Source organism: Anser anser, assembly GCF_964211835.1.
Source record: "Anser anser genome assembly, chromosome: 1".
Classification (NCBI taxonomy): Eukaryota; Metazoa; Chordata; class Aves; order Anseriformes; family Anatidae; genus Anser; species Anser anser.
Window position 1 is genome coordinate 127859824 of NC_139720.1, and position 121896 is coordinate 127981719.

The following is a 121896-nucleotide window of genomic DNA, read 5'->3' on the forward strand; positions in this document are numbered from 1 at the left end:
TAGGTTGAAGGATACTAGGCAGCAATCTTCTAGGTCTGGATGAAGATTGCTCATTTAAAAGTTAAAAATTTAGATTGAGTTTTGTTACTGTAGGGATTTATTTGAATTATGCCTATGGTTTCAATGGGAAAATTACTGTCTTCATTGTTTTAATGCATTAGTACATTACCTTTCCATGTATTTAAATTAGATATTTTTGTTAGTTTTAACAGTTCATTTGTAAGAAGATACATTGTACAATTGAAATTAATCCCAGTTGTAGGGGGAAGAGTAATAAAAGAATATTGCCATACAAAAGAATATTGCTAAGGTTGTTGCAACATCAATTTCTAGAATTCCACGTTTATCATTTATTTCCTACAGAAATACTCAGACCTATTACTAAAATGCATGCACATAATTAAAACTATGACAAAAAAAATGATTCCATTACAATTTAGAAATATGCCAGCATGTTTATTTTTCTGCACTGTCCTGAAGCCTAACAAAAAGGTGAAAAAACAGCAAGAGTAGTTCCCAGCCTAAACTCTAGAAGGAGAAACCGAAAACAAATAAGGTAAAGGCAAAAAATATGATTAGGTCTGATATTAAATAACTTCTAAGGATTACAAAAAAAATAAAATGAAACTAAGGCAACACTACTTAAACATCCTGAGGAAAACCACAGGGCTGAAACAGTCTGTATCTTTTTGTTATTATTTCTTGTGTATGTTCTTCCTTGCTATAAATATTTAGAGCCTTTCATTGCTCTTAAATGTGCTTTTTTTTTTCTTTTTATTTTTTTTTTTGATAACGACCACAATTTCATTTTGCTTAGGAGAGGCAGTGGTAGACAAAGGTTTAAAAGCCCAGGAGATGAAAAGTGGTTAAAAAAGGTGGAGCCCCTCTCATCTTCCACCAGCAGAGGATTGGGGCCCCAGGTAGTTAAATAAAGAAGGAGAGTCAAAAAGAAAGTTATGTTCTTAGGAAGAGTCTCTGCTTGCTGCTACTTTGCCAGTCCAAACTAAACTGCAATCCCTTTTTTTAATAAGTATGTAAAGTATGTAATGTAGACATCAAAAATATTTATTGTGGGCAAGGTAAATTCTGCCCCAACCTCACAGGTACACGGAAAACAAGATAATGAAGTCAGAGCACTCTCATGTTCAAAATGGGTCCATTTACACACAGACTTCTTCACTTCAGCTTGAAGAGACATTAGGGGGCAGGCCAAGAGAGAAACATAAAAACATGTGAGCGATGGATCAGCAGCCAGCCCATCTCTCACTGACACCACTGGTTCTCAGCCTTACCCCTGAAGTTAAGGTCATCTCTGCACTGTGGTCCAGTATGAAAATGGAAAACCATTCAACAGGGCAACTCTGCCAAAACCTTGCAAATCCTTGCTTTATACCACATCTGCTCTGTGACAACAAAGTGCAGTTACTTCAGGCCCTTTATTTCCTTTCTCCTTCCTGGATATGAGTACCTATATCTGCTACAAAGGCGGTGGATATTTAAAACACCTATCTCATGGCCAAATAGATGAAATAAACATAGCTACTTCATTTCAGACCTAACAAGTGAGTCAGCAATCAGAGCCTATTTCCCCTGCTGACTTCAGAAAACAAATTAAGTTGACAGTGTGCCTGTAATGGTGATGCCATCACCGTGAGAGGAGTTATTTTCAGTCCCACAGCACTGGTAGAGGAGAAGCAAACATGAGAGAAAGGGAAGATTAACTTTCTCTCATGCCTGCTCCTAATATATTTGCTTGTACACCCACTCCTTCAGAGTAGGTATTTTTTTCAATTGTCATTATGTGCCTAAAAGTACACATGCATTTTTCAAAGACTTGCAATTGAATACGATTTATTTATTTATTTATTTATTTTATTTTTAGGGAGCTACATATACCTCAGGTTTAGAGCAATTTTAGCTTTGTATTAAGTGGGAACATCTCTTTCAAATACTTCAGAATTTCTAAATAAAACTGGGAAGAGCTTAAACTGTTTGCCAAAATGTTTAAAACTGACCTTATTTAGGGTCTGTCAGTCTCTAGATACCCACTGTGTCAACCCTGAAGGACAACATAGAATGTGGTTCTACATCTGCCAAAATCTCTCTCCAAAGTGCACTCACTGCTTTTAAAGTGGAGGTGGAAAGGCTTCTGCTTTTTGACAGTACTGAAGCCATGCTTTGAAGAGTTTACTGTCTAACTTTGGAAAAATACAGTTTCTGGGACAGCAGCTGAAAGACACTGTTGAGCTAGATACAAGAAGACTTGAGGGAATTTGGGGAAAAGCAGGGCTTTTTACGTGAGAGGCCTGAAGCACAGAGTGACATAAAAAATGCATGAGGCTGAGAAACACAAGAGACAAAGCAGGAAAGAAGGATATGAAACCATGAAAAAGGTAAAGGATAAAATGAGATAACTGCACTAAGCCAGGGACAGAATTCTGCTGGGCCACAGAGCTGAACCTGGATACGGAGCAGAAAGAAGTGAAGAGGCAGAAATGACAAGAGAGATCAGAGAAGCCTGGCTTTGTTGGTGAGTGATGAGAGATGAGGAGAGCCTTGCAACAACAGGACTGCAATTTCTGGCAGCAGCAATAGGCAGGAAATGCTGAATTGTAAATACACAGCTCATAAAGGCACACGATTTAATGAGAAGCTGATGACTTGACAATGAGGATTAGAGAGGTTTCTTGTATGGCAGGTGGGAAGTTATTAAAAGAAAGAGTTTGGGTGTGAAAAGGGGAAACAAAGTTTTGGACACACTGCGTGCAATGAGGAGATAGGTGAGAATAAAGATGACTGGACAAGGAATGTGGTAAGTGAGGAAATAGATGTGCACAAGGTGGGTGGGTGAACAGGGAGAGCAGGTAACCTGCTTCTTCTGCCAAGTGCCAACTTGGGGCTGCCTATGAGGGATGAAGAATACCTCAAGAGGAACACAAGAGTGAAGTTAAGAGAACCAGGACTGTATTCAGAAGATAAAATGGGAGAAATTTGCAGAGGACTAAGAGGACTGAGAAAAGGCAGTCAGAGCTGGCTGGAAGGAAATTAGTGACAGATTTCCTGCTTGTCTCCAAGGAAAAATAAACCCAGTGTGGAATGTAACCCTTTAAACAAGAGCATTGGTGTGTCACTAATGTAAAAGGAGTTTTTGTGGACTAAAGTGGACAAATTTTGTAATATAGACAAGTGGTTCTTTTAAGGAGCTCATAAAGGATCTCTTTGTCTTTAAAAACTATTAAAACAAAAAAAAATAATCTGTAGCAATGACATTAATAATTAAAGAATCCTTGCAACAGACTAATTCAGCACTCTCTGGAGATGGCCATCTTATTGCAATTTGCACTCTCTCTTAACCAACGTCATTAGTAGTGGTTCTAGAAAGCACAAAGGAACGAGACACTGAAATACTGCAGGAACACTGTCAACACTGATCAAAGCCCTTGTCGTAGTTTTTGTTCAACTAGGGCAAGCAGCTCATTTGTGCACAGCACAGAGGCATTCATTCGGCTAAAGCAGGCAAAATAACGTCATTCCTTCCTGAAAATTGTGATTTTTTTTTTTTAAAATACCTTCTTTGAAGCCAGACAAAGTTTCATTTTTGCTACAAGTGAATCAGTAGGGGAGGAAAATGATCCTGACAACCTGCTTAATCCCTTCTACTGTCTGTGGTGATTTAATATCAAAGACTCTATTAACTTGTAGGCCCACTCATGGCTGAAAATTTGCTTCTTACTGCAAACATTTAGCTGAAGCCACTGGACATTTTATCTGGTTGTAATTGATTTAATGAGACACTGAATGGATGTTTGCTTCATTAATCTTGTATCAAGTGACTCTAAAAAAGAAAACATTGGCACATCTCTACAACTGCTTAGAGCATCCCTATGGTTTATCACTGTTAACACATCAGCATTTCCAATTTCCTGTGATTCACTAAATACTGACACAAAAATTCGTATATGGAATTACCTGGCTATTAATTTTCAAGGCACAACTGATCCTTACATGATCTCTAGAATTGTTTTGTGCTTTTTCCTCTTCCCTGTTTAAACAGCCCTTACCTGTTCTCAGCATCCCTTTTCCACTTCCTCCTACATATGCTCTACCTTCCTTTTCACTTACTGGAATGACCAACAAGTCAAAAACCTTCCACAGCCTCCCCTCCTCCACCTGAAGTATCTTGTGTGATCTAGGAGTAGGTCAAGTCCATACCACTTATTAGCTTAAGCACACCATAACTCAGAACCTTTTACAGCTCAAACAGCACAGACTTTATAGTTTCTGACTCATCGGTCGCACACATATATTTTTGCAACACCACAGCTCCAAATAAGGGACCACATCAAAAAATTCAGCAATCAGCTGCTCTGCAATACTGCATAAATGTTGATGCCTCCTCATCTTGCTACTCCTTTTGGCAAGGTAGTGACTCTGGAGCAAGTCTTTGCTCCATCAGAAAGGGCAAAGTGGGTCAGCACAGAAGGGACAAAGTGTGTTACCCATGAGGGAGACAGGGACGTTTCAGACACTATGCTTCTCTTCAGTCCTTCTAGAAATTGAGCTGATTTCCATCACATTCATTCCTCCCTTTCAGTAAGCTCTGGTTTTGGGTGATGGAAATGAGTACTCACTGTGAGACTGCATCATCACGAGGTCCTGGAACTACTGCTGGAGGTCTAAAATGTCCATATTCAGAGTAGGCATCTGTATTTTACATCAGTAAATCACCCAAGGGGCACATAATCCTGCTGGAAGGGAGGGTGCCTGCGCTGTTTGGAGTTTGCCAACCCCTAGTTGGGTTGTGAGTAGTGAAAAAATACTTCAGGGTAAGTCAGTCATCAGTGACATTTCTTATTCACAGAAGGCACATCAACGAGGTATGGGAGTGAATCAGTCACATTTCTGAATTACAGCGAGGCCGGGGCTCACAACAGGAGTTCCCAGCTGCAAGGGAACAGTAGACACCATAGAAGCAGGTGGGGAAAATACTATGTACTGTACACCAGGTACAATGACAACCCCTGCTGATTTACAGTTGATGACACTACAGGTTTTATTGATCAGTGGAGAGAATTTATGGACAAGGTGTCTGGCTATAAACCTGGGCCCCCTCTAAAAGGCACTGCTTGGCTTTCTACAGGGAAGAAGACAAGGCACAACTGTGAGATGCTGGTGAAAGAGTGAGTGAACCATCCAGAGAAAACATGCAGACCTTTTACCATTGCGAAGAAAGAGAGGTAGCAAACTGTTTGTGTAGGTCTGATTACTTTAACAGTAGGTATTCCAGAAGAGATTAGCAGACTGCTGGGAATGAGTATCAGGTGCTGTTCAACGTGATAAAGGATAGATGTTAGCTCAGTCAGGAGAATCCTTTTGTGTATAATTAAGGGGCAGGAAAGAGAAAATAAAGCTTTCTGGACCTAAAAGGTATTCTTGGCTAAGAGACACTGGATAATCTATAAAAGGAAGTGAAGAGTTAGATTGTTAGAGCAGATGATTTGGTGGGTAGCTTTTGAAGAGACCCAGTAATGGGGGCAGGATATTAGCACAATTTAACTGGGAGAGGGCTATAGCTTAAAATCAGGAAATGGAGGTAGCAATGTTACAACACAGAAGAGCTAGATAAACTGTGCTTTTCTTGTCCGTAGCCTCTTTAAATCAGACCTAATTTGATAACAATAACAGAAGGGTATGTGATCCTTAAACTCCTAGCTCTGGGGGAGGAGGGAGGAGACGGGCAGTATATATACAGCACTGTGGCCTCCTCTGGGCCTGGTGTGTTTTATAGCAGTGACTTGTGAGGCTGACAAGTTTGTTACTGTTATACTAGCCTTGTATAAATACAATAGAGTCTCATATTCTACTTCCATCAACTTTGTATCTTTTTGTTTGTGAACAGCTAGCCTGTGTAATATGTAACCCAGCAGAACCCTGACCCACAGAGACTGATCCTTGTTTATACTGTACCATTTCCTTTTTGTGTCAAAATACCACAATCTGAAATTTGGGTATTCTTCTCGACGTCCCACCATAACAGGGTGGTAACTTGAACTCAGTATTTGATAGCAGGTTTCCATGCAAGACTTTGAAGCTCAGCAAAAGCTTTCTCAAATTCTGCGGTGAACAGGATAAGCATTGTCACTCGGAAGATAAATCTGAGCTATCCATATGTACAGAAACACTAAAATGAGAACATATGTTGGAGACAGGTAATGAGACCATATTTTATTGAATTCCACATTTCCACTCAGGATATAGAAACCACAGGCACAATATTTCCTGCTAGTACTGTAACCACAGATAAAACTCAGATCAGCAATACAATGAAGTCTGATCCATTATGCCTTACTCTTGCAATACTAGTGTACTGTGATATAAACATACATATATATGCATACACAGAAAAGCTAGAGGTTTAAGTGGTGAGTCAGATACCACATCCCTAATATAGGTAGGATTTAGAAGTATTCTTATGGTCATTATCGTATCTTCCACTACATTTGCAGGATCAGAACTTCAAAGAAAAGCCTGCCAGAGGAAATTGTAGGAAATGTTTGCATTCCAGTACAATTCCATCATCCAGGGGCCTGTAACAGTGAAAGCACCCTTCAGCAGATTTTTTTTTGCAAGGCCAGGTCAGGTCTTTATCCACAATAGTTGTTCACTTCAGTCTTTTCCCTTTTTAATTCTCAGTTATAACTCTGTAACCCTGGTTCACATAGATGATTCCATACATATGGGGGCAGACTACACGACTTCTGGTGCCTCTGCTACAGCAACTCACACCAGCTGGGAGCTTCTTTCAGCACTTCGTTTCTCTCCCTGGTCTTCATCAGCTCTCCAAAGATCAATGAAACCATGCCTTCAATATCCCAGTGGGATTAAGGAGACGTTCCTTATATTTGCATCCAAAGCACAGAGCAACCAGTTCTAATTACCACTAAGGCTTCCTTATTCTATTCTGGCAGGATGTATTTACTCTTCCCCAATCAAGGCCTCTTCACTCTTTTGAAAACATCATTAAGAAAGATTAAGCGTCCTTAGATGAATCTCATCTATATTAAGTGACTTACCAAATTACACAATTGTCCTTTGTGATCTGCTAGGAACTGAATTCAGGTGTCCTGAGAGCAAGAGACTCTGTCTCTGCTAAACAAACAAATTGTACTGATTTTTTCTTTAACTCCTCATATGTTTTTCACATGTAAATTTGAATAGTAACTTCTGTGTATTTTTGTGCATTAAATTCAAATTATATGCCTCAGTACTACGATCATAATACCTATAACTGAATTTCAATTTGCACTTTCAGAATGCATTTACCCTTTCATATTCTATTCACTGTAATCAGAGCATACTGCATAATAATTCACAGCTGATACACTACACCTTCTATATGAGTGTGGAATTTGTGGGTTTTGTTGCCATAATTTCAGTTTGCTTTGGGATTCCCCCCCTTTCATTTGTATTTTAAAAATACAAGTTCTAGCTCCCAAGTATTATTCTTGTAGTAATATTAGCAAACTAAACCTGTTTTATACTTACTAATTGTTCTTCTGGAGGTATGACTACGGTGATTTACTAACTTTGCCATGAATTTTGCCTTAAATGCAAAGAGGAAGTAGATGCATTAGATGCCACTGGAAATAAGCAAAGTTCCCCAATTTCTATGACTCACAAGTAATATCCCCCCTTTCAATATGGTGTGATTTTAGATTTGCTAGAATTAATATTAAAAAAAATGGTGCAGCTTGTGAAGCTCACCTAATTCATATGTTGACAGGTTAACAAGATTTTATACAACACTGTAATTTCAGTGCCATATGCTACTTCTTCCTGATGAATGTGATCACTTTTTTTCTGGTGCAATGCATGTACAACATCTGTGTAGATGCAAAATTATTGCAACCACTTATGCAAAGGTGAAACCAACCCTTGCTGAGTCTGGTGACAGAGTTAATAGCAGTGACTACATTCAAGTGGTGATAGCTGCGCTTAGAGGAAATGAAGGTAAAAGGAAAGGTCTGCTGCCATGGGTGAAACAAAGATCTTGCTTTGGCCTGAGACAAAAGGAATGAAACATAGGAGCTGCTGTCTTAAAGCAAAATATCTTCAGTATCTTATCTCTCACTGTGAGGACAATCCAACTCCGAGCGTAGCAGGATCTGAAAGACGGAATGCCCTACATCTCCCAGAGATTAACTGGTATGTTTCTCTTCCCCATGGAGAAAATTTCAAGATAATTTTCTTGCCCTGAAGTCTGTTCTTGCAAGGTAGCTCCTATTAAAATCCAAATGCAACTTCTTCCCTTATAAAATTTAAATGTGTGGTGTGATAATACTCAAACCCCTGAACAATGAAATGGCATACTTCTGCCTACCCTCTGCACTTCTGTGCCTGAGAAAAGGTCAGATTTCTACTGTTTGCAGTCCTCTTATATGCTAGTGCATAAGATCTTTGCCCTTGTTTTTCTGGATTCGTTGACTGCATACACGGAAAGACAGAAAATGATCAACATATAAAATTTAGAGTAACACCTGAAATGTAATACCTAATCTCCTTCTAAAAAGAGTTTCAAATTCAAACAAGTAATTCAGAACAGGTACCTATGGCAGGAAAGGAATAGACAAATACGAAAGGAAAAGCGGAGATCATAGAAACTTTAATATAAAGGAAAAAAATCTCCATATAAAGAGGGATTGCTTGAACTATGTTAAACAAAAGTTTTGTTAATATCTTTTTCTATTTTGGTTGCCACCTTCCAGGTGACCAGATTCTTTTCTCTAACAGCAAGTCTCAGATGTATGTACCTGACTGTGTAGTTGACGCAGGTACAAAATAATGTGAGTAAAGTGAGTTATGCCTCTGAAGGAACAGAAATTGTATTTCCAGAAGGATGTACGGAAACTTTTTTCTTCATGGAGTTTTACACGAACTCAAAGATAAAAGTCCTGATCTGTGTGTCAAATGCAACATATGGCTGCTGAAAATATGATGTACAGCATTTATATGATATGATGTACAGCATGTATGGGATATGATTCTATTCAATGTTCCAGCAGCCAGTTTGAGACTAAAGTGACCTGGTGCTAATGAAACTACAGAAAAAAAAAAAAAAAAAAAAAAGTCAGTCCTTGCTATTAAGCTAAGCTTGGAGGCTGCCAAGCACTACTTAATTGTCTGATTTTCAGTTACCTTGCTTTAAATTTCAAACAAACAACTGGCCAGAGTTTTACAAATTGCCCGTGTTTTTGAATGAAGCCATCCTGAATTCTCTTCAACCTTTAACTCAAATTTCAATAGGGTTGTGTTGTAAGTTTTTTTTTGTTTGTTTTGGTTTTATTTGTTTTGGGGTTGATTTTAGTTGTTTTGTTGTTGTTTTGCTGTGGTGGTGGTTTTGTTTGTTTTGTGTGTTTGTTTTGTTGCTTGAGGACAGCAGAGAAGATAAAAACAGTAGAATTAGATTTTTACCTAGATCTACTCCCCGGTCTAACTCACCACGTGGCAGCCCAAGTAATTGCACCACTTCAAAAGGGAGGGTGATGCAAGTGAACAGGCAGTGAGCAAGGGGAGGGCACAGCTGCTTCTCCTGGCAGTAGCGAAGGCTTAAAGGGATCGTTCAACTATGACCTTTTACTCCAGACATGAAAGTCTCTCAGCTGAAGTCTGATTCACCATGAGCAACTCCCCATCTACTCCTTTGTACCTCTTTGTAGATAGATATTTACGCTTACATGAATACAAAGTGGGATGAAAAAAATGCTACCCAGCAGAAACGGAAGTAGCCTGCGTTCACCACAATGACGTGTGCGTGGACAGGACATGCATTTGTGCACACACAAACAAACTGATTTTTAACTACCAGCACTCCAGCCACGCCACACACACACACCAGAAAAAGGGAAAGAAAGAAAAAAATAGCCTTCTCAAACACTGTTCTGAAAACTCTGGCTTTGATAACAAGATGTTTGACATCAGTACCCATCTTCAGTCGCTGGTCTAATGTTTCAAGGATTCTTCTGCGTCAGCCAAACTATCTGATGTTGCAAAAGGATGGGTGTTTATTACAGTGCTTAACATCTTAAGAGAACCATATAAGACTGCATATATTTCTGAATCTCAGTATGCATTTAAGTCAACTGTTTGTGTACTAGCTAGCAGCTGAGTATAAAAAGGAGTAAAATAAGCACTCCTTTCAGAACCTGTGGGGCTTTTTGACAGCTTTATCTTCACGTCTCATGGCCTGCAGAAATATGACTTGACTGCTTTGAGGTAACTCTTACTCACACAGCCCAACCGCCGCTTCAACGGCATTGATTTAAAAGCAGATTTCTGCATCTTAATTCCTTTCCCTCTTTGCCTAATGGTATTCTGCACAGCCCCACATCTCCCTCGCTTGCCTCCAGCTTCTCCATCCACTCTTCTGCTTACACAAACAAACTTTTAGTCTGTCCCGCGACACACACACGTATCCCAACTCATTTGCCTGAGCAGCGCCAGCCCTCGGCTGGGCTTTCTGACCGCCCTGGAAGTTACGGCTCGGCTTTAACCGCACTTAGCGGCGGGGAGGGCACAACCCTACGGGGCTGCTGCCTACAGAGGCAGGGCACAACCGAGCAGCGAGGCACGGACCTCGGGGAGCCGCAGCCCGGGTGCCTAACGGGTGGGGGACCGGCGGGGACCCCGGGACCGACCCGGGCCTCCTGCAGGGCTCCGCAGCGCCCCACCGCCGCCTCTCCCCCGGCACCTGAGGGCCGGCGGGTGCCGCCCCGCGGCGGGGCGCGCAGGCGCCGCTGGGCGGGCAGGTAGGGGCCGGGCGCCATGTTGTGAGCGGAAGCCGTGCCCGAGCGGCTGGGCCGGGGGGAGGGCGGAAGCGCGGCCCCGCCTGGCGGCGGGGAGGGACGGAGGGACAGCGGCTGCGGGCACCGCTCGCCGCCGGAGCCGCCGCCGCCGCTACCGAGCCGCCGCCGACGGAGCGAGAGCCGGCCGGGGCGTCCCGCGCCCTGCCGTAGGGCTCGCCGCCCCCGGCCCGCGAGGGAGCGGAGCGCGGAGGCTGCGGGAGCGGCGCGGGGAAGATGCCCCTGGCTCAGCTGGCGGACCCCTGGCAGAAGATGGCTGTGGACAGCGCGGCCGAGAGCGGCGCGGAGGTACGGGGCGGGGGAATGGGGGGCTGCGAGGGGGTCGGGGCGGGGGGGAAGTTGCGGGAGGGGCCGGGAGCCGGCCCGCGCTGCCCCCCTCCGGGGCTCGGGGCGCGCTCGGCGGCACCGGGCTGCTCCCGGCCCGCGCCCTCCCCTTCCGCCCCCTGCCCCGGCGGGGAGCGACCTGCGGCCGGCCCCGGCCCTTTTGTTCCACCGCAGGGGCTGGGAACGGCCCTAGGGGGTCGGGGGGGGGCCGGGGTCTGCCCTCCCCCGGGGCCGGGGTGGTCGCCGCGGTTTGGCGAGCGAGCGGGATCCGTGCGCTCGGCGGCGGGTGCGGGGAGCGTCCCCGGCAGGCAGCGCCGTGCGGTTTCCTGCCGCTGCCCTGCCTCGCCGTGCGCTCCTGCCCTTGTTAGGCAGTGTGTGCTCGCCTCCTGCCCCGGGATCATGTGAGCCTGGAGACGGGATGCGCTCCGTCCGGGGCCGGGGGTGCCCGCGGTTCGTTTCGCTTCTTTGTGCGGTCTATGACCGTATCCGTCTGGAGCCGTGATAGCTGTGCTTGCTCTGCGATCCCCCGGTAGTCCGCGATGCGTGTGTGCCGGTTGACCAGGCTCCCACCTGAAAAGAAATAGCCTCCTCTGACAGTGCAGCTTCCACCTGAATCTGCTCCAGCTGACACGCAGCCAGTCCGCTTCAAATGATGCCGAGCGTGAGCCCTATGGACTCAGGCCAGCCCAGAGCAATTAGTCGCAAGGTTAGGACTTACTCCTTAGGTGAGCAGGGTAAAGAGGGAGGCCGATGTAAAGTTTCCACGGTATCGGAGGCATTTGTCCTTTTGGTGTTTGTCTTCCTTCTGCTCCAAGTGACTGCATCTCTGGGAGTCGAAAGAATCTGCAGTTCTCATCTGACAGCCCGAGCCGTCCTTTAAGTTGTTGCCAGTTGCTGTAGCTGCCCTCACGGAGTTCTGAAGTGGTTAGGTGATTGCTCCTTTTTAAGGGAGAGCAGCTACAGCAGTAGCATGGTGCTCGGGGGGAAGGTGGTAGGAGAGGTGAAAAGGAGAAAGCTTGCTTAGGTGAAGGGTTTGGAGGAAAGATCTTTGCTGTTACTTCAGACATCCATACTTACTACCTGTGTTTGATGTAATTAATAATGGTAGACTATATATGCCAGAAAGACAGCAAAATACATTGCTCTGTTTGAAATGTATGTACACGCATGATCAATTACACTTATTTGATATACTTCAGACATGATTTGTTCTTAAACTGCTGCCATGAACTTCTTGAGAAAAGTGTATTACCTCTTCCTAAATACATAAACGCTTAAAAAATATCAACACGTGTCTACAGTAGTTTATAAGACACCTAAAAATTCTTCAGGACCGCTAACAAAACGTGGGACAGCAACTGAACTGACAGGTTTGCACCATAATGTGTTAGTCTAGAATAAATGCTTAGCTCTTGAAAAGACCAGGCTGTACCTATAAAACTGTTTCAAACAAAAGCAAAGCCTTCCCTCAAAGGGAAGAGTTAGGCTTAGAAAGGTCGCTTACTTGAAACTGTTTTTTTAAGAGGAGATGTTCCAGTAAAAATAGATGTCTGTCAAATACATAAACAAATGACCTAAATACATAACTTAGAATTTCAATTTACATGTGCTGTGTTTATCCATAGCGTAGCAGTCTCATAATTACAGACCCTGTCCTGCAAGAGTGTCCTTGGGCAAAAATATTTTGTACATCCTCCTGGAACCTCATTGTGATTTTAGTCATAGTTTGATAGTAGTAATGCCTTTAGCTGTAATAGCAAGGTAAAGAGTCTCCGCTAACATTTCAGATGTGCTGACACAGCTCTTGTAACACTGTGTTACCACGTGGAATTATGAATTATTGAGCTTTAAAACTCAGCTCAGACACTTCCTTTGTCTTAACAACTCTCTGGAGTTTTATATTGGATTTTTTTTTTAAATTTGTTTCCCAGTGAAGCCCCGTATTCAGTTGTATGCTGCTACCACTGAGGGGGTGATTTGCTGTGATATGTGGGCAAATTCAGTAGGAGGAATACAGTACCTTTAACTAGCATTAATTTTTCAGACAGCATAGTTAACCATCAACAGCTGTTGCAACTTAGGTGTACAGGACAGCAGATCTGTAAAACGTGGTCCTTCTGAAGATATAATGCAAACAGTTCTTTAGATAAGATACGGATTTTGAGTCTTCAGAGCTCAGTTGCAGGATTTCTGTTTCAACAGTTACAAATAGTTTGGTGATTTACATTGTATCTCTGACAGCATTTTCAATGTGTAAACTTGTTGAACAATGTATTTTAAAGCTAGTATATTAAGTACTGTGGGATTTTTTTTTTTAATGTTTCTTGTTTTAAATCACAACACCTTGAAAGCCCATAGAATTATACTATCTTTTATTGACTCAGGGCTGACTCAAGATCTATAACAAGGACAGGTTTGTTTTTCATGGTGAAAATGTGCCTGTTTTTTCAAGCCATTTTTCAAGCCATCTGCTTTCAAGCAAATTAAGTATTGATAATTTGAATTTGTATTTGGATGTCTGAATAACTAGCCTGAACCTCTGATCTGTACTCCCAGCTATGCATATTAATGTCAACTGGAGGAGCATGAATATAGTTACAGCAGCCAAGTTTTGGACACCAGTATGTTGAAAGAGTTGGCCATGATAAGGAGATATCGTTTGCTAGGCATCCAGGGAAGCATTTGTGCCATCTATCTTTAGGAGTTTTAATTTAGGTGCTCTAAATTGGCTGTGGAGAAAGTTCAGTTTTTTCCGCTGCCCTCTATAGAGGATTTATCATCACCTATTTAGGTACCTAAATAGAAGGTGTGAATTCTCTTTCTCAGAAATCCTTGTTTTATCCTCTGTATCCAGAATTTTATGAACCTTACACAAGACAATAGGTGCGAGCATTTAGGGGTCACGTTGCTGCTTAGAAGAATCCAACACAATGTAATTTTGGCTTTGTAATTCAGTTCTGATGTCAGTGTGACATTCTTGAAGTCGATGTATAGCTCTGGCGTGGAATCTGAAGTTCATCAGGTTTCTTGCCACGGAAGCCAGGCGATCTGCTGGTTGCGATCCCCTCTGCACACCCTGTGCTGGTGTGTGTAATCAGTGCTCGACGTGTGTTCCACCACAGCGAGGGCTGGATTTACAGTAACTTTTTGTGCAGTCCGAGCAGACAAACAGCTGGAATGCTGAAGCAGGATCACCTAAAGGGGCTGGTCTGTGTGCATTTTGGAGGCCGTCTGTCATCTCTCCCTTACAGTGACAATTCTCAGCAGTGTCCTCACAGCACTCTGCTATCGCTTCTGATACAGGGCTGTTGTCTGTACAGTGGATTCTGAGGTGTGGTGGTATTTTTTCAGATCTGTCAAGAGAAATTTTCTTACCATGTGTCAGAAGTGGCAATTGGCAATATAATTCTCATCTAAATAAGTAGTATACCCAGTATTCAGCAAACTACTCTGATAGAGACACAGATAAGTTGTTACATATATTTAAATACTGACTTGAAAAACATACTATCTGCATGAAAGATATTTAGGTGGTTCTTCAGCCCTTCAGATCCTTAATGGCACGATTTTTACCCGTAGCATTTTTCAGTTTAGCAAATTACTGCTAAATGTGGCATGGTAGAGATTTCTTGCCGTTGGTTGGGTGGGACAGGAGGGGGCAGCTGCTTTGCTCAGCTTGGCTCAGCACCTTCACGCGGTGCTGCACGTTGGTTTCCTCGTGGAAGCTTTGATTTCTCAAATTTTTCTGTAAGTTTTCCTAGGACGTTGGCAGTTCTTAGCTTGTAATTGTTTTTTCCATTGTAGTATGTAGTATTTCTTGCCAGAGTTGGGCATTTAACACGCAGTAGATGGAAGCCGGCTGACGTGCTTGAAGGGTCATACTAATTGTAGTCCTTTTCCATTCAAAGTGCTTGACTTAGATTTACAATGATACACAGACTAAGGTGGGCATTTCATTACCTCTGCATATCAAAAAATATTAGCTTTATGAGTTGATTGATCCCGGGAACTGGCCAAGTTATCAACTTTAAGAACTCATGCAATATACTGGTTTTGTTATTAAGATATAATTCATTGCAGTATTTCAATAGTAAAACACTTAAGCAGTTCTTCAGGCAACAGCAAAACCTTGTGGCTGTTTGTTTCAATTGTAGTGACTTCTCGTGGGGAAATAATTTAACCAGTAAAACTGGAGAAGTTTCTCTTCAGGGAATTCTTATGTTTAGGCCAACTAAAGTGGTTAATTATTGCAAGTATTGTGCTAGATATTTGCATGCATGATGCCATGCTGCTTATTCTCCCCTTACACTCGGAAATAAAACAAAATGCCTCATCCATTGGAAGCGGGGGGTGGGGGGGGAAGAGTCCTGTTTAACAGATGGGAAAATGAGATTCAACATCTTAGTGACTCCGTCTAGCGTAATTCCTGGGGTCTGTTCTAGGTCTAGGAGATGAGCACTGGTTTCCAGGGACCCACTCCAGCGGCTCAACCACAAAGTTACTGCTAGCTGTTCTTATCAGTAACAGTTACCATATGCTGCCTTTGATGCAAGGAACCCCCTGTGGTATGCTTAATGCTCCACTTAACTCTTTTTGGAGGAAATGTTCTCTTTTTTTTTTTTTTTTGAATTTGAGTGACACAATTGGATTGTGTAAGAAGTAGCATGTGTCTCCTAAATGACATTATTATCATCTAAGTCTGTTTTCTGACATAACTTTGAAAGCTCCAGGTCTTTTATTAACATTTAATTTCAAGCATTAACTCACTGGAACAGTTTGTGTTTACTATATGCAGAAGATGTGAGGCAATGGTATTTTGTCATGCTTTTAAGTGTCCAGCAAATCATAGCTTTGAAAAACGCTTTCTCTTCTTCTTGAAGCCAAACTTGTTTGTCCTGAAGGCTCAAAAGTTAGTGGTTTCTTGATGTAATTAGATCACGATTAATATTATTTATGTTATTTCTTATGACTTGGTTGCCAAATTAGTTCCTGTTAGAACTCAGACTCACACATTATTTTTTTCACTCACTGAGGAGTCTTCCTTCTCCTGTCTTCCAGCAGTCACCACATGCTCCACAGGCACCTTGGAAATCCATGATTTTAGGAAGTAGCGAAGTTGTTCCACATCTTAGTCTGTCTTTCTACTAGAGCCTATTAAAACGGCTAAGTGACAAAATGAGCAGAAATGGGTAATGCTTTCCCTGACATCAACAAAATTTCAACCTCTATCATTAATCGTAAGAGATTGTAAGAAGCCCACTGTTCCCCTTGGGAAGGAGCCAGGCCCGGCTCTGCAGCAGGCTGTGATGCGAAGCGTTTCTGCGTCCTGGTGTGGCCACAGACTGCAGTGGGACCATGTGCTGGAGGAGCTCGGGGCACCGGTAGCGCAACGTCTGCAGCAGGGAAGGGGTTCATGCTGTTTTCCTGTGTGGCAGTGGTCTGAATATATTGACGTCAGTGATTTCTGCCTGCTTATCTCTTCCTTTTTGAAGCAGATGAACAGATAATAGGCGGTGTGTATTTTACTAAGGCTGCTGAACCTCTGCATTAAGGGTAATAATTTGTCTCCCATGTAGGTAGGGAACTAAATGAAAATCACTCATCACTCTTCTCTTTCCTCTCCTGAGTAATCGAACATACATATTGTGGAGCTTCTTTTAGCTATAAAAAGCAGTTGGCCTGGACAAAGTTTTTATGATACTTGTATGTTTGGCATCTTGGATAATGCCATGCAACTCTCCTGGCTTGAAGTTGAGTTAATTCAGGGAATTAAAGTCACTGAAAGCTGCAAACTCTTTTTTAGTTTTCTTTTCTGACCTGGCTTGGCACAGGGCTGGCCAAATGCCAAGGGCAGCGTAGTAGGAAAGGGACTGCATTTCTGTGGCAGCTAGGCCACAGTCATACTCAAGTCATATTTGTACTCTGTACTTCTGAGTCATGAGATAAGTGGCACCGTAAAGTAGATAAAGTTCAGGTTAAAGTTGTCTGAGTATCATAACTTTAGGAAGTTGTTATTGGGCTCCGTACCCAAATAATGTGTGTTAATGGCTTGTATCTGAGCTTGCTTGCCTACAGAAAGGCAAGTGTTGGAAGTCCTGCCGCTGCTCCTAACGCTCAGCAAAAAATAAGTCAACTCAGTCAATAAAGTTTATAGGGAATTATGTGGAATTAATGGAAGATGAAGTAGCAGAGTTTTAGGTAAAGAAGTACTAGCAGTATTTTTTTCATAAAAATAAGCGCTTCCACCTTTTGTTTTTGTTTGATTTTTTTTTCTGGAAATTACAGGAGTTTTTTCAACTCCTTTGTACTATTTTTAACAGTATATGCAAAATACGTTGAATATATGCTATGAGACAACAGCTAAAGAAAATCCGAGATGATAGCTCACTGCTACTCACATAATTAGCCTTATTCAGGTTAGGATTAAGGTAAGTGCTTTGGATGTGTGTGGTTCCCTAGCAGAGGAGTTAGGGCATGAGTCAATTCAGGTTCTATTAAGGCTCTAGATTTTAGTTAAGAACTAAAATTAATCTTCAGTAAGGAAGTTTTTACAATCTAAGGAGGAGTTACACATAAACATCTTGAGTGACATTTTAGGAATAGCTGATCACGCCTTGGTGCGCTGAGATAGGTTGGATGACCTCTCAAGGTCCCCTCAGTCTATTTTCAACTATTTTTCTGTGGACCTAAGAATTTTTTCTCAGAGTTTCTAAGCATTGCTGCTTAGAATAGCAAGTTTAAGCATGTGCAGCTTGAAAGGCTTTTACTGAATATAGTTGCACACAGTGCCTTCTTTTACCAGCAGCAAATTTGTTCTGAACGTTTCAGAGGGAATACAGCATTTTGTGCTGCTTTGAAACAAGCCAGAAGCATTGTTACAGCTTTACTCAGGTCAGGGATTGCAGGGTTCTTGAACTGTATCTGTTAGTTGAGTCCCTTGAAAACACCAGAGAGCAAAAGGTGTCAGATCTGCGTATGATCAATGTTTTATTGGATAAATAACACAGAAAATATATTTAGAAATATTTATTTTTGGTATCTTAAACTTGGTTTTCAGAAGATTTAAAGGAAACGAAAAGTTTTCATTAAATTCTGTAACTGGTGAAAAATTGTTGGGTACGTTTGAAAGTTTTGGTAGGTGAAAACTAGGAATTACCTGGGAGAATCTTCAGACATTCAGGTGACTTATCTAAATTCTCCTTCCAAAGCATAACTAAGTTATCACCTACGTCACATACTAGCCTTTTATAGTTTCTAACTACTGATTTTTACATGGTGTGATTCAGACCTCTTATCTTGTCTGCTTATTTACGCACTTGAAATGTCATCCTGCATTGATTTACAGTTCGTAATTCTTTATTTGTCCACTTGTAAACTCTAAGACTATAGCACTTTCGTTTTACAATATCTTAATTAGCGTGCATAGTTCTGCTAAAAGGCACCAATTACATGGAATATTCAGTAGTCATATAATATACCGAAGTCCACTAGTAGACAACTGGTTACTGACTTATATGCTCAAGCCCAATATTAATCATTAGGGAATACTAAGATTAATGGAAGAAAAATTATACCAAAAGCAATAATTACTGTTATTTTCATAAGAGTATTTAAAACAACTGACAAACGTAGTTGGGTGGAAAAAGTTAAAATGTTTGGCAGAGAGGCTACTTAAGCATCCTAAAATAATCTAGCGATAGTCTAAACACAGAACAGAGATGTTCTGGGGGAGGAAGAGTGTGGTGTCTAATATTCAACAAGCTTTGTGGTCAAACACACATTCTTCAGGAAAAAAAATCTATTAAAACTGTATGAAAAAACATCCAGATCAGCGAAATCCATAATAACAGAACTTTGATTTGCAAGGGCAATGTAAGAATGGAGGTACCAAACTAAATCTATAAACTTTAAGTGTATACTATCTATAACAATACTGATGAAAGGAATGGGAAAATAGGAGAAGTCAGCACTACAGGACACACAAATGTTTTGTCTACTTAATATTTCAACTAATGATTTAGATACTTGTAAAGAACTGTGTAGTGGGAATGGTGGGTACCTAACATTATTATTAAATAAGGTATTCTGCACTAAATTGCAAACGCCAAATTGCAGTTCGAGATGCTCTTTCAGGTATTTTACGTACAAGATTACACACATGGATCCAGTGCCAATCAGTTAAATGTGCTGGTTTTATTGTGCAGATGCCCAAGTTTGTACTATTGCAAACTTGATTATAAATAAAAGAAAAATTACAAGTGACGTTAGGATGGTTGATCAATATATAGTTGTAGTGTAGAGTGCAGGCTATCCCATGCTTCACAAAAGTGTTTAACTGATTGTGAGCTAGGTGTGGACTGCATTTCTGGATGTACTCACTTATTACAAACAGTTTAGTATGGTTATATCTTCTCAATATCAGTCCCCAAACCTATGCCACCACTTGTTGCCACTACATCTCTTCCAGCCTTCCAGTGCAGTTGTTTATGGGCATGTGTTACAGGTCAAGAGTAAAATGGTCTGAATTTAACAAAACAAAAACAGCAACAGCAAAGGCCGTTAAACTGCTTACTTGCCCTGCAAAGTCAGGTGTAAGAATTTCAGTTTCAAACCTGTAGCCTTTGATTGTTAGAAATATTGAAGGTTGATTGACTGTTGTGTCAGGGGTTCTGCAAGCTCATGTGGTTGACGTTCATACGCCAGCTGGCTGATGCAGTTTCTCTAGGATTGTCTGCTTTATGCCTGGTCAGGGAACCTGCAGGATCTCCTTTGTGTTCCTGTCCGTGTGCCTTCAGGAAAATTGCTGGAACCTAACTGTGTTTAAGTATTCAGTTCTACCAACTTAATGAAATGTGGCAACAGGTTTAAAAGCTTTGGGGAATGAAATTTACCTCCAACAACATGGCTGTTTCCACTGGAAGTTAGAGTAGGAAATTGCACTTTAGTGGACTGGGTAGCATTTTGTAGATTACCTTTATTAAGGGGTGTGTGCCCTCATTTCAGTGGTGTAATTTGATTGCTGACATGTTTAGGGGATAAGTAGAAGCTTTTTGTAGACCTTTTATATTGTTTTTATTATAGTTCTCTTATGCTGTCATCTGAAATACCTGGTACTCACTGCTTTTGGAGTTAGGGTACTGGAAATAACCAGATATTTGGTCTATTCTGCTTGTTTGGCATCCCTGCTACAGCAACGGTGCAGCTGAAGAATAATCCATGTCTAGAGTCATTTGAAATAAATCCATCTGTGCATGCAAAAGATGCATTCAGCCTTCTCTTATTCTATATTCTTCAGACTATTATATCTAGTCCCAGTCTGTTACCTCATTGAGACGTGTCCTTGGCTCTGATTAAATACTAGAGCAAGTTTAGCCTAGCAAGAGGGAACTTATTTCATTCACTCACCTCTTAAGCATGCTGCTGATTTCATTCCTCACAGTGGTTTAAATATTGTCGCTTCCAATGTGAACTTCTTGGCCTTACATCTTAACTCTTAAGAAATACAGTACAGTTTGTGGACCTTCTGAATACACAGCTGCTTTCTATTTAGTAGTATCTCAACTAACAACAACAAACCATAAATCACACATACATATTCTTCTTTACCTTACGTGGCTCAGGCTGTTCCAGGCAAAACTGGTTCTACCATCCAGTGATTCCTTAGCATAATCATTGTTTGGGGAGACTTATTTAAAAAGATCTTGCTAATCTGGTGATCTGGCTCAGACACGGCTGCATGGCATACATGCTGACTTCTTGAGTTTGTTTGTACTGCCAGCAAGTGTGTTTGGAATCCATTTATTGAATTCATGTGAAAAGTAACTGAAAGCAATGCAGGATTAGACAGGAAAACCAGATTGTAAAACCCAGTTCATTTGTGATGCAAAAACTTTCTGCTTTTTGTTTCTTGTGGTAGACTGATGTTGAAGTCAATGGGGTTAAAGACTAGAGCTGTCTCAAAAAGCAGTTGATCTCAATTTTTTTTGTCTTCAAAGAGAGGTTTGTCTCAAGTTTCTGATGGTGTTCCACTTTCAACTATTTTATAGTTGCCTTAAAATAGTAAAAGTGAAATCTTAAGGCTTACAGTTTAGTGAAGTCTTACTTAACCTGCAGTTAATGTACATTATTTTTCAGTGGAGCGATTGTTGTAGCAGAAGTCACTATTTCTGCATGTGGAGTCAGTTTAGAGCAGATGGCTTTGATACACAAGTTGCCCTAGTTTAGGCCCCTGAGTTTAGCCATCATTAGTTGTCAGGACATTATAAACTCCTCCTTTCAGGCTGAAGTCAATTGTCTTGTTCTGCTTTTTTTCTGCTCATTTTTTCCTATTGACAAGATCCTCTGGAAGCTATCTTGTGGCATGAATAGAGTATGGAGATACATAGCTAAAATGCAAATTTTAATTTAACTTTAATGTATGCCATAGATTTGAGAAAAGGGAAAGTCTGTGACTTGATAGAAATGGCATATGTATAAACAATTATGCTTCCTTGTAAACAAGCTTTATTGAAAACACTCGTCCCTGTAACTTAGATAAGCTGGTATTTTTATGGTCTTCTGTTCGATAATTTCAAATTTTTGTGTGTCTTAAGGAAGAATAATACGATCTCTGCAATCTATACTCTAAGCAGAAGATATTACAGAGAGGGAAGCTTAGGCTTTTTGGAACATCGTCTTAGCAAATAACCCCTAACTGTACAATTTGAAGGTATAATGCTGACTGCTCTTAACTGAGAATTTAATAAAAATTGTATTTTCCTCTGTAGTAACCTGTGAAAGTAACCAGTAACCTCTGTAGTAACATGTGAAGCCGTTTCTTACTACTCCTTCCTTCATGGAAACATGGTGTCTAACCAGAAGTCTCTAATATCTTCCTGAAGTCAGTTCAGGTGAGAAAATGACAGTGTTATCACGTGAGCTTTGCACTGGAGACAGAATCAGCTGGGCCCTCTTCTTTCCTCCCATTAAAAGAAAAAAAAAAAGCCTGTGTTATATTTGGGCAATCCATAACTCTCATAATCTAGCTTTATCCAGTTGTATCTTTTAGCAAAAAATGCACAGGGAAGAACTTGGTAGGAAGCTGGTAATCATCTGAGGTGGAACATTTGGTATATTTGGCATATCTGGAAACTACAGTTCGTAAGTTGCTGAGGTTTAATCTGTCTTTTCATAGAAAATATTCTCCTCCAGCCACTTGCAAGCCAGAAGACACTGTTGATCAGAAGTTGTTACAGAAGAACACAAGGAAGGTTCCACCCAAGAAATCTGTTGAAAAACGGAACTGTGGGAAGGAACTTGCAGGACGAAACTCAAATCTCTGAACCCTGCTTAGCAGCTTTTCTTAGCTTTCTGGCATCTAGAAAATATGTATCCGTGTAACTTCATTTTCAGTAGATAAAGTTCTGTGAAAATAGATTAATTAGGCCTTGTGTTCTCTGGGAAAACAATGCAAAAATGGAAAAAACTTTGCTTCCGCCGGTACTGGAGGACACAGCTATTTGGAGTATTTTTTTTCATTTTTTTCAAAAAGCACGTTAAATTTTGTAAAACATTAGAGCAAGCAAAGAGTTAAAGCCCCAGGTGATATCCTTTACCACACCTTAGGAAACATATTTTTCCTTACAGCTTGCTAATATACATATCACTCTAAGTCTTTCTGGGAAAAAATGCCACTTAGAGATTCCCCAAGTTATAGTAACCACTGCCAAGGAAAAGAAAGCATTTGTTAACCAAGAAGGCATTTAGGCTTTTTTTTTTTAATCTGTATGACTAAATTTCACATTTGAAAGCTTTTTAGAATGGTCTTTAGGAATGTACTAAAAGTAGTATGTGGACCATTTTGTTAGCCAGCAACTGTAAGCATTTGTATTTTTTTATAAGTATATAGTGTAGTTACAAATGTAGTACTCATGGCAGAGTAAGGACTGACTGTTGCCACACAAGATACTGGTCTAAAAAAGAACCTGTTTATCTGTTCTTTGATGTGGCTTTTTGCTGCTCAGTATCTATTGGATTTTTTTTTTTTTGAAGAGGTTGTAGTAATAGAAAATAATCTCTAGCTTTGTAGTAGTAAGACTTAAAATGCCAAGCTTTTTTACATGTTTCTTACTGTGACTTCATCCAATTTGATCATACATGAGGATCAGAGTGCCATGGCACCACGTGCCAGCCATAGGCAGCCTTTCGTGCCCACTTCCAATGATTTTTTTTTTGTTTTGTTTGACAATATGCTCTTGATCCTATAGAGTATGCCACATAAGCCCATCAGCAATGTGTATTTCTGTAGCTGGATTCAGCATCTCTAGTAACTTGCTGTGTCTGTTTTTTACAGAATGGACAGCAAATTGTGGATGAACCTATGGGAGAAGATGATATCAACCCACAAACTGTGAGTAAAAGATGGTTGTAATAAAGATAGTACTGTATTATGGCACACTGGTATCACAGTTTGCAGGCAGGTTGCCAATAAAGCTGTGTTGTTTAGGCTTACTTGCCACGAAGCTTACTTAAGCCAGTTTAGGATCCTGATACTTTTCAGAGTTCTTTCTCACTGGCTCTTGTCTGATGTGGTATCCTACTGTTTGTTCTGATGAACTTTCCTGCTTTCCATACTATTTTTAGTATGAGGTAGGCTTTCCTGTGGAAAGCACAAAGCTGAATATGGTAGAAATTATAATTGGATTGGGGAGTGAGAAGTCTTGATAGTAAAATGTGGCTACGTAGAGCATTCCTGAACAAGGAGGAAGGTTGATCTCCTCTGTTCTTATCCTTGCAAACCTTAAAACTGGTAGTTCATTTTTTTTATTGTTCGCTTTTTCCTAGTGCCAGTGAGCAAAGCACTTCCGTTGCCTTCTGTTAGTCTCATCAGTGCATAGGTGAAAATATTTTACATCTGTGAGTTCCAGAGTGTGCTTTATTAATAGTTAAGATTTCAGCTGTGGTCATGTCACAACAAATGATTCTCTCATAGTTAAATTCCACACAGATTCCGTTGAAGATGCATGTGTGCCTACTGTATGAAATCTGATTCTTTCGGAGTGACAGCCTATACCATAGCTTTTCCCCTTCTAGTTTGGTATGTAAGGTGTACAGCAGCTCTTGCCTTTGTTTCTTCTGTACTGTTGGGAGATTTTTTGGCAGTGTTTGTCTATGTTGTTTCATTGTTAGTGTTGGTCATTTCTTATTTTCTTTCTTGACCTGTGTGAAACTAGAATATTTGCTTAATCTGTAAGATTTTCTATGTCCTTTCTACATAGATTATTAGGATTATACTAAACCAAGACATTAAATTTTAGGTCTTCTTCCTGTGTTTCCAGCTGAAAAGTTTAGATATGTCTCTCTGGAGTGTATTCAAGAATAGCAAAGCTAGTCAATTGAGGCACAGTGGTTTCTTAATTCTTTTCTTTGTGGGTTCCAGTTTTGCTCTTTTGATGCTATTTTGGCTAGTTGATGTAGAAAAGAACTTCTGTTTATTGGTTCAGAGCTAACAAATCTAGAGGGATCCAGAAAAGTTTGTATGGAGATACTTGAAGATGAAAGCTGTAGGTGTCAGTTTAGCTGGTGACTTAAGACCATTCTCTCTCAGATGAGTTGCTCAATTCTGAAACACGCTTAGTAGAAACTTTCATAGTGGAAGAATAGCCAAAGGCTAAGGCTGAACTATTAATACAGATCTCACGTGTTTGCTGTAAATCAATCTGAAGAGTAAACAGAGTGCTTTGAACTAATACGTTGTGAAGTACGTACAGGAACAAAGTGGTTCTTCTGAGTTTGAACTGGCAGGTGAACACAAAAAGAAGTATCTATCCTTTTTCTTTCTTCCCTGTAACTTTTTTTTTTTAATTTCAGTTATCCATAAATTATAAAAGCCTGTACCTCAGTCCTCCTTGCTTTCCAGTTTCAGTAGTCTTTCAAGGGAAGACCCAGGGTGAGGAAGGACCGTGAAGCTGCAGTTTCTTTTGCTCTTGTTATTGAGAGGCATTAATCAGGTATTCTTAACCCAGGTCTCTTGAACATAGGGCTGGCTGCTAAAGATCACAGTCCAGAAGGTTCATACATAATCTGCAGAAGGTCCTTATCTTCATATCAAACTTGCAGTTTACAAAATCTTGTGATGTGGAGATATGAGTGACTTCAAGTTTCTTCATGCAATCCCTGTGACTTTCTCAGGTATGAAGGCAACTTTAGTATTTATCTGGAGTTTTGTGTCAGACAGCACTAGCTGACTGTTACCCTTGGTGATAAAAGGGCCTTACTGATAAAACACAATTTTTGGAACTCCAGGTATGGTTGAAGTATCATAGAATCACAGAAAGGTCTGGGTTGGAAGGGACCTTAAAGATAACCCAGTTCCAACCCCCCTGCCATGGGCAGGGACACCTCCCACCAGACCAGGTTGCCCAAAGCCCCATCCAGCCTGGCCTTGAACACCTCCAGGGATGGGGCATCCGCAGCTTCTCTGGGAAACCTGTGCCAGGGCCTTACCACCCTCACAGTGAAGAATTTCTTCCTTATATCCAATATAAATCCATCCACTTTCAGTTTAAAGTCGTTACCCCTTGTCCTACCCCTACACCCCCCCAAAAAAGAGTCCCTCCCAACTTCCCTGTACAGGCCCCCTTTAGGCGCTGGAAGGCCTCTATAAGGTCCCAGTGGAGCCTTCACTTCTCCAGGCTGAACAACCCTAACTTCCGCAGCCTGTCTTCATAGGAGAGGAAGTAGAATATATTGGAGTTCATATGCTGATACCGTACATTGTGCAGACTTCAGCTTGTGATAGATGGTCAAAGCTCTTTCCATCTATGCAAATGGATATAATTACTTACAGCTTACGTTTCTGCTGATGTTGTGGGTGGAGCCATTTTAGATAATCAGTGAGTTGTCTTTTCTCTTCCATGCTCGTCTTTAAACGTAGCAGTAGTAGAAGTAGCTCTAAAGCTGATGTGAAAAGTCAGAGATTGAAAGTCTGTGCTACGTAACCACTTCTGATTCCTCCTCATAGCATGCAGGGCTCCTATGTCTTTAACACAGTGTGAAGAAACAAAGGATGTGCTTACGGGTGACTCGGAAGTAGTGCAGTGTTAGAGTTGAAGGAATATAAACAATATAATAAGGCAACAGCAAAAGGGGATCATTTGTTCTACGTATTCTGCATAACATAGGCTATAGTGCTTACTTGAATTCTTTTTTGATCTAGAACATTTCTTTTGGCGAAAGTGTTCAGTTTTAGTTGAAATCTTAGTAACAGTGATTAATGAGCTCAAATACTCATTGATATATTCTGACTATTGCCATTGCTTGATAACATTTTATTTATTTATTTTTATTAACTTCACCTTTTACCTATGAGCTTTTTGATACATGTTTATCCACTAAAATGATATTTTCTGTAGTATTATATTGGGTTTACATAACAAGGTTTTAGTAGTGGAGGGGGTGGCCTCTCTTGAGAAGAGTCTGGGGGTTATCCCCATGCTAGATAGCTGGTTCCAAAACACAACCACTGCTGGTTACTGCTGGGCCCATCGGTGATTCTCATGGTGCCTCTGTGATGACATATTTATGGAAGGGTTAAAAAAATGTTAAGCAGCAGTTGTGAGAGAGGAGTGAGGAAAAATGTGAGAAACAACCCTTGCAGACACAAAGGTCAGTGAAGAAGGAAGGGGAAGAGGCGCTCGAGGTGTCAGAGCAGAGATCCCCTAGCAGTCCATGGAGAAGACTGTGATAAAGCCCATGGGGAAGCTGCCCATGGAGGACCATGTTGGAGCAGGTAACACACCGCAGGCTGTGGAGGACCCTGCACCGAAGCAGGTAGATACGACCTGGAGGAAGCTGCAGTCATGCAGAAACAGGCTCCTGGCAAGAGTTGCAGCCCATGGAGAGGAGCCTATGGCTGTAGTAGGAGGTCTGGCAGGAGCTGTGGCCTGTGGGATGCCCATGCTGGAGCAGTCTGTTCCTGAAGGTCTGCATGCCCTAGAAAAGACCCATGCTTGGGGCAGTCAGTATTTCATGGTAGGGATCCCACAGTGGAGCAGGAGAGAAGTGTGAGGAAGGAGCAGCAAAGACAAAGTGTTGGGAACTGACCCCAACCCCCATTCCCAACCCCTTGTGCCGTTCAGGGGTCACAGGGAAGAAGGATGTGGAAGAGTAAGGAATAAAGGAGTGAAGTTAAGCCTGGAAGGAAGGTGTTTTTAGTTTTGTCTTTTTATTGTTATCCTACTCTATTTTTAATTGCCAATAAATCGATCTTCCCCCAGCAGTCTGTTTTGCCCATGACAGTGAATGGTAGGCGATCTCCCTGCCTTTATCTCAACCCACAAGATTTTGTACATCTTATTTTCTTCCTCTGTCCCATTGATAAGGGGGAGCAAGAGCATGACTTGCTGGGCATCTGGCAGCCAGTCAAGGTTAGCCCACCACAATTATCAGATTTCTCTTTCAAGATTTAATAACTGTGGGATTACTTACAGGTGATATCCTGTACTTTCTTCAGACATTTCCAAACCCTTACTTTTGAGGGGGGGAGCAACCTATTTAACCATGATTTCAGCCATTAAAAAAAAAAAATCTCTAATATTCTTTCTATGATGCTTGAGCTGTTTGATTGTTTTAGCATTTTAATCCTTCAGACTAGTATTTTAGTTTGTTTGTTTGTTTGTTTCATTTATTGCTAGGTTGTGGTGAATAAAGCCAAATTGTTTTAAATCACTGCTAACAATTTTTTTTTGGGGGGCGGGGGTAGGTTTTTGACTCCCTAAAAAAATACTACAGCTGCTCAGTTATAGCTGGAAGCTAGTCTTTGACTGTCAGCTATTAAAATACTGTCAGCTATTAAAATACTACGTCAGCTGAGATGCAGTAGATTTCTTTGTGATTCATGTCTGTTTCGGTATAAGATAAAGACTAATTTTAAATTGCCACTGAAACTCATTTAAATTCTTCTGTTTAACCTTATGTTGAAAAGGGCTTCTTTGTTCACTGACAATCCATGAAATTTCTCTGCTGTAACCTGAGGACAGTAGCATGAACAGGCCTAGCATGCGTAGACTCTTGTACATCAGGTCAGAAGACAATATTCTCACAGTTGTGTAATGTATGCAAGTTCAGGATAGAGAGTTGCCACAGCTCTGTGTAGAGAGAAGAGGGTGAAAGCTTGAAATAATGCATCCTTGTGCAGTGTTAATGTTTGGATAATATGCTGATAATGCAAATTGGATAAGAAGTTTAAAACAAATGTAAAAGCCTAATGCAATTTAGTCTGCATAGGAAGTCCCCCTAGTATTGTGCATATCAAAAGATAAGTTTCACATTGTTAGATCCCTGTTCTTTCGACCAAAAGTGAAGTTAATGGACAGGAGAGTCTGAGTTGCACAGATTTGTTTCAAACTCAGTGGTTTGTTGTAAGAAAAGCAGGAGATTTAAGGGTACATACCTGTTTCTGAGGAGTCCAAGGTGCTGTATAGTTCAGTGTTGTTCCCCTTAAAAGAGGAATCGTTCAATATTCTAGTTTTATTACAATTAATATGCTGGTTATATCTAGCTTCATAACTTAAGTCAACATTTAGTATCTGATGAATGTCATAAATAACCTGGGTCCGGCAGGAAATAAATGTAAGAACAAATACACTGGCTGAAGTTTGACCTGATGTGAAAGCTTAAGTGAAGATTACTGAAAAAGGGAAGCAATTTAAAGCCTTTTATTTGTTACCTTTCTCACTCTTGTGCTATCTACTGTTGTTTTCTTTACTGCTGTGTCCATAGAGATCGAGTTAATTAACTGAGCACATGAAATGTTTTGAGTTCTCAAAATCACGATGCACACTTTGCTACTCTTTTTAATCTAGGTTCAATTTGGTTGTTAAAGCAGCAGTAGAACTGGTGGGTTATCATAGCACTCTGCTAGCTTAAGCATAATATTAAAAATACAAAAATACTAGGTTCCAAGAATTTGTGAAAGGTGGTTTTTAATAATGCTTTGTAAGCTGCAGGAAAAGCTGACATAAGTTTCTGTTCGGCAGCCTACAGGGACTGAAGGTTACTGTTTGTTTGTTTTTTAGTACAGGCCAGAGTGGAAATAATTCAGGCACAAGCAACTGGGATGAAAAAGTAAATGCTGTCTCCAGTGGGGGTGGTTGAGCAGTATTGTTACACTTTTTGTATGTTTTGGTATAACTTTAAACAAAACCCTACTTTTAAATAAGTAGAATGTAAACATGTAGAATTAAATAGAAGTGAAACATGAAACAGTATATTAAAACATGCTGATCTGGATGATGGAAAACTAAATCTTGCTGGCTTTCATCCACTCACTAAAAACATGTAACTAAAATAACTAGGACTGTAGTCAACAGGTAACGTAAGCTAGACTTGTAAAGAAAAGTCAGTGGTTAATGTCTGTTTTTCTCAATAGAATTGAAAACTGTTTGCAGTCAGGAGGTATGAAAGTGGTGAGCTTTGTCTTGCCTATCAGTGTTTTATTAGAAGAGGTTATGAGGAAAACATGATCTTAGAAAAAAGATTTAAAATGCATTAGAAAAATAATTTGAAGCATGTGGGCGAAATAGTTTTTGTCCAATTACTGGCCTTGAACAGTCAACTTTATGTAGTAATGTTGACATTCTATATTATGCATACGTAGGTGTTTGATACACTGTATATAGTATATGTAAAATACTAGTCAAACTTTAAATATATATATATGTATACAGACACACACATACTTGGGAGAATTTTGAAAATAAATGTGTAGTATTTGAAACATCTTAGACCTTTAGAAAGGCTTGAGACTGTAATCAGAGAAGTCTTACAGAAGATAACTGAAATCTAGTGAACAAAGATAAATCTACATAGAAAATTCCCATGTGAATATGTAATCCTCCTATGCCCGCCATTATTCAGGCAGTACCACTAAACCACAGTAATCTGGGGTAATCTCGTTTGTTGTCACCAGCAATGAAAAAGATAAAACATTGAAATGAAGTAATTCAGCAAAAAAGTGTGTGTGTGTTAACGTGAAAGTGAACGTATTGCCGATGCTAATTTTGATACACTTGTTTTACTTTTGCTGGCATAACATTCATATTTCAATTTTCTGTGTGTGGTTTTGTCAATGTTTTGATGTACATTCCGAAGTCTGCGGTAGGGGTTTTAAGACCTAGCTAGAGTTTCTTAGATATTACGGAAATGATTGAGCTCACAAGTGTTCACAGAGCACTGTGGTTAGGATTTGTCTGTTTCTACAGAACTGTCTAATATTAGCTGAAACAGCTATTCGACTATGTTATCAGTAGTAAAACAGTGGCATTTTAATATTTTTGTATTTTCCTGAGAGATGAGGTATACAGTCAAGTTATTCTTCCCCATTGCTTACACTTTATTTAGTGTGTGGTTATTGCCTGTTTATGTGGAAATCAAACTGAGGAAGCTTTGCAGCCATAGCAATGCAATTCTTTGAAACTATATATTACATAATTCAGTATAACACCGTGTTCCTTGTTGTGAAGTAAGTCATAGTTTCTGTTAATGCCAGCAGATAATCTGACCATTTAATGAAACAGTGCCCGGTGTGTAATGAAGGAAGCAGTCTGGGTAACAAATACTAAACTAAGACTTTGTTTAAGGAGGTTCATAATGCTTACATTCCTTCTGCTAAATAATATACATATACAAATATATTTTACTAAATATATTTGTATTTATTCACATGTACGTATGTATATTTAATTCTATTTTACAATAAAGTAATTTGATTCTTGAACAAGTAAGTTTTCCAAGGAAAAAAAACATTTATGTCTGTAAAAATCAAATCCAGGTAATGCCTTCTCTAGGCTCAAATTTTCCTTTGTAAAAGGCAGAATAAATTCCGTTTTTTTCTCTAGACTTACACTGAAGTACATACATCTTATCTATGTAAGAATGAACTCAGTGGTCCTTACGTAAGGAGTTACAGCGTCCTTGTAAAATGTTGCAAAGCTCTTGATCTGAAAGGTTAATTTATACATCAAACCCATACAGAGAAGACAAGGCTTAAGATATTCTTTTCCCCCAAGATGTCTTCAGGTGTTGAGGGAAGGTTACAGCAAAACTCTTTCAGAAATCCATTAGAAGACATCAATGAGTGCTTGGTGTCTTAGGTGCAGCATGCTTTCTGGATCTTGATCAGAAAATTGAATAATTTGAGCATGTAAGCAACATTAAAAGTCAATCTGCTTACTTGTTACATGAAGAGAAAACAGATGGTAGCCCTGAAAAGCCTGTAAAATAGCAGATGGAAACTGCCACACCCTCTGATTAATATAATATTGCTGCCTTGGCTATACAAACATGTTTGTTATGAAGATAAGTATATTATTCAGCTTCTGGAAACTCCAAAAAGTAGCTTTCTGTACCTGATCTATTAACCTTCATCAAATGAGGATTTTTCAGTCCTTGTGTACTTTGTTTTGGGATTTTTATTTTTTTTTTTTCAGATAATTGAAGGCAGTCTGTACTACAGAGCCTTCCTTGTCTGGCAACAGTAAGACTTCATATGCATTATTATGCTTCTCGGGCTGAGGGTATGGGAAAACGTCCGGTTCACCTAGTGGACTCCACTCAGAGGAAATGCCTCAGGTTTTTCTGGTAATGTGTAAAAGTGGGTGTCTAGCTGTAGTGTGTACACTTTATTCAGTAAAACGTAGGGATTCCCACGTTCTGTACTGCGTGGGGAGTTCCTCCAGCATCTTTCAGTTCTCCTGCTCTCTGTGGAAGCCGTGAGCTCCATACCTTTGACTGTCTGGATAGCAAGTTTGATGGCGTTTTCCCTTAATTTTTCTAAGTTCAGAGCATCCAAGTTAAAAGTGCAGAAGGGGAGGACGGGAGACAAGCTCACTTTATATTTCCCTCCTGGAGGAGGAAATGCATTGTGAATTGTGTGCTTTTTTTTTTATCCAACCTGCAATTGACTCAGCCGTCGCTGACAGGCATAGCAAATTCCTTTTGTTTTGGGGACACTTGTGTTTCTTGATAAGCATGTATAATATAAAAGCTTATCAGACTTCAAGGTTAGGGGAGCAATTTGCTGGAGCAATTTGTCCTTGTTATCACAGGCTTCCCTGTTGGGGAACCGCTGCCCTCTAACCTGTCTCCTTCTCATATGAAGGAATATTTAAAAGGACAAGCTCTCTTCTCAGAGATTCTCTAAATGAATTATGTAGCATATATCTTAATGTTTCTGGTTGGCTAGTAGTGCTCTTTGGGGACCATGCCGGCTTTATTCTCCCAGAACACAAGAAATTTCTTCCACCTGCTGCAGACCCATGCCAGTTATAGGAGAACTATTGTTGGGAAGTAACCCCATTGACCCCTGAGCACTGTGCTTTGTACTTCTCCGGGAGGTCAAATAAAAGGTTTGGGGAGCAGTAGTCAGTAATTGTACGAATGTAGCGGTTGAAATGCCTTATTCGTGTCGCCTTTAGCAGACAGAGCTAGCTCGCTAGTGCAATACACTTGCACCCTTACTAGAAAAAGAGAAGAAAATGGTTATTTACCCACGGTATGTTCCCAGCTTGAAAGAACATTATAGTTAACATAGGTCTCACTTGCTCTCCATTTCTGCTTTTAGCAATTCATCCCACCATAGACTTAAATTTAGTGATTTGAAGGAGACTCGTGATGATTCTGCTTTTAGTGCATTCACACATATGCTTGACAGGGCACGGCAGAGAAAGCTTGAATAATCCCCCCTGACCCTCCCACTCCCCTTTTTTCCTTCCAAGTGTACACTTTTGTATCGCTATTAAACTGCAATTCTTGAGATACTACAGTTTTGAGGGGGAAGTCGCAGGGGATTTAAAGCAACTGAAGAGAGTAATTTCAAGTAATTTTTGTACCATTTAGGAAATACTTGAAATCCTTGTGTAACCTCCTAGTGTTCAAGAAGCCTTGTTTATCCCAAAGCAAAGATTGAATCATTTTTCATGCTGTGTTACTGCTGTTGTAGTAGAGGCTGTGTATTCCAAACAGGCTGTAATACCCTGGAGTATAAAAAGGACATTGTAATTGAGAAGTTGAGGTGCAGTAGTGGTTACTGAATGTCTGTGTAATTTATAATAGCAATTGTTTTAAATTTTATGTACCAGATATAAAGACCCATGCTTGCGGATGTGGAGCAAATGAACACCCAGAGAAGTACAAGAGAACATAAAGGCACATTTTTGCGTGTGGACCATGAATGAGGAGTCATTATTTTGGCTCCTCATTTGGGCAAGAGGGTCTCTTGTGCTGGAGAGCTGTATAACGCGGGTTTTAAAGGCAAAGTTAAAAACTGATACTGTAGAAAGCCAGGACGTGATTTACAGAGGGAAGCAACATGTTCTTTCACTTAAATAAATCACTGTCTTTCTCTTCTGAAGAGCAATTAAAAGCTAAAGAAAAAATTGCAGTAATCCAGGTACTTGTTAGATCCCAATCAAGAAAGGTAGTTTGGAGGGTTTGTTTGTTTTAATGTCTTGTGCAGGAAGTGTACAGTATTTTGCCTTGTTTCCTTTGGTACAGATTTGCTAAATGGAATCACCTGGCTCTATTTATGGTTGAGCATGTGTATATGCTGTTACCTAAATGTCGTTACTTGCATTTATTTATTCATTGCTTGAATAAAAGCAGTCTTGCTACGTATTATAATGGAGTGTGGACTGCAGAATTCAGTGTTTTTTAATAAATACTAAAGCTAGAGATCCTTATGTTGTCAATACACGTAACAGTGACTTAGGTACTAAACACAGAGAGATCAAACTGAAAACGTGCTCTCTAGCTGTTTGGAAGTAATTGATTCTAATTCTAAGAAACATTTTGAAAGTTATTTTGCAAACACTAAAAGAAAGATTAGGTATTTATATTAATTTAAGAAGGTATTCACTTTGTACAGAGCATTTGTAATATTTGTGCTTAAGTCAGACACTTGAGCTGGGTGATCCAATTCAAATAATTCCTGTAGTCTGTCTTGGCCTAACCTCTATAACATCTGTGTAGCATTTTCAGTGTGCGGGGTTTCAAAGGCCCATGTGCAAGGTCAGTTCTGTCCTCGAACAGCCCTAGTAAATAAAAGTAGTCACTAAACATAAGCAAACCACATTGTCTGCACTGAAGTCTAAAAAGTAGTGATTTTTGTGCAACTGAGCACAAAAAATACAAATATCATAAGCAGCACTTAAAATAGTTGCTATTCTCAATATGTTGCTTAGGAGCTTGATTTCTGAAATAGATGTTGATCTTTTTTGTTCTTTTTTCTGGGAAGGAGAAATAAATAACATCTGCAACAGCACGTTGCTATCAGGCAATCTGCTTAAGTTTCCTGTGCTGATCTCTACAGCATCAGCAACATGAGTACCAGTGCTGCCCAGTTTTTCTTGACCACAGGGGGAAAAAATCGATTTCTTTTTTTTTCTGACCTTTTTTTCCCCCCTTCTCTCTCCCCACCCCCAACTGTGTCTGACTTGCCTGACAGGAAATTTTCTAATTGCCGGAACAGCTGGTCGCAGCAAAAACGCTAGGGTTGGTCTTCCCTGCTAGACTTATGATCGCTCAGTCAGAAAATCTAAACATCATGGTTTCTTAGTCATGTTTAAGTTTCTGGCTCTCCGTGCTCGTTCTATTCGGGTGAGTTTAGTTTCTTATTTTAAAAAAGCTAAGGGAGAGATTTATTAGAGCATCAGTAGGGTTTAAGCTTCTACTTTCAAAGCACTTTTAGTATTTCACAGCTTTGTGATCTGTGCTGCTTGTATACAAAGGCTTCTGTATATTCTTTTCCATAAAAAAAAAAAAAAAAAGGATGTGGGAGGGAGTTTGTGTTCCTATAATATTCTGTAGAAATTTCGGTACCTGCTGACAGCCTGATTGGGAAGTTTTTACCTCTGAAAATGCTGTAATACTTACTATTTTCTCCAAAAAAGTATGAGTATAGCTGTATGTTAAGCTTTCTCACTCGTAGTCTTATTTTATTAAAAATGTTTCTATTTTTAAAATTAAAACTTATTTTAATAGTTAAATTTTATGTAGTCCTTTTAACTATAAGGTATAATTATTTGTGGCGTGACAGTTAAAATTACATGGGCTCGTTAGTATTTACTTCTGAAAATGGTACTAGGAATAGTGACGCTTGTGTTGTAGTTAGTGTTATGGTTATTTCATCTTTAGGTGATAATTTACATTAATAACTTACATAGAATAATTTACACTGAATTTGTATAATTTGTTGAACCTATGCATTTAAGGATAAAAGTTGTTTTCAGTTAAGAAAATCTCTAGTGACGAGCTATATTATCCTGTGCACTGTTTCTTAACGATTTAACAATACATGTAATTTTGCAATGTATTTAAGAATTTTCACCGAAACCTAGATCAACTTTCATGTTTCTGCTCCTGTAAGTCTACAAATACTTCTCAGTGTAAAACTTTCTTGTATACTGTTGTAACATCCTAAGCAATGTATGCCTACTAGTTTGTAAATAAAAGGGATAGTAATTTGACATCTACTGGCCTACGTACTGGTTTGAACTTTGCAGTAAGTGTTAGAAACTGAAGTCTAATTTGCTTGCTGTAACTGAAACAGGACGTGAATGTAAAACAATAGAACATAGGATACGGTATACACAGCTTTTTTAGAAGTGACCCTATAAAATAAACATTTTTCTACTTAGCAATGAACTGTAGTTCTTTACCACAAGCAAGGTGAAAGATATTTCTTAGTCTCTGATCAAAATTGACACTATTTTATCTGCCTATAGCAATTTGGCTATATTGTCTCTAAAATTCTATTGATTTTTAAAATGCTAGACAGTACACCCTGAGCGAAGGGTTTTCAGACCATGTAAATTTTAGAATATATTATTGAATAAAAGCAAGATTCATAGTTTTCGTAGATTAGTACTAAATACATTTGTGGATCTTTCAGAGTAGTTCATTTAATACAAAAAAAAAAACTTTTAAATTGCAGTGCTCTTAAATGCCAGTGCTTATAGAGGAACAAAGCTTGTATCAAAGTTAGTGGGAAATGAAAGTTCCACCCAGTGAGTATGTTTTTCCAATGCTGACGTGCACAATCTGGTTCATGAGATAATTTTGTGATGTTTGATCAAAAGAGAATGACATTACAAAACTGTTTTTGGTGACCAGCATCAGGCTTTTAAAATTGTTATGTGTATTCCTCATCTTTACCTGCTGAACAGCCTCACAGTTCTTTCGGGTCGGAAGGAGTGTGGTCCTTTCTTCTGCCCCGGCCTTTGTGTTTTCAATCTGAGGAGGAAAAGTATCTTCAAAATCACTCCCCTATCCTTGGCCAGTCACGTTTATCCAAAGAGCCTCCTCATCTATCCATTGATGCAGTGCTCTGAGACAGGACTTGTTCTTCAAACTCCTGTCTTGCTTCATCTGAAACACCAAAAGAATGGGAGGAATTCAATCTCAGCAACCAGGTCTGTGGTTTCCATTATATGAAAGAGTTGACTACCTGGAACAAATGTGGATATAGACATGTTCTGGGACCTTAAAACTGTTGTAGTACGCTAGAAAACCATGAATGGAAAAGAGCAGAAGGTGCAGAGAGTAAAGAAGAGGCGCCTAAATACAGTGACTTCTGTTTATAATGTCTGTACATTTATAATCTTGGAGACTTCATGTTTCTGTTTTTTTTTAGTTGTTAAATTAAGCACTTGCTAATCAAATTTGCTTTTAGGAAATTGTATTGTTTCTGCCAGCTAAAAATAATAGATACCATATGCACAAGTAACATGATGTCAATGGAATTGAGAATTTTTCTAATATTTTTAAAGTATTTTTCCATCCTAAAAAGAAGCAAAGTTTATAAATTGTGGAAAAACTTTTTCTGACTTCAAATGTCCCTGTTAGTTACAACTTCTCTGATCTTGCTTTGCTAAAGTACTAGTGTAAAAGAGAATGTACACAGAATATCCCTAAATCAGCTTAATTTTAAGCATGGCAATGCTTTGTCTTTCGTTGTATTAGAATAGTTACTACTTCAGTAGTAGCTGTTTTAACCAGCTTTTTAAAGCAATTGTACACTTACAAGAATTTAAATACATGCTAGGTCTGTTAAGTGACTTGAATTTTGAATATTAGTCACAAATATAAGAATTGGTTTTATGCCGTGGTTTACGTCAGTGACGTTGCTCACTGAAGTGATGGGAAGTTATGAAATAATTGTTGGACATAGATTTTTTTTTTCAAGGGTAGTTTTGAATTTAGAGGTAGGACTATAATGAGTATAGAATATGTGAATGTATATAGAACGTCTGAATTTTTTTAAAATAGCTAACATAGTGCATTCCTCACACTTTTAACTCCCATTTTTAACTTAAAGATTTCCATTAGCTCTAATACAAGTGGTAAAAATACTGGTTTTCAGTTTGCTGGCTCTTCTTCAAAATGCGTAGTTCGTATGGATTTTATTTCTTCAGGTAACACTGAAAATTCATTCTACGTTCAAAACAAGTTAGGAAAGTAAGTGCATCTAGGAGACTTCCTGACTCAAGGGAGGGGAGGAAAAGGAAATTATGTATATGAGCTGCGGAGCTGTGCCAGCATTGAGTCATCCTTTTGAAATCACTTGATATCCAATAAGCTTACTGTCCTTACTGCTTCATGTAACTTTAGAAATGAGGTTTAATATCATAGAAACCTTTTCTGAGATACTGAGTATTTGATTACAGGAATCAACGATATTTTGCCCGTGATGGTCAGAAAAATGAACTCTGAGTACAATGAAGGTTAACAGAGTAGTAAAAGGAGACTTTCAACAGCAGTCGTTGGAGTAGCGTTAAGTAACTTGGTGGGGAATCCGTTTTTGGGTGTTCGTCCTTACCTTCACTTGTACTGAGCATATGCATGCCTTGAAAACAGTTATCTCTTTCGGGGAAGCAAAACTTTCCTGAAAAAGACTGAGGGAGTGAAAACAAAGCTGCTGCTTCCTTAGAGAAGATGGAAAATATCTATGTAGCTTACGTAGCTAAGACTTACAAGTGAAAGCTGAGAAAAGCAGTATTTTTGCTGCTGCTCAACTTTGAAGTGGAAGATGAAAACTACAATGAGCTCTTTATTCATTGGATTTGCTTTTTGAAAGTTGTATGGTCAGTAGTGTAAACTGATAGAGCAGTGAGTTTGTTAGTTAAGTTAAAATTCATTGAGGGCAATTGAATAAATACATTCATTGAACGGTCGCTATAAACTGCCCTTTGCACTTTTAGAAATGACTATTTCCTGTTTTATAGGAAAAAGATGGCACCCTAACACTATTGAAATATTTGTATCTTTATTTCAGTAACTTATTTTTAAAATGTATTATGGGGCTGTCTTATCTGGAAATATGGCTGATCTTTGAGGGAATATTCACCAATGCTGGTCTGACATAGTTGTGAATGAAGGTAGCAGAAAGGTTTTCCTCTCCTGCAGAATCTGGGCTGTACTGACATTGTGATTCCAGAAGCATGAGCTTCCCTAATGGTGATTCTGGCTCTTTCTCATCCATAAATTATCTCTATTACAAAATAAGCATATTATATGAAATTAATTTTAATTTCAAAATGTTATTTTAAATGGGAAATATTAATAAAGTGGTTCCCGAAAAGCGTTTCATGGAATCCCACCAGCATTTCTTAGTGCATTAACAGTGTCCTTTTAGTAGGAGATTTCTATTTTAAGAATACCTAGACTGACACAGTTAAGTGCTAAATTTTGTATTAGGAACAAAGAATTTTGCATGAGCTGGGGTGCTGGACATGGTGATGGTGTTTACCATTGGAAAGTGGTGACTGGGAGAGGATGAGCAGTGTCACTTGCCACTCATCTGAGTGCAGCCTCGGGATCGGTGCCTTGGTAAGCGCAGTTCTCGTGGGTCTGAGCAGGAAGATATGGACTTGGAGTAGTAGGGGTCTATGTCCATTGTGAGCCCAGCAGTGATGCGAGGGCTTCCAAATTAACATTAAAAATGAAGTTTATCAAAACCAAAAAGTGATTCGGGAAGACCCTTTCAAGACCAGGGGCTGGGAGGTTGCTTTACAGTGGGAAAAAAACACTGAGCTAACCTTCACTTACCTGAAGGGGGAAATTAAGGCATAGCTAAGCCTGCAAGTACCTGTACGTAGAAGATGCTCCTGATTGCACCTTCTTAACTCGATTAAAAGAGCAGGACAGAATTAACAGGTGAAGGTGAAACCTGGAAATGCTGAAATCGTGAAAGTCAGTATTGAAGTTAATTTCTCCAGTGTTACTTAACCTGGTTTAGATATTCTGGATTCTCTTTAGATTAAAATCTTTGATATAAAGAACCAATGTATTTCTGATGAACACCTGTATTTTTAGTTGAAAGTTCTCTTAGGGTTGTTGGAGATACTGTGTGAAGATAGGGGTATTCTGCAGAATTACAGATACACTGAGAACAGAATTTTAATCATTCCTTGAGATTAAAATTTGTTAATCTGTTTATCTAATGCCAAAGTCTTAACGCCACTTTTACCGGTTTTGGTCAGCGTGTCAACAATATTTGCTGTCCAGGAAGAAGTTTTTTGTATACAGGACCTATCTAAGGATTTTTTTTTTTGCCTATGACTGATTTCTCACCCACTGGGTTTTGATGAACTCAAGTATGTGTAAGCCATGTCTGTCCCAGTCATCTGAGCCTCATTACATATTAGAAAAATGTGGCTTATTTGAAAGCCCTACTGATAGGGAAGTTGCTTCTGAATTCCAAGAGCAAACATACCATGGTATTTTTTTGTCCAGAAATCGTTGTAACATTCAGATGTTATGTTTATTTAAAAGCATGAGGGTCAGTCTTATCCCTGTTCCTTCATGTCAGTTAGGAAAACTTCCATCTCTGTTAGACACAGGAGGGGATGTTGCCTTTTTCTTTCTCTCAACCTTGAATTTTTTATTCAGGTGTTACAGATTTGACGGTGTATTTCGTGATGTATTTCATGTAGTCAGCAAGTGTGCAGAAGGAAAATTCTTTTGGTCGGTGCTTAACTGCCTGCCAACTGAAATTCACTGCGGCTCCCAGGAGGTTCTCACCAGTGCCTAAGGAGAATTAGTTTTCTGGGAAAGCAAACAAACACGCGACCTTGTTTTGCAGTCACTGCTGCCCCTTTTCTTAACTGAATACGGATGCTGTGTGTTATCTTTCATAATTCCTTCCTGATGCAAAGGACTCAAGTTAGAATACAGTTGTTCGTCCTATTTTTTCATAATGAGAACTTGTGGGGTTTTCTAAATCCATACCTGATTTACTTTCTTAATAAGGAAAAATGTCTTGGAAATCTGTTTCTGTATTTAATAGAAGCTTTCTAGTAGGTTTTGGGTATTGTGATAATCTTTTTTTTTTTTTTTTTTAGCATTTAGCTGTTCCCTTTTTTGTTTGTTATCAACTAGAACACTCATTTTATACAAGAACAGGCATCAGAGTCATTAAAATTGTAAAGCTAATTATTTTGAAACTAGTTGAACACTGTAGTGTGTTAAATATAAATGTTCTTGCAGAAAGTCTGAAAGTCTTAATCTACAGGCACTCAGCATATACTTGTCTTTGCTCTTGGTATTATAAAAATAAACTGCTTGTTATTCTGCACATAGCTGACCACAAATGCATTTTAAAAAAAAAAAAAAAAACACGCTGTTATAATGGAATTAACACATCCACTACTCAATCTCTTTGTACATGCATATCTTTGTTAGAGATTTGATGTTTGGATATCTAGTTTTTGATCAGCTTTCTGTGTTTTATCTGCTTTCAATGTAATTTCACTGAAGTTGGTGGGAGAGAGTGCAGTGAGTCCTCCTGTTCGGGGTGGGTCTGGTTTTTTGTCACCTTCTATTTGACCTGAATGCTTAGGGTGGCTTAGGCTATAAACATTTCCTTGTATTTCTTTCTTACCTTTATGGATTGATGTCACTTCATGACTTTACACCCATTAAAAGTCACCTATGTGTGAGCAATTTAAATATACCATTTAAATATAATTTACCATTCCATTATACTGTGGCTGTAAAAGTTTACATTTCTGACGTAGCTGCTGCTTTTTCCCTTTGGTGTAGTGTATATGTCACAATTAACTTATGCTTCCACTACAAGTGTGTACTCAGATCTTTGTCACTCATTGTGAAGCTAATGAACTAATTTGTCTCTAAACACTTAACTCTTTATGATTACATATTTGAGTTATTAAAAATATTTATACTCATATTCATACAATCTTAAGTACCCAGAAAATGAGGAATCTGTCTTCCAGGGATACCTTTCCTAAACAAACATCCTGTAAGTGAACATAACAGTGTACTCGTTGATGTTCTTTTTAAGTTAATTCATATCTAATTTTTACACAGCTTTGAAAGAAAGGTAACTTTCTTGGTACATTTCCAGTTTCTGTCCCAGTGTTTTGGAATTTGTCGTGTGTGTCGCTGTCCATGTTCACACTGTGCTTATGCATTTATTCAGGAATCTGAAACTGAGAATTTTAGGCAAGCAGGATGCCTGTGCTATTTCCACATGCTGATGCTCCGTATTCCTGATAGCTTTCCTCTCCGTCATATGAATAAGGGCATAAGTCTGTTTCTGGGCCGTCCATTCAGATGATTCAGAGTTTTCTTTGCAGATGATTTTGTCCGCATCAGAGCATACACTTAAATATTTTTTAATTTATAGTTGGTTGTTTCACTGTTCTTTCATTTTTAAAGTAAAATTTACGGACTAAGCATGTTTCTGGTTTTTAAAGTACTGTTCAAAGTCTAATCGGCATTTATTATATTTTTCTAAATTTATCAGGTTTAAGTTGTCCACAAGAGCATATCACACATGGCACTCTCAACCCTTGGTTGTTTTAAGTATGTGTTTGGCAACCCTTTCTCAAAACAACTACAGACGGTTTAAGCCCAGATGCCAGAATTTGGTTTATGGACCCCCTTTTACTTGTTTCTCCTTTCACATCACTGTCACGTTATGTTCAGCTTCGTTTGTCCTCTGTGGCACCTGCAGTGAGGAACTGAAAGTAGAGATAAAAGGGCTATGTACTCTTTTTTGCTGCTATATTTATTAGAAAAGAAATACAATCTGTGAAAGCGTCAGAATTACTCAGAGCAATAAGGGAAGTGGAAATTACGAACCTGTAAGTATGATAGGAATGGTATTGTGGACCAGCCCTAGACCAGCCTGATTTCTTTTCATTTTTTCTGAGGTGTATGTTTCCAAGATCAAGGTCTGCAGATAAACTGACCCACATCAAGCAAGCAGTGTGTTATGGCATCCAGTTCTGCATGGGTTACTTCTTTAAAAACAGACCTGTTTTCAGATCTGCTGCTGAAAATTCAGAAATCCGAAGGATAAATTATGGGAGATTCCACGTATAGACAAACTCTCATTTTTCTTTTGATTCTCTGGGCTTTTTCATTACTACTGAGAAATGTTTAACTAGTAAGGCTCTTCTGTTTCTACTTCCCTTAGGGTTTGAAGTCCAGCTTCCTTTTAATATGTTATCTAGTAGTTGTTCCTGTAATAAGATCTCAGAAACAAATACAAGTGTTTTGTATTACAGCAGAGTTAATTAATCAAGGAAATTAATATAAATTAAAATACTAGAAGTAAAGTAAGCATTCAGTATTCAATAAGTACTTAAAATAAGGAATAAAATACGGAATTTTTCCAGTGATAGGCAATAAAAATAATGGCCTAATCCTAAAAATGGTTAAATAGCTTTTCACTGCTTGCTTAGAAGGTGTGTATATATTTTTTTTTCTTACAAGCATATCTCCTATTCCAGTTTGCATCTGATTCCTAAAGAGAAAAAAAGAGTCACCCTTGTGGTTGATGAATTATAAATTTTCTTAGCTTTTCTCTTTTAGATTTGATTCGTCTGTGGAATATAGTCCATTCAGTGTTCTTTTCCCGTGTTTGTATTCCTGTGTACAGACAGAAATTGTGAGGTACATTACGAAGAACTTACCTATACTGAAATACTGACCAGCACAGTTCGGAGTTGCAAATGATATCAATGCAGGAAGTTATTCTAAAATAGTGATGTTTTATATTCATACTCAGACTTGTTTTTCACTGACTTCCCGTCTGGGGCAGTGTTGATTTAACACTATTATACTGTTAAGGAAATGTTAAGGAAACTCGGTGTAATGTTACCTTCTGTTTGTTTCCTTGTGCTCTATATTTAGTTTCACAATAACGGAAGCCAGTAGCAACCACTTTAAGTTGACTAACACAGCATATGTGTTTTTTTATATTAAACGTGTCTTTCTATGGCAGTTTTACTTTACAGTGTGCAGAAAGCCTTAAGAGCTGTGTGGCTAGAAAAAGAAAAATTTCTTGGGATTTCTATTTAGACAATGTTGCAGTATTAGGCTTGAGAAAAGGGAACTTTCCAAGTTTATAAATAACAGAAATAAAAGATGGGCAGTAATTATAACTGGATAATAACTGCTGTAATTATAACTGGAAGGAAGGGTCTGTCTTACCGCTGTAGCAGCCGAAGCACTGATGAGTGAGTCTCTGTAGTGGTGTGAAAGCTGTCAGGGAATGGAAGAAAGGAGAGGAGGACCAGAGTCTTTCAGCACCCTATATGTCATCCTATTTAATTTGAGCCCATCACGAGTCAAATGTTTTTTTCTAAGTATCTCAGGAATGAGCAGGAATGGAGAAAATCAGCAAATTAGGGCAAATTCAGCACTAGACTGAATGGCTTCTCTTTTGGACTATACAGTAAGACAGCAGCTATCAATTACTATAATTAGTGCTGGTGGCTGAGAAATAGCCATTCCATTTCTGCAGTGTGAGAGGCTTATATTTTAATTCAGGTAGATAATGGCTACAGTGAGGGTTAATTACTTTGGCATATAATTCTCAATTCTATAAAAGGTTGAACTTTTGTATTTTTAGCTGCACTTGCAAAATACTGTTTAGGTTAAAATAACAAATGTTCAGCAATTATGTAGAAAGAAGAGGAAACTGCAAATCTGTGGGTATATATTCATCATAAATCTTGCTCCAAAGCATATGTTAAGGACAAGCTATTAAAGTAGGATATGGTCTGAGTTCCCGTTTGTTTAAAACTGAGTTATATTAGGTCTGCCTTATAAGGACTGAAAAGTATCTGAACCTTGAGAAACTGTGAAGACTGGAAGTATTCACTTAGCATCAGGAATGTGAAGTGGTGTTTTTTTAAGAGGGTGCCCAAAATAACCACTGGAAAGTCTGTTACATAATAATTGCATAGCATTTGAAAATAATTTTTGTTTGTTTATAGAAAACATGTGAATATTCTTTTCTTTCATGTCTTTGTTACCTTTTGTGATGCTTTTAAAACAACGTGCATACCGGATCAATTTGAGTCCTTGAATCTGACTAGATAACAAGAAGATTGGAATTTTTTTGTTTACTTTCCGAAGACTCCAAAGGAGTTAGTAGGTAAAACAGTTGAGCTGAAGCAGATCAAAGTGTACAAAGGAATATGTGCTTAGCAACCTGTTCTATTGTGCTAGTCCTCCCCTGGGATTCTCTAAGATTGCAGTGAGGGGTTTAAGTAGTATGTTATCCAGCTGATCGCATGTTAAGTTAAAGCATAAAAATGCTGATACCCACCAACAGTCATTACTTTCTCAAGTAGAAGGAACCAACATTTCTTTCAGGCTCTCTAAAGATTCAGGTTTGAGTCACTGATCGAAGTATTCATAACTTTCTCTTGAAAAAAGGTTTGGGATAGATTCTGACATTAGGAGCAGTACACGGCATACGTGCACGCACATGTGGAGTTTCGTCTGTCTTACAAGAGACTGGCACCTGTCTTTATTGGTGGTCTTAGTTTTTGAAAAATCTAGGTTCTTTTCATTATTTTTTTTCACTGTTTCATTTCAACAGTTGCTAGTACATTCTGTGCATTCTTTAAAAGCGTACGTTGGAATTATTTTTATATATGTGAATAGATGTGCGTGCTCAGGATTTGTTGTGTGCAGTTTGTTTCCAAGTTTGGTTGCTAACCTTTTGAAAAGAGTCCTTTGAAAGAAAAACAGTGATCTAGAAGTATGTTTCAGTAGACATGTATGGACAGTTACTGTGCATTTGTATGTGGTATTAAAATGACTGTACAAAACTATAATTTTAGCAATAATTCATGCACGTAAATTTTGCTGAATGCTTGAAAAATATATAAATGAGTCCTGCAGAAGCACAAATTTAAAATGCTACGTCTACTCCTCTGTCACTAGAATTAGTATGTATTTTGGTACATTTATATCAAGGGGAAGATCTGGAGCAAGAAAGACCTTACCCTTGGTGGAAGAGGGATGGGTTACGTAGTACTTAGAGTGGACATATGTGAAGTTCATCGGCTATGTCGGGATGCACACATGAGTGCTGAGGGGAGCTGTCTGATGTCACTGTGAGGCCACGCTTGATTATCTTCCAGTTATCATGGCAAATGGGAGAGGTGTCTGAGGACTGGAGGAGAGCTTATGCGACTCCTGTCTTCAAAAAAAGCAAGAAGGAAGACCCAGGGAACTACAGGATGGTCATCCTCAACCCCTGAGAAAGCAAGGGAACTCCTAATCCTGGAAACTATTTGTGTGTGTGAAGGAAAAGGTGATTGGAATTAGTCAACATGGATTCACAGGGGTGAAATCATGTTTGACCAACCTGATAACCTTCCACAATGAAACGGGTAGGCAGATAGTGGATATTGTCTACTTTGACTTCAATAAGACGGAAGACAGTCTCCCATAAGATCCTTAAATAGAAAACAATGAAGTATGGGCTCAATGAACAGACTGTGGTGTGAATAGTTCTGTACCAGGGGTAGAGTAACTCCATGCAGCAGCAGTGGGCCAACCACCAGCTGGACAGATACTTTTGCAGGGAAGGACCTGAAGATGATGGATCCAAGGTAAACGTGAGCCAGCAAAGTGTCCTTACAGCCAGCACGCTGAGGGAGGTGATCCTTCCTCTCTATTTTGCACCGAGTGCCATGTCTAGTTCTCGGCTCCCCAGTACAAGTGTTAAGAGAGCTACTGGAGAGAGTACCGCAAAGGGATACTAAGGTGTTTGAGGGACTGGAGTATCTGTCGTGAGGACAGGCTAAGAGAACTGAGATCCTCGGAGATCTTTAAAAGCCCCCTGGGCAGCCTGCTCTGGGTGTCCATGTTGAGCAGGGGGGTTGAATATGACATCCAGAGGTGCCTTCTAACCTCAACCGTCCTGTGATTCTGTGAAATAAATCTGAGTTCCTCATTAAGTAAAGGGAAGGTATTCTTAGTTTTATTTTATTCACTGGAAAGAATAGGAAGGGAATGCACAAAAAGTTGAAATTGTTATTGGTGTATTTATCATAGAAGTTACTTAAGCAGCACTGGCTGTAAGTTTGGGTCATGTATAATGCCTAGATAGTTGTTTAGGTGACACTGATAAGAATGCATTTTTTCTTGCCTTTGAACAGTTGCTGATAAGTTTTGAAATTCTTTCCTTGTGTGGCAAGGAGTGTTGCTTTTCAGGAGATTTTGAAATTTTTAGTAGAAAATACAAAATTAAGTGAAGACCAGAAAATGACTAGAAGGTCCACTGCCTCATAGTCATCCTCATTCAAGCGTTAAAAATGAACACCTTCCTAAGAGATCTGGTCCGCTTATTACATGCTTTAAGAGAACTAAATTCTTAAGAAGTTTTGTTTTTCCACTTCTGGGTTGTAAATCTGGAATGGAGATAATGAACCAAACAACATGGGCTTAGGCACAAAAACTTGGGTACTGCTGACTTGTTACTATCAACTCTGTTATTGTCTGGGTTCTGGTATGTCTCTAAGGGCTTAAGCTACATGGTCACTAAATTAATACTACCTTTTGTACCAGATAAATTTTTTTTTTTTTGTAAATGCCTTAATTATGGGAGTGGTATTGCTGAATGTTTTATCTACTTTGGGGAGCGTATAGTTGGTTAGATTCAGTAGCACTGTTATTTTTTAATGTATTGTGAATTTATAAATGCTTCAGGAAGATGCACCACTAATGTAAATTTACTCACCTTTCTTGCTCTGTCAGGAAGAAGGAAATATCAAAGAAATTGCAATAACTCATCACGTAAAGGAAGGACACGAGAAAGCAGACCCTTCACAGTTTGAACTTCTAAAAGTGCTCGGACAAGGATCCTTTGGGAAGGTTGGTAACAGACCTCTTGTGGAGTAGTATTAGGGAATATCATATCGAAGAGTGTTGAAGAATTAAATATTTAGAACAGTCACATTGCATTAAGGCAATGTTGGTGGTCAAAACTGCTTTCTAAATTAGTGCTAATTAGTGCCACCATAATCATGGCAGGTCTTCTGAAGTGGTAAATTTATTCTAGTTTGTATGTAGACCTCCGAGATGCATGGAAAATTTGACTTGAAGTAATCAGATATTCACTGTTAAAAAGGAATGTCATTTTGCTTTAACTACTTTTCTATGTTTGAAGGGGACAAGGTTTGAGAGGTTTTTTGGTATGTAATACTAGTTGCTAACTCACAGGTTATCACCAGTACAGAAACTACAGACAATATATTTTTGTAATACATTGTAATTTTAAATAATAAATTTTAGGCAATGATGGTCATTGAAGTAACAACTATATACTGTGGCATTGTTCATGCTAGGCATTATCTGTCAGAATTTGGTTAAGACACAGTATAACTGGATACTTAATTAAAGTTCTGTTAAATACTCGTTCTCTGGCATTTTAGTGGGTATTCTCCACACCAAGATCTCAATAGGTGTATGTGGCCCATACCTTTAGTTGTCCAAATCAAACTCTAAATGAAACATTAATTTCTTGTGACAGAGAGATATTGAGAAAGAATAGAATTTACAATGAAAAGCAACAAAGCTTTTAAGTCCATTTTTAGCCTTAATTGAAGTTCTGAATGTAGTGTTAGCTCTCTAGTATGTTAAACCAATGTTAAACCAATCTTGGATATTGGGGAAAATAAGAATAGTCAGTTCGCTTCTCTTGTAGCAGAAGAAAGTTACTATTGATCATGTTATTGAAGCAGCAGTTCAAATTAAGCTTGGAAATCTGGATGTTTATAAACTACAAAGTTTTGTACTCAGTCTAATGAGAATACACTGGAGAAGCCTGATGGTCATTTGTGATGTCATTTGATTACATACAGAACAAAGATCATAGCTTTTATTTGGAAATCTTCAAATCAGGAGAAGTAAGTCATGCAGGGGCAAGGAGATGTAAGCTAATGAAGGATGATTTCAACAATTCCTTTGGTTCTGTTGATATTACTAAATTTAATGCTATAACTGCCTTTTTTCATGTTTTGAAAAAGCAAAAAAACTACCTAGCTGAGATATAATGTAAAAATGCTCATCTTGTCCTCAATTGCTTTAGCATTTAGAAAAAAAAAAAAAAAGACGATTAGTGTTTAATTCTTTTCTAAAAAGTTTAGAAGATATTGCAACTACTCCTTCAGTTTAAAAGTCTAATCTATATGTTTTTCAAGCGTTGTTAATATGAGGGATTACAAAAACAGATAAAACTAGTCTCATACAGCACATTTAATATTCTCATTTACCACAACATATCTCTGTGCTTTTTCATAAATTACTAGAAAACCTGTGGCAAGTGTATATTTCGCATTTCAAAATCAGGAATATATCTGCATCTTAGGGTTATTAAAAACAACTCCACTCAAGAAATCAATAAAAGAATTTATACAAAAGAAGGAAATGAAAGACACTTTAGTTGAGGCTGGTTTTACTTTACTGATACATGCAAAATTCAATCAATGCATATTAACTACGTTTTTGTGAAACAAGGTTGGTTCTCACTATTTTATATGTTGCTAAAATGAATTATTAACTATTATTTTACATAACTTTGTGGATAGACTTCTGCACACTAATTTATTTTCATATCAGGCAACTACTTCATTAGCACTTTTGTTATACTATCTTATAAATTTTATTAAGACAGAGCTACTTAAAAGGTTAACATCAATAAGCTTATTTTTACAGAAGTATGTGATTATAAAGTTGAATTTTGTTTCAAATTTTTCATCTAAGTGAATCCAAATTCATCCTTCCCTTTACTCACTGAAATCAATGAAGTTAAACCAGAATTAATTTGGCAGATTTTGCCTTGAATGAACCTTTTAGATTATGAAATGAAGTAATAGTATGTAAAAGTGCAAGGAAATTTCTATTTGTACTTTGCAGAATCTAAAGAGAACTTTCAAAGAAAGAACTAGTAGCAGAACTGGGAGGAGTAAACTCAGATTTTATACCGAAGTGTATTCATCTGAGTTACCTTTACTTTCTTTTAAGAATTCTTTTTAATTTTCCATGCAGGTATTTCTTGTCAAAAAAATCTCAGGATCAGATGCCAGGCAGCTTTATGCAATGAAGGTATTGAAAAAGGCCACCTTGAAAGGTAAGCACTGTTAGGGGCAAGAAGGTAGAGAAATTGTAGATGTTACTACCAGAAAATAATCTTTACACACGGGCTATTCTAAAGATTGTATCTTAGAACTTACTTCTATCAAACTGCTTTGTGTAGTAAACCCACAAGGATCTAGTAAACAGTACAATGTTGATATTAAAGGGGAAAGTAGGTTCAGTCCTTTGCCATGTTAAGTGTTAGGTCCCTCTCATTGGTGGTGGTTTAAAAGAGTAGTTGCATTGTATCTGCCACCTGACTTGCTACTGAGCTGTTATCTGAAACATAATATCCTTTCTTTTTTAACTTGCTGTGTGTCACAAATGAGACATTTAATACTGTTTGCTCAATTTACATTGAGGTTACAATATTTAAAAATGTATTATGCCAGTTCTTTTATTCTAAAATCTCTAAGAAGAGGAGTTAGTTTTCTGTATATCAGTACATTTTCCCAGAACTTTTGACACTTGCTCTTGGATGTAGGGTATATTTGAAGAAATATTAAGTTGTCTTAAGCTAAATGAGCAAAAATTAGTTTTAAAATGAGTCTTTAAAATATTTTGTTTCTCGAGTGGTCACAAATGGTCACAAATGGTATCAGTAACAAAATATGTTCAAACCTGCACAATCTCAAATCTGTCCTGGAGAATTCCATAAGATTTTTGTTTATAGTAGATTAAAGTGATCTCTAACTGCTTAGCCAGAATGTGTATTTATTGTTTTATGTCATTGTTTAATACTTCAGTCTATTTGTATTGTTTTTTAAGTCACAACTGTACTAGAATTGCAATGATAATCTTGCCATTGCTCTGACAATTTGTGGAACTTCACCTGTGTTATTGATATAATACTGATTTGCAGTTTTAACATGATTTAATCTGAAAATATTCACAGATGAGTTGTAAACAAAAACTTCATACTTGTATTGAATTGTGAACCTCTGTTAAAATGTTGAACTTCGCATTTTTCTGCCTAAGATCTAGTGCCAAATGTCTATCTCAAATCTCATTATACTTCACTTTCGTTTAAAACTATTAGGGTGTGAGTGGTTTTTGAACAGTTTCCTATATTTTGATTAGTCTGTGTTGCTGCACAAGTTATTCTCATTATTTACTTCCTATTTTTCTGGAATTGATTTCCACTCATTTAAGGTCCTTTGATATCCTCAATAGCCTCTCATTTCCCAAACCTGTTAATAGCTGAGAATTGGAGTCAAAGGTCATTTAGCAGTTGCTTTTTTAAGATGTTTGAGAGTTTGTCTTCATCACATTTTAATGGTGGTTTAGCCTTATGCATAAAAAGCATGGTACAAGTTGTGGATCTAGTTCTGCCTGCACATGGGGAGACTGATAAACATTGAAATTGGACGTGTGACTTGCAGCTGGAGAAGGAGATGGTCTGAGGCAGTAAGCACTCAAGGATGCAAAAGGCTGGAACAGAAAACTGACACTAGCAGGAAGATATCACACTTTTCAACTCTTTATCTGAATTTTCAGTTGCTTTTGAGTGTCATTTGGTTCCAGTTTTAGGAAGAACAAAGTTGAAAGCAAATGAAAGTTACTGTTAAAATCTTAATATGAAACTGATTGGAAATAATGCTCTTTTTCTGTAATTGCAACTTCCTTTGAGATCTAATATTGTAATTTAAAATAATACGCTGTATTGCTTGATTTGCCTAAGGTTCTTTAGTTCTTTTGAATCTGTTTCATAATACTATTTTTGTGATCTAAGTGTCTCAAATCTTCTGCATACACAACAGTGACCTGTAGGCAGTCGTTATACCACAGTATATAATGTGAAGTACATCAGGAAATGTAGGAGTGATGCTGATTCATAATGTGATTTACTTTTTTTTGATCTTGCTCATGTTGTAGTTCGAGATCGGGTTCGGACAAAAATGGAACGTGATATATTAGTAGAAGTTAACCATCCTTTTATTGTCAAGTTACATTATGGTGAGTTGGAGGGGTAAAATAAATTATATCTTAAAAATGGGAGCTTGTTGAAGTACTACCTAACAGTTACACTGTAGTTCAGAGAATCATAGAAAATTAGTGTGCTATCTAAATCCTGATTGCGCAAAGGCTTGCTGTGTAGTAATTTTCATGTAACTCTATGTACACGGTTAATTTCATACATGGTCTTAAATCTTTATGGGACTGAGAGTCTGTAGTTCTCTGCTTTATTAGAAAGGGCATTTACCTATCTGTATCTAGCCATTCTTTTCCAAAACCTCTTGTCTTTTATATAAGTCATTCACTTACTTTTTTTAAATTGATTTCTTACCCTTGCCATGCTCTGTAGAAAATGTACAATGGCATCACTGCTGGTTTCATTAAAATTGGTGGGAAAACTTCTTTTATTTTTGTTGCATGGACAGCCATAAATGTGTATTCAAGTTGAGGGGGAGGAAATTAATACTCTTAAGACATTATGCAGAAAGTAAACAGGAAGAAAAATAGTTTAGATAAACAGAGTAGTCTTTATTGTTCAATTCACATTTTTTTCTTTTAGAGTCCATTTTTTCCTACAGTTCAAGTTTCAGATCTCTGTCACTCTTTAATGTGGCTTAAATAATGTTAGATTACACTATTTTACTTGTCACTTTTTTGCAAGATAGACTATATCTTCCTCCAAAGCTGAGTTTCCAGAAGTTTTAGAATACATACGTTAGTTACAGATTTGTCAAATCTGTACTTTCAAAATCTGGAGTGAAATGTTGACTAACCAAGGTATAGCTTAACTTTTTAGGTATTCCATTGATGACTTGTTTCACTTTCACATGGCATGAGAGTTTCTTGGTCCATTGAAGAAAAACATTTAATAATTTTAAATACATTTTTACACAAGGAAAAAGAGGAATAATTCATTTTAATAGATGAAAATGAGGGTGAAAGGTAAAATAAGGGTGAATTATTGGGTAGGTTATTCTTCTAATAATGGGTAAAATTAGATAATGTTTAATGTTTTTAAATGATCTTTTCAGCTTTTCAAACAGAAGGGAAGCTATATCTTATTTTGGATTTCCTCAGGGGAGGAGACTTGTTTACACGTTTATCCAAAGAGGTAAACTTTTTTCTTTGAAAATTGTATATTGATAAAATTTGACTATTTTAAAATTGCCTATATTAGAAAAGTTTACTTCTTATAATTCCATTTTCATTGAATAAGATTTTGAATAGTCTTCTTTTAATGAGCTACGTTTTTGCTTCATTGCTTTTTTGCACAAAGTCTTTCCATGAGAACACTCGGTAATTTACATCTTTTCTGAAAAAGTCTTAGACAAGCAATATTTCTGCCTTGCTTTTTATACCTTGCTTAGATGTTCTTCTCTTGCTACTAAATCTAAAGATATGTCAGAACATGGATTTATATGAAGTAGTTATTCAAAAAAAATCCATGTTTTTTTTCTTGATTCCTAAGAAAGAACGTATAACACTTTCCTGGTGATGACTATTTTATCTTAAGCCACTCAAATTTTATAAGATTTAATGCAGATAAGTTCTTTATAGGTACCTGCATTTAAGCTAACGGTTGATAACTGACAGAGTGAAATGGGCATGCTGGATTTGTTTCATCCTCATATGAATTCATCTGATCTATTCAGAATCATAGAATCATTAAGGTTGGAAAAGACCTCCAAGATCATCTGGTCCAACCATCCCCCTACCACCACTGTCACCCACTGAACCATGTACCTAAGCAGCACGTCCAACCTTTCCTTGAACAGCCCCAGGGACAGTGATGCCACCACCTCCCTGGACAACCCGTCCCAATGCCTGACTGCTCTTTCTGAGAAGAAATGTCTCCTAATTCGCAACCCAAACCTCCCCTGGCACAACTTGAGGCCATTCCCTCTAGTCCTATCACTAGTTAATTACCTGTGTGAAGAGGCTGACCGTTCTTTAGGTCAGATCTATCTGATAGATCAGATGAATTGCAGTCTAAAAAAATTTTAGACTGCTTTTTATCCATTAACTACAAAGGAGAAAGTGATTAATTCAGAGCAAGAAATCTACACTGCAGATGTTTAAGTTTAGGAGAGATTAATTTCATTCAATGTTTTCAAAGAACATAGTGTGGGTGTATTATCAGTCTCATGGGATCTTTCGTTCTTTGAGCTTTTAAGTGTTTCTTGTAGAGATTTCCGTACTTCTTCAGTGTACCTGTACTAAATATTAGCTTTTCTGTAGAGGTAACATCAGCAAGTACTTCTTGTACAAGCTTTGGTATTGTGTCCTTTCCTTAAACTACTAAGATGAAAATGTGTTATTTCTAATTCTTGCTTAAAATAGTGGTTGTCTGTGATCCCTGTTGCTGTTTTTTTCCCCAATCCATGGGGGAAAATCATCTGAAGATGGTACTCCTAATTTTTTTAAAGCAGTTCATATTAACTGAGGTAGAATCAAGTCATGAAGAAACTTATTTTTTTTTTTAACTCTGAGCAGTTTAATTGCAATTTTTTTCTCTCACTGGATCACAACAGTTGTTCATATAGTAGGAATAGCATGTTCAGAGGCCCTGAGCAACCTGATCTGTTGGGTGGCATCGCTGCCTATGGCAGGGGGGTTGGAACTAGATGATCTTTGAGGTCCCTTCCAACCTGAGCCGTTCTATGATTCTATGATTTCATTGAATCAAAGCAGTGATTAGTTCCTAATAGAAAATGCAGATTGCTACTGAAGATCTTACCTGTGCTTATTCGTGCCATTTCCTTAGTTACTATCCATGTAACTCCTTTATGATGGTACTTAGAGAAATGCTCTTCAAAAATGATGCATATGCTTTTCTTCTCTCTTTGACTTTGTAGAAGAAATTCAGATGTTTGGACTTTAGCTCATTTGTCTAGAAACAACATGTTCACATCCAGTGAAGAGGTAGTCACATTCTTTAAATGCTTCCCAAAATTTTTCAGTCCTGCTGCGATATCTGTTTGTTCTCTTGGGCAAACAGAAGTAAATAACCTCAGTTTTGCAGAAAGTATAGTACAATATTGCCTTCAGAAGTTTGTGAATACTGTGAATCAGTATTGATTATAAAATTCTAGACCTTTTCTAATGAACCAATTTCAATTTCTAGTTTTTTATAAAAATCAATGTGAATATTAAGAAGAAACATTCTGTAACACTAGATTGTCTGGACCGTTTAGTTGGTGCTGATGTAAGATTTAGAGGTTTTGTATGTAAAATATTTTCTTTTTTTTTTTCAGGTGATGTTCACAGAAGATGACGTTAAATTTTACCTAGCAGAATTAGCACTTGCTTTAGACCATCTACATAGTCTTGGAATAATATACCGGGACCTAAAACCAGAAAAGTAAGAATCTGCTGCAGTAAATGCAATGTATTTATTTGATTTGTATAGCACTTCTACCAAAGCGCTTCCCTTTCCAGCTGTTAAACTTTAATTTTCTATTTAAATTTGCTATATAAAGATACTATATAAACTGAACAGGGAAGGAGATGGGGGAACCTTGTAGGGTTTTTTTTAATTAAGTGTTGGATTTAATTTCCTCTCAAACAGGAGCATCTAGATTGAGTGATATGCCAAGTACTATAATCCATGTTACTATAAGTAAAGAATATACTGAAATGTGTACCTTTCATTTTCCATGTGCTTTAGAGTGTACAATGGATAAGACATCATTTTAGCCTTCTGTTTTTGTCATTATTGTAGAATTAAACTTAATTAGACTTAAAGATAAACTTGGAATATATGCATGATACAGGGTTGCAGTTGAATGCTACATATTTGCATTCAAAAGCTTAACGATAAACATTTTTCCAAAGCTGACTTTTAAAATATACTGCAGTAAGAGCAGAATGGAGTTTAAATGTTAAATATGAAAATAATGCGTCACATGCTAATTTAACCTATTGACAATCAAGAAATTACACTGAGAACTTAAAATAAGCTTGGAGCTAAAATTCCAGTATAGGGTTGCCTCCCAATACATTAGTCATCTCTGTCTCATTCAATGACTGCATCCTGTTCTATCTTTCCTCCAGTAATTTTTTTAGTGTTAGAAGACGTAAAGAAGAAAATGTCAGCAGTGTCATCTGGAACACTTAAATGTTTCAGATAAAAATGCCAATATTTTTATGTATGCTGTAGTACTACTCTCTACCTGGAGAGGAGTCTAAGTGAAAATACAATGTGCATCTCATCTGTTGTGCTTGATGAGGTAGTTAACCTACTCTGCCTCATTGCCAGGAAATCTGTAATGAGTCTGAAGTCCTGATGTCCTTGGTGATTCCACTTCTCTGTCATGGCTATATGGAGGACCTGAAAAGTCTATGTGAGAACTGTCTTATGTAAAGTGTTGGTGGAAAAGACCGAGGATGAGTAACAAGTATTACCTAAGCCAGCTGTTAAATGGGACTTCCATTAGCGTAGCTTGTTCTTTCATGCCTTTCCTGGAAATATGACACAAATTTTAAAATGTTTAGCCTTGTCTGACAAGAAGGGGAAAGATTCATTCTCAAATCAGAAATTTGAAGACTTTTGGGGCATGAGGTTGCACTTGAAAATGAAGAGGGAAAGGGATTATGTGTAAACTTTTAGAGCATTCTGTTAAGTAATTCCGAAGTGAGAAAAAATAGCCTCGCTAGGTGAGAAAAGATCTTTAAAAGGCAAAGTGAGAGAACCTCGGTTATGTTGCTGACATTTACTTGCAAGAAGAAGTCTTGCCAAAAGACTGAGTAGCTACTGCCTCAAATATAGCATTAAAAAGAAAAAACAAATGTCTGTACCAATCAAAGAACCTTGCTTTTAAGCCTTGGAAGTAACTGATTCAAAATCCTATCAAAGGCTGAAATTGCACATTATTGGACCATGAGATAGCAATAAGTCTCTCAGACTGTGTCTGTACTGTGAGATGATGTTTCCCACCATGGAAACTGGAAAGAGGAAAAGGGATGGGCAGGGGAAATGGACAAGCAGTGTGTGTCTGGGTCACCTCTCATCACAGGGAGGAAATGCAGCTCCCCATGGGAGAAGCAGGAGGAACTAAGTCCACAGTGTAAGTTGTGGTATAGAGTCCAGTCCTGGAATACTTTGTATGCTTTGAATCGCAATTATATTCGGTGGTTGTTATGGAGAGCTGGTATCTCGCATAGTGTGACCTTTTTGTGTCATTGAAATAGACAGAAGCATAAGGCCTACTCTTTACTCTAGAGCCAAAGGATATAGGGCCTTTGGTAGAACATAAAGATATCTATTACTTGATGTTAATTAAAGTGGTCAACATCCTTTGAAACTATAATTGCAAATTAATATATATTTTGCATACATATGTAAACATAAGTTCTTGCTTAGTTTAAGAAAAATAGAAATGTATCTTTCATTGACACAATTGATTAAAAAAAAAAAGAAAAGATACACATGCTACAGGTCTCCAAAACTGAAGGTTCAAAATGGAAGTTACTATGTTCCATGCTGAATTAAACCAAATAGTTGAACAAAAATCTGGTATGTTGATTCTGTTTTATAACCTTTAATAATAAAGGATAGAAGGGAAAAAAAAAGTGTACTTCCAAAGTATCTCCTCCTAATGATTCATTTTCACGCACGCATACTTCTGTGTGTCTTTGTGCATACTGTTCTGTTTTTTCATAAATGTTGCCAGTACACTGTCTGAAACAATAGTTAAAAGATTTTTTTTTCTTTTTAGCATCCTGCTTGATGAAGAAGGACATATCAAATTGACAGGTGAATAAGAGGAAATTGTAATGCATGAATTTATTCTGTTCATAGTAAAACCTTTGAATTTCCCGTTTGTTTGGTAGAGCAATACAACAAAATCAGCAATTTTAATTAGTAGGTAATTTTGCTGTGAGGCGGAGCAGATAGTGTAATTAATTTGGAGTAAATGAAATATATATTGTGTTCTGAAAGTATATATTATGGACCTACAATAATTGGGAGGGGAGGAATCTGTCCTCCCTATGTGTATATTTAGGTGTGTATATGTATGACTGGTAAAGGCATCACCTTTCACATTATGGTAAAGATATTTACTGTGATTGATTTTAAATAAGTGCATTTTGAACTATTGTATTTTTTTCCAGATTTTGGCTTAAGTAAGGAGTCAATTGATCATGAGAAAAAGGCCTACTCTTTCTGTGGAACAGTGGAATATATGGCACCAGAAGTCGTTAATCGACGAGGACATACACAGAGTGCAGACTGGTGGTCTTTTGGTGTTTTAATGGTAGGTTTCTGGTAAATGCAAATAATAGCAAAACTGCTTTATAAGGTTTGGTGAAACAAATATTAAACTATAGGGAGATCTTTAAATGAATTGTAACTACCAAAAATCCAAATTACATGAAATTAATAACAGTACTGCAGAGTTTGGATCAAGTATGCGAACTAGGTCTCATGTCAACACCAACAATATGCCATCCTATTGTTATTGTTGAATTGAAATACGCATATATTGTGGTTTGAATGTTACAGAGACTAATAGGAGTACTAAAATACGCAGGAAAAGTACTGTACCTTCCAAGTTGGGAAAGACATAGATCCAAATTTTAAATTTGAGTTTATTCTCAAGTGGCAAAAAAAAAAAAGGCAATAACTTTCTGATTAGTCTCCAGTGTAACTACAACTTGTCAGAATAATGACAACGCTTGCTTGCACATACCAAAATATTGACACTGAGGTGATATGGGATATAGTAGCTCAGAAGAGTCATCTTTACAACGTTCCTGGAAGGAGCTAACTTCTGTTGAGTTGCAGGGTCAGGGGGAATAATGTGTATCAAGTATATCTTTGGAGGAAAAAGCAGATCATGTTTGGTACTTCAGGAATGCTTTAATGGCCTTTAATATTTATAACGTGTGCATTTTTCATGTGAAGATAAACTAATTGTTATTTTTTAAAGGAAATGTATGTTCCTTATTGCTTCTGTAGTACATATATAACTGTAAAAGTACAATACGTGTGCTTTTTAGTATGAGTAGGACTTTTTTGTCTGAAAATAAGTCATCATACCACCTTTTAATCATCTGGAATGCTGTTGTGATCTGAAAACTGACTATGTAAAAGTAGCATCTGATGACTAAACTCTCTCCAGACAGAAAAGCACAAACATCCTCAAAACCACTCATTTTATCAGTAAGAACACATTTTATCGTTACTGTAAGCTTTGAGCATCCAGTACGTAAATTAAAAGAGAACTGCAAACTAGTGGCAGAGTATTTGTTGTCGATAATGCAAACATAGTTAAACTTCAGCTTTACTTTATGGAGCTGAAAACCATTGTTTTGTGCTTATGAAGTGCATGTTAATATTGAAAATTGCTGAAAGATGTTAGACATGACTGGTGTAGTTTTAACAGTCTAAAGGCACTGCATTTTAAACACTTTGGCTTCTGTTTTGAATATGAAAATATGACCTTAGAAAGCACATTCTCTAAATTAGTGCATGCAATATAGTGCAATTTTCTCTAAGACATATTTTTCGTGCCTGCATCGCTAGTTCACATGCTAATTTTCATAGGCAATCTGTGTGTATCCACTCTTAAATCATTCTTAATTCAAATCTGCGTTGATTGAGAAAAATTGAAGTCATTGTGTAGTATCAGTATACAGGATCTAGATGAACAAAAGTTATAGCATAGAAATTGAGATCAGGAAGATAATAAATTGTTTGGCCTCTCTTTTGCTGTAAGTCTTTGTAAACCCATCCTTGAGCAGTAACTTTAAATTTGCCCTTTAAAACACTGAGTGCTTTCACGAGTGCCAGACATCTAAAAATATTCATTTTAAGTTTTCGGAAGCATTATGCATTTGTTGAGGTACTTACTGTCCTGCTGAAATAAGTAAACGATGGTGACTAGGGAAGGCCAATGTTGACTTAAAGTACTATAGATCTGTTGGTCTTGGACTACAATGTTGGTTTTTTTTGAGGGGGAGTGAGAGCGGGACAAAGAACACACATGCTGAGTTATTTATGCAAGTAGGTATGCTTGGGACAAATACGATCATGCTAAAGAAACTTTTTATTATTAATCTAGAACATTTCAAGAAAGCAAAACATGCAACACCACAAATCTGCTTTCAAAAAATAAAAATCTGCAAGTGTAGTTTATGAAGCAGATCAATCTAAAGTATGTACAACCAAAAAGTGAATTATTTTTGGTAGTGTTGGTTTAAGCCTTGTACCTTTTCCTGACAATTGTGGTAAGAACTGTTAAAGTAGTGCTTTTTTATGTTGGCTTTATATTAAATTTAAAATACAAAATACAAGTATATGAGTGAAAAGAATAATTGGAATACAAAGTATCTAGCAGTAGTGCAGAGTTGGCAGCCCTTTTTCTTCTGATTACTTTATAAGGTAATAAGAAATTTTAAAATGTATTTTAATAAAAAGGATTTTTAAAGAATGCTTCTATTTCAACTTCACACTCTTATTTTAGATTTATAATACTACAGTCATGTCAACCTACATTTTTGTTAAGACTGAACATTTGGATCATAACAGAAAAATAAGGAATAGAGGATACCTCCTGTTCAGGATGACTTAACCTTGCATAAGCTGTCCAGAGAATTCCTTTATAATTACTTTAATTGTGATGGCTTTAAGTATATATCATAAAATTTCATCAAACTAACTTGTTTTGCAACTCTTATACCAAAAATCAGAATTCTTGCCTCAGTGTTGGCTGCCATGACTGCTGTCAGATGGCTTTCAGTACCTCAGATTTGATATCCCTGCAGAATACTTCAGCCCAACAGAAGTTCCTTTATATTTATCTATTTTTACTCAGTCACTTTCAGAACAGATCAGTATTTTAAGTGTCTAGTGCCTTCTGCCAGGCACTGCAGAATGTGCATGCATGTACTGTGTAGCTTATGTGTTCCTTCAGACTCTTATTTCCACTGTATGCATACAGTAACCACTTTTCATCATGCATGTCTTTGTCAATCGACTAACCTTTTTCTGTTTTCCAACAAAGGCTGTGTACATGCCAATTTTAAACACTCTGACCTTTTTTAATATCTCTGCATGAGGAGAAATTGTCACTAACTTTTGAAAGGGGAACCTTTTCCCCCCCCGCCCTCTTGAAAACTAAAATATAGTTGTATAGCTCAAGTCTTCTAAGAATAGACTTTTTAGGCAGAAATGATGCACAGAATATTGTAGTCTAAATTGTTCAGATGAAAGCATGTGAAGCGAGGTATTAATATAGGAAAATATTTTGCAGCGTTAAAATGGCAGAGGCTGCTCAGTGTTCATAATAATTTAAGCTGTACAATGAGAAGTTGTTTTGCACAGACTTGATTGCTAACATGCATGAATTTTGGAAGGTTAAGATGCTAAGTAGTTTTGTCAAAAATTAGATTTTGTCCAGGTAATGTAATTGATGAAAGTTTTACTCTATACAGTTTGAAATGCTCACTGGTACTCTACCTTTCCAAGGGAAAGACAGAAAAGAAACCATGACTATGATTCTCAAGTGAGTACACTCTTATTTATATATCTCATCAGGTATTCTACAGGGATGCCCTCCGGGCTGCAATATCTAATTTCTACTCTTCCCTCATTTCCAAAGGTACTGGTAAATCCTCACTCCCTATTAATTCCCTTTGCCGCCTATCTAATTTGCCTTTCTATTCCTCCCCCATACCAGGTACAAAGAATTTCATAGCAGTTCTTTAATCTGTAATAACAACTTCTCCAACCATATTATCTTTCCCATCTTATTTCCATAATATTTTAACCTTCTTATCCTTTTTGATACCCTGTACATTTTTTTCCTTGTTTTGTTTTAGTATTTTGAGAAAGTACTTTCTCTTTTAATCCCTCTTTCTTACCAGCTCCTCACCCTACTTCTTTATATTACTACTGTTGCCAACAACTTGCTTCCCTTAAACTTCCCTATTTGCTAACGTCCATCTTCCCTTACATACTTTCCTATGACTTGCCCAAGCTCCAATTTTCCCCTTGACTATTTCTAGTATAGGTTTTGCATTAACTATATTGTGGAAATTGCTTTCCTTCATGCAGTTAACGTTCTTGTTTTTGCTGATGAAGGCCTGCTTTTTTTTCTCCTTAATTAAACCTATGACATAGTAGTTCCACTTTCAATACTGTAACCTACTCTGTGCAAACAATTCTGTTTTATCGTATCATAATTTCACTTCTGTGTCCAACCATTTTTTACTAATACTACTACTTGTTTTATTTTTTTCTCCTGGAAGCTCATAAGACTATCAGTTTTCTCGTTTTTTTTCCTTTTTCATTGTTTATCTGCATCCTTTGTCCACATGTCCACCTATATATTGAAGCCAGTGCTTCTTTTGCACCAACAATCTATTTTTAAAAAATAAATATGAAATTCTTTCATATTTTTTCTAAGTAATTTCGAAGTGAAAACTGCTAGAAAACAAACTCATTTCTTTTTCTTGATTTTTACATTCAAGATGCATACACATTGCTTTTCTTTGCCCTCTCTTTTCTTTCTCATCTTCCATTTGTAAATGTATTTACTCTTGCTAATTTCTACTACTGTTTCAACACCATGCCAATTCTTATCTTCATGTCATGATTATTGAATGTCTTTAACTAAAAGGTTCTATCTATTCACAGCAAGCGTAAACTAGTTCTGCCCACCTCCTGTTTACAAGAAACTAGTCTGATAGTTTTGTTCACTCACACTTGTTTAAGGAGCCATACATTTTTTTCTATCCTTGTCTCAAGTCATATCTTTCTCTTTATTGTTCATGTGACTCCACTCTGTTTCTCACTGTTGCTAGAAAAATCTTCTGTGTTCAGCTGCCATGTAGAATATCCTCCTTGCAAGTTAATTGACATTCATAATTACTTTCAGATTTCATCTGAACATGTATCTCTAATGCCTTTTCCAACTTTTTTTCTCACTTTCTGGTCTTTATAATTGTTACTTGTTTCATAGAGCTGCACAAAAAATGTGGTATGAAGAAAGAATTTTTACGTGTTTTACTGTTTCGTACAGTTCTGCTTATTACATACATACAAATCTATTTCGCTGTTGGTAACGTTAACAGCTGAAGAAAAAAAGAGTATTCTTAAAGTTTTCTGATATTTTCACATTTTTTGTCTAGCCCCATAAGAATTAGTGAATGGCAATATGCTTTCTTTTTATTTTCCGTATATTAGTAAACATACTATATTTCTCCTAATTTTTTCTTAACTGTTGAAAATGGACAGGTGTGCATCTGAATTCATATTTTCATAGTGTATCATTTAAGATTATATTGCTTTTCTTACCTTGTGTTCCTGAAAATCCACAAAAAATGCATTCTTCTCACAACATGTTTTCCTGGGCTCTTTATTTCTCACAATGCTGCTGAGACAAGTTTTTATTTTTGTGTGTTTTTCCTAAAACTTAGAAACTCCAATTTGGTGGGGGGAAGCATAGTTGGCAGCAATAAAGTTAACTTTTTAAAGCATCTTGTCTCCTTTACTGAAGGTATGCCTTCATATAAAATTTTGTCTTAGTCTATCAGGAACATCAGAAAAAAAATGCTGTCACTCATGTAGTTTATAACCTAGGAACTCTTAGGACATGGGGACTGGTTTTTCTTTCTGCTGTGTCAAGTGGCCAGTAAAGGATTTTGTGAAAAGAGCTTCATGATGGAAAGGATGTGATAAGTCTTAGTCTCTGGTTTACATGAGGTCCTCTGACTCACTGCGCTATGGATTGGGGTACATAGCATTCATCTAGCAATTCTTTGTGTTCTACCTTTGTTTATTGAGTTACTTCTCTGAGATTAATTGTGGTTATGTATTTTGCCAGGTTTTAGGGTTTTTTTCTAAGTACTTAACCTCCAGCGCTACTGTTGGAGCTGTTTCGGATTATAATAGCAGGGCAAAGATTTCCACCCACCCTGGCAGGATTCTGTGGTATTCACTTCTGTTCTCTGTCCTTCAGTAACATTGTTTTGCTACGAATGATAGATATCATTAAGCATCTGCAGACAATGTGTTCCTTGCTTCCTTCTTACAGTATAGCTCTCAGCTACTTTGCTGTGAGTAGGAATGACATTAAGTGTAATGAAATAAACGCATATAAAGTGCATGAATAAGAATTCCACTGCTAAAGGTGCATGGCTATCAGGGAAACACTGGTTGGCTTCCACCATTGTACAGGTGATCTTGATCTGCCTGTAGTGAAGAGCCCAAAAAAGGCAACATGTTTTTTTCTTCCCCAATTCTTTCATGCAGAAGGGAATGGAAAAAATAATAAATTACAGTTTTTTGAAGCAATGAATAGTGAATTGATGGCAGTAAGTATGTAGTTGCTGAAGTGACGGAGAGGTGGACTTCTACAAATAGCTGGAATGCAAGGCAAAGAATGTTGTCTGCTTGAAATGCAGAGAAAGCTTTTGTTGTGGATTGTTACAAGTACAAGCTAAAGGTTGAACAAGAGATGGAAAGGAGGGAATTATATCCATCCTAACCATTAGAAAGTGGTTATAAGGAAAAAAAAAAATGAAACCTAGTAGCAGTGAAATTACTGTGGAGGCTACTAAATGAGGAGGGGGGAAAAAAAGGGGTGAGGACTTCAAAATGAAGTGGCGACTACAAAATCTAAAATCTGAAATTCAAGCCTGGCAAGCTGCAAAGTAGTATTTGAAATTAAATGGAGAGTGAGGGGGGTAAAAAGAAGTGATCTTTCTCTTTTTACCTGCTCATCTTGCAAGATCTGTCCTACCTTTATTCAATTTGTATCTTCTAGTTTTCCATTGTTTTGCCCAGGTGTTCTTGGTATATGTCATACATGGTGCTTTTCTTACACCTTCTAAGATGTATTTTATCATACCATCAAATGGATCTGCTTGCTTGATGTCACTTGTTTAAAACTGCAATCAAAATGGATTACAAAAAATACAAGTTTGTAAACTGTTATCCTGTAACTATTCTTTTCTACCACTTTTTTTTACCTCTTTTTTAACATTTTACATCCTCTGCTTAAGTTCCCAAGTCATTACTGAAAATATTACACTACACAAAATGGAAAAAAAAAAAAAAAAAGAAAAATTACAGGTTTACATGACTGACAGCACTTTTACTCTGTTTCTGATGTCTGAAGGCAATTTCTCAGTGATGCTATTTTTTTCTGATACGGATTTGTTGAACGACAAAGGGCAGGAGAAGTGCAAAGTTAATTCTTACCTTAATATGTTTGTATGCTATTAATTATTTTTGTTTTATAGGGCGAAACTTGGAATGCCCCAGTTTTTGAGTCCTGAAGCACAGAGTCTTCTGCGAATGCTCTTCAAAAGAAACCCAGCAAACAGATTAGGTAAAGTTTTTAATAAAACGTTTTAAATTGGATCGTAATTCTGATAACATGAATGACCATTAGATTGACTAAATAAGTTTGCAATTTCATGTCTAAAACAGGCTTTGAAGCAAGAACATAGTTTGCCTGTTTGCTCTTCTAATGATCACAGAATATTACTGGTTTTGCTATTCATGTTTCTAAAATTAATGGAGTAGTAATAAGAAATATAATTTTGCTAGTAATTCTTTTTGACTAAGAAAATAACTTCTTCCCTATAAAAGGAGCAGGTCCAGATGGAGTTGAAGAAATTAAGAGACATCCATTTTTTTCCAAAATAGATTGGAATGTGAGTATCTAATTCAAAATAAAATTAATAAGGTTCTTAGTTAAAAAGTATTTGGTGGTGTCATACAACTTTTTAATCCATTCTGGGCTATCTTTCTCTGTAGAAACTGTATAGGAGAGAAATTCATCCTCCTTTTAAACCTGCAACTGGCAGACCGGAAGATACATTTTATTTTGATCCTGAGTTTACAGCAAAAACTCCAAAAGGTAAAAAGAGAAGAACCAATCTATGTGTTCAAAAATTAGAAACATTGTTCATCTTCAACTTATGTAAAGCATCTTGTTCTTGTAGGTATTGATGGGGAGTTACCAAATTTGAGTACTACTATTTGAGTCCTCCATAAATATAACAACGATATGCTCATCCATACGCTAGTATATGTAAACACTTTCTGCAGATTTTCTGCAGTTTTTTACTTACAAAATATTCTGACAGTAATATGATCTTTGTAGTAGCTGATTATCAATGGTGTTTATGCATGGTATATGCAAAACAATTTGGTACATACTTGTATTTTGATCCTGAGAAAAACTTTCAACAAATTCTAGTTTGTGTACTTTATAGAATAAGGCTGCATTTTGCTCTTCAGAATAGACATAATCTCTTCATTTTAAAAACTGTGCTTGTAAGTAGATGACGTGTTTTTCAGATTCGCCTGGTATTCCACCTAGTGCTAATGCACATCAACTTTTTCGTGGATTTAGTTTTGTAGCTATTGCATCAGATGATGAAAGCCAATCAATGCAGACAGTTGGAGTGCATTCAATTGTCCAGGTGAGTACATCAAATTTAACAATAAAATAAAACCAAAACATTTTAAAAAGTTAATAAAGCAGTGTTACTGTCTGTCGGTGGAGGGGGTGATACCTTCATCATAAAATGTCATGACAAAGTCATTATCAGCTTTATTCAGTAAAAGTAAGGATCGGATTATTTTTCTGAACAAGATTCCTAAAGGTGCAGGACCTGTTTCATTACTCAGTAGCTGTGAGTGTGAATAGTCTTCAACCCTTTAAATGAAAACATTCTGTCATCTGAATTGTAATTGCTCTTTAATATCTAGCCATAATTATAAGCCAAAGGGGAATACAGACATCTTGATCATTTTCCCCTACGCCCCACAATATTGGTTCCTGCAGTGCAGGTAGGAAGCACTGGAACACAACTGTAAAGTCTCTCTGGATGTTATAGACTGCTGTGTATTTGAGAACTATGGTTATATTCAGTCTGTCCCAAGGTACTTTTTTTACTTAAAGTGCTAATCTGTGACGTTTGGTGGCTATTTTTGTATCGTGTAAGTCAGTGTTAAAGTACACACAAGCTTTGGCTTCCTACTGGTATAGAATGATTCCTATATGGTCTCCCATATTAATTATTGTGAGGTTGATAATTTTAATAGCCTGAAGTGGTCACTATTTTTATATATTCTATTACTTCTGATGCTGCTTATTTTTAGATAACAAAGCATTGGTTAGGTGCAATCCTGTGTAAGACAAGAAAGGGTGACTTCATGCTAGAATAGGGGAGAGGTGTGCCTTGACTCCTTATAAGACTGAGGTCATTTTAAAAGCGTGTTTCAGCAGTGGAGAGTTTGCAGTAAGCAGAACAAAAGCAGATGCATGTAAAGGGAAAAAAAAAATGAAAGACCTCTGTAAAAATTCTATTTCCACCTCCTTTTTCTGCTTTTAATAACTGACTACTGAGGAAGACTAAGTCATGAAAACCAACTGGTGGTCTAAATTGTGGTGAAAACTTCTTACTGGTGTATAGGTAGGAATATAATTGTATACTGAATGATTAGATTTCCTTGTATTTTCACTGTAAGGATGTTTTGTAAGTGTATAAGAAGTTTTTGTTGTTTTTTTTTTTTTTAAACAGTCTATTCAAAACCAAAATAGTATTTATTTCTTTAGTCCTCCTACAGTGTCTCAAATAGTTGTAATATTCTTGCTTGTGCTCATTACCTGTTTCATTTGTGATAAACTGTTACATTTCAAGAGTTCTTAGATCCTCTTCTATTCTAAAGAAGTTGTTTGATTTAGTATACACATCAGAATAACTTCTGGTCCAGAAGTTGTGGTCTTGCTAACAGTTTCTGCAAGCTTCATTGTACTCCTTCTTTCCCACATAGTTTTGTGGATCAAAATCTTTCTCTTTGTATATGGTTTCCTTCTCTTGTAAAAGTCTTTCTCTGTTGCTTTTCCTTTGTGCCCCTCAACCACTTCCTCACTCTTATTTCCTCTTTTCTCTGCTGCAGGATACCCAGATGGTTTCCTGCAAATGCTTTGCATCCTTTGCACAAACTCCTTATACCAGATCACCATTTCCTTCCGAGAGTGAAACACTTCTCCTTTATGCTCTTTGTTTCTGTGAAACAATTTTTCACTGTTCCATGCAAATTCCAGTTAATCTGATCATATTGAATATAGTCTGAAATTTCTAGCTGGCATTTTGCATATAAAGAAAACTTTAACATTCATCTACTTAGATGATAGAAACTATTTTTTATTACTAGCTGTAGTCCTCAGATCTTTTGTCCACGAGTTTCTATTTTTAAAGTAATAAATCAGTAACCAGAAACGCTATGTTGTCAATTTGGAAAACAGTGTGCATTATTTACAGTGTATCTAATATATAATTTATCACATTGACCTAGTACAGCCATCAGTTTAAAATTTAATGCAAATCAGTAGGAATTCAAAAACTTGTAACTGATATTTATATTGATATATATTTAGAATATTCATCAATTGATAATGTTATTTTGGTAGCAGTTGCACAGGAACAGCATTCAGTTTACCGATGGGTATGAAGTAAAAGAAGATATTGGTGTCGGGTCTTACTCTATCTGCAAAAGATGTATTCATAAAGCCTCAAACATGGAATATGCTGTAAAGGTAACTACTTTGTTATAAAACACACCGACTATTCTCAGGATTTAGAGTCATAGACATAGTTATTGTAGATATACTTGCCATAAAGAACACAGAAAATTAAAATAATTTTCTTAATATCTAGAGATTTTTAGATGCAAATGTGAATTGTACTTATCAAGCAAATAGAATAATTACTGGCAGATTTTTGTATGGAATTGCTATGGTTTTGTTATCTGTGTTGATTTGGGTGATGAAAAGCAATCTTCAGTCTTTGAAACACCTGTGTGTAATTACAATAAAACTGATGGGAATTGAATGACTACTTCTAGTAGAAAATGTACATTGAAAAAGCTTACATTTTGTTCCATCACTTAAAAAGATATAATAGATTGCTTTTATTTAAACGTAATTTTATATGTTGTTTTGCTTCCAAAGTAGATTAATAAATTATCAGATAGATATGAGTTCACGACATTGAATATGATAATATATAATAGTGGTATACTTTCCAGAATAAACTTCAACTCTTTGTCTTTGCTTGCTAGTTTTTAACAAGGATTCTAATGTTATTTCAATGTTATTCTATCAGGCTTTATAACACTTCTTTAAAGGCATTAAATTCTTAATTGCTGAAATCCGTGGAATTCACAGAAGTGCAATAAGAAGTCTGTTTTTGTTGTCTTTCAACATAACACTGTGGAGCTGGATAGTTAACATGCAGAAGTATAGGTTAGCAGACTTTAAAAATGGAGGGGAAAAAATATTTAAATCATAGACTCATAGAATCGTTTGGGTTGGAAGGGACATTAAAGACCACAAAATTCCAACCCCCCTGCTGTGGGCAGGGACACCTCCCACTGGACCAGATTGCCCAAAGCCCCATCCAGCCTGGCCTTGAACACCTGCAGGGATGGGGCATCCACAGCTTCTCTGGGCAACCTGTTCCAGTGCCTCACCACCCTCACAGTAAAGAACTTCTTCCTTATATTTAATCCAAATCTACCTTCTTAATTTAATACTATAACTCCTTGTCCTACCATTACAATTGCTGGCAAAGAGTCCCTTCCCCAGCTTTCCTGCAGGCCCCCTTTAGGTGCTGGAAGGCTGCTATAAGGTCTCCCCAGAGCCTTCTACTCTTGTACTATGAAGCAATTCTTTACTTGAATTGTTGAAGAATTCACTACTCACATATGTAAAATGCAAAGATAAATTTAGCATTTTTTTTGCTGTATTCTTGTACACAGTTTTTCTACTGGAAAGGCTCCAAATTCAATTTGGTAGTCACATACTTGTCGTCATCCTGGTTCTAGCCGGGAACAGATATGACTTCTGTGCTTGCGATTTAGAGTAAGTTCTTGAAACTGGAAGAAAATTACTGACATAAATTCTCTAAGCTGTAACATTTATTATTTTATCTGTTGCCTCTGTGGCTTTTTTCCCCTCAACGAATCATGAAAAAAAGAATTAAGTTATCAGTGTCCAGTATGTTAGTATGACGCTGCTAGCAGAAGGGCTGTAGGATGTCAGGAGGAAGAAGGCGTGAGATATTAGAGTAAATTCTACAGTTCAGAAGGAGAAAAAAGAAGCACTTTTTATAAGTATATGAATAAGAATACTTTGTAAATAGGGCCAAATAATGTTTTGGTTTTTTTTGCACGCAGTACTTCTGAGCCTGATAGCAAGCATCCAGAGATTCAAACGAAATTTCATGATAGAATGTTTGTCTGAACTAACTTTAGGCTTTCTTTCCTTCTTCCTATTTTTGATTCCCTTACTCTCTTTCTTTGTCTTTTGCTGCACTAAATAATTGTTTGAGGTTAGCTTTGGGAAAATGAGTTCATTAGCATTGTCAAACCAGTATCTCAGGTCAGGAATTTCCTATTTTATTAAATGGTGGGTGACTGAAGTCTCATCCACTAAGCAGCCTTGCATAATTTATCACAGCCTGAGGAATCAGATCACTTATCCACCAAAATTGTATTCAGCTGAGAGATCTTTGCACCTTTTTCTAACTTTCTTTACCATGCCTTGCTATTCTAATTTAACTTGGTTTTGGTTATGTTCCATACCCTTTACCAATAATGATAAATTTTGCTGATGTGTTTCTGCTAATGAGCACACCAAAGTGTTGCACTATATAACATTCACAAAAAGAGTCATGTCTGCATGTCTATTTGCTCTTACAGATCATTGACAAGAGTAAAAGAGATCCAACAGAGGAGATTGAAATCCTGCTGCGCTATGGACAGCATCCAAATATTATTACTCTAAAAGATGTAAGTGATGTGTTAAAGACATCCCTTAGTACATTACAATTGCATATTACTTTTTAATTTGAGAAATGAAAAACTACATGCTTTAGATTTGTTATTGATTTTCAGTAATTAATAATAAAATAATGTTGTAATACCATTTTTCAACAGTATCCAATTTTTCTTTACTGAGTTGGCTCATTGTCATCTTTTAAAGATGCTCATATTTTTGTACAATGTAGTCTTAAGCAGCCAAATAATTCATCATTTAAAAAAAACTAGCACACAAATAATTCATTTTAACATTGGTTGTACTTTTAAAGACACAAGCAAGGTTTTTGGTTGCTTATTTAACTTTGAACCTACCTTTGTTTACCTTAGCCAAAAGCAATTTTTTTTTTATTTTTACATAATAGTGGACTCAGTGTTTGAGGTTAGCATAATACTCGAAGCAGTTTTCATGGACAGTAATGAGTACTATTTAGTAGTGGACAAAACCTCTTCATACCACTTTTCTTTACACAGTATCTTTATCCAGTCTTTGTATGGAAGTTTGCACCTGGTTATTTTTTCCTATGTTGTATTTCTGACCATGGAAACACTTCAGCCACAAAACACAAAGAATAACAGGAGTTGGGCGGTAGAGGTTTTTCAGAATGAGCACTGGATTCTGATTATCTAACAGAAAGAGAACTGGATTTCTTTGATTAAAGCATATGCATAATTAATTTTTTAGTCTGCAAGACGGTCTTCTGGTCCCCAGAAAAACAAACATCAGTCAAAACAGAGCTAGCCATTTCCAGGAAGCTGAGCCAAAGGCAGATTCTCGGATATTTTTAAAACAGTAGCTTGTAAATATTGTGGAAATAAGTACTGGAGAATGCCCCCTAAAGTTCATCTACAATAATTTCTCTGGTTTATTGTTATGTATTTTGGCCCTTTCTTGGGACAACAAAATAAGTCACGTACGCAAAGTACCCAACCATGAAGCTTACCTCATTGCATGTTGGGTATCACAAGTCAGGTATTCTATGATCGCAATTACAGCCACACTTTGTTCTGCTTCATGTGGTTGGATAGTTACACAATCTGAGAGCAACCACGTTCGTACATACTGCATCACCATTCAGCTTGCTTTTAGTGCTGCGTGGTAGGTTTATGTATTAATTAAATTCATAAGAAAGGTGGTTATTCAGGCAGGAAGAGAAACACAGGGAATTACAAGTACTTATCTGATGAATACGTTTCACTGAGAGCAGAGAATCCCAGGCAGCCTTGACTAGTTGCCTCTTATGCCAGATCATTCTCCTTTGTGATTAATTCTTCGCAATTCTCAGTTATCTTCCAGTAGGAGACATCTTTAATTCAACCCATTCAACCAACAGTAATATACTAAGAGCAGAAGGTTACTATAAAAAAAAAAAATCAAGTCCACAAAGGAAGACAGAATTGGCTGTAATTCTCACTTATTTTTACTTCAGAGCAATTCCACAGGCAAGGTTGGTGGAAGTATGTCCAGTGTAAGGAAAGAGACATAGGAATCATATGTGTTATGAATTTGTATAATGTCCACTACTGTAAGAATTTAACATTATTTTAATTTTTTTGTTGTCCTAGTATAGATGCATGGGGCAGATTGCTTGCATGTCCCATAATAATGTTTTCAGAGGAAAGAATAAGGAGGGGTAGGCCATTGGACCTCAAACTCATTGAGAACACCACATATTATGTAAATAAAATTTAATGTTGATTTAACTAAATTTTTCAGTGACTTCCATGCCAAAGTTTAAATGCTTCTATTCTGAAATTCTAAAACAAAATTTCTGGCATTTAAGGGCATGTCTTGGAAATGACTATTTTGCGAGAAATAATATTTTCTTCTTGTCTTCCAAAAAAAAACCACTCAGTAATATTTGAATTTAACTTAAGATAGAAATTCTCATTTTTCTCTGACCTTTTTTTATGGAATTTAATTGTGAAGGTGTTTGGATTAAAACAATGGATATTCAGAACAGTGAATTCTTTCTGCAGTGCAGGATCCTCTAGGGTTTTTCCTTCCTATTGTTATCAGTGGGCTTTTTCAGTTACACAGCACATAAACAAAAGGAGTTATGCTGTGCTAAATCAAATGTTCTTATCCAATATCCTGCCTCCAATGGTGGTTAGTAGTAGATGCCTAGGAAACGGTGTAAGAACTGAGGAAGCACAGAGCTTCCAACAGTCCATTGCCTAGGAACTTCCTGTGCCAGACCATTATATGTATTTTCTCTCTTTTGCCTAATACTGTTCTGTAACAGAACTTTTGGCCCATTTTTATTTAAAACATTGGCTGAAGAATCTATTCAGAAGCTTTTTGGAAACCTGAATACAGTATATCTAGTCTTCCTATTTAAGTGCTTATTTGTGACTACAAAAAAAACTCCAAATATTGTATGTGAAACTTTTATTTCACTTTATGAATACAGTGTTCTCTCTCCATTGTATTGTTTTATTCAGGTGCCTACATCTTCTTGTTTTCACTCTAGTTTCTTACAGACTGATCTTTGGGGTGTCCCTGGAGTTCATTCTAAAAACTGACATCGCATTTATGATCTCAGCATAATGCAGTGCACCTGATTGTGAAGGAAACTTCAAGAGTATTTTTTCAGTACAAACAGCTTCCTGGAATTAAGTTGATTAGAGAGATCAGGGCAAGGAGAAAGATTGAGGGCTGATTTTTGGTGGTGTGTTTTTGTTTTGTTTTCCTCCAAGCAAAGCAGGACAAGTAAGGGTTAGCAAATGTTGGAGCCAAATGCAGATTTGCTCAAATGTTCCCCTGCAGTAGTGAGATGTGCGTGCTTCACAGCGTCAAATGAAATAACTTGTTTCCTCATGCTATACTGGGATTAGAGGCAGCACGCCTATTTTAAAAAAAAAAAAAGGCAAGCTAAAACACCATTTTAGTGTTTAGAATTATATAATCCCGCTTTTTAAACCTGTGTAATATTTCAAATCTTAACACAAACACATACAGATGATTAGTCATTTATATGTAATGGGGGAAAATTGCTGTTAAATGAGAACTTGAAAACCTGTCATGTTGTTGTCATCTTAAGATCATAAGCTTGTGAAAGCCTGCAGACTTATCTAATTCTCTTCCTCTTTTTAGTTGGTGAGAAAGTAATCCTTTTAGTAAAGAGAACAAAAACTTATAAGCTTAGAAAATTTGAATTTTCAAACTGAAACCAAACTGTAGTTATTAGAAGTGCTTAGTAGCATGTATTTGCCAGATAATTTGACAGAGGAATTGGAATGAAAGCTTTCTTAATTTAGCTGTTATCTATTCCTAAATCTATTTTGCTACAACTTGAATAATTGTTTTTACTTAAACACAAGCTAGTGTTTATTTCTCACGCATTACAGAAGAGAACAATTCCAACATCACCATGAAAAATAGGTTGAAATAATGACAAGGAACAGAGTGTGAAAGGTTTCATTACAGTAAAAACCAACTTCTGAGTTAAGTCAAAACTCCAAGAAAGTGAAATTAAATGTTTAAAATGTGTTTTGCTATAGTTTAGTCTGTAGTGCCCTCTGGTGGTACTGTAAATAACCTCTCAACTATTGTTACCCACGAAGATGAAAGCTATGTAAAAATATTTTACATAACTAAAAGCACGTGCTTATTCATTTTAGACCTTGGTACAGGCTTTACGTGAATGACTATGTATAAATTTTGTTTTTAAATAATAGTTTTGTATGCATTGACTTCTTTGTACACAGATTACTTGAGGTCAGTGTTTTTCTGACTGGTTGGTTGGAATGGTCTCTGTTCATATTTGCAATTTAGTGCAATAATTGCTTCTAGAATTGGCTCTAGTTTTGCTTAATTAGATTAATTTCCATTTATTTTTCTGATTTTTCCCATGTCTAGTTTAATGTTTCAGTTATTTGATATGTATGCAGCTATTTGAGGACAACTACATGTTATTCATCCTTTTTTTTTGTCTTAAAACTTTTACATGCCAATATTTTTGAGTTATTTCATTAATGTAGCACCTTTCTGTAGATTGTTTTGTGTTTACTTCTGAAGATGAACAATGTGTGAATAGTGCGTGGGGTAAGAAATATGAGAAAAGTAATTGAAGTGGCTTATCTAATGAAAAAGTTTGTGGACATTCCTGCGCTATCTCTGTGCATTTCATAGAAAGAGGAGCCGTGTTTTTGAAGTTTACATCTTTATGTACTTTTTTTTGCAGGTGTATGATGATGGAAAATATGTGTATGTAGTAACAGAACTTATGAAAGGAGGAGAACTGCTGGATAAAATTCTTAGGCAAAAATTTTTCTCGGAACGAGAAGCTAGTGCTGTTCTGTTCACAATAACAAAAACAGTTGAATACCTCCATGCACAAGGGGTAAGTTTTCACCTCGGCGAAAAAGCTTAAAGATGCAAATATTCTTCTCTTTCAGAAATAGAAACCCAAATCGTTATATGTTTTTCTTCACAGTAATTAAGTAATTTCTGGTAAATTATTACATTTCAACAAAAAATCTTACTACAATTATAACATTCATCATTGATTGTGTATATGTCCAGGTAGCAGTGATGGCACAACGGTTTCTCTTGTCCTTCATACAGTCTGTGAGCAGTTCTGTGGAATACGCAGATAATGATTAATAGGATATGAGAGGAAGTAAGCCAAGAAGTGATGCTGTTGCTTAGTGATGGGATCTAGTGTAGTCCCAACCTCATGCTGTGATAGACTCTGAACATCTATTATTTTCCACCTGTTACTCTTGAAATTTCTTCCCCTTCTTGCTTCTGAAGTTTGACTTGTAATTCCTGCGCCATAGCATCAGGAAGTTATAGTAAACTGGTAAGAAAAAGAAAATTAATGCTTTAAGATATTAATCTGGAGACAGAGGAAGTAGTTCAGAGAGAGAAGGCAAGTGTGGTAATTGCATGGCAAGAATGACAAGCTGTGTTGCTTTTTTAAGTAAGCGAGAAAAGTGGGACAGAGAAAAGGCAGAAAGCAAGGGTTCAAGGAAAAAGACAAGTTGATAACACCTAATTTAATTATTATCCAAGAAAAGAAGCTTCAGAATGGGTAGTACTCACTTTATTTGAAGAAACACAGGATACTTCAGCACACTTTTCTGTGAGCTCTTATTTCAGAAAACCTATGATCAAAATTATCTGGTGTATCTTATTGTGTGATTCATCACTTCATTCAAGCACTTGCTTGTGAGTAGTTTTTTGATCCTGTGTGTGCTAAGAATCTTTAGTCAGCAGCATCTGAGACATGAATAAACCTTAACTTCTGTACAGAAACAAATAATAGAATAGTGTCAAACATAACTTGATTCCTTTTGACCACATGGCCACAAAAGCCCAGTGTCTTCATGTTAAATAGGGGGTTGGGAGTGTTTTTTTGATTTATGTTTAATATTGGTATTTGTAAATATTGGCATTTTAACTTTCATTGTACTACATACTCTTTGGACCTTATGGAAACTTATGGACATTCAAATCCATTATACTGTCTAGAGCCATATATACTCTTTTCTGTACAGAGAGCAATGCATCTTGAGACTTTTAAGATAATTTGTCTTGTGCAGAAAATAGGTGTAACAGGTCATCTGATTTCAAAGATTGTCCTTACACTTTACAGGTTTTATTAAGGAGTATTGCAACATAGCTTCAGAGAAGATCAGATTCTGCCATAACTTTGGCAGCTTTTGTAGTTTTTTTTATCAAGTGTTTTACATCTCAAATGTATGCAGAACAACCATTGGGGAACCACTATAGGCTTTTATGAAATGTTAGTCCATTTGAAAATTATATCTTTATTATTTGACAGAGCTGTATTAAAAATTCTCCTTAATGTTTGGCTATAAATGTTTGCACTGAGATTAATTTAGTTTATCAGAATTGAATACAGAGAGTTATTCCAACAATAACTGGTGTGTGGTTATTTGACACGGGCTCAGCAGCAGCTAAGGACATCCACGATTTCAAAAGATACTGATAGCCGGAGGTTCTGATCTAAAGAGTCTTGTAGGTATATATGTTAAAATGGAAATACATGCATTTGCCCCTTAGAACAAAACATCTTGAACTGTCTGCAAAAATATATTTGTGTCTGTTTGTGGTTTTGCTGGGGTTTGTTGTTGGTGGGGTGGAGTTTCCAAGTTAGTTCCAAGTTAGAATTGCACTACTCTGGATACCACTGAGTGTCAGAATGCTACATTGATGTTAGAAGCTAGAAATCTGACAGTGATTACTGATGAGTTTGAAATTAAATAGCAGAATAGATGATTACAATAGAAACTGATTTCCTGTCTTAAGCTTATTGTATTTTGTGGTTTGTTTTTTTCCAGGTTGTTCATAGAGACCTGAAACCTAGCAATATTCTTTATGTTGATGAATCTGGTAATCCAGAATCAATTCGAATTTGTGATTTTGGCTTTGCAAAACAACTACGAGCAGAAAATGGTCTTCTCATGACTCCATGTTATACAGCAAATTTCGTTGCACCAGAGGTAAATACTAGTATAACTAATGCCTTGATTTCTTTGATGGGATTTTTTTTTGCTAGTTATGTGTTTGTTTCATTCTTGTATAACAAGTGAAATCACTTCAAGAACATTAAAAATCTAAGAGCTTAATGTTGTTATAGCATAATCTAAGCATTTTTTTTGCAGAAAAAAATATTTGTCTTCCTCAGGTTTTAAAGAGGCAAGGTTATGATGCTGCATGTGACATATGGAGCCTTGGTGTTCTGCTTTATACTATGCTTACTGGGTAAGTGGTTGTGTTTTCTTGTTTGTTGGCTTGCTTTGCTTTAGAACAGCAAACAAAAAGAATGTAAGCATATAAACAAAAAGAAATATAAGAAATATATATAAGCCCACTCTTGAAGATGTTTCTGTCAGGACAGTAGGATACTGATGACAATAGGACACTGATTATTCTCAGCTTCAACCCTAGTGAAAGTTAAATATGCTTTGCCTTTAACAGAATCCAAATTTGCAGGAAGTGATGTGAAAAATTCTCAGTTCCTCATGTCTCATCTATTTCAGGTGTTTAATTTCTGCTTTATTGTGATTTAGCAGTAAGAGTTGGTTGTTTAAGTGAAAATTAGCTGAATAAGCAGCATATATTTTGAAGGAAATATGTTGCAAATATAATTGCAGTGCTTTGAAGCATGATTGTGGGTAAAATTCAGCTGTTGAATAGTTTGAAGTGATGCAATTAGGATACAATAAATGCTATAGAAATATGTTTGTATGCAACAGCCATGATGTGTATAAAAGATGATAAATAACTAATTCAACAAGTTCAAAACTAGTTCCACAAGTTCAAAAGATAGCTGCTGTTGCACCTGCTAAATAAATTCTTTTTATGCTGGATTGCTTTGTTCTTTTTTTAGTGGCATTGCAGTATTTTCAAATAATGATAATGTTATTAACTCTTAAAGAAAGTGTTGAATATATTTGTTTTTAAATATACATATAATTCTTTTTTGTTTTGGATGCTCTGATAGCAGCATGAATGCTTATAGCGAAGCAAGTAAAATTGCTACACCTTATAGTATCAAAACAGTATTCTTTTTCAGATACACGATGAAGTCTTCACATTTCATTGCATAATAGCTTTATTACTTCACTAAGATATGAAGGTTTAAGGACTACTTTATGTAATTCAGGAACCACCAATAGTTAGGTTTCTTAGAACCAGTAAAGCAAGAATACATATGGTAAGAACAGTCAGTGTCATGCATTTTCATACCTGTTAAGAATAAATCTTCTTTCAGCTATTTAGCTATCTGTTGCCTATAATTATGTTGAACTTGTTGAATATTGTAATCATTTATAATAACAGTTGAGGTCCAGATTATGGAAGTAATTAACATTGACATTGTTTGCTTAAATAGCTACACTCCTTTTGCAAATGGTCCTGATGATACCCCAGAGGAGATTTTGGCCCGAATAGGTAGTGGGAAGTTCTCTCTCAGCGGTGGTTATTGGAATACTGTATCAGATACAGCAAAGGCAAGTATATTTGCTTAGTCCTTTGGGGGATGAGAAATAGATTTCAATATAACGTGTTGCTAATAATGTATATGTCATATCATATATACATGATTTGATAAATTTCATCCATTATTATTATTACTTCAAAATACTGATCTGATCCCTTATATATTAACAAGTTTTTATGTTTATGATCCTTTTGTGTTTCAACAGTCACTTGCAAGTAGGAAGAAAATTAGGGCTGCTTTATACTATAGTTGTTAACAATTGTCCTTAGAAATAGAGCACATTTTATCAGTGTTCGCATAGGTGTGTAATCATCTGTGTCACACTGTAATAAAACTTAATGTGGAAGAATGACATTCAAAAAAATCATTCAGAAAATCTAAATCAGGAGACTGAAAATATTAGAAGTTACCATGTGCCCTACTGATTCAGGCTAGAAACGTATTTCACATTTTTCTGTTTGGGTGAGTTCTTCAAAGTTACGCAAGACAGTTCATCTCATACTCTTTCATTAGGATTTTAGTAGTTTATTTGTTGAAGTACTAGAATTCAACCTTCAACGTGCAGAGTTGTTGAAAGATTGTTAGACACTGGGAAGATAAGCAAGGGGAAGGATCTATTTTCTCAGTTGTTTCTTTCTAAGTTGTGTTGCCTAACGTCCATTAAGTTGCATAACTAAAAGACGTAGTGTTAGGTATTGCTCAGCAGCTTTTTAGCTGCTTCAAATGGATGTTATGAACCTATGTTTATACTACTAAAATTTTCAATTTTGAACTGTAGTAAGTTTTAAAGCTGAAGTTTTACTGTTACTTGCATTGATTCCTTGTATATTATTGACAGGATCTTGTTTCAAAAATGCTTCATGTTGACCCACATCAAAGACTGACTGCAGCCCAAGTTCTTAGCCATCCCTGGATAGTTCACTGTGACCAGTTGCCTCAATACCAGCTGAACAGGCAGGATGCTCCACATTTAGTGAAGGCAAGTAGATATTTGTTCATTTTTTCTGTTTAGCCATAATAACTGTAAAGAAAAGAGTTAAAAATTTAAAGATATACATATAAAGTTACTGTAGATTGTGTTTTTTCTAAATACTGTTTAATAGTTACAACTGTTGGTTTAAGTTGCTTTAAGCAATAAAGTGATCTTGTTATATATAAAATAGGATTTCATAAGAGCCCATTTGCTGTGAATAAATATAATATGTTTGAAAAAGACTTTTCATTTTCTGAGGTTTGAAAGTTATTTGACTTTTAAGGAAGTTAAACTTACCAGTATGAAAATGAAGTAAAAAAAAATCAATTTTCTAAGTGGAAATGTCAGGTGACTATAGGGGAGGTGAAAAATAGTTGAGCTAATTTTAAAGGGGTTTTTTTGTTTTTTTTTTTTTAAACAAGTCAAATTCTTCAAAATTCTACTCCTGTGTATTCCACACTACCATCAGTTTTGCGTGGAAAGAAAAACTGTCATGCAACTTTAAAGGGATCTGAAAAATATAATTAACATTCCCTTTGAGTCAGTTACTAGAAATTTCTAGCATCCAAAAACAAGTAGAAAGAGGGGCAAGTTTTGATCCCATGGCTTACAATGTTGTGTTTTTAAAAGTATAAGAAATCTTATGTGCTGAATAATGTTGGTGATTGTTAAATACTTTGTTGAAAATGGAAGAGGTTATGGAAGTTATAAGCAGGGATGGCCCACCAAGTATTTCACAGAGCATGGAGAGAGAACTTGATTTTGCAGTACTTCTTATACCTTCTGGTTTTGGTTTTTTTTTTTCCTTAATCAGGATAAAAATCACTTTAAATTTATTTGTTATATGCGAGTTTTGTAGCGTAACACTGCTGTTATCTGAGTAACGCAGTGGTGTGTTTCTGTTTCGTAGGTGAAAATAGACTGGAAGTTAAAACTTGTTCAGAATGTCTAACACTTAATGTTGTGTGATCTATAATAAGTGCGTCACTCACGATGTAATCTTCTCATTTTTCCCCTCTGGCATTCTCACAACAGGGTGCAATGGCAGCAACTTATTCTGCTTTGAATCGTAATCAGTCACCAGTTTTGGAGCCAGTTGGCCGTTCTACTCTTGCTCAGAGGAGAGGTATAAAAAAAATTACCTCAACAGCCCTGTGAAGTGACCTCACCCAGATATTTGGTACCATGGTATAAGATGATAGCACAAATCATGGCGACAGGTAGCACATATCTGACAGATACCTGCAAGCACACTCTGTCCCAGCTGGTACCTATAATGCTGCTGCTCCTGCTGCTGCTACTGCTTTCATCTATTCTCGCTTTAAACTGTTGATGGCAAGTTACTGATCTTACTGGAGCTTCAAATGGAGTGACAAGTGGAAACACGATGAAAATGATCATGTTCACAATTGAATAAACCAGAAGAATTACAAATGCCACCTCTGTCAGAAATACACTGAATAAAGCACTCTGCACCACATAGCATTATTTTTTATAAGGAATATTTTTTGTCCCCTAACATATTCTTTGTTACAGGTAGAGATGGACAGTTTATGTTAAGCACTTAGCTTAAACGATCTGTTTATATTAGCACTATATACTTTGTGCCATCCAACATTTTGTATGTTTTTGTAAACAGTTCATGAGCAGCACATTTCTGTGCTGTTTTCTTTAATGTATACATGCCTTGTTTTACTTAGATATTATTAACCATTTTGACAACTAAGTCTGATTAAACAGTTCACCTGGATTAATCAGTATTGTTGGACAGCTCTAAAAGAAGCCTGACTGTTAAACAGCTATTGAATGTAATACTATGAATACGTATTTCTCCTTGCCTATGTTTTTTCTACATTTCCATGTTGTTGACGCTGCATGTCATGTTATAAAAATCAGGATGCTGTTTATAGTATTCAAAATTTAAACAGTGGATCTCTCGCCATACTATATATACAATAGATGATATAACCCAGAGAAAAGATAACTTGCTCCATATCTCACTATGTGTTCTGTTCCTCCTCTCCTCCCTTTCATTTTGCCCCATTTAATCTCTGGACTCAGGAATCATTGCTAAATACTTTCTGATAGAGGACATTTCTATATTGTTTATTCTTATAATCCCTTCTTAATATTTTATCTCTGTTCTGTGACTTTTTTGTTTAAGCTGCAGAGGATTTGTTCAATGAATGTTGGTATTATAGAAGAAAGGCAGCACTGAAGATAAAGCAAAACATAATGTCCGCTAATAAGCCCGGAAAAAGCAGGTGTAAACTGCATTCACTGTAGTTGCAAAACTGATGGATCCAATGTTCTGCCAGTTATTTTCTCATAATTTTAAGTGACAGCCTAAACAAAATGCAGAGAATCATCCTGATCTGTCTGGGATTGGAAAGGGTCGTTGCAATTTACCAGGAAAAATAGTATTGTCCCAGGTCAGGTAAAGCAAAACTGTTGAGAAATGAATGTTCTCGCTTTTCCACATCTGAAAGCAAATTTGTAATAAGGGTGGAAGACTCATTTTCAAATACTAATGCTAACTTTTAATGCTCCGTTCTCCTGGTATCTTCAGTAGTTAAAGACAAGTCTTGATGGCTGGTCTTGAAAGCTCAGTTGCCCAAATGAGAAGGCACGCTGGAAGGTGTCTGAATTGGGGTGAGTAACCAGCTCCACCAAAATACTGGGCTACGTCAGCTCGATCCAGATATGAAAATGGTTGTTACGACCTCCAGCTTTAATAAATGTAGATCCAGGTGAACACCTCTGTGTGAACCAATACAGTTGAAAAAGTAAAAGCTGCAATTTTGCATGAGAAGGTGTTTTCTTGATTAGTAGTATTAAGTTTTCTTTGTAGTGATTAATTTGCTGCTTTCCTTGAAATCATCAGAGGTTTGTTGGGAGTGGGCGTCATCTTTACGACACCACAGATTTGCTTTATGTGAATGTGAGAATGTTCCTTTTGACACAAGTTTTCCTGAGTTCTTTGGGGAAACTCCCTTTGTTAAGCTTGCAATGAATCCCATTTCATTTCCCTTCTTAAAAATCTGTTAAATATTTAATCCGTGATGATAACTTGCCCCAGTGCTGCTCTCATTTATTTGGCAAAGCTGCTAGAAAATCAGACTCCCTAAATCCAGGTCTAGTCATCAATACTCCAAAGATGTATTTTTTATTTATATTTTTTGCTTTTACATGCGTAATGTTCTTCATATATTACCTTTAATGGCTAAGGAATCGGTTTAGGAGCAAAGATACTTAAAGGACCGTCAGTCTCAGAAACTTAAACACGCAGTTCTCCGGGGCAATTAGCATTTTTCCCTTACTTGGTGCTCTAGCGTTGAAGTTTACTTCAGCTGTACAGGTGCATCTACCCTTTGTTCAAGAAACGTCTTCAGCTAGTAGCAGAAAAAGGCCATCTTGACTTTTTGTTGTTGTTTGACAGTGTCTGCACTTCCAGACGTATTTAAAAAAAAAAAACCTTCTTGCTTTTCAGAAAATGTATTTTCAGCTCTATAAGTGATTGTAAGTCAGGCTTATCAAATCCTAGAGATCATGCCTTCTGGAATTGTTTTTTAAAAGTGTTAATCTGAATATTGTCATATCTAGTCAATAAACAAGATTTAAAACTGATACTGTTGAAGTAAAGGAATGGCAGCACTTGCTAACGTGTTGGTAATAGTATTCCAGTTCAGGAGGGAATTTCTCCCATGTTCCCAATGTGCACAGGTAGCTGGCACAGAACAGATTGAAAGGAGGTCTTAAGATGCTTCCCTATTGGCAATTGTCCATGTTAAAATAATCTAAAAAATCTCAGTAGTTCAGCCGTTTTTTGTAGCTCTCAGGCTCACTGGTCATGAGTCAAATAGCCGAGCAATGTCAACTCCTGCATTTTAGGTTATCTACATTCTCAAGTAAGCTGATAATTTAGTCTAGACTTGACAGATGTCGCTACTGTTTTGTATGTAGTGACACAGGATGAACATTTAGATGCCAGCAAAACGGGACAGTTTAGTGTACGATCACTTGAATGTGTTAAAGTCTAGATCCACTATTTTTTTCAAAGTTGCTTTCTAGACAAAGTAAGAAATGGCCCATCTATGCAGGTAGTACGTTTTACAGGCTAGACGTGCTTATATACCTTACCTGCATTTTTGGATCCACGTTCACAGCTTTCACATTTACTTTTGGTTTTGTAGTTGCAGTTTTTAAAAGCTGTAAAGAAATCCACATAATGCTTCTTTGAGTCCTAGCACCTTTCTGTTAGAATGTATGGGTGAGACACTGTTAGATTCTCTGCTGGACTGCTGCTTGGTGCAAAGCATAGCAGGGGACTCTAGGATACCAAGTTGTGGAGGATTTAAAAAAATAAAATAAAAAAAGGCAAAAGAAAAAAATAGAAATGCAGGTGAATTTCCTATATGTAGGCCATCATTTATTTTTAGTGTGAAATTACTGTACTCGAGAGCATGAGAGAAGGGAGGGGGAGAGAGTAGTTGCAATACTCATTTAATGCCATCTGTATCTAGTAGGGGCAAAGTTCTTCATTCAATGTTACAGTGATTATGAATAAAACTTATAAGGAATTTTTCAAGAGAATATTTAAAACTTTTCTAAAGAGTTAAGGGCGTAAGAAAATAGATTTGCGCGTCCGGGATTTGTTTGTTTTGTTTTGCTTTTGTAAATGTGGTGTACCAACTAAAGCTGTGCTTTTCTATTACTGGAAGGAAAGGATTCAAGGTATGCTGGTCCTCACTAAGCAGCAGTGGTTAATGGATGAATTTTCACTTATGAAAATGATGTAAATTAGCTTTATCTTGATACTCTTGACCTAATCAAAGGGAAGGTGTACTTACGAGGGATGTAATTATTTTGCAACCTAGTTGGGGGGGAGTCTACGTAAAAACATTTTTAAAAAATGACAAAATCACAGATAAAATATTTTTCTACAATTCTGTACAATCATACTTTATACTGGTTTTCTCAGCATGGCACGTGAGTGAGTCTAAGGTACTATTCCAGGAAGTCAGTGGTATCGTACCTTATTCTAGACCATTACAATAGCATCTGATAGATGCTTGGCACTGCTGTCATAGAATTGAAATGCTAGTTTAAAAAAAAAATGTACTGAATACTTTAAATGATTGTTTTATTCAGAGTTTGATCTAGGAAATGTTCCAATCATGCTATTACTGTGTAATCAGAACTGTTCCAGGTGTAACTATGAACAGTTCTGGAGAGATAACCTTGCTTGTACTCCTGTCTAATGGCAGGTTTTGTAGTCTTCAAAAGAAATTGAAATTTCTACTATTGAATAAACTTTCAAACATACTCCAAGTTGCTTTCTTGGATAGTCATTTGTTCTGCCCAGTTATAAATCCGTCGTGCGTGCCCATCGCTAACACTGGACTGCATTTGCAGCGTACTGGGGTGGTTTTACTCGGGTGGGCAGCTAAGCTTCACACAGCCACTCTCTCACTCCCCCTTCTCAAAGGGGAAGGGGGAGAAAATACGACACAAAGGGCTCAAGGTTTGAGATAAGGATGATTTAATTAAAGGGAAAGGGAAGAGGAAAAACAAACAAACAAAGCAAAGGCCCCACGGAAGCACAGAGAGAGAAAAGCAGTTACTCTCTACTTCCCACCAACCAGTGATGCTTGACCACGTCCTTGAAGCAGGGTCTCAACGCACATAGCCGTTGTTCGGGAGGACAGGCGTTTTCACAGTGAGAGCCCACCCCTCCCCTCTTCTTCCTTTTTCCACCTTTTATTGCTGAGTGTGACACCACATGGCACGGAATACCCCCTTGGTTGGGTTAGGTCAGCTGCCCTGGTGATGTTCCTTCCTCACTTTTTGCCCACCCTCAGCCTGCTGGCCCTGGGGGGGTTGGAGGGAGTCCTGATGCGGTGCCAGCACTGCTCAGCAGCAGGCACAGCACCGGGGTGATACCGGCGCTGTTCTAGCTCCAGGTGCAGAGCACAGCGCTGTGTGGGCTGCTGCAGGGACAGCTAACATCCCAGCCAGAGCCAGCACACCCAGCCTGGGCAGAGACCCCGGATCCCCAGGCACTGCGCTGAGCCCCTGCAGCTGGGCAGCAGCACTCCTGAGCAGCAGCGGCTGCAAGAGGCAGCGGTGCGCTTTGCACTTACCTCACCTAACAGCAGGCTGCGGAAATCCTGCTGTTGTCAAATGACTACTCAGAAATGTAACCACTGCTAACATACACCCAAGCCCAAAGATCATCTCTTTATTACAGGGAAGAGAGGGAGCCAAAGGCTAGCGTCCCCCAACGAAGTTTCTCCTAGACAATCAGGAGAAGACACTCAGGGACAGTTCAAACTGTTCAAACAATATAATTTATTAGCTTTTTACTTAAACTAAGGGTTCTAGAGGGGATCCGCTCCCCTAGCAACGTGGGCAGCTGCTGTCCGGGTGGTAATGGGAGGCTCTGCTGCAGGACTCCTGGGAACAGCATCTTCAGCTGGATCAGGTGAGACGCTTCAATTCACAGGTTTGCTGGAGTCCCGAAACACAGCTGCAGGATTGTCCTTATGAACTACAAATCTATTTCTATTCAGGTGACTAATTGATATGGCAAACATCTCCTAACAAACAATCTTAACTATTTTGACTATTCTTATACATCTATGTATCTAATTTTTGAAGGTATTCCTCATTGGAAGCTTAAAGGAGAGCCATTGAGTTGGTCGTTGGAGCAAAGGAGGGATGAAATAGCTAGGTTGTTCTCATCGACATTTGCAAACAACCCCATCTCTGCCTGCAGCTCGAAAATGAAAGGGGATCTCTGGAGGGAGCTTGCTGATGCAGAATGTGTCCCTGCCATCTCTTCCATTATGTTCTCCATCTCAAGAAGCTTTGGCAGCAAGGACTCCCTGAGCAGACCCACAAGCAGATGTTGGTGGTGGAAGTGCACTTCTTCCCACTCCTCCTGTTCCTCCATCAACTCATCCTCAACTTTTTCATCCTCTTCCTCTCCTACATCCCCATCCACACTGGTTGAGCTCCGTGGGTCAGAATCACCATTGGTGTCAGCTTGTCTCTGCCTGGGCAGCCAGTACATCCCAAACAGGATGAGAAGGATTTCGGCAAGTGCCCAGAACTGCCAGTGGTGGCACGCAGCGAGGAACACGAACAGTGTGCTGTTCCTGCGCTCCAGCTCACTTCCTTCTTTGACCTCCTGCAGCAGCCACGACATCTCCTCCCTCAGCATTTTCTCTCGCTCTTGAATGAGGTCTTGGGTGACCTTGTCGGGCTGGTCCCCAACCTTGAAAGCGAGCTGAAGGAGGCCCAGCACCGACAGGAGGTGAATAACACCGGTAGCCATGGTCTGGAGGAGATGGGAGAGAAGGGGGCTCAGCAGGGCTGGGTGCGAGGGAGCTGGTGGCAGGGGGAGAAGGGACAGGAGCCAGAGAGACGCGAGGGTAGGTAGGAGAGGGGGCAATGGAGCTTGGAGGCAGCAAGGGCAGGGTTTGTGAGCGCTGCACGTACAGGGCCGCAGGCCACCCCAGGCAAGTGTCTGTGCGCAGCTGTCAGGTGTGCAACAGGGCCGCGAGCCCTGGCCAGAGGTGGCGTGGGGACCATCCTGCAAAGCTCTCCCCATGAGCAGCCCTGGGCTGGGCTTTGCCCCGGGCAGGGGTGCTGAGAAGGCAGGTGGCACCACAGTGCGCTCTCCCAGGCCCCATCCCCTGTGGGGCAGCAGCGTCTCCTGGGGCCACAGGTGCCTGCCACATCCCCGAAGCCTCTGGGCACTTGCCCTCGCCGGGGCACCTCTGTGCCCAGCCCAAGGCCCTCCCCAGAGTGGCTGCGCCCTCATCCCAGGCTTAGAAACCACCCTGGGGGCTGGCGTTTGTGCCCCTGACCCTGCCCTCGGCCAGCCTTCCCCCCGCCTGCCGCACTCACCGATGGCCTGAAGCGCACTGTACACAGAGCCCCGGTGACAGTCCCCATGCCGACTCATCCCAGTTCTGTTGTGGGCACCAGAGCACCATGGTGACCACCGCAGCCCTGGGAGGCCCCAGTCCATGTCCCCAGTCTCGGCTCAGCATCACACAGCTGCCCCGTGCACCCCAAACCCCAGCCCTGGCCACCGCAACGTGCAAAGCACAAACCCTACAAGCCGGTCATCTTAGGGTCCTGTCTCTGCTTCTGTGTCTTGTGCACCCCGGAGATACGTGCTTAGCTTTGCTACTGCTTGAACCTGCAAGGGGAAAGCTGCAGCCCCATTCCCCAGCGTGGTTGTTTTACCTAGGTAGGCAGCTGAACTCCACCACAGGCACTCTCTCACTCCCCCTCCTCAGACGACAAGGGGAAGGGAAGAAGAAAAGGAAAGAAACAACTCACGGGTTGAGATAAGGATAATTTAATTCAGGGAAAAATTAATCATTAAGGGAAAATATTATTAATTAAAAAATTTAACTAAAGGAAAAAAAGGGAAAGGGAAAAAAAAAAAAGCAAAGGCTGTGTGGAAGTGCAGAGGAAAGAAATTACTCTCTACTTCCCACCAACGAGTGATGCTTGACCACATCCTTGAAGCAGGGTCTCAACGCACATAGCCGTTGTTTGGGAGGACAGGCGTTTCCACAGTGAGAGCCCACCCCTCCCCTCTTCTTCCTTTTTCCACCTTTTATTGCTGAGTGACACCACATGGCATGGAATAGCCCTTTGGTTGGGTTAGGTCAGCTGCCCTGGTGACGTTCCTTGCTCTCTTTTTGCCCAAAGGGCAAATAGGGGGGTTACAAACACTGTCTTGGGCCTGGAAAGGCAAGTGCTGGGACGTCATGGTACACCAGACAGAATTGAGTCTGACAATGGGAGTCATTTCCGAAACAATCTTGTCACCTCCTGGGCCAAGAGGCATGGCATTGAGTGGGTATATCACACCCTTATCACCCACAAGCCTCTGGGAAGGCTGAGGGATACAATGGACTGTAAAAGACTATGTTAGGAGGGTGCTGGGACATGGAAACAATGGGACATAAATCTACCAGAAGCCACTTGGCTAGCTAGCAGCAGAGGGTCCGACAACCATCGCGGTCCTGCTGAAACAAAAACCCTACACACGGTGAGAGGAGCTAAAGCCCCCACAGTGCATGTAGGGAAGCGGATGGGGAACGCGGTGTGGGTTGCTCCTGCCTCGGTAAAATACTCAGCAGCAGGCACAGCACTGGTGTGATACTGGCGCTGTTCTAGCTCCAAGTGCAGAGCACAGCACTGTATGGGCTGCTGCAGGGACAGTTAACGTCCCAGCCAGAGCCAGTACAACCTCCACCCCTTATTCCGTAACATTCGTGTCGCTCTCAGGGCCCCCACACTTTAGCATAGAACTATTCTCATCACTATTGTTCCTTGTCCCTTAAGAGACTGATAGGTAGGTACATCTTTTCATTCTATAGGTCTTTCTCAAAAAATGTTCAAAGGAACTGGTGATGATTTGGTCTTCATCTGCCAAAGCGGTCACTCAGGACCAGCAGTGTCGGATTTCTGGTTGCCAGTACCTGCTTGGCTCGAGTCGTTACTGCACTTGCCCGGTTCCTTGCGAAGTGGACCTATCGTTGATCCTGCAGTGTCTTCCTACAACATAAAACTTACAGATTAGTTTTCTCCCCAGCTTAAATCTCCTTGAGGCATGCACCTCATATCCCCATTCTTTTGCATGACCCACCAGGTATACCCCAGTCCTTGGGCGAAGACAATCCCATGAGTGGGTTTGCATTTTACCGAGGCAGGAGCAACCCACACTGCCTTCCCCATCCACTTCCCTACATGCACTGTGGAGGCTTTAGCTCCTCTCACCGTGTGTAGGGTTTTTGTTTCAGCAGGACCACGATGGTTGTCGGACCCTCTGCTGCTAGCTAGCCAGGTGGCTTCTGGTAGATTTATGTCCCGTTGTTTCCATCTCCCAGCACCCCATTGTTTCCATCTCCCAGCACTATGTTACAGCAGTAACATAGTCTTTAACAGCCCATTGTATCCCTCAGCCTTCCCAGAGGCTTGTGGGTGATAAGGGATGTGATATACCCACTCAATGCCATGCCTCTTGGCCCAGGAGGTGACAAGATTGTTTCGGAAATGACTCCCATTGTCAGACTCAATTCTGTCTGGTGTACCATGACGTCCCAGCACTTGCCTTTCCAGGCCCAAGACAGTGTTTCAGGCCGTGGCATGGTTTACGGGGTACGTTTCCAGCCACCCAGTAGTTGCTTCTACCATGGTGAGTATGTACCGTTTGCCTTGGAGGGTATGTGGGAGTGGCCTGCTATAGTCAATTTGCCAGGCCTCACCATATTGAAACCCTAGCCACCTCCCCCTGTTCCAGGGAGATTTTACCCTCACGGCTCTCTTGATCGCAGCACAGGTCTCACACTCGTGGGTAACCTGTGTGATGGCCTCAATGCTCAGGTCCCTGTCTCGATCACGAGCCCATCTGTATGTGGCATCCCTCCCCGGATGTCCTGATGTTTCATGGGCCCATCGAGCTACAAACTGCTCACCCTGACGTGGCCAGGCCAGGTCCGCCTGAGACACTTCAATTTTTGAAGTTCGATCCACTTCTTTGTTGTTCTGATGTTCTTCGGTAGTGTGACTCTTGGGCATGCGGGCATCTACCTGACTTCCCTTCACACCCAGGTTTTCTGCCCGGGCAGCAATATCTTGCCACAGGGTAGCAGCCCAGGTAGGCTTACCTCTGCTCTGCCAGTTGCTCTGTTTCCATTGCTGCAACCGCCCCCACCGGGCATTTGCCACCATTCAGGAATCAGCGTAGAGGTGCAGTGCTGGCTGTTTTTCTGTTTCGGCAATCTCTAGGGCCAGTTGTATGGCTTTCCCTTCTGCATACTGACTCGACTCACATTCCCCTCCTATGGCCTCCTTAACTCGTTGTGTGGGACTCCACATGTTAGTGTTGGGGAGAATCGAATGGATGTTTTATTAATGTCTCTTATTCCTAAGAGACATTTATACAGCGCTGTGTGGGCTGCTGCAGGGACAGCTAACACACACACACTCACACAGACACACACACACACACACACAGACACACACACCCACACCCACACCCACCCACACACCAACACCCACACCGACACACCCACACACCCAGACACACACAGACACCCACACACACCCACACACACCCACACACAGACACACACGGACACACACACTCACACACACACCCACCCCCACCCCCACCCAGAGCACGCCCAGCACCGGCAGCACCTGCCCAGCACCGCGGCTCCGGCTCCTCCGTGCCGCCAGGGGGCGCGTTGGGGCCGGGCCGCAGCAGCCCCGCGCCTTCCGTCCCCGCCGCCCACCCCGCGCGCAGCCGCCGCTCGCGGAGCCGCCCGCAGGCCCAGCCGCCGCCCTCCGCCGCCCCGCGCCCGGCGCCATGCCCAAGAACAAAGGTGAGGCCCCCCCCGGCCCCGCCGCCCCCTCCCCTCCCCTCCCTCCCCGCCGCCCCGCGGCCCGGCCGGCCGCCTTCCCCCGGCCTCGGGGCCCAGCCGCGGCCTCCCCCCCGGGGCCGGCCCCGCCGGCGCGGGAGGGAGGAGGGGAGAGGGGAGAGGGGGGGGCCCCGCGGCCCGCCCGGGGCTGCCCTGCCCCGAGCCGAGCCCCTCCGCCGCCTCCCGGGGGGAGCGGGGCCGCCCGGCCGCTGCCACGTGTGGGCCTGCTGCACCGCGCCCGGCCGCGGCCCGCCGGGTGGGGGCGGAGCGGGGTTGCAGGGCGGCCGCGGTGGGGTCGGGAGGGTCTGGGGGTGGGGGTGCTAAAAAGCCCCGTGAAGGCGGCGGGCGGCCCCGGGCGGCGCGGGGGGGTTGAAGGCGTGGGGCTGTGCGCTGCTGGGAGCGTGTCGCTGCTCGGGTAAAGGTGGGAGGTGGAAACGGGGAAACGAGCACAACGGCCGGATCTGGACGGGGCAGTCAGACGTGTCGTGTGGAAAACAGGCACAAAAATCCCCAGAAGTCCGGTTACTTCGCTTATTGTATTCACAGAATCATTGTCGTAGTCACGTTATAAAAATCGGGATGCTGTTTATAGTATTCAAAATTTAAACAGCGGATCTCTCGCCATACTATATATACAATAGATGATATAACCCAGAGCAAAGATAACTTGCTCCATATCTCGCTAGGTGTTCTGTTCCTCCTCTCCTCCCTTTCATTCTGCCCCGTTTAATCTCTGCACTCAGGAATCATTGCTAAATACTTTCTGATAGAGGACATTTCTATATTGTTTATTCTTATAATCCCTTGTTAATATTTTATCTCTGTTCTGTGACTTTTTTGTTCAAGCTGCAGAGGATTTGTTCAATGAATGTTGGTATTATAGAAGAAAGGCAGCACTGAAGATAAAGCAAAACGTAATGTCCGCTAATAAGCCCGGAAAAAGCAGGTGTAAACTGCATTCACTGTAGTTGCAAAACTGATGGATCCAATGTTCTGCCAGTTATTTTCTCATAATTTTAAGTGAGAGCCTAAACAAAATGCAGAGAATCATCCTGATCTGTCTGGGATTGGAAAGGGTCGTTGCAATTTACCAGGAAAAATAGTATTGTCCCAGGTCAGGTAAAGCAAAACTGTTGAGAAATGAATGTTCTCGCTTTTCCCCATCTGAAAGCAAATTTGTAATAAGGGTGGAAGACTCATTTTTAAATACTAATGCTAACTTTTAATGCTCCGTTCTCCTGGTATCTTCAGTAGTTAAAGACAAGTCTTGGTGGCTGGTCTTGAAAGCTCGATTGCCCAAATGAGAAGGCACGCTGGAATGTGTCTGAATTGGGGTGAGTAACCAGCTCCACCAAAGTACTGTGCTACGTCAGCTCGATCCAGATATGAAAATGGTTGTTACGACCTCCAGCTTTAATAAATGTAGATCCAGGTGAACACCTCTGTGTGAACCAATACAGTTGAAAAAGTAAAAGCTGCAATTTTGCCTGAGAAGGTGTTTTCTTGATTAGTAGTATTAAGTTTTTTTTGTAGTGATTAATTTGCTGCTTTCCTTGAAATCATCAGAGGTTTGTTGGGAGTGGGCGTCATCTTTACGACACCACAGATTTGCTTTATGTGAATGTGAGAACGTTCCTTTTGACACAAGTTTTCCTGAGTTCTTTGGGGAAACTCCCTTTGTTAAGCTTGCAATGAATCCCATTTCATTTCCCTTCTTAAAAATCTGTTAAATATTTAATCCGTGACGATAATTTGCCCCAGTGCTGCTCTCATTTATTTGGCAAAGCTGCTAGAAAATCAGACTCCCTAAATCCAGGTCTAGTCATCAATACTCCAAAGATGTATTTTTTATTTATATTTTTTGCTTTTACATGCGTAATGTTCTTCATATATTACCTTTAATGGCTAAGGAATCGGTTTAGGAGCAAAGATACTTAAAGGACCGTCAGTCTCAGAAACTTAAACACGCAGTTCTCCGGGGCAATTAGCATTTTTCCCTTACTTGGTGCTCTAGCGTTGAAGTTTACTTCAGCTGTACAGGTGCATCTACCCTTTGTTCAAGAAACATCTTCAGCTAGTAGCAGAAAAAGGCCATCTTGACTTTTTGTTGTTGTTTGACAGTGTCTGCAGTTCCAGACGTATTTAAAAAAAAAAAAACCTTCTTGCTTTTCAGAAAATGTATTTTCAGCTCTATAAGTGATTGTAAGTCAGGCTTATCAAATCCTAGAGATCATGCCTTCTGGAATTGTTTTTTAAAAGTGTTAATCTGAATATTGTCATATCTAGTCAATAAACAAGATTTAAAACTGATACTGTTGAAGTAAAGGAATGGCAGCACTTGCTAACGTGTTGGTAATAGTATTCCAGTTCAGGAAGGAATTTCTCCCATGTTCCCAATGTGCACAGATAGCTGGCACAGAACAGATTGAAAGGAGGTCTTAAGATGCTTCCCTATTGGCAATTGTCCATGTTAAAATAATCTAAAAAATCTCAGTAGTTCAGCCGTTTTTTGTAGCTCTCAGGCTCACTGGTCATGAGTCAAATAGCCGAGCAATGTCAACTCCTGCATTTTAGGTTATCTACATTCTCAAGTAAGCTGATAATTTAGTCTAGACTTGACAGATGTCGCTACTGTTTTGTATGTAGTGACACAGGATGAACATTTAGATGCCAGCAAAACGGGACAGTTTAGTGTACGATCACTTGAATGTGTTAAAGTCTAGATCCACTATTTTTTTCAAAGTTGCTTTCTAAACAAAGTAAGACGTGGCCCATCTATGCAGGTAGTATGTTTTACAGGCTAGACGTGCTTATATACCTTACCTGCATTTTTGGATCCACGTTCACAGCTTTCACATTTACTTTTGGTTTTGTAGTTGCAGTTTTTAAAAGCTGTAAAGAAATCCACATAATGCTTCTTTGAGTCCTAGCACCTTTCTGTTAATTGTATGGGTGAGACACTGTTAGATTCTCTGCTGGACTGCTGCTTGGTGCAAAGCATAGCAGGGGACTCTAGGATACCAAGTTGTGGAGGATTTAAAAAAAAAAAAATAAAAAAAGGCAAAAGAAAAAAATAGAAATGCAGGTGAATTTCCTATATGTAGGCCATCATTTATTTTTAGTGTGAAATTACTGTACTCGAGAGCATGAGAGAAGGGAGGGGGAGAGAGTAGTTGCAATACTCATTTAATGCCATCTGTATCTAGTAGGGGCAAAGTTCTTCACTCAATGTTACAGTGATTATGAATAAAACTTATAAGGAATTTTTCAAGAGAATATTTAAAACTTTTTTCTAAAGAGTTAAGGGCGTAAGAAAATAGATTTGCGCGTCCGGGATTTGTTTGTTTTGTTTTGCTTTTGTAAATGTGGTGTACCAACTAAAGCTGTGCTTTTCTATTACTGGAAGGAAAGGATTCAAGGTATGCTGGTCCTCACTAAGCAGCAGTGGTTAATGGATGAATTTTCACTTACGAAAATGATGTAAATTAGCTTTATCTTGATACTCTTGACCTAATCAAAGGGAAGGTGTACTTACGAGGGATGTAATTATTTTGCAACCTAGTTGGGGGGGAGTCTACGTAAAAACATTTTTAAAAAATGACAAAATCACAGATAAAATATTTTTCTACAGTTCTATACAATCATACTTTATACTGGTTTTCTCAGCATGGCACGTGAGTGAGTCTAAGGTACTATTCCAGGAAGTCAGTGGTATCGTACCTTATTCTAGACCATTACAATAGCATCTGATAGATGCTTGGCACTGCTGTCATAGAATTGAAATGCTAGTTTAAACAAAAAAATGTACTGAATATTTTAAATGATTGTTTTATTCAGAGTTTGATCTAGGAAATGTTCCAATCATGCTATTACTGTGTAATCAGAACTGTTCCAGGTGTAACTATGAACAGTTCTGGAGAGATAACATTGCTTGTACTCCTGTCTAATGGCAGGTTTTGTAGTCTTCAAAAGAAATTGAAATTTCTACTATGAATAAACTTTCAAACATACTCCAAGTTGCTTTCTTGGATAGTCATTTGTTCTGCCCAGTTATAAATCCGTCGTGCGTGCCCATCGCTAACACTGGACTGCATTTGCAGCGTACTGGGGTGGTTTTACTCGGGTGGGCAGCTAAGCTTCACACAGCCACTCTCTCACTCCCCCTTCTCAAAGGGGAAGGGGGAGAAAATACGACACAAAGGGCTCAAGGTTTGAGATAAGGATGATTTAATTAAAGGGAAAGGGAAGAGGAAAAACAAACAAACAAAGCAAAGGCCCCACGGAAGCACAGAGAGAGAAAAGCAGTTACTCTCTACTTCCCACCAACCAGTGATGCTTGACCACGTCCTTGAAGCAGGGTCTCAACGCACATAGCCGTTGTTCGGGAGGACAATGAGAGCCCACCCCTCCCCTCTTCTTCCTTTTTCCACCTTTTATTGCTGAGTGTGACACCACATGGCACGGAATACCCCCTTGGTTGGGTTAGGTCAGCTGCCCTGGTGATGTTCCTTCCTCACTTTTTGCCCACCCCCAGCCTGCTGGCCCGGGGGGGGTTGGAGGGAGTCCTGATGCGGTGCCAGCACTGCTCAGCAGCAGGCACAGCACCGGGGTGATACCGGCGCTGTTCTAGCTCCAAGTGCAGAGCACAGCGCTGTGTGGGCTGCTGCAGGGACAGCTAACACCCCAGCCAGAGCCAGCACACCCAGCCTGGGCAGAGACCCCGGATCCCCAGGCACTGCGCTGAGCCCCTGCAGCTGGGCAGCAGCACTCCTGAGCAGCAGCGGCTGCAAGAGGCAGCGGTGCGCTTTGCACTTACCTCACCTAACAGCAGGCTGCGGAAATCCTGCTGTTGTCAAATGACTACTCAGAAATGTAACCACTGCTAACATACACCCAAGCCCAAAGATCATCTCTTTATTACAGGGAAGAGAGGGAGCCAAAGGCTAGCGTCCCCCAACGAAGTTTCTCCTAGACAATCAGGAGAAGACACTCAGGGACAGTTCAAACAGTTCAAACAATATAATTTATTAGCTTTTTACTTAAACTAAGGGTTCTAGAGGGGATCCGCTCCCCTAGCAACGTGGGCAGCTGCTGTCCGGGTGGTAACGGTGATACTGGGAGGCTCTGCTGCAGGACTCCTGGGAACAGCATCTTCAGCTGGATCAGGTGAGACGCTTCAATTCACAGGTTTGCTGGAGTCCCGAAACCCAGCTGCAGGATTGTCCTTATGAACTACAAATCTATTTCTATTCAGGTGACTAATCGATACGGCAAACATCTCCTAACAAACAATCTTAACTATTTTGACTATTCTTATACATCTACGTATCTAATTTTTGAAGGTATTCCTCAGTGGAAGCTTAAAGGAGAGCCATTGAGTTGGTCCTTGGAGCAAATGAGGGATGAAATAGCTAGGTTGTTCTCATCGACAGTTGCAAACAACCCCATCTCTGCCTGCAGCTCGAAAATGAAAGGGGATCTCTGGAGGGAGTTTGCTGATGCAGAATGTGTCCCTGCCATCTCTTCCATTATGTTCTCCATCTCAAGAAGCTTTGGCAGCAAGGACTCCCTGAGCAGACCCGCAAGCAGATGTTGGTGGTGGAAGTGCACTTCCCACTCCTCCTGTTCCTCCATCAACTCATCCTCAACTTTTTCATCCTCTTCCTCTCCTACATCCCCGTCCACACTGGTTGAGCTCCGTGGGTCAGAATCACCATTGGTGTCAGCTTGTCTCTGCCTGGGCAGCCAGTACATCCCAAACAGGATGAGAAGGATTTCGGCAAGTGCCCAGAACTGCCAGTGGTGGCACGCAGCAAGGAACATAAACAGTGTGCTCTTCCCACTGTCCAGCTTGCTTCGTTCTTCAACCTCCAGCAGCAGCCACGACATCTCCTCCCTCAGCATCTTCTCTTGCTCTTGAATGAGGTCTTGGGTGACCTTGTCGGGCTGGTCCCCAACCTTGAGAGTCAGCTGAAGGAGGCCCAGCACCGACAGGAGGTGAATAACACCGATAGCCATGGTCTGGAGGAGATGGGAGAGAAGGGGGCTCAGCAGGGCTGGGTGCGAGGGAGCTGGTGGCAGGGGGAGAAGGGACAGGAGCCAGAGAGACGCGAGGGTAGGTAGGAGAGGGGGCAATGGAGCTTGGAGGCAGCAAGGGCAGGGTTTGTGAGCGCTGCACGTACAGGGCCGCAGGCCACCCCAGGCAAGTGTCTGTGCGCAGCTGTCAGGTGTGCAACAGGGCCGCGAGCCCTGGCCAGAGGTGGCGTGGGGACCATCCTGCAAAGCTCTCCCCATGAGCAGCCCTGGGCTGGGCTTTGCCCCGGGCAGGGGTGCTGAGAAGGCAGGTGGCACCACAGTGCGCTCTCCCAGGCCCCATCCCCTGTGGGGCAGCAGCGTCTCCTGGGGCCACAGGTGCCTGCCACATCCCCGAAGCCTCTGGGCACTTGCCGTCGCCGGGGCACCTCTGTGCCCAGCCCAAGGCCCTCCCCAGAGTGGCTGCGCCCTCATCCCAGCCTTAGAAACCACCCTGGGGGCTGGCGTTTGTGCCCCTGACCCTGCCCTCGGCCAGCCTTCCCCCCGCCTGCCGCACTCACCGGTGGCCTGAAGCGCACTGTACACAGAGCCCCGGTGACAGTCCCCATGCCGACTCATCCCAGTTCTGTTGTGGGCACCAGAGCACCATGGTGACCACCGCAGCCCTGGGAGGCCCCAGTCCATGTCCCCAGTCTCGGCTCAGCATCACACAGCTGCCCCGCGCACCCCAAACCCCAGCCCTGGCCACCGCAACGTGCAAAGCACAAACCCAACAAGCCGGTCATCTTAGGGTCCTGTCTCTGCTTCCGTGTCTTGTGCACCCCGGAGATACTTGCTTAGCTTTGCTACTGCTTGAACCTGCAAGGGGAAAGCTGCAGCCCCATTCCCCAGCGTGGTTGTTTTACCTAGGTAGGCAGCTGAACTCCACCACAGGCACTCTCTCACTCCCCCTCCTCAGACGACAAGGGGAAGGGAAGAAGAAAAGGAAAGAAACAACTCACGGGTTGAGATAAGGATAATTTAATTCAGGGAAAAATTAATCATTAAGGGAAAATATTATTCATTAAAAAATTTAACTAAAGGAAAAAAAGGGAAAGGGAAAAAAAAAAAAGCAAAGGCTGTGTGGAAGTGCAGAGGAAAGAAATTACTCTCTACTTCCCACCAACGAGTGATGCTTGACCACATCCTTGAAGCAGGGCCTCAACGCACATAGCCGTTGTTCGGGAGGACAGGCGTTTCCACAGTGAGAGCCCACCCCTCCCCTCTTCTTCCTTTTTCCACCTTTTATTGCTGAGTGACACCACATGGCATGGAATAGCCCTTTGGTTGGGTTAGGTCAGCTGCCCTGGTGACGTTCCTTGCTCTCTTTTTGCCCAAAGGGCAAATAGGGGGTTACAAACACTGTCTTGGGCCTGGAAAGGCAAGTGCTGGGACGTCATGGTACACCAGACAGAATTGAGTCTGACAATGGGAGTCATTTCCGAAACAATCTTGTCACCTCCTGGGCCAAGAGGCATGGCATTGAGTGGGTATATCACATCCCTTATCACCCACAAGCCTCTGGGAAGGTTGAGAGATACAATGGACTGTTAAAGACTATGTTAGGAGGGTGCTGGGACATGGAAACAATGGGACATAAATCTACCAGAAGCCACTTGGCTAGTTAGCAGCAGAGGGTCCGACAACCATCGCGGTCCTGCTGAAACAAAAACCCTACACACGGTGAGAGGAGCTAAAGCCCCCACGGTGCATGTAGGAAAGCGGATGGGGAACGCGGTGTGGGTTGCTCCTGCCTCGGTAAAATACTCAGCAGCAGGCACAGCACTGGTGTGATACCAGTGCTGTTCTAGCTCCAAGTGCAGAGCACAGCACTGTATGGGCTGCTGCAGGGACAGTTAACGTCCCAGCCAGAGCCAGGACAACCTCCACCCCTTATTCCGTAACATTCGTGTCGCTCTCAGGGCCCCCACACTTTAGCATAGAACTATTCTCATCACTATTGTTCCTTGTCCCTTAAGAGACTGATAGGTAGGTACATCTTTTCATTCTATAGGTCTTTCTCAAAAAATGTTCAAAGGAACTGGTGATGATTTGGTCTTCATCTGCCAAAGCGGTCACTCAGGACCAGCAGTGTTGGATTTCTGGTTGCCAGTACCTGCTTAGCTCGAGTCGTTACTGCACTTGCCCGGTTCCTTGCGAGGTGGACCTATCGTTGATCCTGCAGTGTCTTCCTACAACATAAAACTTACAGATTAGTTTTCTCCCCAGCTTAAATCTCCTTGAGGCATGCACCCGATATCCCCATTCTTTTGCATGACCCACCAGGTATACCCCAGTCCTTGGGCGAAGACAATCCCATGAGTGGGTTTGCATTTTACCGAGGCAGGAGCAACCCACACCGCCTTCCCCATCCGCTTCCCTACATGCACTGTGGAGGCTTTAGCTCCTCTCACCGTGTGTAGGGTTTTTGTTTCAGCAGGACCGCGAGGGTTGTCGGACCCTCTGCTGCTAGCTAGCCAAGTGGCTTCTGGTAGATTTATGTCCCGTTGTTTCCCTCTCCCAGCACCCCACTGTTTCCATCTCCCAGCACTATGTTACAGCAGTAACATAGTCTTTAACAGCCCATTGTATCCCTCAGCCTTCCCAGAGGCTTGTGGGTGATAAGGGATGTGATATACCCACTCAATGCCATGCCTCTTGGCCCAGGAGGTGACAAGATTGTTTCGGAAATGACTCCCATTGTCAGACTCAATTCTGTCTGGTGTACCATGACGTCCCAGCACTTGCCTTTCCAGGCCCAAGACAGTGTTTCAGGCCGTGGCATGGTTTACGGGGTACGTTTCCAGCCACCCAGTAGTTGCTTCTACCATGGTGAGTATGTACCGTTTGCCTTGGAGGGTATGTGGGAGTGGCCTGCTATAGTCAATTTGCCAGGCCTCACCATATTGAAACCCTAGCCACCTCCCCCTGTTCCAGGGAGATTTTACCCTCACGGCTCTCTTGATCGCAGCACAGGTCTCACACTCGTGGGTAACCTGTGTGATGGCCTCAATGCTCAGGTCCCTGTCTCGATCACGAGCCCATCTGTATGTGGCATCCCTCCCCGGATGTCCTGATGTTTCATGGGCCCATCGAGCTACAAACTGCTCACCCTTACGTGGCCAGGCCAGGTCCGCCTGAGACACTTCAATTTTTGAAGTTCGATCCACTTCTTTGTTGTTCTGATGTTCTTCGGTAGTGTGACTCTTGGGCATGCGGGCATCTACCTGACTTCCCTTCACACCCAGGTTTTCTGCCCGGGCAGCAATATCTTGCCACAGGGTAGCAGCCCAGGTAGGCTTACCTCTGCTCTGCCGGTTGCTCTGTTTCCATTGCTGCAACCACCCCCACCGGGCATTTGCCACCATTCAGGAATCAGCGTAGAGGTGCAGTGCTGGCTGTTTTTCTGTTTCGGCAATCTCTAGGGCCAGTTGTATGGCTTTCCCTTCTGCATACTGACTCGACTCACATTCCCCTCCTATGGCCTCCTTAACTCGTTGTGTGGGACTCCACATGTTAGTGTTGGGGAGAATCGAATGGATGTTTTATTAATGTCTCTTATTCCTAAGAGACATTTATACAGCGCTGTGTGGGCTGCTGCAGGGACAGCTAACACACACACACTCACACAGACACAGACACACACACAGACACACACACACACACACAGACACACACACCCACACCCACACCCACCCACACACCAACACCCACACCGACACACCCACACACCCACACACACAGACACACACAGACACCCACACACACCCACACACACCCACACACACCCACACACACCCACACACACCCACACACTCACACACCCCCCCACAGAGCACGCCCAGCACCGGCAGCACCTGCCCAGCACCGCGGCTCCGGCTCCTCCGTGCCGCCAGGGGGCGCGTTGGGGCCGGGCCGCAGCAGCCCCGCGCCTTCCGTCCCCGCCGCCCACCCCGCGCGCAGCCGCCGCTCGCGGAGCCGCCCGCAGGCCCAGCCGCCGCCCTCCGCCGCCCCGCGCCCGGCGCCATGCCCAAGAACAAAGGTGAGGCCCCCCCCGGCCCCGCCGCCCCCTCCCCTCCCCTCCCTCCCCGCCGCCCCGCGGCCCGGCCGGCCGCCTTCCCCCGGCCTCGGGGCCCAGCCGCGGCCTCCCCCCCGGGGCCGGCCCCGCCGGCGCGGGAGGGAGGAGGGGAGAGGGGAGAGGGGGGGGCCCCGCGGCCCGCCCGGGGCTGCCCTGCCCCGAGCCGAGCCCCTCCGCCGCCTCCCGGGGGGAGCGGGGCCGCCCGGCCGCTGCCACGTGTGGGCCTGCTGCACCGCGCCCGGCCGCGGCCCGCCGGGTGGGGGCGGAGCGGGGTTGCAGGGCGGCCGCGGTGGGGTCGGGAGGGTCTGGGGGTGGGGGTGCTAAAAAGCCCCGTGAAGGCGGCGGGCGGCCCCGGGCGGCGCGGGGGGGTTGAAGGCGTGGGGCTGTGCGCTGCTGGGAGCGTGTCGCTGCTCGGGTAAAGGTGGGAGGTGGAAACGGGGAAACGAGCACAACGGCCGGATCTGGACGGGGCAGTCAGACGTGTCGTGTGGAAAACAGGCACAAAAATCCCCAGAAGTCCGGTTACTTCGCTTATTGTATTCACAGAATCATTGTCGTAGTCACGTTATAAAAATCGGGATGCTGTTTATAGTATTCAAAATTTAAACAGCGGATCTCTCGCCATACTATATATACAATAGATGATATAACCCAGAGCAAAGATAACTTGCTCCATATCTCGCTATGTGTTCTGTTCCTCCTCTCCTCCCTTTCATTTTGCCCCCTTTAATCTCTGGACTCAGGAATCATTGCTAAATACTTTCTGATAGAGGACATTTCTATATTGTTTATTCTTATAATCCCTTGTTACTATTTTATCTCTGTTCTGTGACTTTTTTGTTCAAGCTGCAGAGGATTTGTTCAATGAATGTTGGTATTATAGAAGAAAGGCAGCACTGAAGATAAAGCAAAACGTAATGTCCGCTAATAAGCCCGGAAAAAGCAGGCTTAAACTGCATTCACTGTAGTTGCAAAACTGATGGATCCAATGTTCTGCCAGTTATTTTCTCATAATTTTAAGTGAGAGCCTAAACAAAATGCAGAGAATCATCCTGATCTGTCTGGGATTGGAAAGGGTCGTTGTAATTTACCAGGAAAAATAGTATTGTCCCAGGTCAGGTAAAGCAAAACTGTTGAGAAATGAATGTCCTCGCTTTTCCCCATCTGAAAGCAAATTTGTAATAAGGGTGGAAGACTCATTTTCAAATACTAATGCTAACTTTTAATGCTCCGTTCTCCTGGTATCTTCAGTAGTTAAAGACAAGTCTTGGTGGCTGGTCTTGAAAGCTCAGTTGCCCAAATGAGAAGGCACGCTGGAATGTGTCTGAATTGGGGTGAGTAACCAGCTCCACCAAAGTACTGTGCTACGTCAGCTCGATCCAGATATGAAAATGGTTGTTACGACCTCCAGCTTTAATAAATGTAGATCCAGGTGAACACCTCTATGTGAACCAATACAGTTGAAAAAGTAAAAGCTGCAATTTTGCCTGAGAAGGTGTTTTCTTGATTAGTAGTATTAAGTTTTTTTGGTAGTGGTTAATTTGCTGCTTTCCTTGAAATCGTCAGAGGTTTGTTGGGAGGGGGCGTCATCTTTACGACACCACAGATTTGCTTTATGTGAATGTGAGAATGTTCCTTTTGACACAAGTTTTCCTGAGTTCTTTGGGGAAACTCCCTTTGTTAAGCTTGCAATGAATCCCATTTCATTTCCCTTCTTAAAAATCTGTTAAATATTTAATCCCTGACAATAATTTGCCCCAGTGCTGCTCTCATTTATTTGGCAAAGCTGCTAGAAAATCAGACTCCCTAAATCCAGGTCTAGTCATCAATACTCCAAAAGATGTATTTTTTATTTATATTTTTTGCTTTTACATGCGTAATGTTCTTCATATATTACCTTTAATGGCTAAGGAATCGGTTTAGGAGCAAAGATACTTAAATGACCGTCAGTCTCAGAAACTTAAACACGCAGTTCTCCGGGGCAATTAGCATTTTTCCCTTACTTGGTGCTCTAGCGTTGAAGTTTACTTCAGCTGTACAGGTGCATCTACCCTTTGTTCAAGAAACATCTTCAGCTAGTAGCAGAAAAAGGCCATCTTGACTTTTTGTTGTTGTTTGACAGTGTCTGCAGTTCCAGACGTATTTAAAAAAAAAAAAAAAAAACCTTCTTGCTTTTCAGAAAATGTATTTTCAGCTCTATAAGTGATTGTAAGTCAGGCTTATCAAATCCTAGAGATCATGCCTTCTGGAATTGTTTTTTAAAAGTGTTAATCTGAATATTGTCATATCTAGTCAATAAACAAGATTTAAAACTGATACTGTTGAAGTAAAGGAATGGCAGCACTTGCTAACGTGCTGTTAATAGTATTCCAGTTCAGGAAGGAATTTCTCCCATGTTCCCAATGTGCACAGGTAGCTGGCACAGAACAGATTGAAAGGAGGTCTTAAGATGCTTCCCTATTGGCAATTGTCCATGTTAAAATAATCTAAAAAATCTCAGTAGTTCAGCCGTTTTTTGTAGCTCTCAGGCTCACTGGTCATGAGTCAAATAGCCGAGCAATGTCAACTCCTGCATTTTAGGTTATCTACATTCTCAAGTAAGCTGATAATTTAGTCTAGACTTGACAGATGTCGCTACTGTTTTGTATGTAGTGACACAGGATGAACATTTAGATGCCAGCAAAACGGGACAGTTTAGTGTACGATAACTTGAATGTGTTAAAGTCTAGATCCACTATTTTTTTCAAAGTTGCTTTCTAAACAAAGTAAGACATGGCCCATCTATGCAGGTAGTACGTTTTACAGGCTAGACGTGCTTATATACCTTACCTGCATTTTTGGATCCACGTTCACAGCTTTCACATTGCTTTTGGTTTTGTAGTTGCAGTTTTTAAAAGCTGTAAAGAAATCCACATAATGCTTCTTTGAGTCCTAGCACCTTTCTGTTAGAATGTATGGGTGAGACACTGTTAGATTCTCTGCTGGACTGCTGCTTGGTGCAAAGCATAGCAGGGGACTCTAGGATACCAAGTTGTGGAGGATTTAAAAAAAATAAAATAAAAAAAGGCAAAAGAAAAAAATAGAAATGCAGGTGAATTTCCTATATGTAGGCCATCATTTATTTTTAGTGTGAAATTACTGTACTCGAGAGCATGAGAGAAGGGAGGGGGAGAGAGTAGTTGCAATACTCATTTAATGCCATCTGTATCTAGTAGGGGCAAAGTTCTTCACTCAATGTTACAGTGATTATGAATAAAACTTATAAGGAATTTTTCAAGAGAATATTTAAAACTTTTTTCTAAAGAGTTAAGGGCGTAAGAAAATAGATTTGCGCGTCCGGGATTTGTTTGTTTTGTTTTGCTTTTGTAAATGTGGTGTACCAACTAAAGCTGTGCTTTTCTATTACTGGAAGGAAAGGATTCAAGGTATGCTGGTCCTCACTAAGCAGCAGTGGTTAATGGATGAATTTTCACTTATGAAAATGATGTAAATTAGCTTTCTCTTGATACTCTTGACCTAATCAAAGGGAAGGTGTACTTACGAGGGATGTAATTATTTTGCAACCTAGTTGGGGGGGAGTCTACTTAAAAACATTTTTAAAAAATGACAAAATCACAGATAAAATATTTTTCTACAATTCTGTACAATCATACTTTATACTGGTTTTCTCAGCATGGCACGTGAGTGAGTCTAAGGTACTATTCCAGGAAGTCAGTGGTATCGTACCTTATTCTAGACCATTACAATAGCATCTGATAGATGCTTGGCACTGCTGTCATAGAATTGAAATGCTAGTTTAAACAAAAAAAATGTACTGAATACTTTAAATGATTGTTTTATTCGGAGTTTGATCTAGGAAATGTTCCAATCATGCTATTACTGTGTAATCAGAACTGTTCCAGGTGTAACTATGAACAGTTCTGGAGAGATAACATTGCTTGTACTCCTGTCTAATGGCAGGTTTTGTAGTCTTCAAAAGAAATTGAAATTTCTACTATTGAATAAACTTTCAAACATACTCCAAGTCGCTTTCTTGGATAGTCATTTGTTCTGCCCAGTTATAAATCCGTCGTGCGTGCCCATCGCTAACACTGGACTGCATTTGCAGCGTGCTGGGGTGGTTTTACTCGGGTGGGCAGCTAAGCTTCACACAGCCACTCTCTCACTCCCCCTTCTCAAAGGGGAAGGGGGAGAAAATACGACACAAAGGGCTCAAGGTTTGAGATAAGGATGATTTAATTAAAGGGAAAGGGAAGAGGAAAAACAAACAAACAAAGCAAAGGCCCCACGGAAGCACAGAGAGAGAAAAGCAGTTACTCTCCACTTCCCACCGAGGAGTGATGCTTGACCACGTCCTTGAAGCAGGGTCTCAACGCACATAGCCGTTGTTCGGGAGGACAGGCGTTTTCACAGTGAGAGCCCACCCCTCCCCTCTTCTTCTTTTTTCCACCTTTTATTGCTGAGTGTGACACCACATGGCACGGAATACCCCCTTGGTTGGGTTAGGTCAGCTGCCCTGGTGATGTTCCTTCCTCACTTTTTGCCCACCCCCAGCCTGCTGGCCCTGGGGGGGTTGGAGGGAGTCCTGATGCGGTGCCAGCACTGCTCAGCAGCAGGCACAGCACCGGGGTGACACCGGCGCTGTTCTAGCTCCAAGAGCAGAGCACAGCGCTGTGTGGGCTGCTGCAGGGACAGCTAACATCCCAGCCAGAGCCAGCACACCCAGCCTGGGCAGAGACCCCGGATCCCCAGGCACTGCGCTGAGCCCCTGCAGCTGGGCAGCAGCACTCCTGAGCAGCAGCGGCTGCAAGAGGCAGCGGCGCGCTTTGCACTTACCTCACCTAACAGCAGGCTGCGGAAATCCTGCTGTTGTCAAATGACTACTCAGAAATGTAACCACTGCTAACATACACCCAAGCCCAAAGATCATCTCTTTATTACAGGGAAGAGAGGGAGCCAAAGACTAGCGTCCCCCAACAAAGTTTCTCCTAGACAATCAGGAGAAGACACTCAGGGACAGTTCAAACAGTTCAAACAATATAATTTATTAGCTTTTTACTTAAACTAAGGGTTCTAGAGGGGATCCGCTCCCCTAGCAACGTGGGCAGCTGCTGTCCGGGTGGTAATGGGAGGCTCTGCTGCAGGACTCCTGGGAACAGCATCTTCAGCTGGATCAGGTGAGACGCTTCAATTCACAGGTTTGCTGGAGTCCCGAAACCCAGCTGCAGGATTGTCCTTATGAACTACAAATCTATTTCTATTCAGGTGACTAATCGATATGGCAAACATCTCCTAACAAACAATCTTAACTATTTTGACTATTCTTATACATCTATGTATCTAATTTTTGAAGGTATTCTTCATTGGAAGCTTAAAGGAGAGCCATTGAGTTGGTCCTTGGAGCAAATGAGGGATGAAATAGCTAGGTTGTTCTCATCGACAGTTGCAAACAACCCCATCTCTGCCTGCAGCTCGAAAATGAAAGGGGATCTCTGGAGGGAGTTTGCTGATGCAGAATGTGTCCCTGCCATCTCTTCCATTGTGTTCTCCATCTCAAGAAGCTTTGGCAGCAAGGACTCTCTGAGCAGACCCACAAGCAGATGGTGGTGGTGGAAGTGCACTTCCCACTCCTCCTGTTCCTCCATCAACTCATCCTCAACTTTTTCATCCTCTTCCTCTCCTACATCCCCATCCACACTGGTTGAGCTCCGTGGGTCAGAATCACCACTGGTGTCAGCTTGTCTCTGCCTGGGCAGCCAGTACATCCCAAACAGGATGAGAAGGATTTCGGCAAGTGCCCAGAACTGCCAGTGGTGGCACGCAGCGAGGAACACGAACAGTGTGCTGTTCCCGCGCTCCAGCTCACTTCCTTCTTTGACCTCCTGCAGCAGCCACGACATCTCCTCCCTCAGCATCTTCTCTCGCTCTTGAATGAGGTCTTGGGTGACCTTGTCGGGCTGGTCCCCAACCTTGAAAGCGAGCTGAAGGAGGCCCAGCACCGACAGGAGGTGAATAACACCGGTAGCCATGGTCTGGAGGAGATGGGAGAGAAGGGGGCTCAGCAGGGCTGGGTGCGAGGGAGCTGGTGGCAGGGGGAGAAGGGACAGGAGCCAGAGAGACGCGAGGGTAGGTAGGAGAGGGGGCAATGGAGCTTGGAGGCAGCAAGGGCAGGGTTTGTGAGCGCTGCACGTACAGGGCCGCAGGCCACCCCAGGCAAGTGTCTGTGTGCAGCTGTCAGGTGTGCACCAGGGCCGCGAGCCCTGGCCAGAGGTGGCGTGGGGACCATCCTGCAAAGCTCTCCCCATGAGCAGCCCTGGGCTGGGCTTTGCCCCGGGCAGGGGTGCTGAGAAGGCAGGTGGCACCACAGTGCGCTCTCCCAGGCCCCATCCCCTGTGGGGCAGCAGCGTCTCCTGGGGCCACAGGTGCCTGCCACATCCCCGAAGCCTCTGGGCACTTGCCCTCGCCGGGGCACCTCTGTGCCCAGCCCAAGGCCCTCCCCAGAGTGGCTGCGCCCTCATCCCAGCCCTAGAAACCACCCTGGGGGCTGGCGTTTGTGCCCCTGACCCTGCCCTCGGCCAGCCTTCCCCCCGCCTGCCGCACTCACCGGTGGCCTGAAGTGCACTGTACACAGAGCCCCGGTGACAGTCCCCATGCCGACTCATCCCAGTTCTGTTGTGGGCACCAGAGCACCGTGGTGACCACCGCAGCCCTGGGAGGCCCCAGTCCATGTCCCCAGTCTCGGCTCAGCATCACACAGCTGCCCCGCGCACCCCAAACCCCAGCCCTGGCCACCGCAACGTGCAAAGCACAAACCCAACAAGCCGGTCATCTTAGGGTCCTGTCTCTGCTTCCGTGTCTTGTGCACCCCGGAGATACTTGCTTAGCTTTGCTACTGCTTGAACCTGCAAGGGGAAAGCTGCAGCCCCATTCCCCAGCGTGGTTGTTTTACCTAGGTAGGCAGCTGAACTCCACCACAGGCACTCTCTCACTCCCCCTCCTCAGAAGACAAGGGGAAGGGAAGAAGAAAAGGAAAGAAACAACTCACGGTTTGAGATAAGGATAATTTAATTAAGGGAAAAATTAATCATTAAGGGAAAATATTATTAATTAAAAAATTTAACTAAAGGAAAAAAAGGGAAAGGGGAGAAAAAAAAGCAAAGGCTATGTGGAAGTGTAGAGGAAAGAAATTACTCTCTACTTCCCACCAACGAGTGATGCTTGACCACATCCTTGAAGCAGGGCCTCAACGCACATAGCCGTTGTTCGGGAGGACAGGCGTTTCCACAGTGAGAGCCCACCCCTCCCCTCTTCTTCCTTTTTCCACCTTTTATTGCTGAGTGACACCACATGGCATGGAATAGCCCTTTGGTTGGGTTAGGTCAGCTGCCCTGGTGACGTTCCTTGCTCTCTTTTTGCCCAAAGGGCAAATAGGGGGTTACAAACACTGTCTTGGGCCTGGAAAGGCAAGTGCTGGGACGTCATGGTACACCAGAGAGAATTGAGTCTGACAATGGGAGTCATTTCCGAAACAATCTTGTCACCTCCTGGGCCAAGAGGCATGGCATTGAGTGGGTATATCACATCCCTTATCACCCACAAGCCTCTGGGAAGGTTGAGAGATACAATGGACTGTAAAAGACTATGTTATGAGCACGGGGTGCTGGGACATGGAAACAATGGGACATAAATCTACCAGAAGCCACTTGGCTAGTTAGCAGCAGAGGGTCCGACAACCATCGTGGTCCTGTTGAAACAAAAACCCTACACACGGTGAGAGGAGCTAAAGCCCCCACAGTGCATGTAGGGAAGCGGATGGGGAAGGCGGTGTGGGTTGCTCCTGCCTCGGTAAAATACTCAGCAGCAGGCACAGCACTGGTGTGATACTGGCGCTGTTCTAGCTCCAAGTGCAGAGCACAGCACTGTATGGGCTGCTGCAGGGACAGTTAACGTCCCAGCCAGAGCCAGTACAACCTCCACCCCTTATTCCGTAACATTCGTGTCGCTCTCAGGGCCCCCACACTTTAGCATAGAACTATTCTCATCACTATTGTTCCTTGTCCCTTAAGAGACTGATAGGTAGGTACATCTTTTCATTCTATAGGTCTTTCTCAAAAAATGTTCAAAGGAACTGGTGATGATTTGGTCTTCATCTGCCAAAGCGGTCACTCAGGACCAGCAGTGTTGGATTTCTGGTTGCCAGTACCTGCTTAGCTCGAGTCGTTACTGCACTTGCCCGGTTCCTTGCGAGGTGGACCTATCGTTGATCCTGCAGTGTCTTCCTACAACATAAAACTTACAGATTAGTTTTCTCCCCAGCTTAAATCTCCTTGAGGCATGCACCCGATATCCCCATTCTTTTGCATGACCCACCAGGTATACCCCAGTCCTTGGGCGAAGACAATCCCATGAGTGGGTTTGCATTTTACCGAGGCAGGAGCAACCCACACCGCCTTCCCCATCCGCTTCCCTACATGCACTGTGGAGGCTTTAGCTCCTCTCACCGTGTGTAGGGTTTTTGTTTCAGCAGGACCGCGAGGGTTGTCGGACCCTCTGCTGCTAGCTAGCCAAGTGGCTTCTGGTAGATTTATGTCCCGTTGTTTCCCTCTCCCAGCACCCCATTGTTTCCATCTCCCAGCACTATGTTACAGCAGTAACATAGTCTTTAACAGCCCATTGTATCCCTCAGCCTTCCCAGAGGCTTGTGGGTGATAAGGGATGTGATATACCCACTCAATGCCATGCCTCTTGGCGCAGGAGGTGACAAGATTGTTTCGGAAATGACTCCCATTGTCAGACTCAATTCTGTCTGGTGTACCATGACGTCCCAGCACTTGCCTTTCCAGGCCCAAGACAGTGTTTCAGGCCGTGGCGTGGTTTACGGGGTACGTTTCCAGCCACCCAGTAGTTGCTTCTACCATGGTGAGTATGTACCGTGTGCCTTGGAGGGTATGTGGGAGTGGCCTGCTATAGTCAATTTGCCAGGCCTCACCATATTGAAACCCTAGCCACCTCCCCCTGTTCCAGGGAGATTTTACCCTCACGGCTCTCTTGATCGCAGCACAGGTCTCACACTCGTGGGTAACCTGTGTGATGGCCTCAATGCTCAGGTCCCTGTCTCGATCACGAGCCCATCTGTATGTGGCATCCCTCCCCGGATGTCCTGATGTTTCATGGGCCCATCGAGCTACAAACTGCTCACCCTTACGTGGCCAGGCCAGGTCCGCCTGAGACACTTCAATTTTTGAAGTTCGATCCACTTCTTTGTTGTTCTGATGTTCTTCGGTAGTGTGACTCTTGGGCATGCGGGCATCTACCTGACTTCCCTTCACACCCAGGTTTTCTGCCCGGGCAGCAATATCTTGCCACAGGGTAGCAGCCCAGGTAGGCTTACCTCTGCTCTGCCGGTTGCTCTGTTTCCATTGCTGCAACCACCCCCACCGGGCATTTGCCACCATTCAGGAATCAGCGTAGAGGTGCAGTGCTGGCTGTTTTTCTGTTTCGGCAATCTCTAGGGCCAGTTGTATGGCTTTCCCTTCTGCATACTGACTCGACTCACATTCCCCTCCTATGGCCTCCTTAACTCGTTGTGTGGGACTCCACATGTTAGTGTTGGGGAGAATCGAATGGATGTTTTATTAATGTCTCTTATTCCTAAGAGACATTTATACAGCGCTGTGTGGGCTGCTGCAGGGACAGGTAACACACACACACACACACTGACACAGACACACACACAGACACACACACACACACACACACAGACACAGCTACAGACACCCACACACTCACACACCCCCCCACAGAGCACGCCCAGCACCGGCAGCACCTGCCCAGCACCGCGGCTCCGGCTCCTCCGTGCCGCCAGGGGGCGCGTTGGGGCCGGGCCGCAGCAGCCCCGCGCCTTCCGTCCCCGCCGCCCACCCCGCGCGCAGCCGCCGCTCGCGGAGCCGCCCGCAGGCCCAGCCGCCGCCCTCCGCCGCCCCGCGCCCGGCGCCATGCCCAAGAACAAAGGTGAGGCCCCCCCCGGCCCCGCCGCCCCCTCCCCTCCCCTCCCTCCCCGCCGCCCCGCGGCCCGGCCGGCCGCCTTCCCCCGGCCTCGGGGCCCAGCCGCGGCCTCCCCCCCGGGGCCGGCCCCGCCGGCGCGGGAGGGAGGAGGGGAGAGGGGAGAGGGGGGGGCCCCGCGGCCCGCCCGGGGCTGCCCTGCCCCGAGCCGAGCCCCTCCGCCGCCTCCCGGGGGGAGCGGGGCCGCCCGGCCGCTGCCACGTGTGGGCCTGCTGCACCGCGCCCGGCCGCGGCCCGCCGGGTGGGGGCGGAGCGGGGTTGCAGGGCGGCCGCGGTGGGGTCGGGAGGGTCTGGGGGTGGGGGTGCTAAAAAGCCCCGTGAAGGCGGCGGGCGGCCCCGGGCGGCGCGGGGGGGTTGAAGGCGTGGGGCTGTGCGCTGCTGGGAGCGTGTCGCTGCTCGGGTAAAGGTGGGAGGTGGAAACGGGGAAACGAGCACAACGGCCGGATCTGGACGGGGCAGTCAGACGTGTCGTGTGGAAAACAGGCACAAAAATCCCCAGAAGTCCGGTTACTTCGCTTATTGTATTCACAGAATCATTAGGGTTGCAAAACTCATCCAAAATCACCTGCTCCAACCATCCCCCTACCACCCCTGTTGTCCACTGAACCACGTCCCTAAGCACCACGTCCAACCTCTCCTTGAACACCCCCAGGGACGGTGACTCCACCACCTCCCTGGGCAACCCGTCCCAACACCTGACCGCGCTTTCTGAGAAGAAATGTCTCCTCATTTCCAACCTGAACCTCCCCTGGTGCAACTTGAGGCCATTCCCTCTAGCCCTATCACTAGTTACCTGCGAGGAGAGGCCGACCCCCAGCTCCCCACACCTTCCTTTCAGGTAGCTGTAGAGAGCAATAAGGTCTCCCCTGAGCCTCCTCTTCTTCAGACTAAACAACCCCAGTTCCCTCAGCCGCTCCCCATAGGACTTGTGTTCCAGGCCCTTTACAGGTAATAACCCATACTCTTTTCTCCACTTTTAAAATGTAGGTAAAGGAGGTAAAAATAGACGACGAGGTAAGAATGAGAACGAATCAGAAAAAAGAGAACTGGTGTTCAAGGAAGACGGGCAAGGTGAGTTCTCAACTACAGTTTGCCAGTGCCATTGTTTTCAGTCAGATATATAAGTGACACACACAAAACGTCTGGATGTCTGAGAAATACAAAGTTATTCTGGAAGAGAAAGAGGGATTCTTACTGGGGTTGTATTTGAATTCTAAATTACAGATTGAGGGTAGAAGGGTGACATTAGGAAAAGGGAAATGTTAAATAGCTTCACCACTTAAGAATGAAGCTTGCCCCTCCCTGACGTTATTTGATGTGCAATACTGTATGTATGTAAGCGTTCTCTGGGGATCCCTTGAGTTGTTCTCTGTGAGGGGCTGTAAGCAGCTAGCTTAGCTGCTCTTTCCAGCATTTGCTGGTTGTCTTTTGGATGCGTGGTCCTGCTTCCTGTTTTATACCAACTGTAGCGTTTCCTGGGTCCTTCGCTGAGATCTCTGAAGTCACTGGCTGAAAAGTAACCTCAGCGTTCTTCCACTGTCCCCGCTTGGCTTAGATGAATTGCCTGCCAGGTTGGGGGTGGGATGCCCAACAGGTATTAAAATGGGAACTATCAGAAGGTCCTGACTTGGACGTGTTCAGGCAAAGCAAGCAACAGGAGTATTTGGCTGGAGGGTGATGGCTGGGATTCCCCTGTCCTCTGCCTTCTCGTGACAGTGATCTCACCTGCCTTTTGGCTTACCCTGTCCTGTGTGTTACACTCCTGTAGTGGCTTGCATATACGTGAGTGCTTCCCTGGTGACCAGCTGAGCACTAAGAGCAAATAAACTAAGGCTTGTGATGAATACTGGCAGAGTGCTGACCTTAAATGGCTGTAAAGACGGCACCATCTTAATGCATTTTTTTAATCTTTTGCTGAAATTCTGGGAAAGTTGTAAGTAAAACAAGTTGATTTTGATGCGCCTATAAAACTCAAAGTCCTTTTCAACTTCCAAGCAAAATCTGTTTAATGAAATCCACTCCGTTTTTAATATTATGATGTGGTTTGTTGCACTGTCTAGCTTGTGGTATGGAAAGGTTGAAGAATATTGAAATACAGCTCGGGCTAATTGAGAAAGTTCCTTTTCCTGGCAAGTGTGGGTGGTCAGATAATGTTATCATTCTCACAAGCTATATTCCTTTCAGTTAAGTGGTGATATGTTATGTTGCAAACTTTAATACTGTGAGTAAAGTACTTCAGTAGTGATTTCTGCATCTGAATGAGGGAAGCAGATTAAAAATAACGTGAGAGATGGCAAGGATGGGAGGGATGCTGGAGAGAAGCTTCCACAGCTGAAGCCTGGTAAGCACAGGGGTGCCTTTCAGACAGTTCCTGACATCATCAGAAATTGTCCTTGCAAGCAGAACACTTTTTTTCTGTAGAAGGGATTCAGAGTGTTGGTGGGGTACACAGAAGGTGCCACTTCTTCCTCTTCCCTTGGTAGTGACACATGATTTTGCCAGGACAAGAGTTGTGTTGCTGTAATTAACTTAAACTCTGAGCATGACTTGGTAGCAGTAAGAATCATCTTCAGTAAGCATGTAACGGAAACAAAAGTGTGGATACAACCAAGAAGGACCAGTGTTTGCAAACATTAACGTCAACAACGATATGGAAATTCCATCAGCCCGTGTGGCTGAATAATCGTCCTCTCAGGAGTTCGTGTTTGCTAAAATGTTACAGCAGATTTTGGTTACAAGGACAAAAGATACCACTTGTTTTATGAAGCTGTTCTTGTATTGTAGCTTTGCTCAAACTTCCTGTCTCTTTCAGAATACGCCCAGGTGATCAAGATGTTAGGTAATGGAAGACTGGAGGCATTGTGTTTCGATGGTGTGAAGAGGTTATGTCATATCAGAGGGAAACTAAGAAAAAAGGTAATTCGGGAGCACTGCAATAGAAACAGTGGCATTATGCATGATAAGCAATTGTAAAAAATTCTGTGTATAGCTCTTTACAAAAGACAGTATTTCTAAATGGAACAGGCTGCCCAGAGAAGCTGTGGATGCCCCATCCCTGGAAGTGTTCAAGGCCAGGCTGGGTGGGGCTTTGGGCAACCTGGTCTGGTGGGAGGTGTGTAGCAGGGGATGGGGTTGGGAACGTGGTGATCATTTCAAAAATCAGCATGCGGTATCTGAGACTAGATCAGTTCTTAGCTTAGCAGGAGAACTTCTGTTTATATGAGTGACATCCAGCAGAGGAAAATGGAGGTGTAAAAGGGTTGTCTAAAGCCATTTTTTTTGTATGCTATTTCCTAAAACCATTAAGAATCATGTTTTGATATCCTTCTTAGTTTATTGTTCGAACTTGGGAGGAACTATTTATTGTCATCATCTCACTGGTGACTTACCTGGGAATAGTTCTGGTAGGGGGATTGAGGAAAAATGTACAGCTTCCTGCAGGCACCCCAAATGCCATCACTTCATTGTCCTCTTCATCAGTTCCTAGAAAGATGAAACGCAGAGCTGATCTGCAAAACTTTGTACCTTCAGGGAAGTTACATTTGCTGTCATAACTCTGCCATCTTTGGATGGTGTCGTCTCTTACACTTTTCAGATGTTACAACTTTCTGTCCTTTGTGGTGCATGGTACTGAAGGGTCTCAATAAAAATAGCTGGTCACTGTGCTCATTGTGGATTTCCTACCTGTTAGTTTTTGGAGACCGGTGAACGCATGTGTCTTGGTGTCAGCGTGAGCCCTGCTAGCTGCCAGCAATACATTTGTTACTTGAACTGTTGAAAGTAACGAAGAACACTGACAGATAAAAGCTAGGCACTGCAGAATTAATTTCTCACAACGGAAAGCATCACTTCACTATTCCTCGTGTCAAAAGGAAGTCTTAGCTGAAATAGGCTCCTTCTACAAAAACCAAGCTAGCGTGGGTTAGAACTGTCTTGTGCATTTATATCCGCGTGTCCTCTTCTGCAGGTTTCTGGCTTCGGTTTGACTGGTGAGCGTAGTCAGTTAGGAGAAGCAGCTCCATTCATTTCCTTGGGTTCATCACTGTGCTCGTCCATCACCCCCTTCGCCAGCTCTTTCTTTCTTTCTTTTTTTGCTGTTGTGGAGCTCAGTTCAGAGGGGTGGCTTGGTGCAGTATTTCTGTTGTTCTCCCAAAAGTTATGACCTAATAACCACCGTGCTGGCTAGAAGCCCTTCAAGGAAGTTTGATTTACCTTATTTAGCATATTATGGAGCTATTACTAATAAATCTACAGATATTAATAAGCTTGATTTTGCTGTTAAAATATGACATTGGGTATTTCCAGTTAATTGGTTAGAAGGTGGAAACGGTAACTGTAGTGTAATTTTAATGTCTTTCAGTGTATATATATGTGTGTGTGTGTGTATATATAAATAAATACAACATATGCTTACTCTTTCAGGTTTGGATTAATACGTCAGATATTATACTGGTTGGCTTACGAGACTACCAGGTAAAAATTCTGTGTAATTAGCTACTGAAAAATAACTTATAAGCCGCTTTATTTAATGTTAAGTTGCAGCAGGTATCCCGAGTAAAGTGCCGTCTAATTTTTTTTGAATTTGTGTGTAGTTATTCTAAATCATGATTTTTATTTTCCTTGTATTACAGGATTGTCATGACTAGATGACAAATACCTGGTACAACTTGTTCTTCCAAATTTAATTGCACCCTGAGACTTTGTTGGCATCTCACTGGCCTTAATGACATCACACCTGAACTTTTATTTTTTTCCAGGTGTAGCTGTTTGATGCTTGGGTCTTGTGATATAAGGAAGATGGAGCCAAGCACCAAACTCTTTATTGTGGTAATCAGAATTTTGGATCCTTGGTGTTTAGGCTTTTTACCTTGAAAGACCAATTAATTGCTGATTAGTTTCTACTTCATCTTCCAGAAACAGAGTAATATAACTTTAGCTAGTGTAAAGGTTAATGGAAAACAGTTGTCAAACTTTCATTAGGTAGATGTTTTTTCATGAATTCTAGTATTGTGTCGTCAGTTAGTCAAAGATAGATTCTGCTTCTGAAACGTACATTATAAAATTGTAAAGTATTTAAGGTGTTGTCATTTACTGCATATATTGAATTGCTTAAAACTTTCGCAGTGACCACCAAACACCTCACTATGCGTATTTTCTGAAGAAAGATTAATTTTAAAGGCATGGAACTGAACTTCTCAAGTGACTTAGAATAGGACAAACTTAAATACCACCCAGCAGAGATGAAGATATTCTACAAATGAGCTTTTTTTTTTTAAGCTCAGAATTAAAGAAAATAGAGGAACAAGATATTGCTATTCCATAAACAATATAGGTGTTACTAGTTAACTGTAGTTAGTAGGGAGGTTTTTTTTTTTCTTCATAGATGACTAATAAAGTCTAATAAATCTTTATTTAGGATAACAAGGCTGATGTTATTCTAAAGTACAATGCAGATGAAGCCAGAAGTCTGAAAGCATATGGGGAGCTTCCAGAACATGGTAAGAATCTTCTTAGTTTAAATTCAAAGTTCATATTGGACAAGAATATGCAGTGTGTCTTGACTTGGTATAATTTCATTCTTTAACTTCTTTAAATGCTTTTTTAGCTAAAATCAATGAAACAGACACATTTGGTCCTGGAGATGATGATGAAATCCAGTTCGATGATATTGGAGATGATGATGAAGATATTGATGATGTAAGTAGTAGACATGTATTTTGTATCACATTTGTCATCTTTGGCAATAAGCTGTTTTTCAGTGTTTTTTAGAACAAGTAAAACAATACATTAATGTTCAGAATAGCTTATCTTGTCAAGGATTTTATTCTTAAAATAATTTTATGATAGCGTATTCACATTCTCAGTTTGCACTGCTTCGAGGACCTGTTCTTTCACTTCATCAGCTCCTGGAATTCTTTTCAGAATAAAGCTTCTCCTCAGACCATCCTCGCAGTTGTTTGAGGTTACTGCTTCAGAAAAGGGTTCCGTTCTCTTTTCTGTCCTACAGTCCTCTTCTAGTTCACCTCTGTGCAAAGCATGTATGCTTAGTGTCATACTATTAAAACTTAAATGAAGAGCAGTCTTCTCATTACCTTTAAGATGCTCAAAATCAAAGTAGATTGACCCCATAGACTCAGATTTATGTTGCAGTGCCTATTTGAGTGATCGTGTGTGTGTGTGTGTGTACACATGGGGGAGGAATTGCAGTTACAAAATTCACCAGCTAGATACTTGGATGTAGCTGCACACTGAAGGAGTGGAACATCTCCCTAAGTACTGCTCTCTGAACTGTAAGCTCCTTACAAGGGGCTCATGTTGGAAAGCAAAGTAGATGATACAGGAAGGTTTAGCAGGACTAGTAGGATTTCCTGGCATCTCCTGCAAAGTAGTCTGGAAAGACCACTCAGGGAGCCTGCACAAAGACCTGTGGGTCAGTTCCCATGCCATGTGGGGCAGATTTGGCCAGTTCATTTGAACCAAGATGAGCCATAGACAATGTTGACCCAAATTATGTTGGACACCAATTGCTGGAATAGGTCACAGGTTACATAGATGATTTGAGGACTTGCATAACCATGTAGGTTTCAACTTCCTAGTTTCTCTGTAGCTTTAAAAATCTCACCATCTAATAGTAAGTAAAGAAACAGTTGAAGGATTTGTTTTGTTTCTTAAAAAAAAAAACCTTAAATCTCTTGCGTGCTGTGAATTCCATAAAATCATAAAAAGTTTCACCTTAGTCGAACTAAAGTTAATCATAATCGTGAATTTGCGGATTGTCACATTCAGCTGTGTTACTGCTTATCACTAACCCGTAGTAACTGACTGTGCACATTCTTACGGTAGTAAAATTTATTATAATTGAAATTAGAATCTGCGGTGAAATCTTTTCTATGATGATTTACTTTATTTTGCAGTAGAGAGATGAATGTATACACAGTCAGCAGGCTCAGAGGATAAGTAGTAACTTATAGAGCCAGTGAGTTAACTTAATTGGATAGACTGTTGTAATTATCTCCTGATGCTTTAACTCTTCATCTTTTTAGTCGTTTCTCTGAGTTGGTGATATGGCTAATTCTCTTTAAATGCTTGTATTATTTTGACCTCATTGAGGCTCTCAATTTCGATCACGTATTTTCAAAGTATCAAAATCTTGATAAATTTTCTTCAGACTTCAAAAATTGCCCTTTAGATCTGTCAGTGGTTGAGCTTACTGAAGGTTTAGCTAGAAATGCTTTCTAGTACTGCATGTTTTTAATAACGAAGCTACTTAAAGTGCTAAATTGCTGTATGAATATTGCAAGAATAAAATTTCCAAACAGATGGATCTTTGTGTGGGATAATATATTAATGTGAGCAGCTAGCATTGTTTTTAACTTTATTCAGCTATGCAATATTACAATATTCTTTAAGAAAGGAGCTATGCAATATTACATATCCTTTAAGAAAAGAGCAAGTGTAAGTAACAAAATATGAGTAATCTCTGAGGATCGTTGCAGTCCACTTAGAATGAATTGTGGCTTTGAAAGTCAGAATTAATGTGAAAGACTTGGTGGAGCCTTTCCTGGGCTGCTCATGTCATAAGGATGGTTAGAAAACTGTTCGTGTTGCCACTAAACTTGTTTGGATAGTCAGTACTTAGGGACCTTACCCTTAAACTCAGTTTTGGCTTTTGTTCTTGAGAATTGTGAGCTTTTTTTACATCTGTACTGTTTATATGTGAGCATGTTGGCATAATTGCTCCCTTATATAACTGTAGTATCAAAACATTGGTGGAAAGTGGGTGTTTGCTTATTGAGAAAATGGGATACAAGCTGAGGTAAAAACATTATTGTAGTGAGTTCAGGAAGTTTCCTGTTTTGACTATAAAAATAGCTTAAAGACAGAATTGATTGATTAAAAATCATGTGAAGAAAATTATTATTTTTTTAATTTATTTTTCAGATCTAATTTGGAACAGAGGTTTACATTCCAACTTTCTTCCTCCAAGGATTGTTCTACATTGATATTTTGATTATTTTTTGGGTGAAGTCCCTTTCTTTTAAGAAGACTGAAAATTCTCGGTAAAGAGTGTAGTTTGTTACATCAAAAGGATTTATTTTCAATGTTTGTTTTAAAGTATTTATATTTCTTTAGAGATGGATAATGCTGGATTATCACAAAGGCTAAATGAATTGCCACAAATATTTTGTCTCTTCACCAATTAGAGCTTTTACCTCTGGATGTAAGTGAGATACAGTGACATGGGCTGTAAAAGACTGCATTTTTCCCTCTTCTGCTTTCATCACTACAATGCAGTTAATCTTGTATTTTGAAATAAAAGTTGTTTACCCTGTAATTATCATGGATTTTGATTAAATGCCCAGTTCAGATTAGTATCAAAACATACTATGCAGTGTCTGTCCTTATACCCCTTGCCTTGATGTTAACTTTGAAAAGATTTTGATAATGTAAAAGGAAGGCAGAAAACTGCATTTAAATTCATAATGCGTGAATCTGCTTTTCATGTCTACTAGCATGCTGCTATTTTTATACTGATTTTGATAATTAAAAACACTCATTATTTCGAAGATGTAAATTTGCCACAGTGGAGAGGTAGAGAGAAGAAACAATGAAAAGTAAGCAGCATCTCAAATTTGCAGTTGTTAAAAAACTGTCTTGTATGCATAGCTCTTCTGTATTTTCAGTACAGTAGTTAAGCTGTAGTTGCAGAAGATGAACACTGGGTGGCACCCAACTTAACAGGGATACCTTAATACAAAACATCAGCAGTTGGGTTTGTACTGAAAAATACGTAAAACAGTTTTTCCCCCAAAGTGAATGCTTAACATTCTTGATATGTTAAACATGTAGAATATTTTTACATTATAGAAAAGGTTATGTTAAAGAGTAGAGTTTTATTTTAATCTTAAACTCCATGCAGTGTAAGGTACAACATTAAAGTTTATGTGAACTTTGAATAACGATATAAATGAGAAATTACACTTGTGTCAAACGTAGGAAAAGAATCTTTTCATCCAGGATGAATCACTGAAACAAATTAATGGAAAGATTCTTCTCCACCTTTGGACTGGAGGAGTCAGTCAAAAAGCTGAATAAAGACTAACATCATCATGCAAATATTATTTTGTGGTAGCCTTAGTTTGTCTTCAATTATGTATTTAACAACTCTGAAAGCAGGTTAATGCAAAACTTCCTTTTGTGCCATAAAAATCTGATTCTTGTATTCGTTATACAGTCCTTTTGGTATGATGTAAAGTGACTACCCCAATAGATAAAAACAAAATGGCTTTAAATATTGAGTGGCCTCATTGCTTTACATGATTTTTGAGGAGAAGTTCTGTGCTAGATTTGAACTTCCAGAGCTTTTAAGATAATGTCCTCTCTCTTACATTTTTCCCTCTTCATAGTATCTCTATCCTTTACTGGATCTGATCTTATTCTAGGGATGACTGTTTCTTAGTATTGAGTAGTTTTGCCAAATGTTTCATGGGTTTTAAATGCTCATTGTAAAAATTTGCTAAATATTGGGAAAAGATGCTATTGACACAGCATTCTTACTTCCTTGATGTTAAAGTATATAAGGTTACTGTCTGTCTATAGAGTTCAATTGTGAATCAACATAAAAATTGTGAAGTTTCAGGATAAGGTTTATAAACCATTCCCTAGCTTACTGGTGTCCTCAGCCTATTTTACAGACTATTGAGCAGCTCTGAAAATGGTTAAAAGCTTTCAAAACTGGGCTTGAGGTCCAAGTGCAGATTTCTGTTCAGTTGTGCTAGCAGAAAGGTTAATGATTAAAATACAGTGAATGTTACTGAAGATAAAAAATACTATGGAATTTATCTTGCCAAAAACAGTATTGTACATAGGGGAAAAATGTAAAGTGCATGGTCACTGCTAAGCAGAAATACAGATGAGTACACTGCTGTTGCAAGGAACTTCTTTCTATGTACCAGAGTTCTCTGGTATAATAGATACTTCAGCTCTGGAGCAAAGATGAAATTCTGTTCCTGGCAGAACTGGTTCCAGTCTTTGTCGGTAACAGGCTTGTGTCTGGTTCACCCAAAACTCTTCAGAGCTTTTAAGGAAATTTCCCATTTATTAGTGCTCTGACTCAATGCCACCTCATTGACGTTTTCATGCTAGGCTGCATTGTCTTTGTTGAATACATTCCCTCATTCTCAGCTAGAGCTTCTTTCACAGAGCAATCTGGGCAGCTTTATATTGTCTCTTTTTTTGGGGGGGGGGGAACAGCTTGCACAAGTAGCTCCCTTTTCGGCGTCTCCATGCGAAGAAGGAGGTAAAACAGTAGCTGCCAGGTGGGGGATTACAAGATTACTGACTAAAACCACGAAAGGTGCTCCATCTGTAACAGTATTTTCAAAGTAATTTTTTAATAAGACTTTCAATGTTGGGAACTGATGCTGGCTTTTCACCTGTAGTGTAAAATTGAAAGTAGAGATTCAAAGATGAATTTTCTGCTACTGAAGTGTAAACCTTGTGTTCTCCAGGATGTTTCACACTTTGAGATCATTTTGTGATTAAAACTTTGAAACACGATTTTTGTTCGTTGTTCCAGATTTTATCTTCTTTGTCTCTATGCCTCATAAAGGTGGCAGCTGCATGCTGCTTTGGACAGCCCTAATGCTTTTCCACCCTAATTCTTTGCAGGTATAGTCCAGACACACACATTTTAAAAACATATGGTTTAAAAAAAAAAAAATCTTTCCTCAAAAGGAGGAGGAGGAACTGGTAACCCATGATTGCTTGGCTGTGTGCCATTTACTTACTACTGATAGGTTATATATAACATATGACTGTGCGCTGTATGTGCTACTGTGCCTATATGTG

The 121896-nt window shown here is 40.4% G+C and overlaps 5 protein-coding genes and 2 long non-coding RNA genes across 20 annotated transcripts; 3 read left to right on the forward strand and 4 right to left on the reverse strand.

Annotated features, from left to right (window-relative positions):
• The first annotated feature begins 9917 nt into the window (after positions 1-9917).
• Positions 9918-94849, forward strand: RPS6KA3 (ribosomal protein S6 kinase A3). 4 transcript variants are annotated; one of them, XR_014588637.1, is made up of 23 exons: positions 9920-11147; positions 23515-23571; positions 47250-47366; positions 49542-49623; positions 51504-51584; positions 52616-52695; positions 54839-54945; positions 57302-57339; positions 57699-57841; positions 61023-61093; positions 64836-64924; positions 65188-65252; positions 65356-65458; positions 65902-66026; positions 68024-68149; positions 70315-70404; positions 74619-74777; positions 76744-76905; positions 77091-77167; positions 78300-78417; positions 79246-79386; positions 80416-81817; positions 91953-94849. XR_014588637.1 is itself a non-coding variant. In XM_083850060.1 (22 exons), exons 1-22 carry the CDS (start codon positions 11076-11078, stop codon positions 80536-80538), a joined length of 2223 nt encoding a protein of 740 aa, XP_083706186.1. In that variant the 5' UTR covers positions 9918-11075; the 3' UTR covers positions 80539-84711. The 4 variants fall into 4 exon arrangements, 3 of the variants coding, with proteins under 3 accessions (XP_083706186.1, XP_083706185.1, XP_083706187.1); XM_083850060.1 differs by lacking the exon at positions 91953-94849 and having other exon boundaries at positions 9918-11147; positions 68027-68149; positions 80416-84711; XM_083850059.1 differs by lacking the exon at positions 91953-94849 and having other exon boundaries at positions 80416-84711.
• Positions 34558-47240, reverse strand: LOC310904913. Its single transcript, XR_014588686.1, has 2 exons — positions 43163-47240; positions 34558-42519 (listed from the first exon to the last, which is right to left on the reverse strand). It is a non-coding gene; the product is annotated as an uncharacterized lncRNA (long non-coding RNA).
• LOC310904889 (uncharacterized protein) lies at positions 83983-90793 on the reverse strand. Of its 4 annotated transcripts, none has more exons than XR_014588670.1 (3): positions 90613-90793; positions 90078-90280; positions 83983-88965 (listed from the first exon to the last, which is right to left on the reverse strand). XR_014588670.1 is itself a non-coding variant. In XM_083850181.1 (3 exons), exons 2-3 carry the CDS (start codon positions 87340-87342, stop codon positions 86048-86050), a joined length of 723 nt encoding a protein of 240 aa, XP_083706307.1. In that variant the 5' UTR covers positions 87343-88965; positions 90078-90472; the 3' UTR covers positions 83983-86047. The 4 variants fall into 4 exon arrangements, 2 of the variants coding, with proteins under 2 accessions (XP_083706307.1, XP_083706306.1); XM_083850181.1 differs by lacking the exon at positions 90613-90793 and having other exon boundaries at positions 83983-86722; positions 87295-88965; positions 90078-90472; XR_014588671.1 differs by lacking the exon at positions 90613-90793 and having other exon boundaries at positions 89886-90472.
• LOC310904859 (uncharacterized protein) lies at positions 94398-100723 on the reverse strand. Of its 4 annotated transcripts, none has more exons than XM_083850100.1 (2): positions 100210-100723; positions 94398-99097 (listed from the first exon to the last, which is right to left on the reverse strand). In XM_083850100.1, the coding sequence occupies exon 2, from the start codon at positions 97548-97550 to the stop codon at positions 96183-96185; it is 1368 nt and encodes a 455-aa protein (XP_083706226.1). In that variant the 5' UTR covers positions 97551-99097; positions 100210-100723; the 3' UTR covers positions 94398-96182. The 4 variants fall into 4 exon arrangements, with proteins under 4 accessions (XP_083706226.1, XP_083706227.1, XP_083706228.1 ...); XM_083850101.1 differs by lacking the exon at positions 100210-100723 and having other exon boundaries at positions 94398-96854; positions 97427-99412; XM_083850102.1 differs by lacking the exon at positions 100210-100723 and having other exon boundaries at positions 94398-96854; positions 99022-99381.
• A 45-nt stretch (positions 100724-100768) lies between these two features.
• On the forward strand, positions 100769-105007 carry LOC310904915. The gene is made up of 2 exons (XR_014588687.1): positions 100769-100947; positions 101830-105007. It is a non-coding gene; the product is annotated as an uncharacterized lncRNA (long non-coding RNA).
• LOC310904876 (uncharacterized protein) lies at positions 102560-110841 on the reverse strand. Of its 5 annotated transcripts, none has more exons than XM_083850126.1 (3): positions 110810-110841; positions 110375-110577; positions 102560-109262 (listed from the first exon to the last, which is right to left on the reverse strand). In XM_083850126.1, exon 3 carries the CDS (start codon positions 107709-107711, stop codon positions 106344-106346), a length of 1368 nt encoding a protein of 455 aa, XP_083706252.1. In that variant the 5' UTR covers positions 107712-109262; positions 110375-110577; positions 110810-110841; the 3' UTR covers positions 102560-106343. The 5 variants fall into 5 exon arrangements, with proteins under 5 accessions (XP_083706252.1, XP_083706254.1, XP_083706251.1 ...); XM_083850128.1 differs by lacking the exon at positions 110810-110841 and having other exon boundaries at positions 102560-107015; positions 109187-109262; positions 110375-110719; XM_083850125.1 differs by lacking the exon at positions 110810-110841 and having other exon boundaries at positions 110375-110719.
• A 2-nt stretch (positions 110842-110843) lies between these two features.
• EIF1AX (eukaryotic translation initiation factor 1A X-linked) lies at positions 110844-121605 on the forward strand. Its single transcript, XM_083850212.1, has 7 exons — positions 110844-110994; positions 112033-112116; positions 113858-113961; positions 115468-115518; positions 116462-116543; positions 116651-116742; positions 118987-121605. Exons 1-7 carry the CDS (start codon positions 110979-110981, stop codon positions 118990-118992), a joined length of 435 nt encoding a protein of 144 aa, XP_083706338.1. The 5' UTR covers positions 110844-110978; the 3' UTR covers positions 118993-121605.
• The last annotated feature ends 291 nt before the right edge of the window (positions 121606-121896 follow it).

Excerpts from the sequence above, each read along its gene's own strand:
- EIF1AX (XM_083850212.1), top strand. Across the intron at positions 112,117-113,857 it reads GTTCAAGGAAGACGGGCAAG|AATACGCCCAGGTGATCAAG; the intron begins GTGAGTTCTCAA and ends TGTCTCTTTCAG. Across the intron at positions 115,519-116,461 it reads TTGGCTTACGAGACTACCAG|GATAACAAGGCTGATGTTAT; the intron begins GTAAAAATTCTG and ends ATCTTTATTTAG.
- LOC310904876 (XM_083850126.1), bottom strand. The coding sequence starts at position 107,711 with ATGGACTGGGGCCTCCCAGGGCTGCGGTGGTCACCACGGTGCTCTGGT.
- RPS6KA3 (XM_083850059.1), top strand. The coding sequence starts at position 11,076 with ATGCCCCTGGCTCAGCTGGCGGACCCCTGGCAGAAGATGGCTGTGGAC. Across the intron at positions 54,946-57,301 it reads CGGGACCTAAAACCAGAAAA|CATCCTGCTTGATGAAGAAG; the intron begins GTAAGAATCTGC and ends TTTTCTTTTTAG. Across the intron at positions 57,340-57,698 it reads AGGACATATCAAATTGACAG|ATTTTGGCTTAAGTAAGGAG; the intron begins GTGAATAAGAGG and ends ATTTTTTTCCAG.
- LOC310904889 (XM_083850180.1), bottom strand. The coding sequence starts at position 90,131 with ATGCCCGGTGGGGGCGGTTGCAGCAATGGAAACAGAGCAACTGGCAGA. Across the intron at positions 86,723-90,077 it reads GAGCAACTGGCAGAGCAGAG|ACCATGGCTACCGGTGTTAT; the intron begins GTAAGCCTACCT and ends CATCTCCTCCAG.
- LOC310904859 (XM_083850100.1), bottom strand. The coding sequence starts at position 97,550 with ATGGACTGGGGCCTCCCAGGGCTGCGGTGGTCACCATGGTGCTCTGGT.